This window comes from Panthera pardus, unplaced genomic scaffold (assembly GCF_024362965.1).
Source record: "Panthera pardus isolate Hobbes unplaced genomic scaffold, ASM2436296v1 HiC_scaffold_6, whole genome shotgun sequence".
Classification (NCBI taxonomy): Eukaryota; Metazoa; Chordata; class Mammalia; order Carnivora; family Felidae; genus Panthera; species Panthera pardus.
The window spans coordinates 55,565,134-55,709,312 of NW_026526991.1; the positions used below are offsets into that span (position 1 = coordinate 55,565,134).

The 144,179-nt window shown below is 36.6% G+C and overlaps 1 pseudogene; it reads left to right on the top strand.

Moving 5' to 3' along the window:
• The first annotated feature begins 8,051 nt into the window (after window positions 1-8,051).
• LOC109270252 (ethanolamine-phosphate phospho-lyase-like) lies at window positions 8,052-56,838 on the top strand (annotated as a pseudogene).
• The last annotated feature ends 87,341 nt before the right edge of the window (window positions 56,839-144,179 follow it).

Below are 144,179 nucleotides of genomic sequence, written 5' to 3' on the forward strand. Positions count from 1 at the left end.
AATGAGCTACATAAAAATTTTAAGATCAACGCATTCCAAAATCACAATATTTTAAACAACCTTCTTTTTCTTGGAATGATCAACATAAAAACTAACTGGAGCTATTTTATGTATTGCCAGAAATATTGTTCATCACTCAGCCAAAATATATTGGTCTCCGTTTCCTGGCATGAATGTGACAAAATGTGTGCTTTTCCAGAATGTCAAAGCAAGTTATCAGTCTTTCCATAATTTTTAATATTTAATGTCTAGTGACTCATGTTGACTGATTTTTGTCACGATATATTATACGTGTTAAAAATTAAGAGTGGTACTGTCGGGAAGCCATGAAGCATTGAACATATGAGCTAATGCTTTCCATAAATACATCCATGCATTCACATTCACATCTTTACTTATCTCAGATAAAAGCCTATGGAAAGAACTTCATTAAAGCATTATGAAAAAGATATTTACTGAGAGAAAGGCAAAATGATTAATGCATAGCAGTCATGAAACACATTGGAGCTGATGGCCTCGCCATTAAAAGGAGCTATAAACATCACTGCTTGAAATGGTGGTCTTCATCAATGTAACAGCGCCCTCTATGTTCGAGAGCATGCAATATGGAGAAGAGTCATACAGTCTGCATAGTTAATGAAGCCTGATTTTTCCGTATCTGGAAAATTTTACCTTTACACATAAAGGTAAAATTAACTTCTTAACTTGTTTATCAGCCAATTTTATGGTCCACCTCCATAAAGCCAAAAGGATAATATTAAGATTTTATAAGAAAAAAATGAAACAGAATTTTAAATCCATAGTTGTTAATTTCTTTGGAGAACAACCACTTACCTATCGTGCTTGAATATTAAAAGCAGAAATGATTTTGAATGGGAAAATAATACATTTTTTAATACTGAAAATGTTTAAGACTCTTAAAAGTAATAGAAAAGTATTTGACTTTGACATAAATCATAAGCATAAATTATAGGTTTCAGTTATAAGGCATCTTCTTACAAATTATAAGGAAAGCCTGGCTGAATTACATAAAAACTTTCTACAAGGAAAATTTTTTTTTAAATTTTTTTTTAACGTTTATTTATTTTTGAGACAGAGAGAGACAGAGCATGAACGGGGGAGGGTCAGAGAGAGAGGGAGACACAGAATCTGAAACAGGCTCCAGGCTCTGAGCAGTCAGCCCAGAGCCCGACGCGGGGCTCGAACTCACGGACCGTGAGATCGTGACCTGAGCCGAAGTCGGACGCTTAACCGACTGAGCCACCCAGGCGCCCCTCTACAAGGAAAATTTTATCATAGAACTAATACCAGAGGAATAGGTGAAATATACTCTTTTAGAAACTACTATCCAGAAAAGAAGACTTTTTCCTTGCTACTCTTTAGTATCCATAAATATCCATTAATTTCCCAATGTAAATCTTCAGATTATTTTATAAACTTTTCCCTCAAAGTGTTAAAGGCAAGATGAAAATTAAATTAGAATAGTCCAACTTTGTAAATAGGAATAGTTTTAAATGCTTGTTTTTATTAGTAATTTAAAATATTTGATCTTTTAAGGTACTTGTTAGCTTAAATTAATTACTATAGGCTATAAATACTTGTAAAAACTGAATTGTCTGACACAAAATGAAATGCGCAAAATGGAAGTTTTGGTTGAGGATTTTTATTCTAAATTTTCCATTTATGCAACTGTAGTGCTAAGTATATTGTTAAAAATAAGAAGAAAAGGAAGTTAGAAAAAATGGATAGGGCAAATAAGGTTGGAATTTTGTATAAAGAAGTTCATCAAATTAGAAATGGGAGTGACCTTAGGATGTCTAAGAAATATCAAATGTTTCTGTCATACACTTCAAATGTTACACAGTTTTTAAAGTACTATGACAATTTAAAGAAATAGTTCTCTTTTTTCCTCCAAAACTGTTCAACTTTTTCTACATGATCTATAGTATAATGGTACTGAAATTTGAATGTATAGCATTTAAGATAGAAGCCAGGTACACCTGGGTGGCTCAGTTGGTTAAGCGTCCGACTTCAGCTCCGGTCATGATTTCACAATTCGTGGGTTTGAATCCCACATTGGGCTCTGCGCTGACCAGGCTCAGAGCCTTGAGCCTGCTTCAGATTCTGTGTCTCCCTCTCTCTGCCCTTCTCCTGCTCATGCTCTCTCTCTCTCTCTCTCTCTCTCTCAAAAATAAACAAACATTAGAAGAATAAACAGCCAAATTAAAAAAAAAAAATTAAGCCGAACAAAAATTAAATACAAATATATCACAACAGAATCTTGTGATTTCCATCAGATGTATTAACAAGCTACACACAGTTAATAAAAAATTAAGTGTAGACATATTTAAAATTGTCAGGGGGGGGCGCCTGGGTGGCGCAGTCGGTTAAGCGTCCGACTTCAGCCAGGCCACGATCTCACGGTCCGTGAGTTCGAGCCCCGCGTCGGGCTCTGGGCTGATGGCTCGGAGCCTGGAGCCTGTTTCCGATTCTGTGTCTCCCTCTCTCTCTGCCCCTCCCCCGTTCATGCTCTGTCTCTCTCTGTCCCAAAAATAAATAAAAAATGTTGAAAAAATAAAAAAAATAAAAAAAATAAAATTGTCAGGGGGCTTAAGAATAGAATTTATTCTTAAATTTCTGTCAGATCTAAATATAAAGGTGGAACCTTTCAAATTCCCAAATATCATTTTTTCCCAAAAGAATGAGGACCTGGAAACAGGAGTATGAATATAGGGTCTATGTTTTTGTTTCAAGAATCTGGTGGAAGAATGAGTTATTTTACAAATTATAATTATATTCTAACTTTAATATTTTAAAAATTATTAGATTGTTGAATATATTTCCTTTTGCAAAGCCAAAAATGTAATTTTAAAAGCATGCCCTCTATAAACTTAATATAACTTTAAAAATTAAGAAAAACAGAAAAGAAGCAAATTTATTTACTTTCTCTTTCAAGGGTAGGGGTAAAACTCAAATATCTATTTGAATATTTTGTTTTAAATACTGTGAAGGAGTACCAGCATTCACAAATGAAGTATTACAGAACCTGCCGAGAGAAGAACAAATTGCACAGTTCAAAAAAAAAAAAAATGTACAAATGGTTACTAAAGTATGAAGGGGCAGACCTACGCTGGCCAACCATGCCTCCTCCCCTTGAGTAACAGGACTCCGACCCTTCCCCAGACAATCGGCCAAGGCCACAACCCTTCCCCAGCCAATCAGCTGAGGCCACAGCCATTACCTCACCAACTGCCCCTAGACCCCAATAAAACCTTTGTGCTTTTGAAACTTGCTCTCTCTCCCCTGTATCTCACCGCTGTGTCGGTGCAGGTAGGGGATTGAGCTCGAGCTAGCTCGAATAAAGGCTCTTTGCTTTTGCATCGGACTGGGCTCCCTGGTGGTCTTTGGGGATCACGAATTCTGGGCATAACATTTGGGGGCTTGGCCCGGGATCCCCAAGACCCCGGAGAGCCTGACTGGCCATGGTTAGTGTCTGTTCGTTCTGTCTTTTCTGTGTGAGCTCATTTCTGAAATTCTGGTAGTGCCCAACGTGGTCTAAGTGGACACACTGGAGGACCACGGGCTGGGAATTTCAGAAGATGTTCTGATCCTCCTTTTTGGAGGGATGTGGAATCCCCTCATCGGTTTTGGAGGGACGTGGAATCCCCTCAAAGGTCTGAGCTAGCTTTCAGTTTTGCTTCCACAGAGTTGGAAGACTGTTTCTAACGGCCCTCTGTTTGTCTGTTTCTGTGTTTCTCTGTTTTGTTCTGTGGACTTACTGGACAGACGTTATGGGACAGACTCAGACTACCCCTCTACCCACCCTCTTGGCTTAAGCCCTTCCTAGCCCCACTCCCTCCTGAGCCAAAACCTATTCTTGCTTTGCAGGGGACAAAGAAGAAGGAAAACAAGAAAAGTCTTACCCAGCCTTCAGCACCCCTCTACCCTGTCCTACAAGGGGGGACTAAAGAAGAATTAATTTTTCCTCCCCCGTATAACCCCCTAGAATGCTGGAAGAACACCATCCTCCCCCTCCAGGGGAGGCAGACACTGTTCCGAGAGCGGGAGGTGGAAACACTCCAGTGGGAAGCCCGCCCTTTACCAGACAAAGGGCTCAGAGGGAGCAATCCGCCTCCGCTGCTGACTCCACTATTCTGCCCCTGTGAGCCACCGGACCCCCAGACGTAGAGGGGAATCAGCCCCATCACTATTGGCCTTTCGCCACTAGTGACCTCTACAATTGGAAAGCTCAGAAGCCTAAGTTTTCTGGGAAACCAGCAGAGCTTATTGATTTATTAGACTCTGTTCTTTTTACCCATCAGCCCACGTGGGACTATTGCCAGCAGCTTTTGCAGGTCCTGTTCATGACTGAAGAAAGAGAAAGAATCCTCAATGGGGCCCAAAAACTAGTTCCGGGTACAGATGGGAATCCCACCACCAACCAGGCTCAGATAGATGCCTCCTTCTCCTTAAATCGGCCCCAGTGGGATTTCAACACGGCAGAAGGTAAGGAGAGGCTCCGGGTCTACTGCCAGACTCTAATGGGGGGGTCTCCGAATGGCTGCTAGAAAGCCAACCAATTTGGCCAAGGTAGGAAATGTACAACAGGGAAAAGATGAATCTCCAGCTGCCTTTTTAGAACGGAACATGGACCTATACCCCCATGGATCCAGAGGCTCCAGAAAGCAGGGCAGCTGTTATCATGGCCTTTGTAAACCAATCGGCCATAGACATTAGGAGAAAATTACAGAAAATAGACTAGGAGAAAAAAAGTCTGCAGGACTTACTGGTGGTAGTCGAAAAGGTATATAATAATGGGGAGCCTCCTGAGGACAAGCAGGCTCATGCCATGGCGGCTGCCAGCAGTAAGCAGACTCGAGACCTGGCCAGAATACTACTAGCTACCACTGCTGACTTCCCCCGAGGAACGAGACCGCCGTCTCTGGCAGCTGGCAGACGAAGCAAGAAAAGGTAAAGGAACCACCAAGTGGGGGGGAAGCAGAGGCTACAGAAAGATCAGTGCACATACTGCAAGGAGAGAGGGCACTGGGCCCGAGATTGTCCGAAAAGGGCCGGTGGGAAGGGAAGCAAGACTGATCGAGTAAAAGTCCTAGAGCTAGATGAACTGAGTGATTAGGGGAGTCGGGGTTCAGACCCTCTCCCCAAACCCAGGGTAACTCTTAAAGTGGAGGGGACCCCTGTTGACTTCCTCGTCGACACCGGAGCACAACATTCAGTCCTCCACACCCCACAAGGAAAACTAGCCAGCAAGAAGTCCTGGGTACAAGGAGCAACTGGTATGAGCCAGCATTCATGGACTACCCGAAGAACGGTAGATTTGGGGACCGGACGGGTATCCCACTCCTTTATGGTAATACCAGAATGCCCCTACCCACTGTTAGGACGGGACTTACTGACCAAGATTGGAACTCAGATAACTTCCAGACAAGGGGGGGCCTCAGTTCACCAATGGCAAGGGCCACCCCATCCAGGTCCTGACCATGAAACTGGAGGATGAATACCGCCTCCACCAGGAGGTGCTCCCGAGAGAGGATAATATGCCTCCCGAGAGAGGCAGATGGCTACAAGAATTCCCCTCGGTTTGGGCAGAGACAGGGGGGATAGGACTAGCTGCTCACAGGACCCCAGTCCTGGTAGAGCTCAAGCCAGGAGAAAGTCCAGTAAGGATCAAACAATACCCCATGTCTCAGGAGGCCCGGAAGGGGATCCAGCCACACATCCGGAGACTACAAAGCCTAGGGGTACTAGTTCCTTGCCAGTCTCCCTGGAACACCCCCCCTACTGCTGGTCAAAAAGCCTCACACAAATGACTATCAACCGGTACAAGACCTCCAGGAAGTAAATAAGAGGGTCACGGACATACACCCAACTGTTCCCAACCCATATACTCTCTTGAGCTCCTTGGTGCCCTCCAGGGTCTGGTATACTGTACTAGATTTAAAGGGCGCCTTCTTCAGTCTGCCGCTGGCACCCCAGAGCCAACCCTTGTTCGCCTTTGAGTGGCATGATCTGGAGGAGGGCTACAGTGGGCAACTCACCTGAACACGGCTGCCTCAGGGATTCAAAAATTCGCCCACCATCTTCAACGAGGCACTACACGAGGACCTGGGTGAGTACAGAAGGGAGCGCCCTGGCCTCACCCTTCTACAGTACTTAGATGACATCCTGATTGCTGCCGACATGGACAAAGACTGTGAGCGAGGGACCCAGGACCTGCTGGCTACCCTGGGGGCCTTAGGGTACCAGGCATCCGTGAAGAAGGCTCAGATATGCAGGGAGAGGGTAAGTTACCTGGGATATATCCTGGAGGGCGGACAGCGGCGGTTATCAGATGCCAGAAAAGAAACTGTCCTAAAGATCCCTATTCCCACCTCCCAAAGAGAAGTAAGGGAATTCTTAGGATCAGCTGGCTACTGCCGCCTCTGGGTTCCAGGTTTTGCTGAGATCGCCAGGCCCCTATATGAAGCTACCAAAGAGGGGAAAACATTTAAATGAGCTGAAAAAGAAGAAACTGCCTTTAATCAGTTAAAAAAGGCCCTCCTAAGTGCCCCAGCCCTGGGCCTACCAGACATTACGAAGCCCTTCCACCTCTTTGTAGACGAACATAAGGGAATAGCAAAAGGGGTTCCAACTCAAGCCTTACGCCCCTGGAACCACCCGGTGGCTTACCTGTCCAAGAAACTAGACCCAGTGGCTGCCGGCTGGCTGCCATGCCTAAGAATTATTGCGGCGACAGCACTCCTAGTCAAGGATGCAGACAAACTGACCCTAGGACAGGAGATCTGGATCACAACCCCACACGCCATTGAAGGGGTTCTGAAACAGCCTCCTGATAGATGGATGAGCAACACACGTACCAGAGCCTCCTACTCAACCCTCTACGAGTGCGGTTCCACCCCAGTGCAGCCCTCAATCCTGCAACCCTGCTTCCCGACCCTGACCTAGGTGCTCCACTACATGACTGTGCGGGAATCCTGGAACAAGTACATGGATTCCGGACGGACCTGACAGACCGACCCCTCCCCGATGCCAAGGCTACTTGGTTCACTGATGGCAGCAGCTATGTGCGAGACGAACACAGGTATGCGGGTGCAGCAGTGGTCACCGAAACAGACACCGTATGGGCGGAGGCTCTACCCTCCGGAATGTCAGCCCAGCGAACAGAGCTCATAGCCCTCACCAAGGCACTGATGCTGGGAGCTAGAAAACAGCTTAACAACTACTGGACTTGGGAGACCCAGTTTTACCAGACCAGCCCAAATACTCCCAGGAGGAGTTACAGCTGATCAAGAAACTCCCCATGGCCCAGGAGATAAAGGGATGGTGGTATACACCTAACAAGGAGCTCATGCTGCCAGACCTGCTCGGAGTCTCAATATTAGAGCAAGTTGTATCTGCCTGCAAGACCTGCCAACTCACCAACTCGAGAGCCACATCAAATATAAAAGGAACCAGGCTCAGAGGCACCAGACCGGGAGCCCAATGGGAGATCGACTTCACTGAAGTCAAACCAGGAAAGTATGGTTATAAATATCTTTTAGTATTTACAGACACCTTCTCTGGCTGGGTGGAGGCATACCCAACCAAGTATGAAACGGCTCAGATGGTGGCTAAGAAGGTACTAGAAGACATCTTACCCAGGTATGGTTTTCCTGCCATGGTAGGATCAGACAATGGACCAGCTTTTATCTCGCAGGTAACACAGGCAGTAGCCAAGGCGGTGGGGGCAAAGTGGAAATTACATTGTGCTTATAGGCCCCAGAGCTCAGGACAGGTAGAAAGAATGAACAGAACCCTAAAAGAGACCCTTACCAAATTAACCATGGGGACTGGTGGGGACTGGGTGACTCTCCTACTGTATGCCCTTTACCGGGTTAGGAACACTCTTTATACTAGTAGGGTTTTACTCCCTACGAGATCATGTTTGGCAGGCCACCCCCTATTATTCCCAACCTTCTTGCTAAGTTTAAAGATCAAGAACTTTTTCTTTCCTTGAGAGGGCTCCAGATGGTGCACAAGGACATTTGGCCATGCCTCCGTACCATCTACGAGGCTGGCCCGACCCTGACACCGTATCAGTACAGGCCAGGAGACTGGGTCTACGTCAAGAGGCACCACCGAGAGACCCTCGAGCCACGCTTGAAGGGACCCTACATCATGGTGCTGACAACCCCCACCGCTCTCAAAGTAGACGGCATCCCAACCTGGGTCCATCACACCCACGTTCGGCCAGCAGACCCCTCCTCGATCCGGAAGGACTTCGTCACGCCATGGGCCATCAATCGGGACCAACACAACCCTCTCAAGTTCAAGCTACAGTGCATTCGACCCACCTAATATTGGTAACTCTGTTAATTCTGCTTGTCATTGCTCATGCTGCCGGGAGTCCCCACGCCCCCCAAAACATCACCTGGCAGATCATAGACACCAGCTCGGGTACAATACTTAATCAGACCTCCCAGAGCCACCCCAGGGACACTCAGTTCCCAGAACTTTGTGTAAACCTCCAAACTCTGTTCTGCTTGTCACCATAAATGCAGCCGGTCCCATGATTGGGTCTGTAAGCTACATGACAAGGGGGGAATGAAGGGGCGGACCTACGCCGGCTGACCACGCCTCCTTCCCTTGAGTAACAGGACTCCGACCCTTCCCCAGACAATCAGCCAAGGCCACAACCCTTCCCCAGCCAATCGGCTGAGGCCACAGACATTACCTCACCAACTGCCCCTAGACCCCAATAAAACCTTTGTGCTTTTGAAACTTGCTCTCTCTCCCCGGTATCTCACCGCTGTGTCGGTGCAGGTAGGGGATTGAGCTCAAGCTAGCTCGAATAAAGGCTCTTTGCTTTTGCATCGGACTCGGCTCCCTGGTGGTCTTTGGGGATCACGAATTCTGGGCATAACAAGTATATTGTCAATTTGGGAAGTGATTACACTCTAATCTCTTTTTTTTTCTTTCCCCTCCCCCATGGGTTTCTGTTAAGTTTCTCAGGATCCACATAAGAGTGAAACCATATGGTATCTGTCTTTCTCTGTATGGCTTATTTCACTTAGCATAACACTCTCCAGTTCCATCCATATTGCTACAGGGCCATATTTCATTCTTTCTCATTGCCATGTAGTACTCCATTGTGTATATAAACCACAATTTTTTTATCCATTCATCAGTTGATTACAAATTTTTGAGTAGATTAGTAGATATTCCGGAGGAAAGAGAGATTCACTAACCACTCACTAACATGCTATGCAGTATTTAATTGAATGTGACTATGTCCCTATAATGCCCAAAAGAAAAAACGTCCAAAAAGTTAAGGTATTCATTATTCGGTAAATAGTACTTATTTGTGAATTGAAAATCAGGAAAAAATACCCCAAACCATCAAATTTAGTCCTAATGGTTAAGCAGATGCTGGGCACATTCTGAAATCAAGAATGTTTATAATCAATGATGTAGCAAAGATGATGATTGAGACTCAAGGTTAAGTTAGTAGACAAGGACTGGAAATACAATGACGAAGATATACACTACCTTCCCTCCATCATTCTAACTTTACAAAAAGGAGTTGGGGCCTAAATGCCTCCTCCATCCAATACAGCTCCATTTCTGCCCCAACTTCCTTGTTGCTAGGTCCTGAATCCTTAGCTCAGGCAACCATTCCCGTTTGCTTCCCACTGCAGCTCCTTCTATCAGGTCTTTTCTTGCTAGAGTTTATTATTTATGTTGCAACGGAATGACCTTTCAAAACCATCAATCCAGATAATAAGCTCCATGAGGGAAAGGGCCCTGACAATGACAAATTCACTACAGTCTAGCTCCTAACCCATGAGCCAGCACCTGGCACACAGCTCACAAAACAAGCCTTTAGTGAATATTGTTGAATGACTGAATGAACAAATAAAAAACCTACTTGTTGCATTCCCCTCAGTGGCACCACATAAATTTCAACTGTATTAACGTGACCAGGAAGGTACTGCATACACAAATCTCATCCTTTTTAAATCTCTGCCTCCATGTGCTCCCTTCCCACACAAAGGCCTCTAGTATCCAACAACAGTGCACTCCTTTCAGTTCCTTAAAAAAAACGAAAAAAAAAAAAAGCAAGATCTGCTTAATTTTCCATCCTTTTCATTTACTTTCTGTCATTTAGAATATTCCCACACTTTTGGTCTCTTTTTCCCTCTAAACTGCCCTTCTTAAGGCTAATACCTACTCAACTTTCAGCTTTAGCTCTCTGTCAATAGATCACTTCAAATCCCTGTCTCAAAGCTCCCCAAATCCCAAGGACAAATGTCATGCTGAATTTAGCATAGAATACAATGCCAGGCACATGAAGTACTCTCAATAAATGTGTTTTGAAAGAAACAAAGGAAAACAAATGTCAACTGATTGATAATTGATTGCTTTAAAATTGTTCAGTCCATTTGTTGATCAAAGTTAACTCCCTTTTGCACTTGTTTTACCAATTTGATTATTGCCCTCATGACAGAAGTTCACACAGTCCAGTCCTTCTTTTTTTTTTTTTTTTAATTTTTTTTAACGTTTATTTATTTTTGAGACAGAGAGAGACAGAGCATGAACGGGGGAGGGGCAGAGAGAGAGGGAGACACAGAATCGGAAGCAGGCTCCAGGCTCTGAGCCATCAGCCCAGAGCCCGACGCGGGGCTCGAACTCACGGACCGTGAGATCGTGACCTGAGCTGAAGTCGGACGCTTAACCGACTGAGCCACCCAGGCGCCCCACAATCCAGTCCTTCTAACAAAGTTTCCAAGGTAAAATTATTGTCTAGGAAAATGACGATGTATCTTGTTAATATTCAATAAATCTGTTACAAACACTGTGCAAATATTCAGACACATGTAAATTCATATATATTCATATATATATTCATAATAATTATGAATGAATTTAATAAACAAAACATCACTGATTGACAGTATGTCACAATAAGACAAACATGGATCTTCATGTTATGCATCTACCTGGGCTGAAATCTTAGGCTTACCAATTCAATTTTTCTGACCTTGAGCTAGTTACCTAATATTTCAGAGGCTCATTTTTCTCATGTATAGAAATAAAAGTACCTTGTGGTGTGACTGGAAGGAACACAGAGGTTAAGGTGTTCAAAATGGGTGTCATTATTCCAAACTCCATACATTAAAACATATACCATAGAATGTTTTATTTTAGTGAAAATGGTTATTAATAAATAAGAGAGTACCACTCAAGAATACCTTAGTAGATACCTTGATAAGTCTGTTTTCCTTTTTAAGGAGATAATTAAGATTTGACCATGACTAATTACCTTAGAGATAGGTTTTCTGCCTCTATTGCAAATTAATTTGTGTCACATAAAGTGCACTAAGACATGCATTAAATTAAGTATTCATTGTCTGGCAATCAATTCATCTTAAAAAAAAGCTTAGACACTTGTAAATGTATCATTGATGCCTTTACAATTTTTTTAAATGTTACCAGAGATTATATAAGATTTTTAGATGATCTCTTCAAACATTTAACCCTTAATCCTTTACTCAACTGGACTTACAGCTAAATATCTAGAGTGAGTCTACAGATTAAAACAGTCTCAAATCATTCAAAGTGTTTAGTTTAGCAGGCTAATTAGAATTATTTCTGATATGTTTCTTGTATGCCAGGCACAATCTGGGCACCAAGGAGATAACAATAAACAAAATGGGGAAAAATAGCTCTACTCTCATAACAGCTGAAAACATCACCCATTTATTATTTTGGTTCTTCAGGTCAGAAGTCTGACTGGTATTGGCTGGGACCTCTACTTAGGTTCTCACAAGGATGAAAAAAAATAAGATGTTGACAGAGGTGGGCTCTTATCTATAGTTTCTGGGAAGTAATCTGCTTCCAAGATCATTCACGCTGTTAGCAAAGTGAATCTTCTTACACTTGTAGGACTGATGTCTTCATTTCCTTATTGTCTGTCAGTCTAGGATCACGCTTAGCTCCTTGTGGCTGCTCCTTGCACATGACCCATTCCATCTCCAAAAGCAGCAACAGCACATCAGATTCTTCTCTCAATTTGAAAATCTGTCTTTCCTTTTTGCTACCAGCCAGAGAAAACTCCACCTTTTTTTTTTTTTAATGTTTATTTATTTTTGAGAGAGAGAGAGCATGAGAAGCGGAGGGGCAGAGAGAGGAGACACAGAATCTGAAGCAGGCTCCCGGCTCTGAGCTGTCAGCACAGACCCCAACGTGGGACTCAAACTCACGGAATGTGAGATCATGACCTGATCCAAAGTCAGATGCTTAACTGAGTGAGCCACCCAGGCGCCCCATGAGAAAACTCTGCTTTTAAAGGGCTTACCTGATTGAGTCAATTCCACCTGGATAGATGGATAATCTCCTTTATGTTAAGCTTAACTGAGTTGAGATTTTATTACATATGTAAAATCCTTTCACAGCAGTACCTACATTAGTGTTTGATTAAATAACCAACAGACAAATCTTAGGAAGAGGGTATCTGCCTTAGAATCTGCGTATCAGGGCACCTGGTTTGCTCAGTTGGTTAAGCTTTCTGACTCTTGATTTCAGCTCAGGTCACAATGTCTCATGTTCGTGAGATCAAGCCTCATGTCGGGCTCTGTGCTGACAGCATGGAGCCTGCTTGGGATTCTTTCTCTCCCTCTCTTTCTCTGCGCCTCACTGGCTCGTGTGTGTGCTCTCTCTCTCTCTCTCTCTCACTCACTCGAAATAAACATTAAAAAAAAAAAGAATCTGCCTACCAAAACAGGGGATACCAACTTTAAAAAGAAATCAGTGACATGCATATTGTGTCAGATGATGGTAAGAGCTATAGGAAAAAAAAAAGCATTTAAGGTATAAGAAATGATCATGTGGAAAAGTATTGTAAACTCACATTCTACAGTCTGAAACATAATACATACTTAGGAATATCTGGGCTTTTGGAGGTGTCAGGCTAAAAAGAACACTGAGAATCTCCCCGGAGTTTAAAGCAGAATGTAGTGGGATAATGCTGAGTATGTCAGAGGGGAAGATGGAGGGGGAGATCATAGCAGGAGCATTTCGTGTTTGGTAACTCCATTCAACTCCTATCAGTGTTTGTTCATAGATCAAGGGAGGAAGGGCACCTTATAAAAAATATAAACTGGGGCACCTGGGTGGCTCAGTTGGTTGAGCGTCAGAATCTTGATTTTGGTGCGGGTCATGATCTCACAGTTTGTGGGATCAAGCCTCACATCTGGCTTCATACTGACAGCATGGAGCCTGCTTGGAATTCTCTCTCTCCCTCTCTCTGTGCTGCTCCCCAGCTCAAGTGTGCTCTCTCTCTTAAAATAAATAAACTTAAAAAAATAAACTAAGCTGTATCATTTTAAGAGAAGTACAAATAAAAGCTGTACCTATTCTCAATTGCATGTACAAATCTGAATGTGGTGTTTATTACTCCAATGCATGTTCTTATCCTGGACCTTGAAACAGAAACCGTATTTCCAAAACTGTAAGAGGGCTCACGAAACAGATAAACTGTATACCAGCGTGACATGCTAGATAAATTATCTGAGCATAAACCTTTCAGCATCAGTTTATTTAGACACATACAGTCCATGCTAAAACAAAGACCATCTACCCTGATAATAACTCTACAGTGACATATACTTAAAAGGTACGACTACCCGTCTTCCAGTAGCTACGTATTTTACAAAATCCATTCAGTCCCTGTGAATATCACCCTGTGACTTATTTCGGCATTCAAAATGCTATCAACAACCTGCCCTGAATCCCCATTTTGAGAGTCCTCATGGTTCCTCCTAGTTTGCATTTTTCTTTGATGTAGCAAGCTAATTAACCTAACACTAGTGTATTCCTGATGGCCTTAGGCTGCTGAAGCTTGGCAAGTAGAATATCTGGCCAAGTCCCCCACTGATTCTGACAGGAAGCTCAACCTATAATGGTGTGCACATCTGAGATATTTGAGTCTCCCTCTACTGAGGGCCACCTTGTCCGTGAGTATGAAGTTTTATTTTTAATCTGAGCTCCAACAATTTCACAGAGTTCTCAGTATTAGGTTTTCTTCTCTGTCCTGAGAAAAGTCCCTACTTCCTGGTCATTGGACAAATTTGTATACATTTTCCCTTGCATGGACCTTCCACAACATTCATGTGCCACTAAACATCCTCTTTACTTATCTATTATCTCTAAGGCTTTATGTCTCCTAACAAGGTTCAACAAATGTCTTTCTGTAAAAGGACAGAAAGTGAATATTTTAGGCTCTGTGGACCAGACAGTCTTTGCTGCAACTACTCCAATCTGTGCTGCAGCATGAAAACAACCACAGATGACATGTAATAAATGCATAAGGTTGTGTTCCAATAAAACTTTATTTTATATACACAGATAACGGTCTGGATTTAGCCTGCTCACTGCAAGTTGCTGACCCCTACATTACAAGTTGAAGTTCAGGGGCACCTGGGTGGCTCAGTCAGTTAAGCATCAGACTCTTGGTGTCAGCTCAGGTCATGATCTCATGGTTCATGGATCCTGCTTGGGATTCTCTCTCTCTCCTTCTCTCAAAATAAATAAGTAAATAAAAAAAGTTCAAGTTCAAAGGGCAGGAGACTGAATTCAGAAAAACTGGCCTTTCAAGTGGATTAGAAGCTGACAGTTTCAAAATCTCATGTTACCCTAGTGCATCACACTAATGTCTTTTGGACAAATGTTACATCAATTTACCTTTCTGACACCTTATAAAGACATTCCTCAGTATTGTCCTTATGTTCTTGAAAATATTTTACTTAATTCCCTCTGCCAGGGCTAGAGGCTTCTTCAACCTATTAGTCTTTGGCCAGGTTCTGAAGTCATGTGGTTTCACAACTATATCCTTATTGACTATTACAGTTATCATGGAGTTTCTTAAATCTGTGTTCTTTCCAGACTAAAACCCTACTTTATCTATGTTTCATGTTACAATCCTAGCTAATATGCAAATCTCTCTAACTGGCAAAGTTTTACTGAGGGCAATTTAAAATTGCAGTGACAGAGGAACAAATTTTTTTCATTTGAGAGGCTCCATAAGACAAGCATTCAATGAATCAGATTTTAAGGTTTCTTACAACCTGTTGGAGCTCAAATTTGAACTGATACATTCTTTAGGTTTATATAAATGTAAAACAAAAAATAAAAAAATTTAAATGTTTAACTTTCTATGCTTTAAATATTTTCTCTCCAAATATAGCTTTTTTTTTCCTCTCCAAAACAGCTCCATGAAAAGCTAGATAGTAAATTTCTGTTCTGTAAAAAGCATTCTAAACGTCAGTGAGTTAAGCTAATAGCCTTAATCTTGGTTAGATGTAAGAAGAAAATTGTGACACTCAGAACTTACAAACATAATTTAAAGAGTCTTTTAAAATTATGATTTGTGAATACAGGGATTCATAATGTGTGCAAACAAAAGTTAATTTAATATTTCTGATAAGTAGAAGGCTCTTTTTTAAAAAATTAGCATTACTAATAGGAGTTTTAAAACAACTCTGTATATCTTCTTCATAATTGTAAATAATGTAAATGATATTCTGCTTTGTATAAGACTAATAATTTTGAGAGTTCTATGTATATTTTAGATACTAACCCCTTAGCAGATATATGATTCATAAATATTTTTTCCCATTCTGCAGGATGTCTTTTCATTTTGTTGGTCATTTCTTTTGTTATGCAGAAGCTTTTCAGTTTGATGCAGTCCTACTTGTTTAGTTTTGCTTTTGTTGTTTACGCTTTTGCTGTCATATCTGTGAAATCCTTGGCAAGACGAGTCAAGGACCTTTTTCCTTTTGTCTTCTTCTATGAGTTTTATGGTTTCAGGTCTTACCTGTAAGTCTTTAATCCATTTGGAGATAAATTTTGGGAGTGGTGTAAGATATGGCCCAGTCTCATTCTTTTGCATATCAATATCCACTTTTCCCAACACCACTTATCAACTAGACTCAATTTTTTTCCACTATTGTCAAATATTAGTCAAAGATCAGTTGACCATGTATGCACGGATTCTTTCTGGGTTCTTAATTCTACTCTGTTGGTCTATGTCTTTTTTATGTCAATACCATACTTTTTTTTGATTACTATAACTTTGTAACACAGTTTCAAATCAGGAAGTGTGATGCCTCCATCTTTGCTATTCTTTCTCGGGACTGCTTTCACTAGTAGGGATCTTTCTTGGGACTGCTTTCACTAGTAGGGATCTTTTGTGCTACCATACACATTTTAGAACTTTTTTCTACTTCTGTAAAAATATCATTACACTCAGTGGCAAAAAAACAAACAGATAACTTGATTTAAAAATAGGCAAAGGACTGGAAGAGACATATTTCCTAAGATAATCAAATGCCCAATAGATACGTGAAAAGGTGCTCAACATCATTAATCAAAAAACAAACAAACAAACAAACAAAACAAAACAAAAAACAAAAAAAAATGCAAATCAAAACCATAATATCACCTCACACCTATTAGAATAGCTATTATCAAAAAGACAAGAGATGGCAAGTGCTGGTAAGGATGTGGAGAACAGACAACACTTGTACGGAGTTGGTTGGAATGCAAACCGGTGCAGCTACTATGTAAAACAGTATACAGATTCCTCAAAAAGTGAAAAATAGAATTGCCATGCGGTCTAGCAACCCAACTTTTGGGTATGTACCTCAAAGACAATAAATCATTATTTTGAAGACATGTCTGCACTCCCATATTTACTGCAGCATTATTTACAATAGCCAAGACATGGAAACAACCTAAGTGTCATCAGTGCAAAATGGATAAGGAAAATGTGACACACTCACACACACACACACACACACACACACGTACGTATATAATGAAATACTATTCAGCCATAAAAAGAAGGATAATAGAAGGATGTCAGAAGGATTTCTGATAAAATAAGTCAGAAAGAGAAGATATATTTTTTCATTTATATGTGTAATCTAAATCAACAGATCTCCTAGAGAGAACAGATTGGTGGTTGTCAGAGGCAGGAGTGGCAGACAAAGTTTTCAAGGGTACAAATGTCCAGTTATAAGATGAATAAATTCTTGGGATTTAATGTACATGGTGACTACAGTTAACAACACTGTATTTTATTTTCAAAAGTTGCTAAGAAAGTATATATTAAAAACTAAAAACAGAATTAAAAAAAGACAATTATCTTATAATTTGAATTATAAATTTCAATATTTACTTTACATATGAATCAAAATATATTGTTTCTAAAATTTGGGTCATGTTACATACCTGTTCATTTTGAAGAAATGTAAAATAAGTGTATGTTAGGTATCAGGGTATATAGGCAGAGGAATGGATATTCAATGGTTTATCCAGGAAAAGAAGAGATTAAAAGAGAATATTTTCTTTTAAAGGGAGACAGTGTGGTTGTTTCAAAATATAATAGAAAATAGTGAAATATATTTGAAGACATACAAGAAGTGCAAAATGTACGAATGAAATGAACTTTCATGTGCCTGGGTTTATGGTAAGTGAAAATAATGAGACAGAAGCAATGAAATGTACTTAAAATTTAACAAAATTGGCTAGATATGATAGGTTTATTCACAAGGGACAAAAAAATGCTTGTGACTCCTTTACTATAAATTGTTCAATGTATGATTGCAAACAAAAAAAAAGAAGTATAATTCTAGTTTTTTCCTTGTTAAATATAATTTTTATGTGTCCAAAAAACAGTTTCTTTTATCACAAATGTATTTTTAATTCCCTGTACTTTTTGACACATTTGTAATTATCTTTTTTTTTTAATTTCAGGAGTAGAATTTAGTGATTCATCGCTTATATATAACACCCAGTGCTCATCCCAATAAGTGACCTTCTTAATGCCCATCACCCATTTAGCCCATTCCCCCAACCAACACACCTCCCGCAACCCTATTTTTTCTCTGTATTCAAGAGTATCTTATGGTTTGCCTCACTCTCTGTTTTTATCTTTTTTTTCCTTCCCTTCCCCTATGTTCATCTGTTTTGTTTCTTAAATTCCACATGAGTGAGTGAAGTCATATGATGTAAATTACCTTTGATAACTACTATTGAATGTTGTAAAAGTTAAAAGTTCCTAACATAGTCACTTACTGCAGAGTGTATACATACATGTGTGTGTTTGTGGAGTGTATATGTGCATGTGTGTGTTTGTGTGTATTTTAAAATATTATGTGTAACTATTTCTCACCTATTGAATATTGTACCTTATGTTTGGATACCTGTGGCTTATGTTATTTATTTTTCTTTTGACAATCTTTTGATTTTTACCTTTCTCAAATTTAGGTCCCAAATTCAAAATAATAAAACTTATCTTCTATACCTAAAATAGCTGTATTTCCTAAATGGCCCTTGTTTTTTTTAAATATAATTTATTGTCAAATTGGTTTCCATACAACACCCAGTGCTCATCCCAACAAGTGTAAATGGCCATTGTTAATGAAAAGCTATGCTACGTGTTTTATTAAAGGATGGGAAATTAGAATAATTAAGTTTATCTGGCATGCTCTAAATTTTAATTAAAAATTAAGCTGAGGCTTTCGACAAGCTGAGACACACTTCTGGAGCTTCCAAATACATGGCTAAGACTTTGTTCTGGACATCATCACAATGAGAAAACCAACAGGCAATGGCTACTCAATGGAATGAATGGTAGCAACCAAAGAAATTGCAGAAACCATCAGCAGCTCTGGACCACAGTATTTCAATACTGTATGGAAGAAATCCAATATCCTGTGCTGTTGATTTGGTCATCCTGGATGTAATTATAAGTGAAGACCTTCAAGGAAATGTCACAAGAGTAGGGAATTATCTTACTGAGTTACTGAAGGCTAAACACACTTTCATTGGCAATATCAGCGGTGTTACCCTTTTTATTAAAATTGACTTAGTTAAGGACCATAAGGAGTCCTGCCATAGCCAAAAGTCGATACACTGTCTACAAGATGAAAGAAAAACAAGTGGTTCCCACTGCTGATGGACCTCATAGATATGCTTGAAACCACCTACGTACTTGATTGAAGAAGATCCAAAGTTTATGGTGGATCAACCTGATGGAATTTTAACAGCTTTAGGATAAGCCATGGGAGCCAAAAATGAAAGTGTGATCTTTGAGAATACTCCATGCACGACAAAGATACCTAATGAAACACATTCAGAATTGTTCAGTGATGGCACCACTGACTCTATAGAAAATCCCAGAAGGAAGAGAAATGGATAGTGCACGTGGGGCCCCTGGGTGGCTCAGTTGGTTAAGTGTCCCACTCTTGGTTTCAGCTCAGAACACGATCTCACGGTTTTGTAAGTTTGAGGCCCACATCGGGCTCTGTGCTGGCAGCATGGAGCCTGCTTGGGATTCTCTCCCTCTCCATGTCTCTCTGCCCCTACCCCACTCATGCTGTCTGTGTCTCTCTCAAACATAAATAAACTTTAACAAAAAAGAAAGAAATGGATTGTGCACAGATAAATATTCACTACTTAGTAAGAAGGTTAAATCACAAAAGATTATCATTTTGAAGCAAGATAAATGTGCAGAGATACAGCAAATAAGCGGATCTGTCTCTTCCATCCATAGCTCTGTTGTAGCATTCAAAAGTAAATTTTGATTCTATTTTGATTTGTAAATAAAAAATTAAGTAACAAGAATAAATCAAGTGATGATCAAACCATGGTAAGAGTATTGGCACAACCTCTAGCCTGCTAATTTTTTGACTTGAGATTTCTGAAGTACTTAATTTATTCTACAAACGTAAGCCTCAAAGTTAATACTAAGTTGGCAGCCTGACTTCTCATGTTATAATGTTTGAAATTACAGAGCAAAGTACAATAGGTACCTTCATTTGGGAGACTTGGGCGTCTTACAATCTGAATTCTGTAATGGTTTAATGTACGTAAGTATAGTCATAGACCGTAATGAAAGATGATATAAACAAGAAAATAATATGAGTCTTTTTGGTTCCTTAATTTAGGACAAATAAACAAACAAAACAAAAAGCACCTCAGTCTCTTATTTTTTTAATCATCTACTACTTATCAGTAGTTGGCAAAACTAGACATAGTATCCATTAAGTCATATGCAGATAAGGCACACTATTCATATAATCATACAAGTATAAAACTGGTATTATGATAAATGCTTTAAAATATAAATAGCTATAGTATCAGAAGACTATGCAATTAGTGATACTTATTTGGGGGAAAAAAGACATTTGACTTATTTGGGGGAGGTGTGTTCGGGGAACTTTGAGGAAAAAGCATTTGAACTGGTATGTCCAGAGAGCAGAAAGTGTTCCAGGTAAGAGAACAGCACTTGTAGAGGCCATGTACTGGGAGGAAATCTGGACTGTTCAAATACTTAGAGCTTAGAAAACAAGCTTAGAAAGTAAGAGTGCTTGATCTAGAGATGTGGGTAAAGACAGACGTAGGGTTGAGATCATGTTACAAACTTTATTTCTTTTCACCAAAACAACAAAAGAACATTCAAGGATTTTAAGCAGGGGTGTTTGTAACAACAACAAAAAAAAAACAATAGCAAAATTGGATAATATATGCTGTGCTTTGCTGTATGCCAGGGATTGTCTCAAGGGTTTCCTATCTCATTGAGGAAGCACTGATAAACTCAGATTAGTTCATCAAAACTCTAAGAGACTAAGAAATTTTGTTTGAGTCAATATTTCCATGTGTAACTTACTTGTGATAACCACTTTTAAAAAAATAGCAGTGTGTTCCTAGTTCTTAGAGTTTCTCATTCAGTAAGAGACCCAGGAATTTGAATTTTAATAAGCATGGTCCATAATCCTGACAGACTGTCCATGGACCATGGTTGGATAAACACCTACTGTGTAACACTTCTTATTTCACACACATACCAATGATCTGATCCCCTGCGAAAGGTCACAGAGTATATAGAGTCTGATTTTTCACTACCAAATTCCTATATCCAGCCTTCAAGGATTGGCATATACAGAAGATAACAGTTTATAGATCTTCAAAAAAATCAAGCACATCAAACTGAAACAATGTAACTATAATCTTAGCAAATATTATGCAAGAAAATCAAGATGATAAACAAATTTCATTAACTGGTAACCTCACCAATTACAAGATATTTCTGTTAGAAGTGTTGAACTTACTTAACTTTTCCTAAGACAGAAAAATTCATCTAAGTGCTGAACAAAATTAGAAGAGTAGTTTCCTGACATGGGGTGGGGTGTGGGTTGGGAATGATAAAGACATGGTGTGAGCAAACTTTTACAGGCGATGAAATGTGAATCTTGAGAACTGTTTTAGTTATACCATTATACACATTTGAACTCATCGAACTTATACTCAGGATCTATATGCTTCACTATATCTAAGTTATACCTTAATGAAATAAATCAATCAATAGAAATATAAGTATCTGTGACATAATGCCCTATTTCATGCCCCATTCTTACAATACCTTTCAACTTCAGTCAGTTGTCCTGGCATTTTCTTTTCCTATGAGCTTCCTGTGAAGAGGTCCTTGGGTACATAGTAGTTCTAGAAACACTCTGCCTTTATCCACTCTACACAAACTTGTCCATGTTACAACAACACATCATTTCAACTTACATGTTTTGACTGAGAGCAACTAACAAAACAACATTAAAATGTTGAGAGGTTGAAACAAATTTTCATGCATTCTTTCACTGAGCTTATATTTAACAAGTCTGTGAGAAGTGGAAAAAGATACAATGACAGTTCAGCAGCAAAGGGGCTAGGCCAAGAATGAACAGTGCCACTGTGAGTGAATATAGTTCACAGTGACAAAAATGGAATTTTTGACCATTTCTGCTGTTTTTGAGGTAGAGAATAAATAATGTGCATATAAATTCACTTTCCCCCAGAAAAACTTCAAGTCACCTTTGTTATAGAATTCAGTCTGAGGACCAACAAGGCACTATAAAGCACAAACTGAGTCACTGATGGAACACATACTCAGTATAAAGAAAAACACAAATGATGATCAAACTATATCCAATTAACTATTGAGAGATCAACTTTTCATTCTAATCCTTGACTTTTAGAAATTTTCACTTTTCCATTTATTAAGTGTAAAATAGGAACAGAGTATGTATTATTTATTTAAAAGTCACATAAAGTGCAAGATAATGTAAAAAACCTAAAAACTATAAAGTTATAGAATTAATAAAAACTGTAAGAAACTCAAATAATTCAGTTTAAAATCCTTTTTTTTTAATTAGTATTGGAAGAAAAACAGTATGTTCATTTTTAAACGTCCCAACTAAACAAAATGGGGCAGGTAACAACACACACAAAAACATACTCAAGTCCATTAATTTTGTTCAGGTTTTACTTCCTCATAATCAGTAGTGACTACCTAAGTCCAGTGGCTCCAAATAATGGCAATCAATAGTTACGTCCTTTGAAATTAAAGCTACAATGATTTATTAATCTTTTATTTATTCTTGAAGAATAAAAATCCATTTTGATGAAAAATAACTTAAGTCTCTGAAGAAAGGAGTATGTCTGGCATCTGGATATATAAATGAATAAGCATACCATAACAGGATTTCTGAGGTTTGCTTATGGATGACATAACTTATATGTTGATTATCAGATGCCAAGACAAAGACTGAAAATATAAAAACAAAGTCTCAACATGCTTATATAAAGTTATATAAATAACTTCTATAAAGCTATTGTAATAACACGTTTTGAATGACAAGCAAATATGATACCTATTACAGAAGAGAAACACGTCAAAAGATGAATGAAAAGGGGCATTAATAAACCAAAATGTAACTCTATTTAAAACAAAACAAAACAAAACAAAATAGGGGCACCTCGGTGCTCAGTCAGTTAAGCAACTTATTCTTGATCTCAGCTCAGGTCTTGATCTCAGGGTTGTGAGTTCAAGCCCCATGTTTGGCTCCATGCTGAGCTTGAAGCCTACTTAAAAAACAAAAACAAACAAAAAACTAGGGGCAGTTGGGTGGCTCAGTAGTTTGAGCGACCAACCCTTGATTTCAGATCAGGTCATGATCTCACGGTCGTGGGATCGAGCCCCACGTCAGGCTCAGCACTGACAGTGCAGAGCCTGCTTGGGACTCTCCCTCCCCCTCTCTCTCTGCACTTCCCCATGCTTACTTTCTCTCAAAATACCTAAAATAAAACCATTAAAAAAACATTGGTACAGGGAAACTATAAAGATAAATTGGTGAGAACAACTTTACAAAAATTAAATTTGAAGTAACATAGTCCATATTAATGAACTATAATGGACATGAAGAGAATAAGGAGCACACATACATAATAATAAAAAGAAAAAAGAAAAATAACATATAAGAAGAAACCTTGAGTACGTGCATTATAATCACACACACAAAAATTTAAACCAGAAAGGGTAAATAAAGAAGAATCACTGAAATAGTTTCCTCCTTACAATTTACAAAGAACTTCTGATGATACTTTATCAAATTTCCTAACTAAAACAGCTAAAAAAGTAATCTGTGGTATTACACTTATTTTTCTCTCCTTCAATATGCCTTGGATATTTCAGATACAGTTTATCTTAATCCCATAGTTCACAAAAATATTCTTACTTCACAAAAATATTCTTACTTCACATGAGCTAAGTGGTCACGTGACTCATGAGGCTGCTTCTCTATAGAAGCAGGATGAACGTCCACCTAAAATGTGGTTAGGATGCCCAGACCATTGATGCCCCATTTGTACCAATAGACTATGAAAGTTTTTCGTTGTTGTTGTTGCTATTGTTGTTGTTTTTTCTCACATGAAAAATCTTTCTGGGAAGAGGAAGGCAGACTTAACAAGTTGTTCTTAAAATTATTTAAGAAAATAGAGGAAGAATATTGGTTTTCTGCTTTTACAGTGAGTAGGGAGCAGACCCAGGGTGAGCATTCCTGTACAGGTTTTGAACTTGGTATGCCCTGCTATCAATGAAGGGCAGCAAGGGGGCTTTCTTATCAGCTTGTTCAGATGTGGGGCAGAAAGGGAACAGGGAGGGGTAGGACTTAAAAGCTGCCAGTAGTCAAACATCAAAAATGGAATCATGGAATCGGACTATTACAGTAACAACAACAGTAAATTTTTATGCATAATTAACATTTCTCAGGTCCTATGATAAAATCTTCACCTCCACTTCCTCATCTGAATATACCTGGAGAACAAGGGGTGCTATTATTTTAAGTGTTAATTTCTTTGTATTAAGGCAGCCCATGATAATAATATCAACTAACATTTTCTGAGCATTTGGTATGTACTCAGGTATTATTTGAAGCTGCTTACAGGGATTTTCTCATTAAATCAACAACAAATCTATAAGGGAAATAGTTCATAATCCTCATTCTACAAATGGTGATGCTGAAGCACTGAGTGGTTAAGTAGTAGGATGCGGATTAGAATTAAAGAACACAGACAGTCCTGCTCCAGAAAACAAGCTCCTAACCACAATGTTATGTTGTTTCTTGGCAGGCTTTTCAAGTTCCAGATGTCTTTCTCTTTGGAGGTCATACAAACCAGGTTTGTTTCACTCATGGTTACCCTGTATCTGGTTAGCATTACAGTTCACGCCTCACCTTTATGTCAGCCTCCTAACTTCTAACCTCAAGGACAGGTTGAATGTGCCTGTTCTCTGACTATTCCCAGGAGAAATACAGTCCCACTAAAAATGATTAAAAAGTTAAACTCCTGTATAATAAACCTAAGGAATATAAAGCTATGATAAAGTAATGAAAGGAAATGTCTTGTCACTCAAAAATGAAAAACCATTCTAAAGGTCAGAGTATTTTATTTCTTTGCTCTAATTCAGGGAGTTGAATTTCTGGTACATCCTCAAAACATAGATTTTTAACAGGTAATAGAAAGGGAGTAGTACATATCCCTTTTTTTTCTGACAATGAATAAGCAGTCAGAAAAGGCAATTAGCACTCAGCTCCCACACTCCATCCCTGTCCTTAGCTCATTATGCTTAAAAATGATTGTCCAATAAAAGATATGTTCCCGGCAATCATTTCGTATACCAGCAAAAAGTTAAGTGTAAGTATATACATATCTCCTAGGTGAAACATTTATTTTTGTCTCCTTCTTTACATCTTTACCCCAACTATATGTATGAATAGTCTTAATTTTGCAGTCATCATTTTTCAGGAAAACTTAGGAGAGTTTTTCTTCTCCCTTATGCCTGTAAGTCCTTAGATCAATGCATATACCTCCCTACCTCCCCCTTCCCCCTTTTCTTCCTCCCTTCTCTGTTCTTTTCCTTCTCTTTCTCCTTCTCCTTTTTTCCCCTCTCCTTCCTCTTCTCTCCCTCTTCTTTCCTTCTTTTTTTTTTATTTCCCTTGAGGAAAAAAATTTTTTCAAGTAAAAAATTTTGCCGACAACTCCAATATATTTAATAAAGTTACATTTCTATTAATTAGTGGGGGTCCTGGAGCCTTCGGCATGTTCCCGTTCCTTGTGCATCACACCAGGTCCTTTGACTCCATAGTGATAATGTGAAAATCACTATTCTAGATGATTGGCAAAAGCAGTCACTAGACAATCTACATAAATATCCTGATCAGAGACTTAAGCATCTCTGAGGCCCTCATATTTTGGTGTCTAGGGTATTAATAATCCAGTAGAAAAATAAGTCATTTTTCTTAAATATGTCTTTTAAATGGCCTTTCTGCTTGCTTCACAAAGTTGTCATGAGGATCAACCTGTAGAATATTAGGGGAGATGCCTTAGAAGTTAATCAATTCAATTCTCCACCTGATGATTGGATTCTATATGCACACCATTTTAGATGCAGGTCGTATCAGTTTGAAAAGTTCTGTTTTTGATAAAATTATTCTTTACATTATCAAGACTTCTTTGAAAATATTTAATAAACTGCAAAGGACTCTACAAATACAAGATATTATTACTCTATTGTGCCAGGTAACACAGTAGCTACAAAGATTGACAAGAGATAATTCCTGGGTCTAGAAGCTTATGATCTGGGGAAAGGAAGAATACGAACATGCAAATAACTAAAGAGAAAACAGAATTTCATATGTGCCATAAAAGAATAAAATATTTAATTCTGAGTACTCAAAGAGATATTTCAAATCCAGTTGAGAAAATCAGGAATGACCTTTTATTTTTTTTTTTTTTAAATTTTTTTTTCAACGTTTTTTATTTATTTTTGGGACAGAGAGAGACAGAGCATGAACGGGGGAGGGGCAGAGAGAGAGGGAGACACAGAATCGGAAACAGGCTCCAGGCTCCGAGCCATCAGCCCAGAGCCCGACGCGGGGCTCGAACTCACGGACCGCGAGATCGTGACCTGGCTGAAGTCGGACGCTTAACCGACTGCGCCACCCAGGCGCCCCAGGAATGACCTTTTAAAAATAAGGTGGGCATTATTTGGTATGTAGGGTTCTTTTAGAAAATGAAATGCAAGGCATTATTTCAGTAAGGTTATGGAGATGAGGAATAGTAAGATCTTTGAATAATAATAGGTCCTATGTCCAAATTAAAGCATATTGAGAAATCAGATGTAAGGTAGTGAATGTAAGTCAGCATTAACAATGTTCAGTGCAGATCTAATACCACGGCATTATAGAAAAATAAAGATGGGTTCAAATCCCAGCTTAGCTAATTACTATGTAACATGGACAAAGAATCTACCACTACTTTTTTCTTCTAAAAACAGGGAATAGACTACAACTAACTCGCTGGGGAACTAAGGAATTAGCATGAGCAAACTGTTAGTTATTACTGTCAACTTTATGATTAACAATGGCATGAATTATTGTTAACAATATTCTGGTTTTGAGATGAAAGTTTAGTGAAATAACAGGTTTTATTTTTTTCTGTTCACTTTTGTCTATATAACTAATGTTAATTTTACTGTTCAAGGTTCAAAAAACAACAGCAGCTAATTCCTCTTTAAATTTGTATGAGAAGCATTTATTAGAATAAAGATGACAGTTTTAACTCAATATCTGTCAAACCAAATCATTACTGTAATAACCTTATAAATACTTATAACCTAACTTTCATGTATACTTTGAGTAATATCCTCAAGAGTGAAAATTAATTTATTGACAATATTGTTTTTCCATTTATAATAAATGTACAGCTTTTTAAAGCCACATGCAATGGCAACATTCATCAGGGAGTAGCATGAGGCCTACAATCGCAAGTGGCAGTCTTGCAATTCATATAAGACTATATATTTATTCTACAAAAATATACTGAGTATACCGAATGGACCACGTGTTATGTTAAGTCCTGGAAGCTGAGAGATAAAGGCACTCTTTATCCCTGAAGATCTCGGAAAAAATAAACTGGAAGTAATGATAAAGGCTTTAATAGTAATATTAATGTGAGATGTGGATAGACATAAACAGCTACAATTAACTTCCCTAGGTTAGATAACAACTCATGTTTATTTGCACTGTATAACAAGGATGTACTTTTCAGATGAGATGACAATTATATTGAGCCTTATAAAAACTTTACTTCGACTTATAATAAGGAGCTAAAATATATGCAGATTATATTAGTAACTGCTCTCACCTCCTACCCTCTACCATTTTTTCCTGACCCAATGAAGGTAAATCAATGAGGCAAAATATGCTCTTATGTTTATGAAAGTCCCTGTTTGAAACTGAAATGCAATTGCAATGACCCTTTCTACAGAAATGCTGGTTACCTTTATTCAAGTTTAAGACAATCTTAAAAACAGTTGTACCACTGGCTCTGATTTCAACTTAACTATTAGGAATTATTTACTATGGGCAGTACTGATTAATGTGAGGAATTCAAAGCTGAGTCAACCACAGTCCATGGTTCACAGTATGATTTATAGGCATGTCCACAACAAGATAACTAGAAAGAACACAACATTCTACAATAAAGATAAAGATGTCCTGTGGTATATTTAGAGATAGAGGATGGTTTATTCCAAATGAGGATCCTGGAGAAATTTTCACCGAAGAGTAGACATTGAAACCGAATGAGTGGAGATAGGCTATGCACATAGCAAGAACGAGGGCAGAAATACTAAAATCTTGGGGCACCTGGGTGGCTCAGTCATTAAGTGTCCTACTTCGGCTCAGGTCATGATCTCACAATTCATGGGTTCGAGCCCTGCATCGGGCTCTGTGCTGTCAGTGTGGACCTGGAGCCTGTTTCAGATTCTGTCTCCCTCTCTCTGTGCCCCTCCCCCCCCAAAATAAACATTAAAAAAATTTAAAAGAAACACTAAAATCTTACTAATAGAATTCTATCCAAAGAAAACTATAAATAGAAAGAATTTAGCAGTGCTATCTTATTTTACTCAGAATATACATTTTCACTAGATACAAATTTATAATTTTATAGGTAAAACAAAAGTATAAATACACAAAACACACAAGTGTGTGTGTGTGTATATATATATATATATATATATATATATATATATACAATAATGTTTACAATAATAAGAGTGTTACCAAACAGATATGCCAAATGTGTAGCACTTAATTACATACTATCATAATAGCAAAAAAAATTATCTTCTAAGAATGCAGAAATAAGTTAAATACAGAGTAGGTATTAGATTTGAGTAACTTAATAAAGAAACACAGGCCATATTTGAAAATATTGCAAGTATTTGTTTCTGATCAACTAATTCACCTTGTATGCAAGACTAATAACAATGTTTCTTGTGGGTGTGGTTTTAATTATAACCTTAAACTTCCAAGGTATTAAAAATATACTAGCTTCTAATATATCCATCATTATAGTTGGAGAACAATAGTGTTACAGACTACATGATACTCCTAATTCTAATTTACAGTACTATGTTTGACTAAAAGTTCAGATTTTTCTTTTCAGTCACCTCAAACAATGATGGGAAAATAAGATTACTAAAAGTATTTCACTCATAACATGTTATGAAGCAGTCTACTGCATAATATACATGTAAGTTAAACAGTTAAAGCCAGCTGATATCATGTAAACAGGAAAAAATAGTTTAACTGGATATTTTTCATTGAATTCAACTTTGTTGACTATCTCACATGTGTAGGTGATGTAGACTTTTAATATATTTTTTCCACAAAAAAAGGCAAATTATTTTTTCCTCAAGTGTTATACAGCCTATATTATTAGTTTTATTAAAATTAATGTTACCCCTTAGCCTGGAATCCACACAATTTGTAGTTAATTAAGAATGTCTAGAAATTTCGCATACAAATTGCCAAGTTTCCTAGAGAATATAGCCATAAAAAATAAGAAGAAAATTTGGTTTTTTCTATTTACTCAATAAATGATAAAGATTGAATAACAAAATATTTTCAGAACTCAAAAATCCATGTTAATAATTTCAATGTATAGACAATATCCTTGACTGCTTATTTTTGAGGCATTCTATAATATGGTTTAAAAGTGGAATCCAGTTGAATTCATGGTGTTTAAATGCCTAGTCACTGAAAGAACTACTGGTAATATTTTAAAATTTTTGGTTAAAGGAGATCAAAACGTCTTGGGTAAACATGGAGAATTTTAAAGAGACAAGAGGTCTCCTTGGAGTTGAAGACTACCTGTTCTCAACCATTTCTCCTTGAGATCCTAGGTATTTATAATCCCACTCTGGTGGGAGGATAATAGACCCACATAATTAAGAAAAAAAAATCCTCTGGGAGGAGAAAAAAGTGGAACAGGCAGGACTGCTACTGCATTGAGTAGAGAACAGGACGGTTATTTTGGGGTAGAGAGCTCACCTAATCCATTCAGTGGATAGACTTTACTCTGAAAATGTGACAGTGTGAGCAAAGCCAGGTCTTTTTGGTTTTGCTTTTTGTTTTTAATATTAGGATTTAAGTCAGTTGGGCACGGGGTGTCATTTGGCTCAACATCATCCCAAAGTGGGGGGGGGGGTCTATATTATTTCACATCTTGAAACACTCCTGTAGTATGAGCAACATTTCACACTAGGGGTGGAAGAAATGCTCTGAGTGGGAAGCCTGCCCCAGGACTTCATCTTGCATTTGTGGTTGTAAGTTCCAACTGCTGCAGCAGGTATAGGACCTGACCAACAGTGCAGCAGCAAACATTTTTCTTAAGTGCTAATGGAATTCAGCTCTAGAACTTTACTACAGTGTGAGAAGTTCAATGACTCTTTGACAAAGAGGCTCATTCTAGAATAAGCAGCTTCTAGAAAAAACTGAGGAATCCTGAGTCCCTTTCTCAAGGGACCCATACAATTAAGACTCACATAGTTAATTATGATGTTCCTTTCTCATCATGGTCAGATAAAAAACAGCAGGGATATCTTTTGGGACACAACGAAGCACCACACATTTCTGGACTTATTAGGAGAAGAGATAAAAACAGGAAAATTGCACTGATCACTGCATTTTGAGACTCCTTGGGTGGGGGTGGAGGCATTTTCCTTACCCCAATTTGTTAACCAAAACATTCTAAACTACTAAAATATGGTTTTAGAGTTAGAACTAGTCACAGATGAAACACAATAGTCAGTCAAGTTAATGGTAGAAAAGCCACTGTAATTATGTACAGGAGCCCCACAAAGATATGAGACTCCAAAAAGACAGCAAGCAATTGAGCCTTATATACTATACCATCCTGAGCTAAGGAAAGGGAGAGGGGGTCTGGGCACTACAAAAGCTAAGAAGGCAGATCACAGGAAGATGAGACAAAGAAATATTTGGTAAAGAAAATTTTTCCTGCCACACAAGAAATATCACTATGAGTAGGGTAATAAAATAACCAAAGTCACAACAACAGAGAGCAAGTAACAATCTCCAGAAAAACACCTCCTGAAGGGCCAGGCCCTGGACAGTGTATGATCCTCCTTTAATATAGCAGTGCTCACAGGTACAAGCACACAGCGAGCTTTTAAAATGCATAAGGGACATAAAACTAGACAAAATGAAGAAACGGAAGAATTCTCCTAAAAAGAAATTCCAAGAAGTAGCGACAGCTAACGAATTGATCAAAACCGATTTAAGCAATATAACTGAACAAAAAATTAGAATAATAGTCATAAAGTTAATTGCTGGGCTTGAAAAAAAGCATAGAGGACAGCAGAGAATCTATTGCTACAGAGAACAAGGGACTAAAAATTAGTCATGATGATTAAAAAATGCTATAAATGATGCAAAATAAAATGGAGGCGACCACAGCACAGATTGAGAGGCAGAGGGAAGAATAGGTGAATTAGAAGATAAAATTATAGAAAAAGAGGAAGCTGAGAAAAAGAGAGATAAAAAAATCCAGGAGTACGAGGGGAGAATTAGAGAACTAAGTGATGCAATCACACAGAACAATATCCATATTATAGGATTTTCAGAAGAAGAAGAAGAGAGAGAAAGGGGCTGAAGGTGTACTTGAACAAATCATAGCTGAGAACTTCCCTGATCTGGGGAAGGAAACAGGCATTGAAATCCAAGAGGCAAAGAGAACTCCCTACAGACGTAACCTGAATCAATCTTCTGCACGATATATCATAGTCAAACTGGCAAAATACAAGGATAAAGAGAGAATTCTGAAAGCAGCTAGGGATAAATGGGCCTTAACATACAAAGGGAGACACATAAGGGTAGTAGTACACCTATCTACTGAAACTTGACAGGCCAGAAAGGAATGGCAGGAAATCTTCAATATGATGAACAGGAAAAATATGCAGCCAAGAATCCTTTACACAGCAAGTCTATCATTCAGAACGGAAGGAAAAATAAAGGTTTTCCCAAACAAACAGAAACATAAGGAATTCATCACCACTAAACCAGCCCTACAAGAGATCCAAAGGGGGACTCTGTAAGTGAAATGTTGCAAGGACCACAAGTACCAGAGACATCACTACAGGCATGAAACCTACAGATAACATAATGACTCTGAACCCAGACCTTTCAATAATAACACTGAATGTAAATGAACTAAATGCTCCAATCAAAAGACATGGGGTATCAGAATGGATAAAAAAACAAGACCCTTCTATATGCTGTCTACAAGAGACTCATTTTAGACCTGAGGACACCTTCAGATTGAAAGTAAGGAGATGGAGAACTATCTATTATGCTACTGGAACTCAAAAGAAAGCTGGAGTAGCCATACTTATATCAGACAAACTAGACTTTAAATTAAAGGCTGTAACAAGAGATGAAGAAGGGTATTATATAGTAATTACAGGGTCTATCCATCAGGAAGAGCTAACAATTATAAATGTCTATGCACTGAATTTGGTAGCACCCAAATATATAAAACAATTAATCACAAACATAAGCAACCTTATTGATAAGAATGTGGTAACTGCAGGGGACTTTAATACTCCACTTACAACAATGGATAGATCATCTAGACACAGGATCAATAAAGAAACAAGGCACCTGAAAGATACATTGGATCAGATGGACTTGACAGATATATTTAGAACTCTGCATCCCAAAGCAACAGAATATACTTTCTTCTCGAGTGCACTGCAACATTCTCCAAGATAGATCACACACTGAGTCACAAAACAGCCCTTCATAAGTATACAAGAATGAGATCATACCATGCATACTTTCAGACCACAATGCTATGAAACTTGAAATCAACCACAGGAAAAAGTCTGGAAAACCTCCAAAAGCATGGAGGTTAAAGAACACCCTCCTAAAGAATGAATGGGTCAACCAGACAATTAGAGAAGAAATTAAGAAATACATGGAAACAAATGAAAATGAAAATACAACAATCCAAATGCTTTGGGATGCAGCAAAGGCAGTCCTGAGAGGAAAATACATTGCAATCCAGGCCTATCTCAAGAAACAAGAAAAATCCCAAATACAAAATATAACAGCACACTTAAAGGAAATAGAAGCAGAACAGCAAAGACACCCCAAACCCAGCAGAAGAAGAGAAATAATAAAGATCAGAGCAGAAATAAACAATATAGAATCTAAAACAAACTGTAGAGCAGATCAATGAAACCAAGAGTTGTTTTTTTGAAAAAATAAACAAAATTGACAAACCTCTAGCCAGGCTTCTCAAAAAGAAAAGGGAGATGACCCAAATAGATAAAATCATGAATGAAAATGGAATTATTACAACCAATCCCTCAGAAATACAAGCAATTATCAGGGAACACTACAAAAAATTATATGGCAACACACTGGACAACCTGGAAGAAATGGACAAATTCCTAAATACCCACACACTTCCAAAACTCAAATGGGAAAAAATAGAAAATTTGATCACACCCATAACTAGCGAAGAAATTGAATCAGTTACCAAAATCTTCCAACAAATAAGAGTCCAGGAGCAGACGGCTTCCCTGGGGAATTCTACCAGACATTTAAAGCAGAGATAATACCTATCCTTCTCAAGCTGTTACAAAAAATAGGGAAGGAAAACTTCAAGACTCATTCTATGAAGCCAGCATTACTTTGATTCCTAAATCAGACAGAGACCCAGCAAAAAAGAGAACTACAGGCCAATATCCCCGATGAATATGGATGCAAAAATTCAAATCAAATCAAACAACAACAAATCAAATTCAACAGCTTATAAAAAGAATTATTCACCATGATCAAGTGGGATTCATTCCTGGGATGCAGGGCTGGTTCAACATTCGCAAATCAATCAACGTGATACATCACATTAATAAAATAAAAGATAAGAACCATATGATCCTGTCAATCAATGCAGAAAATGCATTTGACAAAATACCGCATCCTTTCTTAATAAAATCCCTTGAGAAAGTTGGGATAGAAGGAACATATTTAAACACCATAAAAGTCATTTATGAAAAGCTCACAGCCAATATCATCCTCAATGGGGAAAAACTGAGAGCTTTCCCCCTGAGATCAGGAACACAACAGGGATGTCCACTCTCACCACTGTTGTTTAATATAGTGTTGGAAGTTCTGGTATTACCCATCAGACAACAAAGGGAAATCAAAGGCATCAAAATTGGCAGAGATGAAGTCAAGCTTTCACTTTTTGCAGATGACATGAAATTATACATGGAAAACCCAACAGACTCCACCAAAAGTCTGCTACAACTGAAACATGAATTCAGCAAAGTTGCAGGATACAAAATCAATGTACAGAAATCAGTTGCATTCTTATACACTAATAATGAAGCAACCCAAAGACAAATAAAGGACTTATACCATTCACAATTGCACCAAGAATCATAAAATACCTAGGAATCAACCTAACCAAAGATGTAAAAGATCTGTATGCTGAAAACTATAGAAAGCTTATGAAGGAAATAGAAGCAGATACAGAGAAATGGAAAAACATTCCATGCTCATGGACTGGAAGAATATTGTTAAAATGTCAATACTACCCAAAGCTATCTACACATTCAATGCAATCCAAATCAAAATTGCACCAGCATTCTTCTTGAAGCTAAAACAAGCAATCCTAAAATTTGAATGGAACCACAAAAGGCCCCGAATAGCCAAAGTAATATTGAAGAAGAAGACCAAAGCAGGAGGCATCACAATCCCAGACTTTAGCTTCTACTACAAAGCTGTAATCATCGAGACAGTACGGTATTGGCACATAAACAGACACATAGACCAATGGAATAGAATAGAGACTCCAGAATTGGACCCACAAAAGTATGGCCAACTAATCTTTGACAAAACAGGAAAGAATATCCAATGAAAAAAGTCTCTTAAACAAATGGTGCTGGGAGAACTGGACAGCAACATGCAAAAGAATGAATCTACAGCATTTTCTTACACCATTCACAAAAACAAACTCAAAATGGATGAAGGACCTGAATGTGAGACAGGAAACCATAAAAACCCTAGAGGAGAAAGCAGGAAAAACCTCTCTGACATCAGCCGCAGCAATTTCTTACTTGACACATCTCCAAAGGCAAAAGAATTAAAAGCAAAAATGAACCATTGGGACCTCAACAAGATAAAAGCTTCTGCACTGCAAAGGGAACAATCAACAAAACTAAAAGGCAACCAATGGATTGGGAAAAGATATTTGCAAATGACATATTTCACAAAGGGCTAGTATCCCAAATCTATAAAGAACTCATCAAACTCCATACCAAAAAAACAGAAATCCAGTGAAGAAATGGACAGAAGACATGAATAAACACTTCTCTAAAGAAGACATCCGGATGGCCAACAGGCACATGAAAAGATGCTCAACGTCGCTCCTCATCAGGGAAATACAAATCAAAACCACACTGAGATACTACCTCACGCCAGTCAGAGTGGCTAAAATGAACAAATCAGGGGCCTATAGATGCTGGAGAGAATTTGGAGAAAGGAGAACCTTCTTGCACTGTTGGTGGGAATGCAAACTGGTGCAGCTGCTCTGGAAGACAGTGTGGAGGCTCCTGAAAAAATTAAAAATAGATCTACCCTATGACCCAGCAATAGCACTGTTAGGAATTTACCCAAGGGATACAGGAGTGCTGATGCATAGGGGCACTTGTACCCCAATGTTTATAGCAGCACTTTCAACAATAGCCAAATATGGAAAGAGCCTAAATGTCCATCAACTGACAAACGGATAAAGAAGATATGGTTTATACATACAATGGAATACTACTTGGCAATGAGAAAGAATGAAATCTGGCGATTTGTAGCAATGTGGATGGAACCGGAGAGTATTATGCTAAGTGAAATAAATCAGGCAGAGAAAGACAGATATCACAGGTTTTCACTCATATGTGGATCCTGAGAAACTTAACAGAAGTACATGGCGGTGGGGGTGGGGGGGAAGTTACAGAGAGGGAAGGAGGCAAACCATAACAGACTTTTTAAATACTGAGAACAAACTGAGGGCTGATGGGAGGTGGGGGAGAGGGGAAAGTGGGTCATGGGCATTGAGGAGGGCACCTGTTGGCATGAGCACTGAGTGTTGTACGGAAACCAATTTGACAATAAATTATTTTTAATATAAAAAATAAAAGAAAAAATATGGTTTTAATCTTATAGGCTATATTGTGTTTCACTATTGTTAATAACAAAATCATCCCACTTTTTTCTTTTCTTTTTTGCTGTCATACTCTCATGGGTACCAGTTGATTAATGACTAACTGGGGAATGGAAATGTTTCTAAAGATAGACATGCAAACAATATGCTTACTTCTAAGGATCAGAAACACATTAACAGAAGCAACTGTTGTATAAATATCATTATTTGTACTCATTATAATTGGAGAGGAAAAAGTGAATGCTTCCAAAATTTTTTATAATGTACTTAAAACCAAAGTAAGCATTAAAATAAAAGTTAACAATTTTCATAATGTAGAACAAGATACCAACAAACCATTTCTTCTAAGTATATTTTTTGTGGTTCAGACAAAAACAATAACATTTTTGTTGTTGTAGTTATTGTTTTTGTTATTAACTTATTTTATCTCTTTGGGCAAAAATATTTATGCACAACAGCAATCAGTTTTTCAGTGATGTGGACTGTTAGGAGTCACTAGGATAATCAGATAACCATTGTGGTTGCTGCCTTAGATATTTTTAAGGAAAGCAAATTTGATTTTTTCTCTGCATAAAGAATGACATTTGATGCACAGTATTTCCATTGTAGCCACTCCATAAAAGCAGGATAGATCACCCTAATCAAACTTTAGTTCAATGTTAGCATGCCACCAGATGCCATGTATTCACACAAATAAGGTGAAATAGGGTAAAAATAGTATTCATGACATAAGTCTTTCTGGTAAAAGCAGTGTAGCATCCAAGGGTGGTCCCAAAATGACTTTGGAGAATGGGGAAAGGAAATGGGGTCCTCTTTTATGGTGGTTAGGGTGGGCTTGGCTCGATGTTTCTCACAAACCTTGCATGGCTTGCATGATTTCAATTCACCATTGGTGCCAAAGGAGAAATCATCCAGGCTACCTCATACAATTAACCAGATGTGGAGAAGGTGAACAGGAGTGGTAGGGCTTGAAAGCTGTCAGTCATAAAATATCACAAAAGGAGCTGGATTCTTTATTATAATTCACCTCAATGCTTGATGACTAACATGTGCTAAGTTTCATTTAATTGAATTTTAACCTGTTTAACACAGGTATTGTCCTATGAGATACGTATCCTAGTGCTGACAGGGAGGTAAAAGTTCCAATATACGTATTGTTTAAGAACTTAACAACACATATTTTAAGAAGTAAAAGGAGTGCCCTGTTCACCGTCAATAATGTCTAAACTCAGGTGTTGATGAGGCCTTGCATCGTGATTTCAGTATGGGTAAAGACACGTGTGACTTTGAATTTTATTGTGCATATCTGTGAGTACAGTGTTTCCAAGAATTATATTTCCTAAAGACAGCAACATTGGATAAAGAATTGTTATTGCTGCCACTGACTGGACCAGATGGCCAGACCATTGACAATGGCCAAAGAATCTATAAAAACATACAGATGGGGCCAATCTAGTGCTAAGATAACTGTCTGAAAATCAGTCAATGGTGCTAGCCTTTGGGTTCCATCACTGGTTAGAGATATTCTTATTAAGGGATGAAAATTAGCAGCTCCAGCAAGCTCGATCATGTATGAGAATGTTGCTGCCATACGTAAAGTATAAAATTGCCTTTGCTATACTCTTCATCCGTTTAATCTCAACAGGCTGCCCAGGTAGAGGGGTGGGAGAAAGACTGACTTCCCATGGCATCATGTATGTGACAATGGACTAGAGACAAGAAGGTCATTCCTCTGCATCCAGAATATGTCAGAAGACCTAGATTTAGTTCTTCCTTGTAGGTATATTTTTCATTTCATGAGGAAGACTTTGGTGGCTGAACCAAGCATACATGGTGCTGCTTTCATGACCTAAGGCCTAATGAGCAGCTAGCTATAAGCATAGAACCTAGGTAAGCTCAGTATGCAGCCAACAACAGATGCTCTAAAGGTATGTACTTCAGACATCCATGGGAACTTTATATTCCAGAAGTCCTAAGGACATTTGTTGCCATCAGGGTCAATCCAGAATAGGCATTAGAGGATATTGCTAAAGCTTCTACAGTGAAGGAGGGCCCGGCAGACATTATGGGGAATGCCTATTGTATGGCAATTTGGATGGATTCTAGAGCCTTTAATAGTAAGATACCTCATTCAAAATGGGCTATTTATAAGTAACAGCCTAAATGGATTTACGTAAAACTTATAAAATAAGAAGGCCTGAAAGATGTTTGGCTTGAGTTAACATTGCTATACTGAGTAGATAAATATTGTTTTGTTTCTTGACAGTGTCAGTGATGAAGCAACACTTGACTGATCAATAATTTTTAGGAATTTAAACAAGATGGTCGGGCTTTGTACTATGGGTGGGTCAACAGTATGTGTTTTGGTAAAACTCCTTTGTGATTTTTTGTATGCCCTGAATGAATTTGCCAAATGAATCCATGGAGAATGATGTCACTGATGTGATGTCATACCTGTGCTCCTGGAGAAATCTGAATAGCGTTCAGTTCTTCCCTATAAAGATTGTATGAGATGGCAGGGCATTGAGGTACTCCATGGGTAAGCAGGTAAGGGTGCGTTGTGTTTCTCTGAACTTAAAGGCAACCTGCAGCTAATAGACTATTGAAATAGGCAGGGAACAGAAAATATTAGCCAAATCCATAACTGCAAAGTGTTCACCAGTTTCGGATTGGATGGAGTCAGTATATTCAATAATATTGGACATGAGTATCTTAATGGGGGAAACCACATTATAAAAGTGGCTATAATCCATAATGAGTCTCCATTCATTCATTCCAAGTTTGAGATCAGGTAAAATGATGCTGTAAATTGAAGAAATGGTCGGGAAAACCATCCCTTGTCAAAATTTTGTATAATGGTTTTCAATCCTTAAAGGCCTGTTTTAATTTATATTGAACCATATTAACTATTTTAACTGGGTTGGGAGTGGCAAATGGAGGTCCATGGCAGATCTCATTTTGTCAAGCTCATTAATTAGTAACAGCTTAACTATTTAAATGTACCATTCTTTGGGTCAGAATGGTCATGCACTACCCCATGACGGGTCATTGTAGGGTAATAGGTGCTATGGCCATGGGGAATTTTAGGCAAAGCAATAGTGCCAACAGTTAAGGTGAGACTTAAATTTGGTAACACCTCCAATTTAAATTTAAATTTAGTGGAAGCCCAGGTATGAATGTAACTTGAGCCCCGGTATCAGTTAATACACTTAAGGTTTGCCAGTTGGTGCATTTCAGCCAATGTAAATTCCTAACCTACACTGTAGAGGCATAAAGGTCAATCAGTGCATTTTTATCTTTTTGTTGTTATAAATTACTTTAGTAAATTTTGGGTTTCCAAAAAGGTCAAATTTTGGACTTTTATTTTAGTTTTTTGTTGCCTTCCTCTATATACAGGCAATGATTATAGCTTCTTCTCCTCCTCCTTCTTCCTGTTGTTGTTATTGTTGTTGCTCTCTTTCTCCTCCTCATCCTCTTCCTTCTCCCTTATCATCATCATCACCATAGTTGAACGGACTGCCTTTGTAGTACTGGATTTATTACAGGGGACATTCTCCCTAACCTTCCAATATTTAGAAGTTTCTTCCTCCAGAGATTGTTAAATCAGTATCATCAGGGTTAGGGGTTTCCTTCATGGCAATAATAGCTTTATAGAGCTTAAGGATCCTGAATTCCAATCAAGTTTGAATGAACCCTGTGACTGTGTCACAGGGGTGCCTTGGGTATTTTCTCTAAAACCCAAAGGATCAGAATATCTCTTTTGGTCATAGAGGCATAGGCAGTAGTAACAGCAGAAGCATTTTGTAGGGTTCTATTAGGCCATTTGTTTTTAGAAATGTGATCTCAGCAAGCCACATGCTGACTATTCATCCATACAAGCAACCATCCAGTGTACCCATTTTTCCTCTGAGTAGTCTATCAAATGGGAGCCTATGTCTGGTTTAGACAAATAATCAGCAATCACAGGGTAAGAGTTGCTCTCATAACCCTAGCATCAATCATAACCTATACTGAATTGAGATACACAATTCAATCAAAGACACAAAGCCAGAACATTCAACTCAGGGTCACTTTAAGGAGGGCCAAGTCCCATACTCCTGTCCTTAAATGTCCTGGTCTGGGCCAGGACACTTAACTCAGGGACACTTGAAGGAAGGCCAAGTTCCATACTCCTGTCCTAAATGTCATAGTCTGGGCCAGGACACTCAACCTAGGGCCATTTGAAAGAGGGCCAATTCCCATACTCCTGTCCTTAAATGTCATAATTTGGGCCAAGACACTCAACTCAGGGCCATTTCAAAAAGAGCCAAGTAGCATATTCCTGTCATTAAATGTCATGGTCTGTGTCAGGACACTCACTCAGGGCCACTTTAAAGAGGGTCAAGTCCCATACTCCTGTCCTTAAATGTCATAGTCTGGGCCAGGACACTCAACTCAGGGCCACTTTAAAAAAGGCCAAGTCTCATATTCCTGTCATTAAATGTCATGGTCTGGGCCAGGACACTCAACTGAGGGCCACTTTAAGAAGGACCAAGTCCCATATTCCTGTCTTTAAGTGTCACAGTCTGGGCCATGATACTCAACTCAAGGCCACTTTAAAAAGGGTCAAGCCCCTTACTCCTATCCTAAATGTCTGGGCCAGGACACTCAACTCAGGACCATTTTAAGGAGGGCCAATTCCTAAACTCCTGTCCTTAAATGTCAATTATAAAAACTTCTAACATAAGTTTATTAAGTTACAAGAAGCTCAGTAGGACTCAACTACAGAGAAGCACAGCTAAAAGATCATGTTTGCCACTGGGCTTCAAATCAAACTGAAAGAATAATGATGACTAGTGGTGGTGATCATTGCGTAGACAAACTGCTTACAGTTTTAGCCATGGCAGCCAATTCACAAAGACGGGATGGACACCCCATTTAGCATTTGGTTCAGGTTGAGATTAATGATCACACACACACACACACACACACACACACACACACACACACACCAGGAAGGTATAAAAGAGGTTATCACTTAACATATTGAGGCTTTCTGGGGTATGAAAATTTTCCAAGATAGTCCAAAGGAGACTGGCTATACTTTCACAGGGAGCAGAGCTGGGGTGAGGATATGTATACGTAGGCCAGGGATTGCATGCTTTGAACTTCCCACCCACACTAAAAGAGAAAGTATCCACTATGAAGGGGATGCGGTAGGGCTTAAAAACTGTTCGGATTCAATCACCAAAAATGAAGTAAGCACATACCACATTCCAAATGATTCCTTTGGTCTCTGTTTATTATTCAGTTTTCTTGTGAAAGGACATTAGGGAAATATTAAATACCTTTGAGGAATAAGGAAGGTAAAAATAAGTATATGCTTATGTAACATTAATACTAATATAGGACAAAAATTTTAAATTGAGGAACACTAGAAAATGAATGTTGAAAACACTTAATGATACTGAAGCTAAATTAGAATTGTATGTGAAGGAGAGTATAACAATTTAGATAATACTATGAAATGATATACACATGTAATTAAAGTTTCAGTTCCTTTGTAAAGAATTATTTTATGGGTTGTACCAAGCTGCCTATGATATTACCTTTCAGTGATTGTGTAATCAGATTTAATTCTGAATAGCCTAATTTGCTTAAATTATCAAGCATTAAAATTGAATTTAAATAATTTAGTTCTGAATATGGATAAACATTGAGAGGAAAGAGTAGCTATTTATTTCACCAGTAAGAAACTAAAGCCAGCTGAAATTCTAAATATCCAACAAGTTCTCCATTGACCAAAATGACAGTATTCGAGATAGAAATAGAAACATACTTTTTATCTAAGATTTAGGTATCAATTTCATAAACAGCCTGCTAGTCTCCTCTAAGCATCTCAGATGTGCATGAGTCATGCTTCGCACTGAATAGCCTAAATAATGTGATCATTCCTAATTCTGTTACCAGCAACCTTATGTTCTAAATGCTATTTAGTGCAGACAATATTCTCTGACGTTATTTTCAGATATCCCTCTTTTTTAAGAGGAAAGTAAGTACCAAAGTTAATAAATATTTGTGTGTATAAGTGTTTTGGGGGGCTATACTGAGGACAGTAGAAGGAAAAACTCATTATTTGTATAAATTCTTTGATTTCTGCATACTGTCATTCACGTATAATTATAAATAAATTAATTTTGACAATATTCATTGCAATTTATTTTTTTCTCTTTAGTAGATACTCTTTTAAGTGTTTTTCTTCCTACAAAAGAGAAAATAATAGAGGCAAGAGTTTTAAAACCTATGAGAAACAAAATATTATAAACTATTTATTGAAATAAGATGCTTTTCTTTTGAGGGAAGCCTAGGATATTTTAATGCTAGAAAAGCTTCAGCATATACTTAGAAATTTAAATATCCAAGGTATAATTTAATCTATGGATTCATAAAGCTCTGGTCAAATAACTTAAGATCAACAGTTAATTAATTGCAAAATCAGACTTCAACCCTCAAAACAGTAACTCCAACATGCCATTATAATCAGAGGCTAATGAATATCAATCCTTGAAGATTAAAGACACAATGTCTATTAAAAAATTAACAATTTAATTAGAATTGTGAATTTTCACTCTTATGTGGATCCTGAGAAACTTAACAGAAGACTGTGGGAGAGGGGAAGGCAAAAAAAAAGTTAGAGAGGGAGACAGCCAAACCATAAGAGACACTTAAAACTGAGAATAAACTGAGGGTTGATGGGGGCTGGGGGAGAGGGGAAAGTGGGTGATGGGCATTGAGGAGGGCACCTGTTGGGATGAGCACTGGGTGTCGTATGGAAACCAATTTGACAATAAATTTCATATTAAAAAAAAAAAAAGAAATGTGAATTTTTCCATGCAACTGGTGATCAGCACAAAATTATGGAAAATAAGCTTATAGAGACAAAAGCCACAGTATGTTAAATACTGTATGCTCTAGAAATACATTGGTAATAAAGCTATAGGGGAAATTTCATCTCTAAATAAATATTCTTGATGTTGTGTGATAGGATTATTTCACTGAGCTTCCCAAAGTTTATGTCAAAAATCCCCTCTAATAAAGTAATAAATACATTTATTTTCTTTCACATGGTTTCATGCTTGCCATGTGTATTAGAAGGGAATACTTCTGGTTTCAATTAACAAAATATGTAACTAATAGTGGCTTGAAATATAAGGAAATTTATTGTTAAATTAAGGAGTATCATAGACTAGATGGTAGTTACCCAGCTGTTAAACAATATACTCAAGGAACTGAGATCTTTACATATTACTGCCCTACCATCCTTAACATATTGGCTTTATTTTTTTAAAAAATGTTTATTTATTTTGAAAAAGTGAGAGTACATGCATGTGCAAGTGGGGGAGGGGCAGAAAGAGAGAGGGAGACAGAGAATCCTAAGCAGGCTCTGCACTGACAGGGATCATAGATATCATGACCTAAGCAGAAATCAACAATGGATGCTTAACTCACCGAGCCAGTCAGGTACCTCTGGTTTTTCTTCCTTTTTTTTCTTATTTATTTTGGGGACTGTGCAAGCAGGGGAGGGGCAGACAGCAGGGGATGGAGGGTCCGAAGCAGGCTCTGCACTGACAGGCTGAGACCAGCAAGCCCGATATGAGACTCAAACTCACAAACCTGGAGATCATGACCCGAGCAGAAGTCAGATGCTCAACCAACTGAGCCACCCAGGTGCCCTGTTTTTACTTCTTTATGCTGTCCTTCAAGTTTACAAAATGGTGGCCACAACTCCATGCATGCATTAAAAGCAATAATACAGGGAAAGGAGTAGGGCACCGGGATGGCTCAGTCGATTGAGCGTCCAACTCTCGGTTTCAGTTGAAGTCACGATCTCATGGTTTGTAGCTTTGAACCCTGAATCGGGTTCTCATGCTGGCAGGGCAGAGCCTGCTTGGGATTGTCTCTCCCTCTCTCTCTGCCCGTCCCCTGCTCACTTACACACACACTCTCTCATAAATAAATAAATAAATAAATAAATAAATAAATAAATAAATAAATAAAAGGAGAAAAAGGGAGAAGGAAAAAGAGAGGGAGTGGGAGGGAGAGAAAGAAAGAGAATGAGAGAGAGGACCTCAATCTTCCTTAATTGGGGTAGTTGACGTCTGGGAGATTCTGATGCATGTCAAGATTCTCTGTTATGTGAGCAATTCCTCAGTATGCCGGTTGATGAGAAGAGCCTACCATAAAGCCTGAAAAACCTAGATATTTGCCTTCCTAGATAACCTCATGCCTGAGGCAAAAGTACTAGTCCTAGACTCCAGTAATGAGATGCCTCTCTCCCAGACACTGAATCAAGAACTGAAGAAACACGAACCGTGTACAATCCATGACTACAGTGGCTGTGGCAACAACAAATCCTGTTTCTGAGATGATGATGGCAAGGGTGCCAAGACTGGGATTCAGTATTGAATGGCAATGGTGGCAGTGGTACCAGCCTTTAAGTTCATTTTCCTTGTAGAAAAGAAACAATATTCTCACTGAACTGACACTGTCACGTCATTTTGGGCATGGTTCTGTTTGTTACTGAGCGGCCCTAGATGACTCAGTTTGAGCTAAATTATGTCACTTAAACAAACTCGAATCTCAGAAGTCAAACACAGTAAGCATTTATTTTGGGGCTTTGCACCTTAGGAATAGTCCCTATGTGGGACATGCTGAATTTACGAGAGAGAAAAGAGAGATGGTAGAATCAAGCAATGCTTTTTAAAGCTATTTCTCAGAAGTGGTGTAAAAATATTCCAATTACATTCCTGTGCCCAAAGAAAGTCACAGAACAAAGCATGATGTTAGTGGGATGGAGAACCATGTGCTCTTTTTCATCTTTTCGTATGTGTATATATATATTTTTTAAGAACTTGGCTCTTAAAGTATTTTTTGGCAATAGTGTGAACTCTGCAATATCAGAAAAGTGCTTTCCTGCAAGAGTTAATTTCTGTTGCCTGCAACTTGATTGATGACTACCCCTAGTAGACAAGGACTAAACCCTGACTTTGGTGCTCTGACTACACACACATGGGAGCAGACAAAGACCCTAGTGTGAGGAAGAGAGAACAAGTTGGTAGAATCACTGGCATAAAAATGTTTCCCCCTTCAGTATAGCATAGTGGTTAAGAACTTGCCTTTAGAGCCATAATGCTTTGCTTAGGATCTCAACTTCTGTGCATATTATTTCTAATGACCTTGAGCAAAATATTAAACTGTGTCCAAGTTTCACTGTCTGCAGAAAGAGAATAAGGTACCCACTTCCCAGGGCTGTTGTGGGGATTAAATGGATTAACATATGGACATAGAACAGTATGTGGACCACAATGAACATTTACTTTTAGATATTATTACAATTATTGTTACTCCTGGAACATAGCTGAAGATGTTTAGCCTTTATTTTATGATATGTGATGGTGATCCAGGAAAATGCAGAAAATAGCTCTCCTTGTCAGAGTGAAACAAGAAGTCAGAGCAGGATGAGGTCAGTGTGAGCCTGAGTAATTATTTTAAATCACATCTCATAGAAGGTAATCTTGAATTTATACTATGGCTAGCTATATTTGCTTATCAGCCTCTTCAGTGGCTTGGGGATCCAATGAACCAGAAACACCGCATGGTACTCATGATAAGTTTCCACATAAATGTTATGCTTTCAAATATCCTCTGGAGTAAATTTGTTGGAAAATTTACTTCACTGGACAGAACTTAGTGCAACTTCATTTTAAAGGAGTGGCTGATAAGATTGGAGGCACTCCTCCAATCTTGGCTGAAATATTGCCTTGCTACTGTATATATATGAGCTTGATGACAACAATACCAGTGAAGAAAATATTATATTCTGACCCTTTCCACAGTCCATTGTGTCAACTACACTATGCACCAAGTAATGACACTTGCATAGAGACTTAATGTTGTCAGTTGGGTCTAACATATTAAATTGCATTCAACACAAATCCGACAGTTACAGAGAGAAAATAAGAAGGAAGGAAACTTGCTGTCATTAGGAACCCATTTATTTTTGCAGTTTAACAATGGAATTTGGGATGGAGAGCTTCAGGAGGTAAAGGACAAAGGTGGATGGTGGTCAGCACCTAAAGTTCCTAAATAGAAAAACTTCTGCTGATTGCATCTTTTAAAAAATAAAATAAAATATGGACAGAAAGGGAGAAATAAGCATATTTGTTTTCATTTTTCTTCACTCTCACTGGGAATAAAAATAAATTTCATTAGTCAATAAAAGGGGAAAAGCTAATGATCAAATAAGTTAGATGGTTTGAAATTGGAAATTGCAGAAATACACGAAGTACAAATGTAATACATTTATTCAAACACAGCACATAGCTATTATTATAGACTGCTAAATGAACTGTTGATTATGCAGTATGTGTAATTTTAGAAAAGTAATATTATGAAAAATAACATTTGCATTTTTCTGACTTCTTATTTGGAAATTTCAGATATTCCTGTGAATTAGTTGTTTTTTTTTTTTTTTCAATCAGCTTCTTAGGTTTTAAGAAAAAGAAGACAAAAAATAACATTAAGCAGAGAAAATGTCTATTTCAGGGTATGTCTATTTGAGGATAGTTCACAAATCTGTAATTATATTGCATTAGTTTATTTTGTCATAAAAAACTCAAATGCTTAAAAAACAGTCTTTTAGAGCAAGCTAATTTCCAAGGGGCTACATTTTGGGAAACAGCCCAGCCCAAATGATCTTTGCTGGTAAACAGGCAGCCATGACAACATCTTTGAGAAGCCAAAGAATATATACTGTTAATCGGTAACATGGATGGAAAAGAGTTCTTTAATTAATTTGAAATATATGTAAAAATGAAGGTCCTTTTCAATTAAAAATTAATACATAAGGTGTTTGACAGAAAATATAATAAGAAAGAAGTGGGTTGCAAAAGTGAATTATCTAATGATTAATAAAAGCAATTAGGCACAATGCTAGATGCTTTAGATGGATTCTATGATCCACGAGATTCCTATTAGAGGAGTAAAGAACCCTATTTTTACATTTGGGAAAGCTCACGTTAAGAGAAAGAAAGTAATTCCTCAAGGTTATATGATTGGCAAAGCATACAGATAGACTAGAATGGATTCATCATCATACATGGCATTAGGACTACAAATCCAATGACAAAATGCACAGATACAAACTTTATGGAAGAAGGAAACTAACATCAAACAAACCAGATATTCCACAGATATGTGCTCCAAGTCAAGGTAGTGGAAAGGCAAATAGTCACTTGAATCGGAAGTTCCTTGCCTCCAAAAATGCATACCACATTAGATGCATGCAGTAATACAGTCCAGTTGTAAGGTAAAGGTCAGTCATCATAGTTCATTCATTGAGATGGACATACAGCATCTATATCTCTGCTATACTTACTTTTAAAAATTAGGAAAGGGGAAGAAGATTAATGAAAGCACATTTTATATTTTAAATGTATTTAAATTTATTTTAACAGCTTTTTTGAAAGGTAATTGATATAGAAAAACTACATATTTAATGTATACAATTTGGTGAGTCTGCTCATATGTCAACACCTATGATATCATCACCATAATCAGGGTAACAGATATGTTCAACACATCCCAGAGTTTCCTGGAGGGGAGAGTAAGGACACTTAACATGAGATCTATCCTCTTAGAAGATTTCAAAATGCACAATACCATACTGTGAACTATAGGCACCATGATGTACAGATCTCTAGAATGTATTCAACTAGCATAACTAAAACTTTATACTCTTTGAGTAACAACTATCCATTTTCCCCACTGCCCACCAGCCCCTGGCAACCATCAGTGTATTTTCTGCTTCTTTGAATTTGACTATTTTAGAGACCTCATCTAAGTGGAATTGTACAATATTTAAAATACAACACTTTAAGTATTAATTCATGGCTATGGAGAATACTGTTGTTCTTCAATGACTGCTGGTCTTACATTCAGCCTAATGTTTACAATTTTCAAAGCTTACACATGGTCAAAAATTACATTAAGATATACCTCAGTAAATGCAGTATTCAATCTGGACGATTCAGATACTTTCCAGATAATATTGTTCAACAAGCGCATTATTTTTTTTAACTTTACAAATGACACATGAACCACTCTTGTGAAAACTTCAAACATTACAGACCAAGCAAATTACCCCTTACTCTTCTCTCTGCACCACATTTCTCAATAGCAATGGCTTTTGGGGCACCTGGGTGACTCAGTGGGTTAAGCATCTGACTTTGGCTCAGGTCATGATCTCATGGCTTGTGAGTTCAAGCCCCGTGTTGGGCTTTGTGCTGATAGCTCAGAGCCTGGAGCTTACTTTGGATTCTGTGTCTCCCTCTCTCTCTGCCCCTCCTCTGCTTGTGCCCTGTCTCTCTCTCTCAAAAATAAAAAACATTAAAAATTTTTTTAAAATATAGTAATTACTGTTATTTATTATTATCATTTTAGTATATTTCTCCCAGAATCCTATGTTTATTATACTTGTAGATTCATGGGATATACATATGTGTATATATATACAAATAATAATAAATACACACATAGTTACATGTATATGTTATGTGCATACAGTTACCTATGTACAGGCACATACAATTTTTTCTTTGAGGTTTTGAGAGCTGAAATGAAATAACATTGTATGTATTTTACCATCAGCCTTTCACATTGTATGTACTTTACCATCAGCCTTCCACTCAGAGTAGAGATTTTCCATGCCAATTACACGGATCTATCTTATTCTTTTAAGCATCACATTTAAGTTATTAAAGGTTTTCACTATTACAAAACACTACAGGGAACATCTGTGTAATAATTCTATAGATTAGGATCCTGAAACTGAAATTATTTGCTATGCAACTAATGAGTATGATGCAAAATATAGTAGGTACACTGAAAACCAAAACTGAATATGAGTTCCCATTCACTAAAATTCATCAGTGTGTATATCATCATCTGTTTAAATGCTTTCATCTTGTTGAGGAAAAAAGTATCAGTGTATTAATTTGCAAAGCACTGTTTACTTGTGAGGTTGAATTTATTTTCATATTTTATTGGCTAACTAGGTGGTATTTTTTTCCTGTAAAATAGTTCTTAACATTATTAGGCCATTTAAAAATTGAAGTGTTTTTTTCTTTTTTTAAGATTTAATATTTATTAAGATTTAATAATTATTAAGTTAAAAAAAATTTTAATGTTTATTTTTTACAGAGACAGAGCATGAGCAGGGAAGGGGCACAGAGAGAGAGGGAGACACAGAATCTGAAGCAGCACAGAGCCCTGAGCTGTCAGCAACACAGAGCCCAATGCGGAGCTCGAACTCACAGACCACAACATCATGACCTGAGCCAAAGTCAGACACTCAACCAACTGAGCCACCCAGGTGCCCCAATTATTATTAAGTTTTAAAAATGTTAAAATATTCCTCTTAGAATTGAGAATATTTCTCACTCAAACTGTCACTTGTCTTTTAACTCTGGGTATGTTGTTTAAATGCCCTACTTTTTTGATAAAGTGGTATTGACTTGAGTGAACTTGGCTCACTATCTGCAGAGTTGATAGCAAATGTACTTTCCCCTAAGTCAATTTCAGCCATTCCTGGTTACTATGCATCCCTACATTCTATCTATATTAATAAGTGACTTATTTATTCTAGTTTGTCAAATAAGTCAATGGAAAATTCATAGTATAGCTCTACCTAAAAGATGATGTACGTGTAAGTATTTTAACATCCTCGTTAAATCATTTGGTCATCTTCATCCTTCTAAAGATTTCTTTCTGTGTGTGATCTCCAAGCTAATTGCTTAAGACCAGGTATACTGATAGAAGACTCTGAATCTCCAGCTACTAAGGATGACTCAGAATTACCTTCTTAATCTCAGCTTATCTATAATTTCCTTTACAGTAATAGGCTTTAAAGAGAATTTTTTTAAACTTGACCAACAGGTGGCAGGACAGGGAAATGCTGTCATGAAAGCACAGGCTTCACATAACCATACAAATGAAAAGGAGTTTATTCTGTAATCTCCTTGCATCGTTTCGGACACTGTTACCAGGTTAACCTTCATGAATCACTGTTTTTTTCATGCTACCCACTACTAACATTGTAATAGTTCTCTGTTGCCTATAGGTCATTGGAAGACATACTGAAATTCAAGGCTCTGAATATTCTGGTCTTACTCTACCTGTCTCTCCTCATTTCTCATTCTTCACTCCCTCTTGACTCAATAATGAATCTTTCATGCCATCTAAGCTTGCAGTTTGGCTCTACATGAACTGGTCATTTGCATTTTCAACTCTAAGGTCTTGAGGAAAGAGGTTGAAACAACATACTGCATTTGTTAAGACTCAGACTTTATATTAAAGGCAATAAAGGGTACTGAGAAGTTCATCTCTCATCAAGAGGAGGAAGATACATCTTAAAAAGATTTATATAACACCTTTTTCTCTTTTGACTTTCTTTTAGTAGTGAATAAAACATAGTGAATTTAAAAAGTTATGCTCAATAGTTAACAGTATCAAAAAAAAATGTGTTTTTTTAGATATCAGAATTCCAAACCAGAAAAGGCAAAATACAAGCAGGAACTTCTATATCTTTTTCTTAGCATGTTCTTCTTTCTAGGCATTTACATTTTAGTTATATACGATTTTCTAGCCTATAATTTATTGAATGGTAGAATAATATAGCAAAAAAAAATTTCATTGGCAGTAATGAGAACTAAAGTTTTAAAATTCCAATTTAATATATATGAACATATTCAATAATTTTATGAATTTTTATATTAAGCATTCTAATAATATAGATAAAAATAGGATACAATAGCTTATTTGGATTAATTAAATTTTAATGTGCCTTAATATTAATGTGTGTATAATGGATTTGGTTGATACTACTAGAATTCTGGTTTAGATGAATTACATTGAGTAATGCCTCTGTGTGAACATGAAAGGCTCTATAATTGGGGAAAACCTGTATTTATATTTTATTTTACTAAGAATTGAAATATACATTTTGAATGAATGGCGCACTATTCATTATTTTCTTCTTCTGCCTTTCTATTATGGCAATCACTTGGGGTTCTAAATTTGGTTTAATCTCCACGACATCTCCAAATGAAATTTCAGGTCGAAAAAATAGAAATAGAAGTCTGGACACATGTGAATGATTTTTGATAGAATCTTCCTAAGAGTTAAGTGCATTGAGAGGACTAGAAACAGGATTTAGAGAAAAGTAATATTTATAGCCAAGACTATGACAATAAGGTAAGTATATAAAACATACAGATGACCAAATCCACCGAATTTTCCCTTTGTTCAAGTACATGATCATGAGAAAATCAAAATTTTATGAACCTGTCATAAAAATAACATAAAAGATCTTAAATAAAATTTAAAAGTTACAAATGATTTATCTACCCATGTTTATATGTTCCCTTTCTTTGATAAGTGTGTAAGTGCTTCGTTTGAGGATTGAACTCCCTAAACACTGCCCTTGATTGCTCTCATAGCAGCTGGTTCTCTGTTGCCTAGGGGCACATACTCAACTTCTGACCATTCTGGCTTTGAACCCGAGTTTCTTTCTTGTTGCCTTTCCTGCTTGATTCATAGCAAGCATTAACAGATATTTAGATAAATAAAATAATGAGATAATTGTCTCTTCCACAATTCTGGATGTCATAAACCTACACGTTTTCCTAACTGAAAACTTGAAATTGCTAAATCTTGACACTGTGTCTTGTCTTTCTCCAACTGAACCTTGGTTCCTCAATAGGCCTATATCTCCCACTTTTGAAAAATTCTTACGTGTGGTCTGACAGGACACACTCCCTGTTATTATTTGCTCCTCATCAGGAATCTTGAGGTAAAAGTTTATATTTTCTTCTTGAAGGCTACGTATATTTTTAATCACTTTCTGTAAAACACCTATAAAGAGGCATATTTGTCTCAAGGTATCAGAAAATGAGCACATGGTAGATAGTAGATATGATATTGCTATAGTATCCAAAGAGTAGAAGATCACATTCAGAATCTGAGATGACACTACTACTGAATTTTCAGTTATGACTCATAACTTAGGAATTTATCTCTTAGGAGATGTTACTTTATTCTATTAAATTATCTATCTACACTAAGAAAATATGACCATGAGGAAATATGTCAATAATAATAATTATTATTACCCGTGGTTTAGTATTTGAATATTTACAGCAATGCTTTATGTTCAGAAAAAAACATAGGACACAATTTTTGTCAACAACTGTCTTCTATTCTAGAATGGAGAGGAAGACATAAAAGTCAAAACTTCAGGGGCGCCTGGGTGGTTCAGCAGGTTGAGCGTCCGACTTCGGCTCAGGTCATGATCTCGTGGTCTCTGAGTTTGAGCCCCGCGTCGGGCTCTGTGCTGACACCCCAGAGCCTGGAGTCTGCTTCCGATTCTGTGTCTCCCTCTCTCTCTGCCCCTCCCCGACACATGCTCTGTCTCTCTCTGCCTCTCAAAAATAAAGAAAACTATTAAAAAAATTTTTTTAAGTCAAAACTTTGTAAAAAAAATTGTTTATTTATAATAAATTATTTTATAAAGCATTACAATAAAAAATAAGAGAATCAACTTAGAGATATATATATTACAAAAGAATATATGTGTGTGTGTGTGTGTGTATACACACACACACATCATTCTTTATTCTTCTCTTTAAACTTTATAACTTAATTGGAGTTACACTACACCTATACGTAAATCTGAAAAAAAAAATTACCTCATCTGTAATAATGCCTCTTTACAATTATCTAAATCTACTTTTGATCTCAAATATGAACATAACACAGATATCTTCAATATGCATCGAGTCAAGAAATTTACTCTCCTTTGCTGAAGATATTACTTGAGGATAAGCTCTAACAAAATGAGAGCGCTGGATAAAATTACAGGAGGTCCCATAAGAGAGGCATGTAGGCTAAGCAGGGTTGGGTATTGAAGATTAGCCTTGGAAGAGTAGAGGGGTAAAATGTGTACATTCTGGATTAAGAAACTAGTATGTCAAGAACTATAAGGCAATAGCTTTGGCTGATACATGGGCTATGAGATGGAATCAAAGGAGATGAGGCTCTGGATACCAGCTTTGGTCAAATTGCAGAAGACCTTACATGCTTCACTAAGAAATGTCAGTTTTATCCTATGGATAATGAAATTGCCTATCAAATAAAAACACACATTTAATAAGAATTCATATGTATTAGAGATGAGACAAGGAAATCTAAGTAGGAAATTGGGTAGATATATAAGTTAAACAGTATGAACGATGTATCTAGTTCAACGTAAGATATAGGAATCACAGGGAAATACAGATTGGTCAAACACATGGCTTGACACTAAATTCTAGGCACTCAGAGAAATAAGAAACTACTATGACTGGTGATGTATATTTACACAGACCTTGGAGGATCTGAGTAGTATTAGTTTTCTTCCTTCAAGCAGGGTATGAAAGCAAGGAATGACTTCAAAGTTCTGAGAAAGTAAATCAAATAGTATAAACCTGAAATGCATATCATTGCAAAAGACAGTATTATTCTCAGAATTTTACTCAAACAAAAAAATCTGTATGACTTAACATTAACTTAATAAAAATTGCCCCCTTGGTTTTTTGTTCAATGACATAAAACTCAAAATTACTTCCTGTCTCCCTTATTGGTTATTAAAAATTACTTGGATATTAAAAATAAGAGCCATAGTTATACATTATGAATAAATAGCTCACTAACACCAAATGTGTAATTTTGGGGTGCCTGGGTGGCTCAGTCGGTAAGCAACTGACTTTTGATTTCACGGTCGTGAGATTGAACCCCAACCATGTCCCTCATCAGGCTCAGTGCAGAGCATGGAGCCTACTTGGGCTTTGTTCTCTCTCCTCTCTCTCTCTGCCCCTCCCCACCTTGTTCTATTTCTCTCTCTCTCTCTTTCTTTCTCTCTATCTCAAATAAACTTTTAAAAATGGAATTTTAATGCTTAAATTAGACTAGTTTCAAACTTAAATCAGAGTTGATGATTGTATTTTCTCACAAAACAGTTTCTCAGTCATAACGATAACTGTCTACAAAAATATGTATAATAAGCCTGACAAACAGAGGCAAGGTTACTCATCCTCAGTTTGATTTTCAGTAGTCTTGACGCAAATATTGCTTTGTGTTTATCCACCTATTCTCAGTATTTAGGTTATCTTTCCCACTCAGAGTAGAAGGTTAACAAGGATGACAGCACAGATGGTGACTTTTTCTTCTTCACAAGTCAAAGTGATGAGCCTTATAAAAGACTGTCACCTGCACCCTCTCACCTGTCTGGTCCCTTCTGTGCCCCCATCTGCACAGAGTTAATCGGATGACTTGTACTTCCTTGACCTCTTGAAAACTAGGCTTTCAGGATCAGCTCAGAAAATGCTCAAATTACTGGCTTAGGTTTTCTTTTTAATTGTGTATATATATATATATATATATATATATATATATATTAGCAAATCAGTTTGATGATGCAAGGTCAAAATGGGCTATATATTTTTTACACTTAAAATTCAAATACTTTTAACTTTCATGATCTGTAGCTACTTTAATGTAAAGTCTAATGCTCCTTTTGAGTCAATACTTATTATCTTTCTCCCCCAGTTTTATTGAGATGTAATTGACATATAATATTGTGTAAGTTTAAGGTGTACAGCCTGTTGAGTTGACACACTTTTCTATGGCAATATGATTACCATCATACCATTATCTAACCATCCATCGCATCACACAATTACCATTTCTTTTTTTGTAGTGAGAACAAGAAATAAGATTTACTCTCTTGGCAACTTTCAAATACAAGATACATAATTGTTAATGATGATCACCATGCTATGCATGAGGTCTCCAGAACTTACTCATCTTCTAACTGTAAGTCTGTCTGTACCATTTGACCAACATCTCCTCATTTCTCCCCATCTCCTGGACCTTGGTAAGCATTATTCTACTCTGTTTCTATGAGTTTGGCTTTTCTAGATTTCACATATAAGTGATATCACATAGTATTTGTCTCTCTCTGTCTGACGTTATTTCATTTAGCATAATGCCCTCAAGGTCTGTCCATGTCACAAGTGGCAGGATTTTCTTCTTTCTCATGGCTGAACATTCCAATGTGTGTGTGTGTGTGTTTGTGTGTGTGTGTACTACGTACATATATATACCTTTATGTATATACATATTATACACGTTGTATGTGTTATATGTATATTGTACACATATTACATACACTATATATGTGTATATACTTACACATACATTTTTATTATCAAGTTAAAATAAAAACCAAACCAGTAATGTACTATTTGAACTAAAAACAATCCTTTTCCCTATGCTGCTGAATAAATGCAGCCACTATTACATCAGTGTCAATTCTACTCCTCCAGGTGAGTACTGTTTGTCATACTTTTTCAAAAATTTGCTATAATGCGGTATTTCTGGTGAGATTCAAGAGTTGTGTATTTTTTCACAGCTTCAATAGTCTGTTCTCATTTAAACCTAAAGTAGGCAGACATTTTATTCCGTTCGTAATTCTGAACGGATCACATATTGCCTTCTTTTCCAAAACTGCCAATCTTTTTTTCCCTTTATCCTTCAAGTAAATGCCTTCAAATATATGCAGGTCTGCCTTGGTCCTGACTGTAAAAATGAACAAAAGTAAATGAATAAAAAACCTTCACTAGAAAACTAATAACTGTTTTGTTCTTTCCTCTGTTCTTTTTAAACAAAGATTTCAAAATGTTTGTCTGTTGATGGTAGCCTCTAAATATTTGTAATTAATTTTCTTTCTCTTGTCTTCCATTCTGACTACTAGATTTACTGTTTAGCTGAAATCATTTACTTCAGGGCATCTTCCGGGTCTAAATTTTGATAGATCTAACTATCCCCACACAGAGCCTCTGTTAAGCCAGAGTTCTAGAATGTGTTTTACCAAGTTTGACTGTTGATTGGAGGACTATAATCAGGAAACTAAGCCAACTGAAGATTATTTTTAGATTAGGTAGAAACCAATGAAGTTACTAGAAGCAAAAGACCAGCTAGCCCATGAATGTAACAACAGGGGCCAGGCCAATTTGTGAGGTCCTTATAACAGATTTTCTCCAGAACATACGGAAACAACGAACCCATTTTATGGTAAAAGAATGAAAAAGACACTCAGAAAGAAACAGAAATTCATATAGACCTTAAGATTCAAATTATTTTTGCTAGAGTTTCCTTATGTCTTACGGATCTTTGGGTCCCGTCAACGCATATCCCCAGGAAGGTGAACACAGACAATATTGAGTAATCCAGTCTTGGGAGTGGGGGTGGGGAAAGGAGCAAATATGCTATTTTTATAAATGTAAGTGAATGTGATTGTGACTATAGGAAAAAAAAAAACACAAAGTAACAAACACAGCGGAAATTGACTTTGTCCCTATTCATCACCTGAGAAGAGTTTTATCTTGCAGCAGCAACTCAGGCTCTAAATCCAGAGGATTTGGAGACTTAGGTAAATTTTAATAACATGACTAGGCTTTTATTTTGATAATTTTTATAGTTACCTTCTATTTATGGTAAGTTAAACTAGTGCCCTCTTTATGGTAGGATGATATTTAAGATGGATTTAAGGGCCAAATTTCGAGGTTTGGAGGGGTTAAAATCATTACAGAAATAGAAACAAGGTTCTCCTGTAAAATGGAAATAGGTCAGGATGTAGCAGGACTCAGTGCAAATGCTTCTTCCCAGCTGCAGCAAACTGAATCGCAGGGAGGTGGCAGGTTCTTCGGCAAGCTGTAACCAGAGTTCTGGAAATGGATGTCAAATGATACAACTGGCCATTTCCATTTACAGATTCACTTAGGAAGAGTGAATATAACCAGCCACCATTTAGATATTCGGAGACAGGTTCCCCTCCCCATACCAAGGTTGGATTGGCTTCACCAACTACCAAGTGGTAATGTCAGGAGTCTGAGAGGCAGTGAAGAAGCCAGAAGGCTGAGATACCCTCAGGCAGCAGATTTAAAGTATACAAATCCAGGGGTGCCTGGATTTGGTGCCATGACTTGGGCTCAGGTTATGATCTCAGGTCAGAGAGTTCAAGTCCCACATTGGGCTCTCTGTCACTGTAGAGCTGCTTGGGATCCTCTGTCACCCCCTTTCTCTCTGCCCCTACCTGGCTGGCACTGGATCTCTTTCAAAAATAAATATTTAAAAAAAAAAGTATGCAAAGACATAGTCTTCTGGGGGCCCTCAGAGTTAGTCCTGCATGTCCCTAGAGCCAGCCATCAAAGAGCAGGCCACACACCCAAAGTCCCAAAGACGGGTCACCAAGAGTAAAACTTCGGCCCAGACTCAATCCAGGGCTGGAAGTAAAACCGGGGTCCAGACGCAAACCGAGACGCCTAACGCAAACCCGGGCCTCAGGCGCAAAACAGGGGTCCAGACACACCCAGAAGGCCAAGCAGAGAGTCCTGAGTAAAAACCACCACGACGCAAACCAGGTGAGCAGCGCAAGGACCCTGCGGGGGACACAGCCCTGGAGCAGGGACAACAAGGACGACAACATGAACTGAGCCCAGGCCAGCGGAAGCCGCCCCATCTCAGCTGAGTCTGTCTAGGAGCCAAGTTCTCCCTCCGCATTGGGGTAGACGCGAGGGAGGGTTTGTAAGCTAGAGGTTTGCAAACCTCCCTCAGGAGCACATCTGAAAAGCTTGGGTGCCCGAAGGGTTTCAAAGCCTCCCCCGTCTTGGGGTCTCAGTTCCCTCCCCTCAAGCTCACAGCGACACCTGGCTGGCCCTCCTACCTGCTTCCAGGCGCCCTCAGCCAGGTGCAGGTGCTCCAGGCGACCTCGTTCCGCGTGGAGCAGTGGCCTCATGCGTCCCAGGGAGGTCCCCCTGCGTCTCCGTCTTGAGCTGCGCAGCTGCACCAAGTGGGTCAAGGCCCTGGCCAGCACGCGAGGCGGCCCGCAGGGAGGGCGGCAGGTGACCAGGACTCTGTTCCTCTCCAGCGACGGCCCCTGGGGAACGCTGGCCCGCTCCTACTCCGGGTGCTCAGACTGTCCTCTCTGGCTCCCCCTACGTAACGTAACTCTGGCTCCCCCTACGTAGGCTCCCCCTACGTAACTCGTCACGTAGACGAGTTAATAAACCTGGAACCAAACACATGCCTGAGCTTGAGCGCGAAGGCAGCTGCGGGCCTGGGCGGATCGTGTTTCCCCCCAGAAACCAAGGGCTTGCATCGCTGTGCACACTTCTAGGGCGAAATAATCCCGAGGGAGAGAAATGTCTCTCTGAAAAGTTGATTGATGATATGATCACAATATCATAGTTTCATCGAGTGAAAACTGTATCTTGCAATAGAAGATGAATCTTTTCCTGAAGGTTTTTAGATTATCCAAAGAATATTTTTAGTCTAGATTTCTTCGAACAGGGACCACTACTTCTGCTTACTGGTAAGAGAGCAGGACTCACGTAGTAAGGACCACCAATATGCTAGCTGGTGGAGAGCAGGAGTCTGGCTGCTTTTTCACAGCTGTATCTACAGCAGGAATACTACCAGTAAACAAATCAGTGACTGATTTGGGTATTTACTACGGGCCAGCATGCCGACTTAACAAACATCCCTACCCCTGTACATTCTCACAGCTGCCTAGGAAGTAGACATTGGCCTGCATTTAAAATCATGAGGGGGAAAAAGGCAGTTTTCATTTCTCTTACACCATTTTTCATCTCTAGAATTTTTTATTCTTTCTTAGGATTTCCACCTTTCTGCTTACATTCCCCATCTGTTCTTACATTGCCCTTGTTATCCATTAGAGACTTTAGCATATTTATCATAGGTGTTTTAAATTTTCACCTGGTAATTCCAACGTCCCTGCCGCGTCTGGTTCTGATCCCTTTTCTGTCTCTTCAAATTGTGTGTGTGTGTGTGTGTGTGTGTGTGTCTTTTAGAAAGTCTTGTAATTTTCTTCCTGAGAGCCAATATGATGCACTGAATAAAAGCAGTTGCTATAAATACATCTTGAAGGTGTAGGGGAAGAGGAAGCATACCATAGTCCTATGATTAGGTCCCCAGTCTTCTAATGAGCATATGCCTCTGGACTGTGAATTGTACAAGTGTTTCTCAGTTTTTTTCTCACCCCTTAGGTGGGAGAAGATTAGAGCCGTCTGGATTTGGGTATTTCCCTTCTCCTTTATGGTAGGCTGCAGCTGGCTGGAGTTGGTGTTTCCCCTCCCCAGGTCAGTTAGGCTCTGATAACACCTCTGCAGGTTAGCTCTGGCTAACTAGCTTCTGCTGAGGTCAGACTCTGTTTAGAGTGCTCTGGTGTATTTCAAAATGTTTTCCTTCTCCATCCCCCTGCTGAAAGCAGGAAGGGATTTTCTCTGATATTTACTGTGGGAACCTGGTTGAGCTCCTGAAGGTAAATCTCAGGGTTTTGTGGATGCCAACATCCCCCCCGACCCACACTGATAACTGGGTTCCCTGGAGTTCTTAGCCTTCAGACTTCTCCATGGTGAGCTTCCAGCAATTCATGGATTAGAGTTCAGGTTTTCCTACCCAGGCACTGATTCTTGAAGCAGTTTCTGCTTGTGAGTCTGCTTTTGTAAGCCCTTTACTCACCTGTCTCTTCAATCTAGTGATTTACATTATGACTTCTCCTCTCCTATGAAACCAGGAAGAGTTGTTGATTTTTCAGGCTGTTCAGCTTTTTTCTTGTTGTTAGATCGAAATTGTGACTTCCGAGATCCTTACCTGCAGCACTGAAAACCCAATTTCCATTTGTTTCTGATTGTTTTGTGTACAAAACCATAATCAGATTTGATTGGGATTGATTCATAGATTCAAATATTGTCAGCTGTGGTAGGCAGAATTCTAAAGATGTCACTCAAGTTCCCGGGCTTAGTTAATTCAATCAAACACTAACCTAGGTACTGCTGTAAAGGAACCTTGCCAATCTAATGATGATGAAGACGTTATCCTGGATTCCATGAAATTGGATCTTGGATCCAGTCTAATCACCTGAGTCCTTGAAAGCAGAGAATTTTCGCAGGCTGGGGTCAGAGAGAAGAGGTAGCAGGAGAGATGACAGAAGGGGAGTCAGAGATATCACAGTGTAAGACAGACTTGCTGTTGCTGACTGTGCAGATGGAGGAAGGAGACCAGGAGCTAAGGAATAGAAGGGGCCTCTAGAAACCGAGTATGACCTCTAGCCAAAAGCCAGCAAGTAAATGGGACCTCAGTCCTACAACCATATGGAATTGAGTTCTGCCAAGAATCTGAATGACCTTACAAGAAGGTTCAACCCCAGAACCTCCATAAAAATTAAAATAATAATAATAATAATAAAAAGGTAGTCCTTGCTGACAAACTGATTTCTGATGTGTGAAATTTAGGTAAGAGAACTGAGCTATGCTGGACTTAGCCTTCTGATCTACAGAACTGTGAGAAAATAAATTTCTGTTGTTTTAAGCCACTAAATTTGTGGTAATTTATTATGACAGCAATAGAAATCTAATACATCAGATTTATTTCTCTTTTATAAATTTCCCCATCAACCTTCCACCAAATGCTTTTAGCATTCACTATTGATCATTTCCCAGATCCATTATTTCATTAGAGACTGCAAAATAGTAATATAAAAATTCTATCATTCTTCCAGCATTTATTACCTGTGTATTTTCTTTTTATGAAGAAGATTTTGCCTTATTAACTATTGGTTATCCAACAGTATAAACAGAGCAAAACCAATGCCTCTCCTTTCACTTTACCACTTTTAAGATAGTGTTTTAGTTGGTGCCTCAATTTATTTGAATATTTGAAAGATTATGAATTCTGGATTTGTGCATATTTGATATGTTTGGATCACTGCATTAAAAATTCTCCAGTCTTTGTCAGCTTATAAACTATCTCTTGTTTCCTTGGACATGAGTCGGTTATTTTATACATCATCCTTTTTTTTTCTGGAACTGAAAGATAATTTTAAGTTACCTTTGCGTATTTTCTTCTCCAGGCCTGGAATTTCCCCCCATCATACCCCACCCCCCAGAACTCCCTTATTTATTTGTAGGAAATGATATTTAGAGATTATCATCTGGGTGATAGGTGAGTTAGTTACAACTGAGTTGTTATTGCTTCTTGGACTTTAAACTGCACAGAGCAGAGAAATGCTATTCTATTGAAAAAAAGTCATGAGTTCATACTGGTATTTCCATTTCAAATATAAGACTACAGATGCTTTATTTATTTTTTGAAACTTAGTTTGACTTAATTTAAAGACATCAACATAAATATTTTTTATTATTATTTTTAATTTTTTTAATGCTTATCTTAGAGAGAGAGAGAGAGAGCAAGTGGGGGAGGGACAGAAGGAGAGGGAGACACAGAATCCAAAGCAGGCACCAGGCTTTGAGCTGTCAGCATAGAGCCCGACGTGGGGCTCAAACCCACAAACCATGAGATCATGACCTGAGCCCAAGTTGGATGCTTAATTGAACCACCCAAACGCCTCTCAGCATAATTATTTAATATATCTTACAATATATACATTATAGTTCCAAATATATATGTATATACACATGTAACCAATAAAAATAAAAACACTCTGAATAGACTTTAGACTTCCTTTACATTCTTTTGGTTCTTAGAATACATTCCACTGGAAATATAAATACATACCGTGTTTTAAAATGTTTCAAGGGGCACCTGGGTGGCCCAGTCGGTTAAGCATCCAACTTCAGCTCAGGTCATGATGTCACGGTTTGTGAGTTCAAGCTCTGTGTTGGGCTCCGTGCTAACAGCTCAGATACTGGAGCCTGCTTCTGAGTCTGTGTCTCCCTCTCTCTCTCTGTCTCGGCCTCTCTCTCAAAAATAAATAAACACTAAAAAATAATAATAAAGTGTTTTGAAACATGTTTCATCTGTGCAGTTGTTATAGTATGTCATCCACATTGTCATCAAATTATAATGATTTTTTTTGTTTTTGTTTTTTGTTTTTTGTTGTTTTTTTTTTGTTGTTTTTTTTTTGTTTTTTTTGCTGATTTAACAGTTTTTGAGAAAAACCTAGACAACATTAAGTGGTTCTAATTTAAAAATTATGGACAAGTGACATTCAGAGAAGTTAAACTTTAATTGTAGCCCTGTTATTCTGTTGCCTGTTTTCTTACAGAAAACCATTTTTTTATGTTTTATTTATTTTTGAGAGAGAGAGAGAGAGAAAGCACGGGAGGGACAGAGAGAGGGAGACACAGAATCCAAAGCAGGCTCCAGGCTCTGAGCTGTCACCACAGGGCCTGACACGGAGCTTGAACCCACAAACCATAGATCATGACCTGAGCCGAAGTCGGATGCTTAACCGACTGAGCCACCCAGGCACCCCACAGAAAACCATTTTTTTAAATTTTTATTTATTTATTTTGAGAGAGAGAGAGAGAGAGAGAGAGAGAGAACGAGTGGGGGAGGGGCAGAAAGAGAATCCCAAGCAGACTCTACACTGTCAGCGTAGAGCCCGACAAGGGGCTCTAACCCATGAACTGTGAGATCATACCTGAGCCGAAATCAAGACTCAGATGCCTAACCAAATAAGCCACGCTGGCACCCCTAGAAAGCCATTTTTAATAACATTTTCTTTATCCTTGCAGTAGTTCTCTTTTATTTTTTTATTTATTTTTTATTTTTTTAACCTTTATTTATTTTTGAGACAGAGAGAGACAGAGCATGAACGGGGGAGGGGCAGAGAGAGAGGGAGACATAGAAATGGAAGCAGGCTCCAGGCTCTGAGCCATCAGCCCAGAGCCCGTCGGGCTCGAACTCACAGACCGCGAGATCGTGACCTGAGCCGAAGTCGGACGCTTAACCGACTGAGCCACCCAGGCGCCCCAGTAGTTCTCTTTGAATACAGGTACACAACGTGTTCTGTCAGATAACAAGGAGAGCCAGGGATCCTGAGTTCCACATATGCACATCTGTCCCCCCAGTTACCAGTCTTCCCTGGAGAACTGTGAATGAGGATCTTGAAAGAGACCAGTACTTTAGGCTAGCTCAAATCCTTCCAAAAAACAACCAGAAGTCTGTACATCCTTTGTAATATGTATTTTTCCTCTTGCCTAATTTAAAGTCAAGTTAGATAGACTGTCTCTGCCACAAAATTATTCTTAAACTTTCCAATCCACATTGTTTTTGCGAAAATCTTATTTAAACTCCTCTTGTAACCAGTATGTGAAAAAGACTCTTTTGAACGTTTGAGTAATAATTCATAATCTTATTTTTATAGGCAAATAATTGACTTAATAGGTTTATAAGTTTAAAAATTGAAAAGTGAAACTTCAAATTTGAAAGATTGAGATAAAGGAAAAATGGCTTCATGTAACTTTTTCCTTCACTTAATATCGTCTCCAGCTTCTGATCATTTAAATCTAATGGAGTCTAATCTAATGAATCGTATCACCTTTTGTGGCCAGAATGAATATCCTTAATAAGACTTCAAAAACTTATACAAACAGTAAGTGCCAAGCCTCATTTTACTTTAATAAAAGTCCATTCCTTTTTGAAAATATTTGTGATAGGATTCTCATGTGGAGAAACTATTATTTTTTCCCCTTATGTTTATTTACTAGAAAACAATTGACTGATCAAGGACATTGAGATTTTTTTAAATATAAAAATGTCTCTATATATATCCGAAATATCACCAAAACTACCTGAACAATTTTTATGGCTTTTACATATTTTCAAAATTGATACCAATATTGACCGTAGATTACTCCATATAGTCTGCTGCTGAAACACAAACTGCTATCCTGAATGAGCTGATGTGAAGTCTCCCAGATTTGTTTCAAAACATCTTTCAAGATGCATAACTCATGTGGTAGAGAATATCATCTATATTTATTTTTAATATTACCTTTTTCCTTCTTAAATCATCAGATATTTCTGACTCCTCAAATTCTGGAGGCATTCACATCTTGATTCTAAGCATCACTGTATTTTGGAAATCTATCAATAGATTTTAGTTGTTTGTGGAATATGCAAGCCCTATATGCTTATTATAAGATAGGCTGGTGTATACTGAAAATAATTTAGCATCACTAATAATCCAATTACCAATATAAAACCACTAAGAACATTTTGAGAGATTTCTTTCTATTGGTTCCTTTCTGTATGTAATAGATGAGTGTGCACACCAAGTGTTAAATATTTTTCACCTATTTTGAGCATTTCCCAATAAGTTCTTCAAAAATGTTTATCAATGATTGGTGAATCACTATATTGTACACCTGAAACTAATATAACACTGTACATCAATTATATTGGAATTAAAAGATAAAGAAAAAAAACCAAAAACCAAAAAACAAAACAAGCAAACAACAACAACAACCCCAAAACAAAACTGGAGCTCATAGGCGCAGAGGGAGAACTGATTGGTGGATTGGTGGTTGATAGAGACAGAGAGTAGGGGGCTGGGGGGGCACAAAATGCATGATGGGGGGTCAAAAGGTACAAATTTCCAGTTATAAAAACCATGGGATTGCAATGTACAGCATAATGACTATAATTAATAGTATAGTACTGCATGTTTGAAAGTTGCTAGGAGAGAAAATCTTGAAAGTCCTTATCATGAGAAAAAAAATTGTATCCATGTCTGGTAACAGATGTTAATTAGACTTGTTCTGGTGATCCTTTATGCAGTACATACAAATATTGAATCATTATGTTGTGCACCTAAAACTAATATAATGTCATATATCAATTATACCTCAATAAAAAAAAATGTTCAGGAAGAAAATTCACCAGAAGCTAGAAAAGAGTATAATACCCAGCAATCACCAGGTATTACCTGGACTTAAAAACCTTCTATACAATGGTCTTAAGGTACAGCACTTCCTTGTGCACACACACACACAAAATGTCATATACTATATAATCACATATGTATGTGTGTTCTTCTTACATTTACAAGAACTCAGAGCAACGTATTAAAAAAGAAAAAGAACATAAAGCCTGCTTGGAGAAGTGTATTAACCTCTCTAGGCTTCAGTTTATTATCTGGAAATGGGGATAATAATAGTAGATATCTCATAAGATTGTTGTGAATAATAAATAAATGAATGCATGAAAAGCACTTAGTGTTCAGTAAATGTCTACCACATAGTAAGTGTCCATTAAATATTAGACATAATTATTACCATCATGAAACACAAAACTTGGGTTAGTTATAACTATACTCAGTTTTTGATGAAGAATAGCTTAACTTTTGAGAGAAGTTAAGTTTATATAACCTTAGCGGTTAAGCTTGTTTTTAAACTCACATCTGTATTTCATAGGCTTTCTATTCACCATGTGAAATTGGAAAATTTTCTACTGCTTGTTGCATGATTACTTACAATTTTCTTGTCTGCCCATTTAGTATTTAAAGTCATTAACATTTTTTGGTTAATATAAGTAATGCTCTCTTTCTCATGTATTGAATAGTTGATATAAAATGAATGGGTCCTGGAAAATACCTCAGAATATCACCTTCCATTCACTTGGTCAGGGTGGAATGACTTTCATATGAATTGCAGTAGGGCGACCGACTGACACTAGAGTTTCCCAAAGAGTGGGATCCTCGCTTCTGGTAGAAAGAGGGACAAATTTAGATGTATGGAGGAATAACATTAAATCACACTGAGGTGCCATTGAGAAAGTTCCTCTTTTCAAGTCTGTCTGTCTCTCTCTGAGAAATTTTGTTGCTCACATTTCATTAATGTCTGTCTAGCATTACATAATTTTCAAAAAGAGAAAACAGACCTCAGTCTCAGATTTTGGCAGGCAATAGTATTCAAATGAATGCTAATATCACTATTTACTATTTGTTTTGCTTATATTTGTCACCTTCTCTTTAAGGTAAAGTAAGTTTTCTACGTATAGTAGCAATGTAATTTTTTCTACTATGACAACAGAGGTGTCAGATATACCAGGAAAGTTGGCCACATGGTGAGATTTTAATATATTAATTGCCTAACAAACTTAGTTCTCAATTCCTAAATTTACTCTCCACTAGGAAAATGTGAACGAGGAATTTCCCATCAGCCAATAATGAAATGTTGTCTCTTGTTTGTTAATAAGCATGAGTTTATTTGTAACATTCTCTTCATTTGAATTCCTAAATTAGGAGAAACCCAAATTAGAGATACTATCTATGTGTAAACTAGTCATTTGTTCTCACTCAGCAGTGACCAACAAACTTCTTAGTAGAATTTTGTGTAAATCAGTGTTTTTTTTAATGTTTTCATTTTTGAGAGACAGAGTGCAAGAGGGGGAGGGGCAGAGACAGGAGGAGACACAGAATCTGAAGCAGGCTCCAGGCTCCGAGCTGTCAACACAAAGCTGGAGGCGGGGCTCAAACCCAGGAACCATGAAATCATGACCTGAGCCAAAGTCAACGTTTTTTTTTTTTGTTTTGTTTTGTTTTTTTTTATTTTGGGACAGAGAGAGACAGAACATGAACGGGAGAGGGGCAGAGAGAGAGGGAGACACAGAATCGGAAACAGGCTCCAGGCTCCGAGCCATCAGCCCAGAGCCTGACGCGGGGCTCGAACTCACGGACCGCGAGATCGTGACCTGGCTGAAGTCGGACGCTTAACCGACTGCGCCACCCAGGCGCCCCTTGTGTAAATCAGTTCTGAAGCCAAACACCAAAATTTCTCTTCTGGTGATTGCTGTTCTCCCTTGTTCCAAATGAGAAACAAAAATTGGGATGAGATGTGGTAGGTGTAAGAGACCATTATCTCTTCTCTGTGGTCAGTAAGATACATTGTAGGTGGTCTTTCAAATCAAATAGGAAAAAATACAAGTAACAGAAGGTGGTTCCATTTGCCTAGGCCCTGAGTCCAAGTAGTACTAGGAAAAGAAGAATGAATAATGGATATTATACAAAGGTCACTGACAAGTACACATGTGTAAATTATAAAATGAGTAGATGGAATTATTTTGTGAAGTAATATATAATATTTTGCTTCAGTGAATAATGAAGCTTTCCAGGCTTTTCCATGGTACACACAAAAGAGGTAGAATTGGAAAGACATCTCAATGGCAAGGGGCTTTGTTATTTTGCTTTCCATGTTGATTAGGGAAGTCTTGATGTTCAACAGCATACTACATCATGCTACAGAACCTCATACAAAGTCAATTTGTAAGATATATATATAAAGCAGAAAAGTTGATTCATAAGAGTTGGGAGCGAGGAAGGTTTTCTTCAACTGAATGCTTATAAATGTCTTCAAGAACCGACTGTAAAAGGTAAAAGTTAAGTGCTATCTTATAAAAACATTTGTGTTGAGTAAAGTAACTTATTCTAAGCTTTTTTTTTTTTTGTCAGGGAGTTGTTTTCTATGCCTTTTTTACTATAAAATGAAACAAATCACCTAACGACATAAAAATAAAATCACATCTCAAGATGCCAATAGAAAGATTGGACAGTGGTAAGAGGGGACACTAATAAAGTCATCGTCTTCTTCCAGAGGAAGTTAAAGATATTTAATTATTTTTGTTAGAAAATGTTATAATTAAATATATAAATTAAAATGTAAATATTACAAAATACTAAAGATACAATCTATAGCTTTCAAACCAATAGAGAAACGTAAATGGTAATTGTTGACACATATATCAATTTTAACAGAAGACAAAGGGGATGAAAGGAAGAAGCAAAGAAGTTTCTCTGAACAGAAAACACAAAATAAGAGCATTTTAAACAAAATAAGATCATTTAAGCATATCAAAAACAAAATTAAAAAGAACACTTAATAATCAAGATATGGAAAATATATATCCCCAAAGACTTGATGAAAGAAAATTGTTGTTAGCAGTATTGCCAATAGATAAAGTAGGATTTCCATAGAAAGCGTTGGTAGAGAGGGATGTTAGCATTATATAATAAAATAAATAATTGGCTAATGATATATTAAAATAATTGGCATCTTCATAAATACACGAAGCAAACAACCCATTAATCATAGTGGTAACTCTTTATAATAGTCCATCAGAAAATTGTGATCAAGCAGATAAAAAATGTTAACAAGAATATAGAATTTTTCAAAAAAACTAATCTTTTTTTGCATTCTGTGTATACAATCTACAATTAAATATAGTACATTATTATCAAGTACACATTAAGCTATTATAAAAATTGATGGTATACTAGGTCACTCCTAAGCCTCAACACATTTCGAAGAATGGATGTCATACGGTCCATGTTGTCTGACCACAAAAAATTTAAAAACTAAATCGGCCACTATATTTTATGTTTGTTGTTGTTGTATAAGAGAGAATAGAGGTGGTATTAAGCCATCATTTCTGAAAGCTGAAAAAGTTAGTCTGACCTAATACTGTTGGAAAGTCAATCGAAACAATAAATTGTGCTGCCAAGGGAAAATCAAACATTTTCTAAAATAAACTAAGATTTAGGTTGCAAATGCCTCTGTGGTTTCCAGTATTAATGTTGGGTAATCACAGTGAAGAATTGTATGAAGTGTTTTATCCACGGGTTGAAACTATTGCTGAGTAGAGATATTTAAAGAGGGAGGGAATAAACAGTATTCGCTGTTGGTTGCATTAGTCTTTCTATACCATGATTAAGAAATTAGAACCTTGTTTGAACTGTGGATTAAAAATCCTAGGAGGATTCTTAGTCTCCCTGTAACTGATGCTGTCTTTTATCTTTTTCTCTCCCATTAAAAATGATTTTGTTTTGTAGCATCGGAGAGTATTTTTGCTTTGTAGCGTAGGAATAACCTTGAAATCCCATGGCATAAATGCTCTTTCTGTATTAGAAGAAAATATGAAATACCAGGAGGAATGCAATATCATGAAAAATTGAGAAGAGAAATAAGAAGGAAACAATAAGAGGGAATCTGATTCTTTCTTGGACAGGAAAAAGAAAAAGTTTGAGAGTGCACCCTCACGTTCTAACAGATAAATGGCAATCAGAGAATGCATGTTAGGAGGATTTTTATCCTTAGGGTAGAAAAAAAAATCCCTGCAGTTTTGAAAAGCAGAAGTCTCCCTGCTGCTAATTTGTCTGGTGGCACTTTCTTAGTTAGAAGTGACAACACACTTACACGCGGAGATGACTGGGAGCTGCTTTTCTGACTGTGAATAGAAGAGCTTATTTTCTGTTCCCTCCACTGAACCAATTATACTTTTAACATCAACTCCCCACAGAGACAGTTAATACATGACAACCTTTCTTGGTCAAGCATGCCTTATTTAAACAGAGGTTTCTCTGGAGAGATTAAATGGTTTGGCACGGAAATAAATTAGCTGGTGACAGGTCTGTTCCATTTTATAGAACAGCATTAAGAAATGAACGTGGCATGTACCCAGCTATGAAGGTAATGCTTGATTCCTCCAAAAAAAAAGTTATTTTAGGCTCCCATTGAAGATGTAATGAAGAGACATATTAATAAATATTATGGATAATTTAACAATAATAAAAAATTTTATGCACCTGTGGGGTAAATTAGATAACTGCTTGATCTTGACAAACATAATAACGGTTAGGCTCATGACCACAGCTTTAGTTCTTAGCAAAATAATATCATATGCTACATAATAGTCTAAGAAGAAAAGACATGTATTTTCTTTTCCTCATTGCTAGAAGCAACTTAAGTATAGGCTAGCTTGATATTTGAAAAGAAATATAATGGCATAGAATTGGAAAGATTACAAGAGGAATGTTCTCTTAACTGCTCTAAGAGGAGCCTCTAATCCTGCAGAGGAGTTTTTTCTAAGTAAACCCTATAGTACCTGAACAAGTATTTAGTAATAAAAAAGTTGTGGCCAAATCAGTTTGGAAAGTAGTACATGTTTTATTCTCCTGTTTATAGAGTCACAATGTTCAGAATCATATCCATGGCATTAGGAATCCTGTGAGGTAAAGAAACTTGGACAAAGAAGCCCAAGCTTGTTTGAAATGGGACAAGCAACTTTTCCTTTCTTCTCTCTCCCTTCTTTCTCTCTTTCCTTCCTTCCTTTTCATTTTCTTTCTTTCTTTCTTCCTCTTTCTTCTTCTTTCTTTTTTTCTTCTTTCTTTCTTTCTTTCTTTCTTTCTTTCTTAAGAAACAGATATTTTACAGATTTAATGTTTTTGGAATATAGTTTACAAAAGTTGATTTGAGGATATGAGATTCATATCCAGAAAGACATTAATTAGTTACTTGGATATATGCCACCCAGGAAACTTCCTTTCCTTTAGATCCCTATAAATATATCTTTAGAACTTGTATAAAAAATCTCTCTCCCCCATATTTCCCTTTCTTAATTAATTCTCAATACTTAAAAAAAAGTGATTCCTGTGACTTGGAATGAATAATAAAACTATTTTAGTAAGAATTTAAGTGGAACTTAAAAATTATCTGGTCCCAATTTTCATTCATAGATGGAAAATGGGTTCCCACTCTTCATGGCACCTAGTTATGAATATGTTTATGGTTCCACATAAGTTTTAGATATTGTAATGTTTTATTTTTTTAACTTTTTTTTAAAGTGTATTTATTTTGCGAGACAGAGAGAGCAGAGGAGGGGCAGAGACAAAGGGAGAGAGAGAATCCCAGGCAGGCTCTGTGTTGTCAGCACAGAGCCTGATGTGAGGCTCGAGCCCACAAACTGTGAGATAGTAACCTGAGCCGAAACCAAGCGTTGGATGCTCAACCAACTGAGCCACCCAGGCACCCCATATATTGCAATGTTTTCATCTTCAAGATCCTTGTGTTTTAAAGTTCTCTTCACATAATCCTATGAAAACATAACCCATAAATAGATGATAAACCTTTTGAGCATGTGTGATTGTTATGGAGAAGTCAATCTATCATTCTGTTGTAGGGGAATCTGTAAATTTTGATTATGAGAAGGTAGTATCTAATTTATCCCATGTAAATTTATGAAAAATATTCTTACTATCTCTATGTAGCCATATCACAAGTCAGTGAAAGATGGAATATAAAGATATAATGTCAAGAAGAAAAATAAAAATGGGAATCTAGAAGAAGTAAAGTGGGACAAAAAATGGGTGCTGTGTTTTGCTCATTTGACTTTCCAATAGTTTTTTACACCTGACTTCACTTACATAAGGTTTTTGACCCAGGGCTAGCATTGTTTAACAGGTTAGTCTTGCTCCACTGGGGACTGGGTTACAGTGGATCTAGATTGGAGCTGAGCTGTGTCCCCAAGAGAATAAGGGTGGTGTGTAATCCACATAGAACTCCTCAAAACTTAGTCTCCCATTCTTTTTTTTTTAAACTGAGTTGAATCCTCAGCAGCTTTTTTTTTTTTTTAAGTTTCTTATTTTTGAGACAGAGAGAGACAGAGCATGAACGGGGGAGGGGCAGAGAGAGAGGGAGACACAGAATCGGAAGCAGGCTCCAGGCTCTGAGCCATCAGCCCAGAGCCCGACGCGGGGCTCGAACTCACGGACCACGAGATCATGACCTGAGCTGAAGTCGGACGCTTAACCGACTGAGCCACCTAGGCGCCCCAGTCTCCCATTCTTGAGGTAAGAATCCTATGTCTGCCTTGAAACATTATTAAATATTATTAAGGTTAAATGTTAGATTGTTAAAGACCACAGGAAGGTTGAAGATCTGTTGAATTTTCTATTATTACTTTTTATATTATTTGATACTAAACCTAAGTGTTGAATATATATCCTGTTTAAAACTGAGTAAAAGGTCTTGACTACTTAACAAGGTACCAAGATATTAATTAGCAGGTATTAAGATTCTATTTTATGCTCTGCAAAATCTTAAACATGTTGAGTAAATAAAATACATACAAAATTTAGAATGATTTTGTGACATCCTTCTGATTCCTAAAAAGTGATAATGCTGACCCACTGGATGTCTTACGGGAATTATACTAAGCTTGTAAATTAGTTTGGGGGCAAACAGCATCTTTAAATTTTTGGAAATATTTTAACTTTCAGGATTATGGTATATTTCTTCATGTATTACCAAAGGTCCTTCATGAATTTCTTGCAGCTGTTTTTTGTTTTGTTTTGTTTTGTTTTGTTTTACATTTTTGTTCACTTTTCTTCTAGTACAGAGTTATTTCTATTGTGAATAAAATTTTTATTTTATGAATTTGGGGAATTCGATATTAAAGGACAGTGTCTCCAAACCTGACTGCATTTCTAAACCCAGCTGCACATTAAAAACTCTGAAATGGGGCCCATTTGAACCCCTGCCCTGCAAATTATTTCTTGCTCACAACTAAATTTGTAATTAGTTTTTCTCTGGTTTGGGCATGATATAAATTCTTCATTTATTTTCTTTCTATTTTTGTTTTCAGTAAACAAGCTTGCATCTGTAAATAAAAGCCAGTACCCAACACAAGTTTATTCTTTAATTTCTAAAGTGTAAAAATAAAAGACCTCCACAAAATTAGACAATGAAATTTATGTCAATAGCAGCAACATTGGTTATAAAAGCAAATATTTGCTCATAATTATGTAAATCCCATTCTCATGTTTCATTTGGAAATATGAACACATTTTTTAAAATTTTATTTCCCCTTCTGTTTTTGAAGAGCAGATTTTGTCTTGCTTCATGCAAGAATATCTGACTGTTTAGTAGAAAAAAAGAATTGTTGTCATCTCGGGATGTTTCTACTATTATGCCATACTCATCCTTCAGTCTCCCAGAATGAGGAAAACACCAGCCAGTCATTTTATGATTTCATAATTAGTGTGGGCTAAACACAGAACATTTAAATAAAAACTTTTGGAAGGGAACAACAGAGCCTGTAATATTTTCCCCAAGTTCCTTGGGTAATATTAATATGCAGTCAGAGCAACTGTTGTTGGGTTACTAACTAGTTCTTGGGTTTCAAAGGGATTGACTTAATCCTCAGGACCTCATCTTCTAACTCTTTCATGAGCCAATGAGACTGAACAGCCTCTGTGACCAAAATAAACATTCCTTCCTGTGAGGTAACACACTTTCAATCTCTCCTCTTTTGGCCTGGGACAGAGCCCAGTGTCCAGCTGCCTGGTACAGAAGAGGAAATCAATATAAATACATCTGTTGTATGATGTTGCTGCATGCTTTAATTTTTAAAATTCAGATATATAACTTTTTATTTAATTGCCCCTGCAACCAGACACACAGGCATATAAGATGATTTATTAGGGTAAAGAATATAATCAGTATTCATCAGGCAAAATGAAGTTAATTGGTCCCCAGAGAAGTTATTCCCCATAGCACTGTTCTCATAAGCACAAGATTTTAACCTACTGACTTACTAATGGAAGACTCATGATTCCATCTCACATGCATAACATCTTTGCACAAAATGTCTTATAGAAGGAGGTGGGGTTAGGTTATTGCTATGGGGATGGGATGCATTTGAGGAGGATATTGATACTGAACTTCTGACACAAGATTATCTACTTTCTCCAGCTCTTCTGGAGGAAATATTAGAACACATTAAGCATACACAGCAGAACACAACTTTGAGTAACTGCAGAGCTGGGCTTCTATAGATTATTGAAGCTGTATTATGGAAATGAGTAAATCAATAAGAGATGGCTTCCAATTCAAAACAACAGGGGGTTAATACCCTCTGAAATTCAAAAAGAGCACTGAAATGTTAACATTGGAGTAGAATAAACATTTCTTCCTTGGACCCTCAATGAGTAATAGGTCTATCTCAGTGACTGTATGTGATGTTAAAAAAAAAGATGAGTCCATGATTTATATTCTCAGAGTGCTTACATTTTAATATATGAAACAAATTAATATATGGCACGTAAGTACCATAATAAAGGAATATGCACTAAGGGCTATGGGAACACAGCAGAGGAAACCACTAACTACTTGAAGTTGCCATGGGGATTAATTTGTAAATTAAATAGCCATTAAGCTCTTTTAAGTCCCATTTATGTTTTTCCTTGCTATAGCATTCATCCCTGTTAATCGTTCATTTCTATTTCTTTTAACAAGTACAGTGGTTCTTAAAATCTGCGTGGATACAGACCTCATAATAAATCCTTGGCTTAGACCCTTTACTTTCCTGGATTTTCTGCCATCTTAGATCACTTACTCTGGCTTTGCATAGTTTCCTCCTCAGAACATTCCTTAAATTCCTTAAAATTAGTCACTTCTCAAACTTCTGCCCTTGGATTTCTTTGTACTCCATACTTGTCCTTGATAATCCCTTGAATATTTTTGTGCTCTACTCTACCAAAATATCTCACTCTACCCCTCTATTTGGTTATCAGATAATCTGAAACCTGTTCCAGGGTATGATTTTATAAGATTTAAAGATTCTCTGATAGCAGAACACATCACAATGACGCTCAGATGGATGAAAGCAGTTTTTGTTACTTCTAGCTCTAAACGAGAGAGGGACTCTAGTCAGGGCCACGTAGGGAGTTCTTCCGGAATGCAGAGTGGCAGCAAGCTGGAGCTGTAGGGGGCAGCTTATGAATGACAAGAAGGGTAGTAGGTTTGCTAGGTTTCACCGACTCCCTGTAGATTGGCTACTTAGAATAAATTGTTGGGCTCAGGGGCATAGTGGCTTCTCTAGTTGTCTAACCTGACTCCAGAGTGATTAGGGCAGGTGCATACTGGCAGAGAGTGTGAGATCATGATAAGGCAAGTGGTTGAGGTAGATTTAATCAGCAGCTCAAGAAGGGGAACTGATCAGTCTGTAGCTGGGGTCTCAAAGCTATGTCAAGAATTTAGGAAAGAGTGGTATCAGCAAGATGGTGGAACAGGAGTTCCCAGCCATTGTCTCTACGTGCCCCCCCCCCAAAAAAAACAAGGATTTAACAATTATCCACCAATGAAAGTAGCTCTGGGAGAGCTTAGGGTGCAGTTGACCAGCTGCACAAACCTGATAAACCCGGGGTACAGCATAGGAAAAGGTAAGAGGCATTTCATCTGTCCTCACCTCATTCCCCAAACTAACCCAGTGTAGCACTAAGAGGAATCCTCTCAGCTCTGAGTTCCTCCATGAGGGAAATGTTTAGAGCAGGAGGACCCCAACAGCTTTCACGTCAGATCCCCACAGCAGTTCCCACTGAGGACCCCTGCAGTCTTCACCAGTGCAGACCTGCAGACCTCCGATGCCAGAGCTTCCAAGAGCCAATACCTTTGTGCCCTCTCAGAACCCGTGCTGGCCCCCCACCCCACTGCTGGCCTTGACACCACCCCTCCCATCAGACCTAGTGCATTTCACTAAAAAGCTATTTCTCTGCTGAGCTATCATTTAATGTTATTCTAACAAACTTTAGATTCAGCCTGTTCTGAGAACACTGCCTCCCACGTAGGGTTATGTGAATCATCATCTTAAAGTACAGATCCTATCACATAAAACTTAATTTCAAACTCCAGAGCCTGGTGTTTTAAGATACCAGGGCATATTCCAGGTAAGTATATCCATTCTATGTCTTTCCCTTCTACCATCATCAGATCTCTAGTTCTTGAACATGCTTCCTTTCTTTACTTCAGCATCCATAATTGTACTCTGCCCTCTGCACATGCATAGAATACCTTTTCCCATCTCCTCATGTAACAATATTCCCACTCTTAATCTGAATACTGGCAGAACTCTTTATTTTCCAAAAACCCCCTCATATTCTCCCATCCAAAAGAAATATTTTAATTTTGGTTTTCCCTGGCAACTGATTTGAATTTCTAATATAGCATTCATTTACTTATTCACTTATTCAAAAAATACAAGTAATAAGGATATAGTGATGGAGAAAATAGATGAATTTTCTGGCTTTGTAAATACGCACAACAACCTTCAAACAAATAGTACTGATATTACTACAGTTGTGGCTTAACAATACCTAGAAATTAATGGCCTAAATTGCTGTCTTTGCAGTTTGGTTTCCTTTTAACTGTGTAATCTTACCCACTCTAAATCTTATTTATTATATTTGTAGAAGGGCTAAGAATACATTTGGTAAGTGGGGCTAACTCAATTTTCCTAAGAAAACAAATAGAATGTGAATGTTTTATTGCATCTTCGTTCACATAATGCGAATGTGGCACATTTATCAAATTGGAATGGTAGTAAATAATCTAGATCCTATCACAGGACAACGAGGTGTTAATTTTCCTTTCCTCTGAATATTTAAATATTTTAATATATCTCTTAAAAAACTACCTACTCACAGATGGCTTTACCCATCTGCATTGTACTTTAGTGGCGTCTGATTTTGATACCCAGATACAAATTAGTTTCCTAAACTATATCAATCATATCATACTTACATGGCAAGAAAAAACTATAGGCAAACAATGACATATAAGTACAATGGCAAGTACAAGTACAGGAATTCCTATTGTCAGCCTCTCTCTCCACCTTCAGGCAAGTTATGAGTCAATAATTCACCTTCCATGTGCCAGACACTAGGGATTAGTTGGTAAGTGAAACGCCCTCTTCTTAAGGAACTTACATAAAATTTTGCATAACTAAAGAACACTTCATCAGAACACATTCATAAGCATTAATATTTTTCATCCTGACAAATACTTTTCTTGGAGGTGGTGTTCATTCAACAAACATATTGAGTATTCTGAACCAGACACTGTTATGGATATTTGGGATACAATGGTGATCAAACAGATAAATATCTCACAGGGGGCTTACATTTCTTTGGAATTATCATCCATGTTCTATATGAGGGGAAAGAAGTTCAGGAAGATTAATTTCCTCATAGCCAAATATCCAGGAAATAGCAAAATTAAGACCCAGATTTGATTCAGAACTCTATAGGTTTTCTAATATTGTACAGTGTGTTTCTCAAACTACCTATCCTCAAAGCAAAACATAACAAAGTTCACTTAAGCCTCCGAAACTACTATGCACCCTAGAAATTATTCACACAATATAACCTTGAGCACTGTACTGTAAAATGTAACTTTCACTTACTTTGACAACTGTGGGCAACGTTAAGGATGAGAAAGCTTGAGATCAAACCTCACAAATTTAAGTATACTTAAATTAATATTGACTTGGGGCCAGCCCAACTGAACATATTTGAAAAGTTCATATGCACAAGGCAAAACTTTGAGCACTGTGGATCATAATTAATACTCTACTTATGAAGAAACTTCAAAAATATGAAAAAGAATCTGTCCACAATCATCACTTAGTACATTTACTTAGTGAAACTGGTGCTAAATATTGTGAAAAGTACAAAATACCTAAATAAAAGAAATTTCAAAGCATGAGATATATGTTATGAGGAGAATATGTAGGATAATTAGCAAAATAAAATTTCACGATAGGGAGAGAGCACCAAAGTCTCAGGAAAGCGTTAGGATGGAATAAGGTTCAGGCTGAAGCTCAAGGACTCTCAGAATGTAAGCAGGTGAAGTTCTTCTAGCCAAAGGGTTAGAACAAACAGAAACGCAAATTTAGAAAAGATACAAAACAAGACTGAGGCAAAAGATTTTGCAGAAGTAGCAGGAGAAAAGTCTAGAAGTTATAAGTTCAAGTCAGATTATGAAGGGGGTTTATTTCAGAATTTTCCAGAGTTTTACAGAAAGGTAAGACAATAATGAAGTATTTCTGAAAGACATTACAGGATATCTTTCCTAGTAGTCTGGTCTGGAAGAAATCCAGATGAAAATCAGAAGAAACTATGCCACTTAGAGATTAGTATAGTAGATCTCATGAAGGTTAATTATTGGAAATACAATTATAGTAGGAACATGGGGAGGGGGAAGAATACATTTAGGGAAATAGCAGCAGAATCTGGAGAACATGGGCTGCATGATGAGTGAGTTACAAAGGACAGACAGATAACAATAATAATAGTCAATATTTACATAAGTTTACTCCGTACCATTATTTTTTAAAAGCTTTATTCACGCTTCCTCATTTAATTCTCCAACAAACCTATGAAATGGGTGTTATTGTTTTCTCCAATTTACAGATGAGGAAATTAAGACTCATAGAAGCTAAGTAAGGTCCTACGGCTAAGTGGCAAAGCCAGACTTTGAACACAAGCAGTCGGCTTTCAGTCAATGATTGTTCGACTATTCTGCCCTTAAAATTTAAAGTTTGAGCGACCAGAAGACTAGAGTGTAATGTTCAAAAACAGAAAATTTGAGAAGGTATTATCAATCTTTTGAAAATAATCCTATGTGAAAATAACCGGCTGGTTAAGTTCTCAGAGTTCATAAGTGGCAAAACCCGAATTTCATCATTTCATGGTGCCTCAAGCTTCATCTCAAAGTTAGTTACTGAGTATAATATAGTAACAACAACTATCAGTAGATTTCACTGTAAATGAAGAAATCAATGTCAAATGAAATTTGAAGTAACTCAGGGAAACCCAAATAAAAGCACTTTTTCTTCTGCCAAATGCACCATTACAAAGAAGAGGTAATATCACCATGTGCTGAACTAAAATAGTTCTTCCCTGGAGCCACCACATTATTTTGAGTTCTACTACTGGGAGCCACAGAACATAATCTACTCTCTCTTCCGTATGATAGGCCCTCAAAGTCTGGAGATAAGTATCATATTGCTGGCAATCTTCTTGTCTTTATAGTAAATGTCCCCTGTTCCTTTAATTGCTTTTCATTTTTATCACCCTTTTTGTTCTTCTCTGAATGCATTTAGGTCGATCAATATCCTTCAAGGTGTGGAGCATAGAACTGAATGTAATATTACAGTTATGGTCAGACTTGACAAAAATTGAACAAATCTATGTGGGACTCATCCTAGATACCATATATACACCAGAAAAACTTAAATTTATATTTGCCATATAGCAGCCACATCACGTTATGGATTTATAAGGCATTTAATTTATCCAAAACTTCAAGCCTCTTTCACATTAATTCTATTCCACAGTTTTAAAAGGAAGAGATATAAGCCATCCAAAATAATCTATGAACTCTTAGAACGACTATGAAGGATGAAAGTGCTTTCCATATATTTTTAAAACAATGTATTTTTTAATAGTTGATATTATAGGTTTACTGTAGGGTTTAAATTATGATTTTCTTGAATTGCAAATTTTTAAAAATTTCATGTCAAAATGAGGGCATGCTTTCAGTTATTTAAAATAGTAGATAAATATTTGCTTACAGTACAAGTAGTTGAAATTACCTTGGAGTTTGTTAACTCAAACATTTCATATATATATATATATATATATATATATATATATATACTAAAAAATACTTCAATATATAGTTTGTATTTACAACATGAGATTATAATTTGCACACCTATAGTGAGTTTTTTTAATTTTTTATTGTTTATTATTTTTGAGAAAGACAGAGAGAGAGACAGAGAGCAAGCAGGGAAGGGGCAGAGAGAGAGGTAGACACAGAATCGGAAGCAGGCTCCAGGCTCCGAGCTCCCAGCTCTCAGCACAGAGCCAGACATGGGGCTCAAACTCACAGACTGTGAGATCATGACCTGAGCTGTAGTCGGCCCGCCCAACAGACTGAGCTACCCAGGCGCCCCATATAGTGAGTTTTAAATAGTAAAACTAGATTATTTATTCTTAAATACTCTATTATTAAGAGTTGAACTTTTAACAATTTCACATTTAAATTTTAGGAGAAATCAATAAATGTAAAAATACCACTTAAGAAATATCTTCACTGCTGGGGCACCTGGGTGGCTCAGTCGGTTAAGTGTCCGATTTCGGCTCAGGTCATGATCTCAATGCTGGTGAGTTTGAGCCCTGCGTCGGGCTCTGTGCTGACAGCTCAGAGCCTAGAGCCTGCTTCAGATTCTGTGTCTCCCTCTCTCTCTGGCCCTCCCCTGCTTGCTCTCTCTCTCTCTCTCAAAAATAAATAAACTTAAAAAAGATTTTTTTAATGAAATATTTTCACTGTAAATTTCTGCTCATGAATTTGTCACATGTAACTGTGCATTATCATTTATATGAATTCACAATTTATAGCCTATCTGCTTTAAGGAATCCATTAAAATTTATGACATGAATGAAAACCAAATATAGAAAAGGTGGCTAAATACTACACATTGATTCAATGGATAAATTTATGTTATAAAATAAATTATTCAGTTCATGCTTTCTGGCAAAATCAGATCCTCCTATCATATTATTTTACATGCACTATTAAAATCAAACATACACATAATATATTCATTCTGGCATACAGCATTGCTCAAATCTTTCCCAGTTTCACATACATTTCCCTGTCACATTGTTCTAACAATAGTATTCTAAAAATTTAAAAAAAAAATGGAAATGGAAAAGTGTTAAGTCAAATTTGGTTGGCATCAGAATTTCAGATCAAAAGACGTAAGTTTCATTTGTCCACTATCAATCACATTATTTGATATGACTTAATAGGGGGAAGGGGAGGGGCAGAGAGGGGAGAGGGAGAGGGGAAGGGGGAAGAGAGACAGAGGAACAGAACACAGTGTAACTGTTTCAAACACCAAAATTCAGTTAAACATTATCCTTGATATTCTTCCATTTGAACTCAACATTGCTGTCTATCATCTTGCCTCCTGATAGGTATTTTCCACAGAGCTATCCTCAGCTATGGTAAGTTTGTTTTCGTTTGTTTACAAATGCTGTATTATCAATATTAGGAGGATGTATTTGCTGTTAAATTTGTATTTATCATTACGCACCTTACCTTGAATTCTGGTCACCCATTTCCAACTATCTTACTGGCCATTCAATCCTTTAAAACATCCATTAAATTTTTTTTTTCAGTTTATTTCCTTTTCGTTTCTTTTTAATTTGTTTAACATTTTAAACTATGTTATTTTCTTTAAATGATGCTTATGTTATAAGCAATCTAAAGTCATTGCATTATTTCCAGTTTTAAGAAGATATTATTGCTATCTTTTTTTAACTGTTGAATATACATCGTAGTAATTCATAGCTTATAGTGCTTATATTTTATTATAATTATCTTTCATGACTACTATCACTGTTATTGGTGATATTATTGTTAATAGTGTTTTATTTGTAGAAGTCTAATATTTCCTGACTTGGCATGTTTTAATAAGGCAGCTGTGTCAGGGTTTTGGGATTTTATTGTCTCTGGACTGACCTTTCACTTAATTTTTCAGTCTGTTTTTTAAATGACACAAAAAGCATGTACTGAGATGCCTTTTCCATATATGATTCCAGGTTAAGTATTCAGTTTCTCACAAATGATTGTTTTTTTTTCCTTTCCATAGATGATGAAATACACAAGCTTTCTTTCAAAACTCTTGAGTTGGAAGATGATTTTTAGATTCCTTTGTAAGGATAGTGTAACTACTTGAAGCCCCTCACTTCATATGGGAAAGCTCTCTATGTGACCATTTTATACCTCTGATTTCCTTTCCTTCCTTTGAATTTTACTTATATCGACTTAATATTATATTTTATCAAGTGACTGTACATGTCACTAGAGTCAGACTGGTTCTTCTGTCCCATTATGAGCTAGAGTTTCTTAACAGATCTGCCGTCTTAAACTTCCTTCCTTGCCGTACAGCCTACTTCCCCATGTTAACTGCCTCTTCTTAATGCCACTTTCTGACCACTTCTTAAGTTCAGAAATCTTCAATTACTACCCATTGCCTCAGAATATAATTTCAACTCCTTGCCTTGGCAAGCAAATTCTTCTAATATCTGTACTAAATTTAACTTTCAAGTATTCTCTCAGATGATTCTACTTAGATCAAAGTATAGCAAACTGAACACGGGCAATCAGCATACGTGTTCCAAGACTTTCCTGCCTTTGTAAAACTAATAGTTTATGTGCTTTGAGCTAAACTTACCCTCAGTCAGGTTATGGGCTATGTATGATGTACAGCATATTTCATGTAATCTTCCTCATAAATGATTAAAATTTAGATAATTATATATGTAAGGAAATTTATGCTTGGGGAGATTAAATTTGACTATGATGACACAGATTCAGTAGAACCCAGCTATTTCTCAACCCAGATTTTTCTTAGTAAGCTAAACTGTCAATCTCTGCTCCCTCTTATCCCCAAGTAATCAATTGACCCATACTGGAGGCCTTAACGCCAAATATTTCAAATCTAGTATATATTTGTGTATATAAATAATGCACATATATTTAAATGCACAGCGGTTTTGTAAAAAGATAAGGTCAATAATAAGAACCTCAGGCTTCTAGTATGTCATTAAGTAGATATGCAGACTAATTCATGCTTTGTAGAAGATTTTCCAGTACACTAAATCACTGAGAATGATATATTTTGGGGGCCCAAAGCATGGGAGGTACCATTGGAAGTACATTAAATATCACTTTGATAAATTATTGTGTCTAACATTCAGATACCATGCTTGTTTCCACATTTGATGCAAACTCCTCGACTCCCTTATTTTTTCTCCACTCTGGTTACCTGAAAGAAAAAAAAACACCTTAGACTTCTTCATACCTCACATTAGCGTCCAAATACTGTTGAAAAAATCACATAAACATGGTTGGCGATAGTTTCCTTTTTTTTTTTTTTTTTTTTTTGAGAGGGATGGTGGGGCAGAGAGAGAGAGAGAGAGAGAGAGAGAGGGAGAGAATCCCAAGCAGGCTGCATACATCAGGGTCTGCACTCAGTCCCTGGGATCATGACCAGAGCTGAAATCAAGAGTTTACTGCTTAACCAGCTGAGCCACCCGGCACCCTGGCTAGTGATAATTTAAGTGTATGCTTACAAGCTTCAAATAGACACTCGATCATCCCTGTAAACCCTACTACGTTTGCTTCTCTATTCGTCACCATACAGATATGTTACTAAAAAATAAGAGTAAGCGGCAAGAAGCTATCTTAATTTGTCACCCTCAAAGAACAGATCTATCTCCATCTTAGACTTTAGTTTTTGCTTATTTCTATCAAAATCAGAGAAATATTCCTGCTCCTTTCAAAGGTCAACCCCTTTATTTTTTTCCCTAGTACCCTGTCCTCCTCACCTTCTCAAATATTTTGTTTCATCAGTTCTCTGCTCTCTTCTGCAGCCCCTGATTCTCTCCATCTACTTGTTAAATCCGTCAGAAGACTAATATAATTTAGTATCTCCATTATCTCCATTCTTCCAACTCCAATCCTATACTTCTCATCCATACAGCTCTATATTTACTGTCTTAACTTCCTCATCGCAACTTTTACTCCTTCACTCACTCCAGACCACCTTCAGCCACCTTCCATTCAATGAACTTTCTCTAAGTCACTGATACTATCCGTGAGGCTGAATCTGATCATTTTTGTGTCCCCATTTTATACAGCATCACAATAGCTAAAAGTGCTGATGAATCTAAAATAGACTATCTCCTATTGCTCAGAGATCTTGTCTGAGTCCCAGACACATGTTTCTAAAAGCCTACATTAGGTTTGAACTTCGATAGATATAAGCATCCCATACTTAAAATATTAAAAATAGAATTTTTACCTTCTACCTCACCTATGGTCTTCTCTAGCTTAGTAAATGGTACAATTACTCTACCCATTTTACAAACCCCAAATTCACTCATTACTTTTGATTTTATCTTTCCTCTCACATCTAACCCATCTCGCAGCTGTCCATGTCTCACTTTTCCATTGCTCCCTTCCTAGCACAAGTCACTACAACCTTAAACTTGAACTACTGAAATACATTTCCTTAGTCGATTCTTGCATCTTATTCAATTTCTACATGGCAGCTAGAGAGAGTTGTCTTTTAAGAGTTAACAAAATGTTTGAAAGTCTTCTCGTTACATTTATAACAAAACTTAAAACTTATCACCATGTCTGATGAAGCTTTCAGGATCAGGCATGTGACCACATTTCTTTTGTCTAATCTCTTGGTGGTCTTTCATTCAGCATTTATTAATTACCTTGTTTGCCTTCTGTTCCTTGAAAACATGAGGATGTTTACAACCTTAGGGCCTTCTCACAGTTGTCTCCACCTAGAATATATATTTCTTAGTCTTGTCTCTTCTCATTCAGATCTTATCATTCTGTGCCCTCTCAATGTAAAGTACTGTCTAAGCCTGACACACTATCAAATCAAATTATTTTATTTCCTTCTTAGAAATATTCACTATCAGACCACCTCATAGTTATTTTATTTATTTGCCTTTTTGAAATTTCTGAGACCACCTGTTCCCCTGTCCTACTCACACAAATATACATTAGAACATAAAATTCACATGAAGAGAGAGTTCTATATTTTTCACTAGTGTTGCCCCAATATACGAAAAAGGCAAATTACTGAGTAGTAGTGCATTATCAATAAATATTTGTTGAATTAATGAAAGTCTAAATGCATAAATGCTAAAGGCTTTTATTATATCCTGTTTATGGTGATTGGAGAGAAGTTTTTTGTTTGTTTGTTTGTTTGTTTGTTTTTTACTGAGAGAGAATGTCCTTACAAAAAAAAAGAATTTTTAAAATAATAAAAGATGAAAAGACCAATACTAAGAAATTTAGACGAAAATAAGAGTTAACAATTAAAAGTGATTCCATTAAAAATAATACAAATCAGGAATTCAAGCACAATTTAAAGATTTCTACAGCAATTTAAATATGGTAGAACAAATGTATGAAATCAATGACATTAAAAATCCTAAAATAAGAGTGAATAAAGATTATGATAAAAGGATACAATGTAAGAGGTGAAGATTATAAGCATTAACAGTAGGATTACATATTGAGGAAAATAAGCTCTAAGAGGTTAAGAGAATAACTATAAGAGGATTCAATCATCTGCATATTTAGAATACGAACAGGTAAACAAACTATAAGGCTAAAAAAAAAAGGAAACAAATAATGACTAGGTCAGTATAAATCAGGCAAATCAGATGTATCAAAACAGTATTATAGTGCTGAACTTCCTGGATCTGTGGTTTGGTGTATGAAATTAATTTTCAAAAATTCTTGGCCATTGTTCCTTAGGTATTTCTTATACTTTGTTCTATTTTCTCCTTTGAGTATTCCAGTTATATTTATATCTTTTGAAATGGCCCCATAATTACTTGAAGTTCACTTTATTTTATTGTGTTCATTCTTTTTTCTCTTTGCATTTTAGTTTGAGAAGTTTCTATTAATATTTCTTCAAGTTCAGAGATACTTTCCTCAGTCATGCCAGGTATACTGATGACCCCGAAGGAATCCTTTAATTTCTTTTCCAGTGTTTTTGACTTCTCGTATTTGCTTTTGATTCATTCTTAGAGTTTCCATATGTCTGCATACATCGCCCATTGTCTTGCACATTGTCTATTTTATCCGTTAGAACTCTTGCCGTAACCATTGTTATTTTTCTTGCCTTCTAGAATATCTTATAATTTTTTGTTCAAAACAAGATATATCAGGTAGTAGAAACTGAGCTATATAGGCCATTGGTGCAAGGTTTTATTTAGCTAGTAACTGGGCTGTATTTAATGTTTGCTGTAACTCTTAGTGTCAAAGTTTCATATTCTTCTAGTGTTCTTGCTATATTCTCTGCTGTCTTTGAACTTCCCTAAGAACTCTTTCTCAGTGTCTGTGCCTTGCTGCTCTTTGAGCTGCATATCAAGAGTTGTGCTGAGCTGGAGGGAGCTGAGCTGTTATACTAGATGTCACAGTAGACAATTAAGACAATAAGCCGAAACAAAGACAAGTTTTCAATCACTTATTGCTATAGCATAAAAACCAGGTTAAACAGGAGAAAATACCAGCTTCCTGAATGTTCCATTCTGCCCACCTCCCCCCACCCCCTCACCCCACCCTGCCCCTGTAGTGATGCTAGGTAAGGCTCAGCTGTATCAGTTGGGAAGGAAAAAATGTCCTAAACAAAAGTCTCCTGCTGTTTTATGGACCAAGGGTTGGGGGTTGGTATCAAAGGATGGGTTGGCTGAGGCAGGGGATGGAGGGAATGGCCAGTAGTGGGAAAGTTTCAAGTACTAAATCAGAGTAGAGAAAAAATGTCTTTGGGTTCTATCCTCCCATAAGGAGGTCTAGGCAGAGATGTCTAAGTAAGACGTTGGCCAAGGATCCCCAAGAAAGGGGCTCTGAATGGAGGGACCTATGCTGGGAATATAGATATGCATAATATCATAGTCATTGCTTTTTATAATTAAATATCAGTCTTTTAATGGACAGCCTTTGTGACCAATATCAAAAGATATGTGAAATTTCATTTGTTTATATTGTATATCTGCCAATAGTAAGAAACGTGAGCTATATGGATCCCTAGCATCTGGAAAAACCACTGAAATACAGCAATGTTTGTTAATTGAATAAATAAATTAGAATTTTAATAAATATTTGCTGAGGGTCACCTGGGTGGCTCAGTCCATTAAGCATCCAACTTTGGCTCAGGTCATGAACTCATTATTCGTGGGTTTGAGCCCTGCATCCAGCTCTGTGCTGAGAGCTCAGAGTCTGGAGCCTGCTTCAGATTCTGTGTTTCTGTCTCTCTCTTCCCCTCCCTGGCTTGTGCGCTCTCTCTCTCTCTCTCTCTCTCTCTCTCTCTCTCTCTCTCTGTCTCTCAAAAATAAATAAATGTTAAAATTTTTTCTAAAAAATATTTGGTGGCACAGAGCTCAAAATTACAAATTCTGAAGAGATCTCGGAGCGCAGATTTCCTCTCTAGATAATGAGGAACAATGTGATAGCCAACTTATCAGAGTAGATTATTAAGATAGAATTTAGAAACATTAACAATTACATGTAAACATAGACCTGAATTGAAGCTTACTTCTGTCATCGCTCTTATCACATTTTTTATTTCTCTGTGAATAAATTCATTCTCAGTGAAAATTTTATTGTGGATGCTGAGAGAGAAGAATAATAGAATATTTTATTGCAAATTAAATTAACTAAATAGAAATAGGAAAAACAGAAGAACACAGCAAGCACTGGCTGTTGAATCAAAAGACATAGTCAAACATTATTATTTTAATTACCATATAATGATTGTGACATCATCCAGTATCAATGCCTAACTAAGAAATTAAACCTATATTTGCAAAGAATTTTGTGTTAAAACATCTATAAAAAGGCAGCCACTGTATACTCATGCTCTGGGTTGCCTTTCTGCTTCATAACAATGATCAACAACTCATTGGGGAGACATTCTCATGAATTCTAACCTCCTTTTGAAGTATTTAAAGACGTGAAGTTCAATAGAAATATTGTTCCTCTTTGTCCCTTCTGAACGGAGCTAGTTTGTTTTTGGTTTTGTTTTGCCCATAGTTGGTGATCTTTACAACTGACTACAAGTGGAATTCTGTCAGTTTTAGGCGACAGTTTTAGGCGACCCAAATGCATGGGTACGATAATGGACATTTGACAATCATTTTATTTCTATGACAAACATGAAGAGTGACAGGTGAATGCCTTTATTCACACATATACATGTATGAATAAATACCTTCTGGTTTACCTCTGCTTATTCTGCAAATAATGAAGAAAATTATATTTTCCAGAATTACTTTTTAAAAGAATCATAAATTATTAACAAGAATTACTTTGAGAAGCTGCTTGAGATGAATGTTCTCGGATTATCAAAGGGCATCATTATGCCGCTAGGTACAGTGGAAGAAAAATGCCTTTTGTTCTTAAAAGAAGAGAAGAAAAGAGAAAGACAGGCCATCAAAAGTAGAGAGCAAAATAAATGTCATGGAGTGATAAGTTCAAAAATGTTAATTCATGACCCCAGAATTTCAAATCCTTGGTGTGAGTGGCTTTAGGGTATATAGAAATCTGTCAGCTTCTGATTTCACATCCATATCGACATCAAATAAGGAGAAACTGAATGTGTGAATGTAAAAACCGGAGGCAGGGAGGCTGATGAACAAATGAGCTTCTCAGATACCTGGAGGGAATTTACATTTTTAGATCATTGAATTAGAGTTTAGAGCTGAATGTACCTATACAACCAAAGAATGAAAGGGCACAGCTGACATTAAGTTTAATGACTAAGGAATCAAATAGTTAGATGTTATATGGAGTAGACAACAACCACTCATAACTAGCTCCCCAAATATAATTACCTCACAAGAATATTTTAATTAGAGAAAAAACAAATATGGCTTTTATCCATATGTTTATTTTTCCCAAATCCCTTAGAATTTAGGCAGGCTAATTGGAAAATGCAAAAATGAAATAATGGTTAATGCATTTGGTATATCTATTATATATTTTGCACACATTAAGAGGGCTTAAAGAACAATCAAATGAATATATCTGCTCAAAATTATACTTTGTGTATAATCCCAAGGTAATTGGGATTCAGGTGGTTGTCGCATAATTGAGCCAAAGAAGGTATCCGGGTGTTTATTTCTTCACTGCAGGCTAAGAAATGTTAGCTCTAAAGCCTACTAGCTAAGATCAAGCTTTTACACACCCAATTATTTTTTTAAATTGTCCAAATAAACAGGCTTTTGGCCATTTAGAGCTTCCTTGCTTTGCATATCCTAGAAACATCATTCCACATCTGCTTGCCTTTTAAAGACAGACTCTTGTTATAATACCCTGGGCTGCTATGGCCCTTCAGTTCCCTGACCCACAGCCTACCTACCGTGCTTCTGATTGCCCTCATTCCCTTCCCCTCTCCCCTTCTGGGTAGTGGCCTTCTCACTGAAAGCCTCTGTAAGTCTCAGTCTGTGTGAGACTTCTCACATACAACTCTGTTCAAGCATCACCCAATAAAGCTAAATGTGTGTTACTGCCTTTTGTGGCAATAACTTTTTCCTTGGGATCATCCCCAAATCTTTTGAATCCCCTATGTAGTTACAGAGAAAAACACAAAAATCATGTTGGCAATGTGACGGACTAGATATGCTGGGAAAAAAAGCAAAAACCTAAAACGCTAAAATACGTGAGAAAATGTAGCAAAATCCCCCAGAGCCAAAAACAAATAGGAAACTAGAAACACTGTTCCAGCATTCCAAACAAATATACATAGATTCTCTTTGACTAGACCAGTTTTGACGCCTATGCCCATTCTCTGAAACAACCAGTATGGCCAAGAGGATAGAAAGGAATGTTAGATTTATTAGACTCGGTTTCAGGTCCAACCCTGGAATTGTGGAGACAGGTTCCCAGAAACTATGGATTCTGAAATGGAAATTAGGGGATAGTAAGAACAATTGGTGGAAAAACGTATTCTGATTTGGCAAGCATCACAATGAAGAAAACTGTTCTGTTCTAACAAGAATTCAGGGTTAAAGACCTAACTGGGATGGGCTAAGCAGCTTTAGTAAAATGTTGGATGTCCACCTTCAAATTTCTTGACTAGTATCTCCCACGAGTTACTACTTAGCTCCAGTTCCTCCAGAGATATGTGGGGGAAAGGGAAAGAAAAGGAGTTTGATGTTCAAATAATATTAGACAACATTCACTTAATAAAGTTAAATGAGTTTCCTATAAGTCTCCCTAAAATCATTATCAAGTTAAAACGCATTTTAAGTATGTAGTGAAAGGATGTGTTATATATCATATCTCAAAAATGTTTAACCAACAGAGCCCTTTTTCTGGAATGGCATCACTGGATTAATTTCTGAGAGACTTACCTAGATAATTGCATTTCTAAACCCAGGTGCTGGCTTTGCTTGGTGGGCCAGCTGAGTACCTCTGTCTCCCATTTCTCACACCCAGGAGCTGTCCCAGTGCATACTTCCTTGATATCTCAGCAAACACAGTCTGAATAACATGAATTTGCCATCTTTCTGATACTGAATACACTTAATTTTCTAATTGTGATTATTAATCATGTCAGGGAATTCTTCATGTGCACAAATTTTAACATAACCTCCTGATTGAAATTACTGAATTTACATTATTTCCAATAATGATCCAAAAGTACTCTATGTGATAGTTATTGTTACTTTTGATTTCTAGAGTACTTTTTTTTCAAGTTTTTTATTTTAGTTCCAGTAAGTTTAAACTACAGTGTTATATTAGTTTCAGGTGTACAATGTTCTAAAGTATTTTCATAATCTAAGGTCTGTGCGGTACTTGGGAAGTTATCTGTTTCAAGAAAGAAAGAAGTTGTCCCCAATTTAAAACAAGACATATACATTTTTAGACTTGAAGTTACTTTATCTGAGCAAGTCCAGAAAACTCTATTTCATTCATTGTCTTAGTTATGTTTGATAGGAGTGACATTAGTTTTATATAATATAAACTCAAAAAGCCATATTTTAGACTGGATAGAAATTTATCTCTGTCATGTAAATCTCTGAGGTAGTGTGGCAGCTCAGTGCTAACATGTCGTGATGGATTCATGCTTCCTCTGGCTGGTTGATCTGACATCTCCAGAGTGTTAACCTTGCCATGTGATCCAAAATGGCCACTCCAAGTCCTCATTTCAACTACTGAGAAGGTAAAAAGAGGATAAGGAAGTCAGAATTAGGGCCTCCAAATGCAACATTCAATAGACATTATTCAAGTTACAGGCCAGTGATGCCCAGTAGATGTAGAATGCCAGTTACAAAATGCAATTTAAAATTTTCTAGTAGCCATATTAAAAAAGTACATAGAAACCGGAAAGGTTAATTGTTTTTAAAATGTTTATTTATTGCAGCACTTGGGTGGCTCAGTCAGTTGAGCATCCGACTTCAGCTCAGGTCATGATCTCATGGTTTCCTGGGTTCGAGCCCTGCGTCGGGCTCTGTGCTGTCGGCTCAGAGCCTGGAGCCTGCTTCAGATTCTGTGTCTCCCTCTCTCTGCCCCTCCCTCGCTCTCACTCGGTCTCTCTCTATCTCTCTCAAAAATAAATAAACATTAAAAAAATTTCTTTAATAAAATAAAATGTTTATTTATTTATTTTGAGAGAGTGAGAGAGAGCACAATTAAGGGAGGGGCAGAGGAAGAGGGAGAGAGAGAATTCCAAATGGGCCCAGTGCCATCAGTGTAGGCCTGTGTAGGCCTGGATCTCATGACTGAAATCATGACCTGAGTCAAGATCAAGAGTTGGATGCTTAACCAACTGAGCCACCCAGGTGCCCCAGGAAAAGTTATTTTGATAACTTTTTTTGTTATGCTTGACCTAATTTATCTACAATGTTATTATTTGACATTCAATGAATATAAAATTTTAATGAAATATTTTCATTTTTATATTGTCTTCAAAATCTGTTTTTTATTTACACTTACAGTATATCTTAAATTGTACCAAATTTTCATTGATAATATTTGTTTCATTTTCATAAAATTTATGGCTGAAAAAGTAAATGCAACATCTGTTTTTCCAAACATACCTAAATATTTTTCAATAACTGTATTAATATCAATTATTAAAATTAATTAAAATTCGATAAAGTTTAAAATTCAGTGCTTCTATCAAACCAGCCACAATTTTAAGTCTCAAACACATGTCTAGTGGCTCTTGTATTGGACTCTACGGTTATGAAACACTGACTGACAGTGGGGGCTCTGCTATGTGCACCTTATTTGTTTGTTTATTTTTATGAGAGAGAGAGGGTATGACTGGAGGAGGGGCAGAGAGGAAAAAAGGGAGACAGAGAATCTGAAGCAGGCTCCATGTTGTCAGTGCAGAGCCCAACAGAGGGCTTGAACTTCCAAACTGTGAGATCATGATCTGAACCAAGTCAGATGCTTAACTGACTGAGCCAACCAGGCACTCCTATGTGCACCATATTTGGATCAGCATATTGTCCCTAAACACAACTCCTGTTTGCTTTAAGTTAACAACCTAGAAGCTAGCCAGAAGTAAGGACTTGGTCAGAGATTCGAGGGTATTCTGGAAATTTAGCTTTGTTCTGGCCAGCCATTGAACTATGTGTCTAGCTAAAGAGGAATCTTTCTATTACAAATCAGAGAGTGGATATTAAAGGACAATTAGCAATTTCTGCCACAATGCACCCAAATGTCCATGTATACGATCTCCCACACAGAAAATTATGCCCTGTTATTGCATTTAGCTCAAAGCTAAGGGTCTCAGAGTAATGTGCAGTCCCATCAAAGTCCCATATGTGGCTTTTTATATTCCATCCACCTATAAATTAAAAGTATAAATTAAAAAGCAGTTTATTTTTCCCCTTCACAGCCAGTATAGAATTATGGTATAGGAACAGAAAAATTTCAAGAAACCACTATTGTTCTAAGGAGGTAAATGGGTTGCATGTAGCAGTCAATTGGGTTTTTTGCAATTATTGAATCCTGAAGACAGGATTTACATAGAATTCCTTGCCTATATAATAAATTCCTTGCTTAGTCCATCTGACAACACTTATTTCTAGTCTGTTGGAGGAATATCCTAACCCAATAGCCCCTGACCTGTCCTTCTATGTGGTTCTTCTTTTTCCTGTATTTCATGGGACTTCATCTGAAATCACCATTGGAAGGCACGCCCTGCTTTGGAGCTTAGAGGTCTTTCTACAGGTGCAGGTTTGGACTCCGTTGTTAGGACTTAAGAATTTGAACAACCATACATTTGGTAGAGCTGTCTTTTTTCTGATAATGCTATACCCTTAAATTTTATATTATTTTACTTCTGTTTGTTTTCAGTTTCATTTCGAAGTAACCACAGATAATGATCTCATAAACTTTATTTCTGAAAATTGCATTATTTTATTTTCTGGTCCCTCTGTTATGACTAATCCCCACTCCCATGCCCACAACTTAATGTATGCTCCCTTGAGACCATCTTCAAACAACAGGCTTGGATGGAAGGTATTAATTTCAACCACATCTTTAATTCTGGGTTACTTCATACTGGTTCCTAGAGATACTTCAAAAATGTTTGGAAGCATTGGCTTATTCTTTAAAGCTAGTATCTTCAAAGCTATCCCTTATATCTGCTTCCATTTTGGGAAACAGAAGTAGAGGCATCTTTTAATGCTGCAAGGTCATATATGACCTGAATCTTTTAAATTAAATTAAAATTAAAATTTGAAGTCAGAGGAAACTTTCCTTAAAGAACTTTATTCCCTTCTGTTTTCACCTGCTGAAGATGGCAAGAAACAGCAAACACATACTAACTTCTTGGGTTATGCCAACTATATCTTGGGAGCTACAGACATAATAAACACACTGTGTTCACAAAATGTTTTGCCATGCCATAGGCAAGAGCATCAGTTTTGTAAATATGCAATATCAGTGTCCTGTTGCTAGAATTTAATTCTTGAACAAATCCAGTATAGCTTAGGTTTTACTCTGTGCCACACCCCTTTTCAGAACCAAATTTCATATTACTTAATCTTTAGGTTTAGAGTATGTATTAGTCAGCTCATGTTGCTATAACAGAATACCACAGACTTGGTGGCTAAAACAATAGAAATTTATTTTCTCACAGTTCTGAAGGCTAGAAGTCCAAGATCAAGGTTGGTTTCCAGTGAGGTCTTTCTTTCTGGTTTGTAGATGGCTTCCTTCTCATTGTATCCTCCCATGGCCTTTCCTCTGAAAAGAGAAAGAGAGACAAAGAGATCTTGTGTCTCTCCCTCTTCTTATGAGGACACAAGTCTTATCAGGTTAAGACCCTGCCTTCATGACCTCACTCAACCTCCTTTAGGCCCTATCTCCAATACAGTCACATTTGGGATTAGAGCTTCAACACATGAATTTTGGGAACACACTATTCAGTTCATAACAGATTATAGCAGAGGACCAAAATAACATAGCTAAATTAAGTCATTTTATTTCCTGAGCATAATATGTGTCTACAAAATAATTATGGATTCAGGTTCCTTCCCCTTATTCTTCCATTTATAGATTGACTGGGTTTGAGATACTAAAAGGCCCTATGTGTATTTTACCCAGGGTGAAGAGAATAGGAAGGGACTAGAATGTTACTTCCCTTTAAGAGCTCTGCCTAGAATTCCATACATTAGTTTTGCTCATGTTCCATTGGCCAAGATTGTTTTATTTAAGAGTTGGAAGAAACATTTCCTACTAAACATAATCTGGTATAAAAGTTTAAAGCATAGAATCAAAAATGTATAAGAATAAAAAGCATTCCAGTCTTCCTAAATGGCAGTGAACTAAAAGAGTCTCCAAGTTTTCCATTATGAGTATCTGTGAAGACAGGGAATTATAGAAACACAATTACATATTTTATAGAGTATTTGGAAAACAATATCCTGAGCTAATACTCAAATTGAACTTCTCCCAACTGGATCATCATTGGGAAAGAGGAAGATTCAGATTCTAGGACATGGTAATTATTTCCTAACTTTCTACTGGGAAATTATTTCTTAACAGTTCATGTAGATCCTATTCTGATTGAGACTCCGGCACTAGGCAGGGCCAAGTAATAAGTGGTAAGGAGAAGAACTGAGCAAGAATGGAAGATTAAATTGTGTGTGTGTGTGTGTGTGTGTGTGTGTGTGTGTGTGTGCATGTTTGTGTATGATTTACTTTTTCTGTTTTCCAGTCTCAAAATGTCATGGCTTTCTTTATCACTTCTGTTCTATTTGTCCTTGACATTTTATGCCTTTCCAAAGTCTCTTTATTTACATTTTAGTAGACTTTCAGGAAAGAGTCGAAGTAAACACCTGTTCAATCCGACATGTTGAAACCAGTTTGTATTATATTCATAGAAATTATATATATAAAGAAAATAAGCATATCTTTCACTAGAAGCTGAATATTGACTAACTGTCAAATTTTGCATTGATCATCAGTTTCCAACTCCTTCTCTGTCAAATCAAAATGCAAAGTACGGGCATGCACAAGAACAAACCTCAATAGGGGATCTAGAACAATCATCATTTAAAAAATGGAGAATCCAATGTACATAAAAGAAGTTATGTAGCATCTGCTGTGCTTTCCTCTCTTTGGAAACATAGAACTTACAGCAGGGCTTAGGAATTTGCATATTGAATAAATAAAAATATTACTGATGAAAACAGTAGAATCATATTAAAAATCTATTTGCTTGGGCTAGCAATTACTATGTGAGAAAATAAATGACGAAGAATGGAAGTACATGAAAGTAAATGCGGATTAGTTGACTTTCACAAACTTTAGACAATCCACACATTAAAAAAAAAAACAGGAAATGTGTTTTTTAAGGGGAATGTAAGGAACATGTCAGTGATTTAAATTAGCTTTATTGGACAGATTGAAATAGGTGTATATTTTACCCTAAGTGAACATTTGTGAGTGAAAAGACTTTTGAACAACTTTCTGTAATTTTATTGTAATAAAATAATTTATTGTAATAAAAATCATGGTTAGACTTCTTTTAAACAGAGAAACAAAACTGTTGTTTTTAGGAAAAAGAATTGTGGTGAGCAGTTAGTTCTTCCAGATCAAAACTGGTGAGCTTAAAGGAATCACTGCTGTTTACAAATCAGAGAACAAGAAGGTATAACCTTGTAGATCCGTTGATTATCTATCAGATTATCCGCGTGACCTCAGCCAGATCCTCAACAGAATCAGCAGAAACTTTGTTCTGCAAGGGGAGCTGGAAGCCAAATAAAAGTCAGTTTCCAAATCCGTTTGCTCAGCACAGATACAATTTATGTTTCTCCTTTTGCTTAGCAAGCAGTTGTGCTACGAATTTTTATCTTGAGAATTTTGGTGGTAATGAAACATTGCTGTAATTTAGGATGAGCCAAGCATGTATAAAAATGCAAAAATCTGTCTTCCTTGGCCCACTGAGGCATCTTTTAAAAAAATCTAGTTGAAATATGTATGACTTCCCTGAGCTCTTTGGCATAATTCATCATTTAAAAAAATCAATAAAGAAGATTTTATTTTCAATTAGTAAACATTTGTCTGCCAAGGAACTAGACACTCTTGATTTCTCTATTACATTTGAGATTTTACAATACAAGAATATTCAACTGTCTGTATTTATATAACAATACATTGAGTAAATTGCCAGCTAATCCCTCTAAATGCATATGGGAAAAGATGGATTTTTCATCATCATATCAGACAAACAGTAGATGCTCAGTAAATGCTGTCTTACTTTTATTGCTCAAGTTTTTATCCAGTCCTACTTTATATGAAATATTTAATAAGGAAATATAACTGTTTCTTTTTTACCATCAATATTTCTATCTCCTAAAGAATATAGGGAAATATTGCCTGAAAGAAAATAACATCACAAAGAACAAATTGCTTTGTAACTATTTGTTTGAATTTATCCATCAATATGTTGATTTACAAAAAAAAAAAAAAAAAAAAGTGTGGGAGGGGCGCCTGTGTGGCTCAGTTGGTTAAGCATCCAACTTCAGCTCAGGTCATGATCTCGCTATTTGTGAGTTTGAGCCCTAAATCAGGCTCTCAGCTTGGAGCCTGCTTCAGATTCTGTGTCTCCCTCTCTCTCCTCCCCTCCCCTCCCCTGCTCACGGTCTGTCTCTCAAAAATAAACATTAAAAAAATTGTTTTTTTTAAAGTGTGGGAAAAATGGTCATCAGTAACATAAAACTATAAAGATTTTCTAGAAACTATATAAAAGGAAACCTAAGCTTTTAATATACTTGTCTTGATGAGCACTGACTAAGGTCTGGAAGTGTTGAATCACTGCATTATACATGTGAAACTGATATAACACCGTATGTTAACTGCACTGGAATTAAAAAAAAACCTAAGATTTAAATGTGTTTCATCTGATTATTTTATACAGATAACAGATCATTCTCATGACGTTAGTAACTTTAATCAAAACTTCACTTATTGCCTAGAAAATACAGGAAAGCAAGTATTAACATGGTCCATCAACATACTTCAAATACTTTGCAGTTTTAGCACAGACATAAAGCTCTTTATGTGAGAATAAAGACAAAAATAATAAAACAAATTGTAAGGGAAATGTATATAATAAATCTGAAAATGAACACTGGATGATAAACTTATAGGACTGACTCCTTTAAAACCAGCTTTCATGGAAAGATTTCAAAAGTTTATAAAACTCCATAAGCTTATTAAGCTCTAAGAGGTTGGTGAGGCAGTGTTTTCAGCAAAATGTTTAAGAGAATTAATGTGACTGGTCATTTTATAATGCCCTGACTTGTCCAGAAGACTGTGGAATAGCTCACTGTAGAAATACCTCAAATTTCACCACGTCAAGAATCATACTGTCCTTTATTATGAACATAGCATGATAAAAATATACAAAGGCTATACAAGGAGGACGGATGTGGGGGAGAGGGTAGTGAAAATACTCATATTGATGGTTAGAATATATATCCACAAAATTTCTGGAAAGATACCTTTGCAGGACCTACCAGACTTTACAACCTTGTACATTTGAGTGGGAAATCCTACATCTGGAAATATAAACCCCAGAAATACACGTTTGCAAAGGTTCTAAAAGAATCTTCCTTGCAGGTTTGTTTATAATTTCTAAATATTGCAAATGACCAAAGTGTTGATAAACAGATAGATGACTGTATAGTATATGGTGTGTCCACACTGTGGGAGGCTCTGGAGTGTCTAAGAATAATGCCTCTATCCCCAGTCATGAAAATATCGCCAAAAGTTAGTGATTGAGATACAAAGGTTGTCAAAAAAGGCATATCCCATGATCTCTCATAAATAAAAATGACAAAGGTATAGAAGTTCTTTATGAACATGTAAATGCATGTAAATACACAGCACAAAAACACACGCCAAGTTTTTAAGAGTGGTAATCACCAAGGATGAAAGCAGGACTGGGAAGAAGAAGAAAACGGAACTTGCACAATTTCATTCTTTATATTTGAATCTTTGAATTTTTTATAGTGAGAATATATTTGCTGTATAATAAGCAAGGATGATATATCAAAGCCAAATATGAATAATATTTGGATTTTTCATAGTTTTTATAGTATTGACATAAGTAATAATAAGAAACTACCATTTATTTAATGTCACAGATGTCCTAGGCAGTGAACAAGGTACTATATATACATAAATACATACTCATACACACACATAGACATATATATACATATATACATATATATTAAATCAACACAGTAGGCTGACTCTCCACTAGCTAAATCCCATTGGAAAATTGAAAAGAATTTGTTTTCTTCAGATATTCCTGCCTTTCTGCCTGCTACTTATCTATTGAATTCAAATTAAGAACAGCCAAAGCATACATGTGTGAGTGTATACGTGTGTGTGTGTGTGTGTGTATATATATATATATTATATTATATATATATATATATTATATATATACAATATATATATATTATGTGTATATATGTGTATATATGTGTATATAATATATGTGTATATTGTGTGTATATAATATATATATATATACACATACACAAACGCACCACATTTAGGATTTAAATCCTACACATATCCCTGAAGGCAGGTATTACAATCACCGTCACTATGCCTTTTTAACTACTAGATGCATCAGCAGTCACAGAATATGTTTAATTTACTTAATACAGATCATTTAGGAAAACATTCACACTAAAGGGATCATCTAAAACTAGTTATTTTTATTTTACCTACAAACCACCTCAAACAGGTACAGTGTGACAAAATGTAGTTGTTCCTTCCTGACACAGGCATTGCACTCCTGACCACCTTTCTCCCTATTATTTTATCTAATTATGCAACTAGAATCCTGTTATTTCATACATGGTAATGATGGGAGAAAATATTCCTGTCCTATGGACACTGATTTGCTTTAAAACCAAAATCAATGCCATTATGTAAGGCATCTTGGAATTAATTTCCCAGGTTGCATTTGAAGTTTACCTGAAGATGCACTTTGCCTTTGGCTCAGTTAAACAATTTTCTGTTCAGCTCCAGTTTTATTACTGACATCTATATATGATACTTAAAAAGAAATGGAAAGACAGTTACCAACAAGAAGCCACAAACACATGCTCATAACAAAAAGGTTGCTTAGGTTTACATCCATATCATGCCACTTTGTTCTTTTGTCTTATCATTAAATGCTCTATTTAATCCATACCCTCAGAAATGTCTTTAAACAGTACCATTTCATGGCCATACATAAGACATTTCTAAGTTGCAATAATTTGAACGAGACATTCTGCACACTAGGCTGAATCCCTACTAGCTAATTCCCACTGGAGAACTGAAAATAGCTTGTTTTCTCTAGGTAATTTTGCCTGCTAATTATCCATTCAATTCAAATTAAGAACAGTCAAGACCTATATAAAAAGGGGTCAGTCAAAGTGACTTGTTTCTCTAAAATGGTACTAAAAACTATTCTTCCTCAACATATAAGATTAGAGTTTTCTTCATACACACATTTGGTCACACTCAATAAATAATTATAGGACACATGGGCAAATCACATTTTAAAACATCTGATAAAATGTAATATTCATTACAATATGGTCAAAGTAAAATTTTAACAATTAAAAGGTGATCGTTACTGGCAACTGTCTCAACCATGTGTTGAATATTTATTTTATGGTATGTACCATTTTTCCATCTTTATTGTTCTTGGCCATAATTACTTAAGAAATGTGTTTTTTTTTAATTTTTCGTGAAGATTTTTTTTAATGTTTATTTATTTTTGAGAGAGAGAGAGACAAAGAGAGAGAGAGACTGTGAAAGTGGAGGAGAAACAGAGACACAGAATCTGAAGCACAGAATCTGTCAGCACAGGGCCTAACACAGGGCTTGAACCCACGAAGCATGGGATCATGACCTGGGCCAAAGTGAGCCGCCCAAATGACTCAGCTACCCACGAGCCCCATAAGAAATATTCTTAAATCAAGTACTTTGCAACTCTGTAGACAGACTTATACCATACGTACTTTCTGCTATTTGAAGTAATAGTGACAGAGCTCAGTGACAGAGGTCAATGACAGAGCTTTGTGACAGGATAAAATTCTACAGATAATCCTATGACTCTGGACCATCTCATTTTTCTTTGTGTTCTTTTCATCTGTAAAGTGATAGGATAATGCTTGACATTATCTAATATTGCATTTAACAATCTATGTTTCCAATTTTCATTCTTTTTTTCTTGTTGCTATCCTTCAAGACTACCACAGAGTAGATAATGTTGAAATGATTGAAGCCTGTGTCTATTTGAGAAATATTTATTAAAATCAAGTTATTGTGCATGTTGTATAAGTGATAACCCAGAACCTTTGGCAAGATTTTAGACAAAACCTATTATCATCTCCTATGTTGTAGATATTATAAAAATCACAATCACCAACTACTATAAAAAATATGTGATTATTGCTATTCAAGTTAAAGAATATCCTATACAGTCTGTTTCTTCATGTTACTTAATGGTAATTTACAAATTGTGGGCTCTCAATAACTAAACCAAGAAACATTTTTGTAGATATTTTTATAATAAAAGTCAATGAAACAATAACTGTCCCTTACAGATTTTATAATATAGGAGCTACTCTGTCTTCCCTGTCAGTAATTGGGATAAGCTAATACAATAAAAAAGAAACAGAAACTGATCTCAATAGAAAAAAATTGTATGTAGGATCAATATAGTCTTACCCTTTCTCACAGCTTGACCAATTTTTAGGCAGGTTTCTTCCTGTGTCTAGGCCCTTGATCCCCAACCCCACTTTCCTTAGACCATTTACTTTAGTACAATTGTCACTGTAAACTTTTTCTTTGTTCCTTTGAAATGTATGTAAATCTTCTCCTAGTTTCTTGTCAGTTTTACAACCTACGCATCTTTTTTTTTTCTTAAGGATCTGAGAGCCATCTATAAAATATAAACACAGAGGAAGATAGCAGCTCTATTTCCCAAGTTTCTACGAGAAGGCAGGAACCTAACTTCTGAGGGCATTGTTCCAACTTGTAAAACTACCTACTGTTATGAAGTTAATGAAAGTTTGCTTTTTCCATCAGCCACAACATTCTTCTAGATATGTCTCCTGAGGCAAGGGAAACAAAAGCAAAAATAAACAATTGGGACTACATCAAAGTAAAAGGCTGCTGCACAGGAAGGAAACTATCAACAAAACTAAAAGACAACCTACCGAATGGGAGAAGATATTTGCAAATGGTATATCTGATACAGAGTTCGTATCTAAAATAAATAAAGATGTTAATACAACTCAACACCAAAGAAACCCCCCACAAATAATCCAATTAAAAATGGGCAAAAGACATCAACAGATATTTCTCCAAAGAAGACATACAGATAGCCAATAGACACATGAGAAGATACTCAACATTGCCCATCATCAGAGAAATGAAAATCAAAACCACCATGAAATATCACCTCACACCTCTCAGAATGGCTAAAATCAACAACACAAGAAACAACAATTGTTGGCAAGGATGTGGAAAAAAAAGGAATCCTTATGCACTGTTGGTGGGAATGCACACTGCTATAGCCACTGTGGAAAACAGTAGAGAGGTTCCTCAAAAATTTTTAAATAGAACTATCTTACGATCCAGTAAGTGCACTACTGGGTATTTACCCAAAGAATATGAAAACACTAATTTAAAAAGATACATGGACCTCTATTTTTATTGCAGCCTTATTTAGAATAGCCAAATTATGAAAACAGCCAAAGTGTCCATTAACTGATGAATGGATAAATAAGATGTGGTATATATACACAATGGAATATTATTCAGCCATAAAAGACAAAATCTTACCATTTGCAACAACATAAGTGATTCTAGACAATGTAATCCTAAGCAAAATAAGTCAATCAGAGAAAGACAAACACTATATGAATCACTCATATGTGGAATTTGAGAAACAAAATGAACAAAGGGGGAAAAAGAGACAAAAAAAAAAAAAAAAGCAGACTTTTAACTATAGAGAACAAACTGATGGTCACCAGAGGGAAGGTGGGTGGGAGATGGGGGAAATTGATGAAGGGGATTAAGAGTACACTTATCATGATGAGCACTGAGTAATATACAAAATTGTTGAGTCACTATATTGAACACCTGAAACTAATTTCACATCACAGTTAACTACACTGGAATTACATTTATTTTATTTTATTTTATTTTTTTTGCTTTTCCTTTGAGTAAAGCCAATTAGAGAACAAGATGACCTAGGATCCCTGCACTCCTGCTCTTGAAAATTCTCCAGCCTTTTTTCAGCAGAATTAAGTTCAATCTCTTTTTCCTCTTGCAATCAATTGAATAAAGTCTTCCGTGCCTGTTTAACTTTAGAACGATTTTGCTTTGACACGTAAGAACTATGGTCAGAAAATAAAAGATGGCATAAAATACCTAGTAATAAATCTAACCAAAGATGTAAAAGATCTGTATGCTGAAAACTATAGAAAGCTTATGAAGGTAATTGAAGAAGATTTAAAGAAATGGAAAGACATTCCCTGCTCATGGATTGGAAGAATAAATATTGTCAAAATGTCAATACTACCCAAAGCTATCTACACATTCAATGCAATCCCTATCAAAATTGCACCAGCATTCTTCTCGAAACTAGAACAAGCAATCCTAAAACTCATATGGAACCACAAAAGGCCCTGAAGAGCCAAAGTAATTTTGAAGAAGAAGACCAAAGCAGGAGGCATCACAATCCCAGACTTTAGCCTCTACTACAAAGCTGTCATCATCAAGACAGCATGGTATTGGCACAAAAACAGACACATAGACCAATGGAATAGAATAGAAACCCCAGAACTAGACCGACAAACGTATGGCCAACTCATCTTTGACAAAGCAGGAAAGAACATCCAATGGAAAAAAGACAGTCTCTTTAACAAATGGTGCTGGGAGAACTGGACAGCAACATGCAGAAGGTTGAAACTAGACCACTTTCTCACACCATTCACAAAAATAAACTCAAAATGGATGAAGGACCTGAATGTGAGATAGGAAACCATCAAAACCTTAGAGGAGAAAGCAGGAAAAGACCTCTCTGACCTCAGCCATAGCAATCTCTTACTCAACACATCCCCAAAGGCAAGGGAATTAAAAGCAAAAGTGAATTACTGGGACCTTATGAAGATAAAAAGCTTCTGCACAGCAAAGGAAACAACCAACAAAACTAAAAGGCAACCAACAGAATGGGAAAAGATATTTGCAAATGACATATCAGACAAAGGGCTAGTATCCAAAATCTATAAAGAGCTCACCAAACTCCACACCCGAAAAACAAATAACCCAGTGAAGAAATGGGCAGAAAACATGAATAGACACTTCTCTAAAGAAGACATCCGGATGGCCAACAGGCACATGAAAAGATGCTCAACGTCGCTCCTCATCAGGGAAATACAAATCAAAACCACACTCAGATATCACCTCACGCCAGTCAGATGGCCAAAATGAACAAATCAGGAGACTATAGATGCTGGAGAGGATGTGGAGAAACAGGAACCCTCTTGCACTGTTGGTGGGAATGCAAATTGGTGCATCCGCTCTGGAAAGCAGTGTGGACGTTCCTCAGAAAATTAAAAATAGACCTACACTATGACCCAGCAATAGCACTGCTAGGAATTTATCCAAGGGATACAGGAGTACTGATGCATAGGGGCACTTGTACCCCAATGTTTATAGCGGCACTCTCAACAATAGCAAAATTATGGAAAGAGCCTAAATGTCCATCAACTGATGAATGGATAAAGAAATTGTGGTTTATATACACAATGGAATACTACGTGGCAATGAGAAAAAATGAAATATGGCCCTTTGTAGCAACGTGGATGGAACTGGAGAGTGTGATGCTGAGTGAAATAAGCCATACAGAGAAAGACAGATATCATATGGTTTCACTCTTATGTGGATCCTAAGAAACTTACCAGAAACCCATGGGGGAGGGGAAGGAAAAAAAAAAAAAAGGTTAGAGTGGGAGAGAGCCAAAGCATAAGAGACTGTTAAAAACTGAGAACAAACTGAGGGTTGATGGGGGGTGGGAGGGAGGGGAGGGTGGGTGATGGGTATTGAGGAGGGCACCTTTTGGGATGAGCACTGGGTGTTGTATGGAAACCAATTTGACAATAAATTTCATATATTGAAAAAAAAAGAAAATAAAAGATGTGTCAAATTTGTTCAATTAAGGGATTTATAAAAACAACTCCACAAAAATCATAATCATGATATTGAGAATGCATTGTAACCTATTCAAATCTCATTCTTATAAACTGTTCAGGTAGACTTAACTTATAACAAATATTTTAATTTTGAATTAACATCTGTTGAAGACAAATTTCACAGTGTAGCTGAATTATTTTCCTTTATATCAAAGTCTCCAGCTTTATGTAAAATTACCACAATTCTGAGCTTATATTCTGTTGACTTAGGATCCACGGTAAATGGTTTCTTGCTTGCAAGAGCTGGTATTTTAATAGAATGGACAAATATTGATTTAGAGGGAATTACTAAAAGCCTAGATGAGAAAACTAAAACAAGTCTAAAGATGAAGCTGAATGCTGCTTATATGCAGGCTTGGTGCATTATATATATAACAAAGAATAGGGGAATGCGTCCATAAAATAGTGAAAGGACACTAATAGAAGATTCATAATGCACTGATCTTAAGTACAATTCAATAAATGTAATGCTTTTTGGTGCTTTCAAGCTTCACCTCAGATTGCTTGTTCTTTAAACAATGGTTAGAGTTATCTTTTAACAGCTAAAGATGAAAGAAGCTACCATGCAAGAGAGAAAAGATTGAAAGAACAAGGAAACAGACAATAGCCACTTCAGATGGGGAATGATGTGATTGGAATGTTCTTAAATATTAGCGAGAAGACAAATGAGAAAGAAGAATAAAAGAAACTTCAAGGATTTCTTTTTACATTTGTTTTTAAAATCTCTCATGGGTTCACCTTCACGTATTTCATAGAACTGGAGGGCATCTTTTATCTTGTAGCTTCTTAGGTCTGTTTACAAATTTGCTTTAAAAGACTGAGAGAGTGAGGGACAGAGAGACAGAGAGGGGCAGAGATAGAGATTTTTGTTTCTTGTTTTTTTGCTTTTTGTTTTTTCTTTTTGCACATTATTAGTTAACAATGTATATTTTTTATTTTAAAGTACAGTTTGTTATGTCTACACATAAAAAAATTAGCAATGTAACCTACTGAGATATATGGGAAGTCAATAATCACCAATATCATCGCCTTTTTTTCTTTCTCTAAATAAACTGAATCAAATGTTTTTTGTAGGTATCATATAAATGTAACCTGAGATAAAGTTCCATTAAAATAATCAGGAAACTTACAGCCTATTCATTTTGTGTCACTCTTTATGTATAACTTTTTGAATTGATGTACAAATTCCATTGTCCACCTGAAAAATGAAAAAGATATCAACAAACTACGGAAGTGATCATGGCAATTAGGCAAATGAAACAGAATTCATAAAAATTAATTAGTTCTGGCATGAAGCAAAATTACAAATAACTTGTTTCTGTTTTCACACAATTCTATGTGCAGCTTTTATCATTATTTAGGATTGAGCAGATTGTGTTTGGATAAATGCTTTAGCCAAATGAGATACCAGTAGAATTTCCTTCCAAAAGCAATTGGTCTGTGGGAATCTGTGGAATTGAGATTTAAAACAACAACAAGAAAACAACTCTGAAGAATTAATTTGACAATGGCTTTTCCTAACATTTTCTGTGTGTGTCTCTTAGTGTTTTACATATGAGGCAATCTAATTAAATAAAAAATCATAGAATTTCAACACTTGAAGAGTGATTGTCCAAAAATTTCTCCAGCACTTAAACTACTCTGTGGCATTGAAGCTTTACCTGTCTTGGCTCAGTTCCTAGAAACTTATCAGTTCCCAAATAGTCTCACCATCTGAGAAAGCCAGTGATGCTTCAAGAAGTCATGTTTATGTTGCCCTTTATCTACTTTGTTGCCATTTATGTTTTTGGGCTCAAGTTCTACCCACAGAAACCTAACACGTCTAATTCCTACTCTGTGTAATGGCTCTTTCAACACTTAAGGAGATCTTTATGTGATGAACAAATACAATTAAAAGAGATAACTTATATACCATTAAAAAAATATATCAGTTTCCTTTCTTGAATATTTTTGTTTTTTAGTAACATAGTCATTCTTTTAATGTTTTTTGTTTATTTATTTAGAGAGAAAGAGAGAGAGCAGGGAAGGGTCAGAGAGAGAGGGACAGAGAAAGAATCCCAAGCAGGCTCCAGGTGTCAGCACAGAGCCCAATACAGGGCTCGAACCTACAAACCGTGGGATCATGACCTGAGCCAAAACCAAGAGTCCAACACTGAATAAACTGAGCCACTCAGGCACCCCAGAAACATAGCATTCTTAAACAAGTGTGGTCCAACACCTCTGGGTTACTGTCATATATTCTCTGGATTTTTATTTTTAAAACTACTTTTACCTAAATATAATCTTAATGAAGAAGACTCATTAATGTTGTCATAGTTCCACTCTGTGGACACGTCCTTTTAATATTCTATGTGATGAAAGGGGAAGTTTGCATTAAACAATTTTGAACTGCTGGACAATAGTTTGATTTGCAAGCTGAGCTAGCCACTTTCTTGACTCGACACCATTCTTACTTAAAAGAACAAGTGACAGACAAAAAGAGATTATGCAGAATTGACTATCAGACAGAAATTTACTCAAAAATGGATGAAGTGAGCTGTTCAAAAAACATGATAGTATTTATTCCCAATAATAAAATTTTAGCTTCCAAATGAAAATTTAAAACTTGAATTTGCTATCATAAATTTATCCTTCTAATAAAGATTTTTCTACTAAAGAGACCAGTATAGGATAGCAACAGTGAACTAATATTTTCCAAATGACCAATCACTTATAATACAAAATTATACATGAGAAAAAGATGCAAAGTATGAAATATACTATTGAATACTAATACACAATTTACTGTTATAGTATATGAACTTTTGATTGGTATGGGGTCAGACCTTACATTATGTCTAACTTTTAAGAAATTATTCCTTGCTGATTTTTGACATAGTATCAAAAGGAGACAGAGTTATCTGCAAAAGTTGTTGAAATACTCTTTCCATTTTCCTACTTCATATCTGAGACTGTATTTGCTTTATACGTGTCAACAAAAAAAATATATATCACAAAAGCTTGAACTCAGAGCAGGTATAAAAATCCAGCTATCTTCTATTTAGACAAACTTTAAAGAGATTTGTAAAATGTAAAAAACTGCCACCCTTTCACTATTTCTTTTGTTTTGGAAAATACATTTATCATAAAAATATGTTATTTGTGTTAACACACTATGTGCTTGTTGCTTTTTAAAATGAATTAATACATAAATGCTTTAAAATTTGCTTTAATTTCTAATGTGATTAATATTGATCAACATCACTTACATAAATGAAAGCTCTTTGAGGTCCCTGGTAATTTTTAAGAGTAAGTAGAAGTCCTGAGACCAAAGAGTTTGAGAGCCACTGATCTGAGCTTATTTATCTCTCTGTGTGTATCTCTTGTTTCAACTTCATACTACCTTATTCAACTTTACCTGAGTTAATTTAATCCTTGAAATCACCACGTTCTGTCTGGTCTTCTGGTCTTTTCTTTTGTTCTGTAATACTATCATTCTTCTGATTTTCCCCACCAACTTTCTCTTTTTCTTCAGATATCTTCTAATATCTTCTAAGATAAATATCACTTCCTTCCAGAAGCCTTATAAAAGCACCTAGTCTACTGTATTGTAATTACATGTTAAATTGTCTGTCTCCATGCTGGATGTCTCACTTGTTCATCCCTAATCCCCTACAATTTAAGAATAACTAACATTTGTTGAGCACTTTGCCCTAGGCACTGGTTGACATTTTGCATGTATTATTTCATCTAATCTTAACATCAAGCTTATTAGACAGGTTTCCATATTCTCCTTTTAATGATAAAGACATTAGCAGAGAAGTTAATAATAAGTAGCCTAGATTTCATTGTCAGCAAATATTGAAGCTGAGACTCAAACTGCATTTGTTGACTCATTACAATAAACTTCGCCTCAGTGTCTGTCACCTAGTGAGCATTCAACAAGTATTTGCTAAATAGAATTTTCTTTCAAAGATGTTTTCTGTCCTTTGGTTAATTTCCTGGATAACACAACATTATATATTTTCCTTCAATGTCATTATTTAATTTTTTTTACAATTAAGTAGGAAAAATAAAGCCTTTAGACTGACAAAATTTAAAATATGATATATATGTATATATATACATATATATATAATGTATATACATACTGTTTCTTAGAATTAGTAAAATATTACCTAGCCTCAAGACTGACAAGAAAAATCAAAATTATATTGTTGGAGAATTCCTCCTGAGGTAGTATTTAGAAAGAATATTCAAAAACATACTTAATTTTATTGTCTTTAGTCTCCTACGACTACAAGTGGAATTGTGAAACACCTCATAAATTTCTTATATTCTCATTCTAAAGGACAGTTCTCAAATAAATGAGTGCGAAATCCACTGGCCATGAACTATGCTACAGAATAGTGATATTGAAATTTTGATACTACCTACTCTAGAAGGAATAAAATTGCCAGCCCTAAACAGGACAATTACCCATTTCATATCCCTGGATTCAGTCTTCTTTGATGGTCCAAACATTACTCAACATTTCAAATTAAGATGGAAAGATACCTCTAGGCAGATGTACATTCTCTTCCACATTTCCTGCTGTCAGTTCATTTTGTTAGCCCTTCTATTACGTTTTCAGTGTCACTATGATCTGGAGATGAAAGGGGTGATATTTAAATTATATAAAAGTAACCAAACCTAAAGGTAAATTTATAGGACAAAAAAATTATGGTGGGTATATAGTGAATATACTGAAATGCGGACACGTCCTGGAGTGGGGAAAGTGAATTCTATATAGAGCTGAGTCAATGAACCACTTGGATCCAAATCAGATTGAATGAACTATGTTAAGTAAATAGTCTTATGAGACACCATTCAACTACACATTTGCACGTGAACACTTATAGTATAATGAAGCTATAAAAGTAACCTAGACAGACTCCTTGCATTTTTCTTATACTTTATATTATCACAACTCTCAAAATTTAAATAAAAGAAGGAATGTGAGACACAGACCAATAAATAATGTGTTAATTAATTGGTTACCTCTGTAGAAAACTACTGCTCAATCCCATGGGGGAACCTATGAGAAACTACATAGAATGTACCTCAGAATTGTCTCTTCTCTCCATAGAGTAAAGGGGCTGGTTGAACTATACACCAACTTCTGTTACTTATTTGTTCAGGAATGACCCAGGGGACTCTTAACTACCTTGAAATTTCACTGCTAAAACAGGCTTCTACAGCTAAGGAGAAAGCCATGAGTCAGCAAAGCAAAGAAACTGCTTTTTATATATCATAAATATATGACATGGCACACAGATATATGATATATAGGATATGACACAGATACATATACGTAAGATATAATAAGATATATAAGATACATATATGATATGGCACACAGACCAGGTGAGTGAACAGTGCACTATAGCTGTGGTGAATCCAGGTCAGTCAAGGAGATTTAGCATAATATATCCAAGCATGGATCATCAGCTGTATCACTTGATTCAGCATGTTTCCCATATGAAGTCCTCTCTGTTGCTGACTCTTCTAGGTGGTACTGTGTGCGACCTCTAAGATTTGTTTACAGGACTTAAGAAAACAAGTTATAGTTCCCATTTGCGGCTATCAGAGGTTATAATTTATATTTGTCATCCTTTTCATCCACTCACACTAGATTTCCTTCACTCTTGCCCAACATTTCAACTGATGTAAGTTGTTTGTCCGGTGGAGTCACCATTTATCTCTGGGGTATCTGAGTCCTTAGTGCCCTTCACCTTATCAGATTAGGTTTTAGCAATTGTCCATGCACAATTGTCACTAGTCATGAAAGTCCCAAGGGATGTCCAGAAAAACCTACAAGTTTCAAACATATTTATTTCTATCCCCATTATATAGGGAATATACAAACCAAAGCTTCTCATGAAAAGAAGAATTGATTATCTCCATTAGTATAGTAAATACTTTCTTTACCTACTCATTCACTCACATGAGGGCTCCAAAATGATCAGGCAACAGGAATATTTTTATGTTCAGTGGAATTCTTATAATGCACCCAGACGAAGGCATACTGCCTGATGACTAGGATCTCTAACCCAGGAGAGTCTAGAGTTGCACAGGCACAAAGCTCAAATTCTGCAAAGTCACTGAGAGTGAGAAGAACTAATCCTACTTCCACTCTTTGGTTTGGGAATCCAACTTTTCTAGCCTATTGGCAAGTGTGCCATAGATATGTTTTAGTCCAGCATATATACTGTTTCCTGGAAAACAGCAACCAAACCCTACAGGCTGTCATTGTCAGATTCGTTCCTTGTTCCAAAGTGGTTTTACTCAGGATCCTATGTCAATAAATCAGATTTTTTGTAATCACATAATCTTCTGGTCTAAGTAATCAATCACATAGTATTCTGGCCTAAGTAATATAGGCAGGAAGGCAAACCCATATCCAGAGTAGATGAGTATCTCAATAAGATAAAAACTTTGTCCCCTCCACAGTAAAATTATATCAGAAATTAATTCAGATATAATTAATAGGCTTTAGGGGCCTGTCTAGATTCTTGAGACATGTTACCATACCTGGGGCTAGGCATTTCTCTCTCTTCTTATGATTCAGGAATTCAGGAACAGCTAGATTAGCATCGGTGAGAGGGAGCTCATACTATAATTTGTGTATAAGTTCCATCCATGTTTCCACAGCTGCTTCATAAAATACAATGTTTGAACTTCCCTTATCACCTAAAAAAGTCACAGAAAGAATAAAACTGAAAGACATAATATTCTTTTGAAATGTCATCTTTTAGTTTCAGCAATTAAAAATTATATATGGATAAAATTATCTTTATAAATAAAATGCAATGAAATAGGATTTACTCAAGACTTATTTGACCTTTTAGTTGAAAAGATAATTTCTGAAAGCAAGTATATTTTCATCGTCTTTATAAATATTTTAAATTAAAATTACTCTTTATACTTTAGCTAGACTTTACAGGGAAAACCAAGATCTCCACTCAAGAAAAATTTAAAGTTCATGTGTATTTAAAAAAAATCAATTACAAACCGAAATCAGAATTATCCTCCATGACGTAATGAAAATTATGACTTTTTAGAATATCAAATCTGAATGTTCATCACACATCAAAGCTGAATTTAAATGTATCAGATACTCGAAAATATTTTAAACACGAGGTTTTAAAAATGCTCATTATCAACTAATATCATTTTCTGCAGGAGTGATTTATTATGTAGAAATTTTCAAAATATTTTTATCACAATACAGTGGAAACTTGTCAAAGATATTACCTATGTATTTTACACTCTTTTGAAAATGTGAAGTAAAATGATATTCTAGAAATGGAGAGTTATTATCATCAATAGACAGTGAAAATGCATATTGAAATTAAATGCATGGAAACCAGATGATGACATAGAGAAGTATTTCCTTTATTACACTCAGAACTCTACTTTTCTCCTATTTGATTTTTTAAGGTTTTATATATTTAAAGCAGTTTTAGGTCCACAATAAAACTGAGAAGGAAATACAGATTTCTCATATATCTTGTGCCTCCACTCATGCACAACCTCCCCCACTATCAACATTACTCTCCTGAATGGTACAGTTTTTAACCAAAGATGAACCTCCATTGACACATCACAATCACCCAAAGTCCAGAGTTTACCTTAGGATTCACTCTTAGTGTTATGCATTCTGAGTTTGGACAAAAGTATAATGACATATATCCGTCAGTGTAATATCATACAGAATATTTTCACTGCCCTAAAAATCCTCTGTACTCTGCCTGTTCATCTCTCCCCACCCACTATCCTTGGCAACCACTGATCCTTTTATTGTCTCCATATTTTGATCTTTCCCAGAACGTCATATAGTTGGAATCATACAGTATGCTGCCTTTTCAGATTGGCTTCTTCCACTTAGTACTATGCATTTACAATTCCTCATGCTTTTTCATAACTTGATAGCAAAAGCCTTGGATTTTAAAATCTGGATCACAAAACACCATGTAGCTTCACTCATTTACAAACTTTATAAAACAATGGAGAGGTAATGGTATCTAATTATAAGTTACTGAAGCCAGGACTATGTTGATCTGGTCTAACATTGTAGATGGAGGAATTAGCAATGTCTGACCCAGGAAGGTTATTTATATACATACATGTTAAAAGAATGTACCTAAAGTGAAGAAAGTGACTGCTTCAGTTACATAATTCAAAGCTGGTATGTTAACAAAGCAGAGGAAATCCATACCTTGAACACAGAAATCTTTGAGTCTATGGGAAGCTTCTGCATCCTATTTGCCCCCTCCCTGATAGTTCTTTCATCACCATGGGAGGACACTTCATCATGTGTCCTTCTTAGCATACCTTGCTGCAAAGAACTACACATATTTTGCTAAAACCATTGCAGTGGTCTTGATACAAGTAGATCTTGAATTTCTAAAATATATAGGTCTTTACTCCATACTTTTCCAGAGGTAGAAACCCAAGTAGGCTAGTCCTGGCATTTTGACAAGATTTTTATAATCCCCTTATCCAACTTCAGAGAATTGATAAAATTACAATTATATTTCTGTAGCATGTTTCAGTCTATAAAGTGCTTCCTATAAAGTACTTCATTTCCTTCTCATGATAATCTTTACAGTTGCTCACAGAAGATAATATTATGCATAATTTTGAGTGAAACTAAACTTTGGGAGCTTAATTCACATGCACAAGTCTGTACATTTATTAAGGGACATAGTATTATTACTTTAGGGAATATACTCCATTATATTCCAAATTAAATAACTTGTCTATTTCTCTTTTATAAAAATGTAGACAAAGTTTTATATGGAGAAAAGTTCCTTGGATGGAAATGGGGTGTGGGGTAGGAGGAAAAAGAGCCATGACATTTTAAAAGAACATTTAATCTAAAGCAAACTGTTGTTATTTCTACCAGCAAGAGCATCTCAAAGTTAAAGTAAATAAAGACAACATTTTACTTAGAGGAAGAACAAAAAGTATAGATTTTGGATTTCTCCATGGATAGAAGTTTGTAGCTTTCACAGTGATGACAGCTTGTCTTGGTAAAATGACACCTTTTGGCTAAGAAAATGCACATCTATTTTCATGAAAAATTTAGCATAAAAATGTTGTATGTCTCCCCAAATTTGAAAGCTGTTTTAAAAATTGAGAAGGCAGCAGGAATAGTAAGGGATAATGGAAATAAAACCACATCAGAAGTGTGATGGTAACTGGCTTGAATTGCTACACAGTCATTAACAACTGTTCTTATGTGGCTTTAAGCAAATTGTTTCACCTCCAGGAGTATAAAATAAGTAACCTTGATGAGATGACACACCTCACTTTCAACCAAGTCTTACATTCTGTGATTTTAACTGGTGTAAAATATTTCTTAGATCGCTGAGAATATGTGGTTTTAATGTTATTCATTTGTTTTCCAGTATCGTTTTGAAGAAAACTGTAATGACTCTTAAATGCTTTCAAACGTAATGAACGTCAAGCCTGTTCTTCCTAAAATGTTAGAAATCAAAACATATGGGTGTGAATTCCTCTCATATGAGAAATTTAAAATTTAATTAGAAATAAAGGAGATGATTATGTTTCAAAATTCACAGTGATGAAGTTCGGGTGTCTTCACTACAATTCCTTAGAAGGATAAAGAAACTAATGATGATATTAGAAGTTTAAACTAGTGGAAATTAGCTTCAATATCCTGTAATATACGATAGAATCTTACTTAGGTACATATTCATCCTGAGTCAATAAAAAACTGGGGACTTGCCTTGATGGAACACAAGCTGTCACGGAGGAAAAGAGGTATCAGCATAATGCCCACAGAGGCCACACATACTCTACGGCTCCTCTCGAAAAGCTTTCTACATTATTTTGCTCTGACTTCCTCAGATGGATAACTATACTTTAAAAACATAACCATTCTAGAGGTGCTAAAATTGTATCTGAATCTTTTTAGCAGCTTTATGTCATTAAAACTGGAAACAGCACAAATGTCCATCAACAGATGAATAAATTGTGGTATATTCCCACAGTGGCATACTACTGAGGAAAGGAAAAGAAATGAACTATTGATACACACAACCCCAAATAACTATGCTGAATGAAATTAAAACAGGCCTATAGATATATACATATATATATATATATATATATATATATATATATATATATATTTCAAAATATCAAATGTAAACTAGTCTATAATTACAGAAGCCAGAGCAGTGATTGCTTGGGTGTGGGGGCTAGAAACAGAGGGGTGAATTACAAAGGCACAGGAGAAAACTTTTGGGAGTGATGAACATGTTTATTAGCTTAATCTTGGTGATGATTTCATGGGTATATATAAATGTCAAAACTTATAAAAGCTTATATTGTAAATACATGCAGTTTACTGTATGCCAATTATGCCTCAAAAGAGCTGCTTAAAAAAAAAACTGTAGTAGAGTACAGTACAATGATACCAATTAAGTTCCAGATATGTTTACGTCATCAATAGTTAAGATTACACATAGGGTCACCTCTTTGGGGAAAAAATTTTGGAAGAATTCTAATTTTTGCTTTCACTTTTAGCATATACTTTGCATGATAAGTTCAAGGTTTTAAATATACTGCTGAATTTATCTCCTAACTACAAACCAAAGAGTTATGTGGATTTCATTTTAGGATTTTATTTTGGATTTAGGACTTTAATTGTTTGAAGTACATTATTGAAATTTTTTTAATTGGTGCTACTGCATATGGGTTTCAATACTACCACGTCCCATCTGGGAGGATTTTAGAGGCCTCAGGGAACCACTTGCCTTCCCCACGGGCTTATACCTCAAGCTTTGCTCTTGCTATTACTCAGTGAAGAAACTTGCACTTTTATCTCAGTCCTAGTAACTGGTGTCCTATTTTTGTGTTCCACGATAAAAGTACCGCCTTCTTGGGGCGCCTGGGCGGCTCAGTCGGTTGAGCGTCCGACTTCGGCTCAGGTCGTGATCTCACAGTCTGTGGGTTCGAGCCCCGCATCGGGCTCTGTGCTGATGGCTCAGAGCCTGGAGCCTGCTTCGGATTCTGCGTCTCCCTCTCTCTGGGCCCCTCCCCTTCTCATGCTCTGTCTCTCTCTGTCTCAAAAATAAATAAAAACATTAAAAAAAAAATTTTAAAGTACAGCCTTCTTTTCCTACAAAGCCTCCTGCTGTAGATCAGACCATTTGACACTCTTATAAGAGGTAGCTTCCTTTCTGTAAACCACCTTGCACTAACTGACTACCTTTTGCCCTCAAACTTTATTAAAGTATAATTGACAAATAAGATTATATAAATCGGGGCACCTGGGTGGCTCAGTCTGTTGAGCTTCCAACTTCCGTCATGGTCAGGTCATGGCTCAGGTCATGATCTCACGGTCTGCGAGTTTGAGCCCCTCGTTGGGCTCTGTGCTGACAGCTCAGAGCCTGGAGCCTGTTTCAGATTCTGTGTCTCCCTCTCTCTCTGGCCCTCCCCCCATTCATGTTCTGTCTCTCTCTGTCTCAAAAATAAATATTTTAAAAAGATTATATGAATCTAAGGTTATAACATGATATATGATACAGTGAAATGATTATCACAATAGAGTTAGTTGACACGTCCATCACCTCACATAGTTAACTGTGTGTATGTGTGTGTGTGGGGGGGTGAAAACAGTTAATATTTATTCTCTGAGCAAATTTCAAATATACGATATTGTTAACTATAGTCACCATGTAGTACAGTGGATCCTCAGCGCTTATTCATCTTTACTTTTTTATGTTCATTTTGAGAGAGAGCAAGCGAACATGAGGCGGGGAGGGGCAGAGTGAGGGTGGGAGAGGGGGACAGAGGAACCGAAGCAGGATCTGTGCTGACAGCAGAGAGCTGGATGTGGGGCTCACACTCACGAGCCATGAGATCATGACCTGAGCCAAAATCAGGCGCTGAATGCACTGAGTGCCCCAGTTACCCCAGAACTTACTCATCTTTAACTGAAAGTTTGTATCTTTTGGCCAACATCTTCCCATTGCCCCCACTCCATAGCCCTGGCAACCACCATTCTACCCTCTGTTTCTATGAGTTTAACTTGTTTATTAGATTTCACATAGAAGTGAGAATATACAGTATTTGTCTTTCTTTGATTTATTTCACTTAGTACAATGCCCTCCAAGTCTAACCATGTTGCACAAGACAAGATTTCCTACTTTTCTGTGACTAATATCCATGTATATGAATATATATTCATATTTATATATATATGTATACATACATATTTGTATATTTGTACAAATATATACATATTTGTATATATATACGTATATATATGTATATATATACACAACATACTTGTGTATATACATATATACACAAACATACTTATATAGTCCCCACATTTTCTTTATCCTTTTATCCACTGATGGATACTTAGGTTGTTTCCATGCGTTGGCTATTGTAAATAATGCTGCAGCAAACTTGAGATTGCAGCTATCTCTTTGATATAGCGATCTCATTTCCTTTTGGTATATACCCAGAAGTGGGAGTCCTGGATCATATACTAACCAACCACTTAATTTTGCTGTCTCCTGGTTGCTTTAAAATCCCATATGTGCTTTTACCCTCTGTAGGTCATTGCCTAGTTTTGTCATTATTTTCCTTCTGTAGAGCTTTCTGGTCTCAGGATCTGTTCTGCCACAGTGATGACTGAGTCCTATTTTTGAAAATATAAGTAATATAAACAATAATGTAATATATTTTCTTATTTATGAAACAAATTTCTTTTTTAATTTTTTTAATATTTATTTATTTTTGAGAGAGAGAGAGAGAGAGAGAGAGAGAGAGAGAGAATGTGAACAGGTGAGGGGCAGAGAGAGAAGAAGATACAGAATCCAAAGCAGGCTCCAGGCTCTGAGCTGTCAGCACAGAGCTCGACATGGCACTTGAACCCACAAGCCATAAGATCATGACCTGAGCCAAAGTTGGATGTGCAACTGACTGAGCCACCCAGATGCTCCTTGAAGCAGAAATTTCTAATGAGATTCTAAAGCATTGTGTGAAAAGGACAACATATCACTTGTCAGGCATTGCCTTAATCCCCGAATAAATAACTTAAAAGTTGCCCTATTTCTAATATTGATTCATTACCACGCTCCCAGAATATCGTAGGGATTTCCAGTGTGGATTAAATGGAACAAAGTTAAAACCAGTGATGTTCTTTTTCTGATTTATTGTTACTGATATCATATATTCTACTTAGCTTCTACTTCTTCAGAATATTCTAATCAGATGTAATTATTTGCCTATAACTCACCTGAAGGATATGGACTGCCTACCTCTGAGCATAACTCAGCTAGGAAAATTATAGAGAATTACAGGAAAATCTTACTGAACTATATGGTGACAAACATACCTACCTGCAAGTTCCAAAACTCCTTTGTTCTCTCACTTGTCCTATATGACTTTGTGTTATTCTTTCCAGGGAAGCCTAAAGCCATTCAGTTTGTTTCTTTGACTTCCCACTTCTCCCCCTCAAGGTGTGTTTAATTGCTTTTTTTATATTTTCATTCTTTTTTGCAGGGTTCATATGTGTTCCAGTCCTTCCCTCATTGGCCACAATTCTGCTAATCTCTTCTTTTTAATTTCCACTTTCCACTCAATTTCTTTCTTAAGTTTTCTCTATGAGGGGATTGAAGTCCCATCTGACCTAATTTGAGTTTATTAGAGCAAGATGAGTGAGGGTATTATAAACATTCAACTTGTAATTATTAAGACGTTGGGACAAGCCACCAAAAGGCCTATGGGTCTACGATTTAGTGAACTGACTTCTCAACGTGGGACCTGAAACTGAAAATCATGTAACGTGGAGCTCTGAAAATTCATATGATTCCCTGACAGGACAGATAATATAAGGTAGATTGAAAGAGCTTTCATCCCCCTAATCCCCCTACAGCTTAATCATTTGCATAGTGGGTACAAGAGTACATTAGTGTGTTGAACAGAACACAAACCTGCCCACTGTCCTGTCCCTAAGGAGTATCACTGGAAGTATCTGACAAAAAAATATGGAAAAAATGTTAGAGGGAAGGAATTAACATCAAGCACTCATGCAGAAGGGAGGAGAATCACCACATGGAGTTAACTACCAGAAAACTCTAACTCTAAGATGTATGCTCAATAAAATAATCTATGAAATGCAGATTTCCTTTGTAATAGGCTGTTAAAGCCTATGTGTCACAAAATAGCTTCTAGGTCAGCTAAAGGAATAAGAAACAATCTGGTAATCTTCTCCCCACCAAAAGTGGGGAATTTAGCACTCGATACCAGGCATTAAAAATGGAAAAGAGGGTCATGTATTAGGTGTAGTGGTCATGATGCTAGCAGTAATTACTAAAATCCATTGAGTGCTGACTATATGCTTGGCACTGCTTCACAAGTTTTCAACAAATTAACTCATTGAACTCGAGCTACCTTGTGAGTAGGTACCACTAACTCCATGTCAAGATAAAGAAACTGAGGGACAGAGACGGTAAGTAGATTGCGCCTATTTCCACAGCTAGCAAGCAGAAGATTTTGCATTTGGTCATAGATCATATATACAAAATGCGAGCACATCACCCTTGCCAATGCCTCTGTCGTTCCCCAGCCTCGCTTCTGGGCAGAAGCCTCTGCAGACGCACTCCCTGTGTTAAGATTACCATAGCTGATGGTAGGTAGATTGTTAAGGGCCCTTCTTGTTCCCTTATCTGACTGTTGTGGGTCAGATGACCCACACACATGACCAGGGAGAATTAAATGAGGACTGGATCTCAGTGAACACTTACTTAAACAGGGAGGATGTTGCAATAGCGGCATCCTCACTCAGAGAGGAATTTGGGTCTCTTCAGTGTCCCACTTGTTTGCATCAGAACAGGGCAAACTTCTTGCTTCACTGTCTTTCCTAAAGATATTATATCAGAAATGGGAAACATTTCTCATTAGTTATTTTTCTCTAAAGATGCAGAAAGCTAGTTATTTATTTAACTGCTGTACCTTGCTTAGAGTGAAAATGATTAATAAACATTCAGGATCCTAACAAAATTTGTGTTTAGTCCACTGAGGAGAAGATTTTCTCTGAATGACATTTTCAGAATTTTAAGTTCTTAACCAAATTATGCAGTAAAATAGGTATTGTTAATTCCTTGAAAATATGCATTCCCACAAATATTATTCGGGATGAAATACCAAGTATATTAACATGCCTAGGTGGCTTATCATCGTTTAGAAATTATTAAGAAAGTCATTAGTTTTATTTTTAAAATGTATCTTCCATATTAAAATATGAACATATCTTAATGTATCTTCTATTCCAAGTGAATGCCAACTATCAAAATCATCATCCATTAAAAGTAGCAGGTATGATAATTGGGGAAGATGGCGGCGTAGAAGGACACGGAGCTCACCGCGTCCTGTGGATCACTTAGATTCCACGCACACCTGACTAAATAACCCAGAAAATCGCCAGAAGACTAGCAGAACGGATTCTCTGGAACTAAGTGTAGACGAGAGGCCCACGGAAGAAGGTAGGAAGGGTGGAGGTGGTGCGCGCTACAGGGATGGGCGGCAGGGAGCCAGGGCAGAGGGACAGCCTGCCGGCAAAGCAGAGGCCCCGAGTCTGGCTTGCAAAAGCGGAGTGGCTGGAGGGAGTGTGTTCTGACAGCAAGCGGGACTTAACATCTCAGAGGTTATAAGCTAACAGCTCTGCTCAGAGAGCGGGAGGGCTGGAGGACAACGGGAAGGAGAGTTGTTGAGCCCCAGAAGACAGAGCACAGCTTGGTAGGGAACAAAGGCGCTCACCAGCGCCATCTCCCTCACCCATCCCCCAGCCAAAATCCCAAAGGGAAACAGTTCCTGCCAGGGAACTTGCTTGCACCCCAACCCAAACACCCAACGATGAGCTTCTGCGGATCCATCCCTCCGGCAGGTCTGACTCCCTCCTGGTGCCGCAGTGCCCCTCCCGAAGTGGATTTCTGAAGGAAAAGCAAGCTGAGCCTGTCCCTCCCACCCATGTGCACCTTGCTGATCCACCCCAGCTAATACACCGGATCCCCAGCACCACAAGCCTGGCAGTGTGCAAGCAGCCCAGATGGGCCACGCCACCCCACAGGGAATCCCGCCACTAGGAGAGGGAAAGAGAAGGCACACACCAGTCTGACTGTGGCCCCAGCAGTGGGCTGGGGGCAGACATCAGGGCTGACTGAGGCCCCGCCCACCAACGCAAGTTATTGAAGACAGCACAGGGGAAGTGCCCCCCAGTTCCGTACCACTCCAGGGACTATCCAAAATGATGAAACAGAAGAATTCCCCTCAAAAAAACGTCCAGGAAATAACGACAGCTAACGAACTGATCAAAAACGATTTAAACAATATAACAGAAAGTGAATTTAGAATAATAGTCATAAAATTAATCGCTGGGCTTGAAAACAGTATAAAGGACAGCAGAGAATCTCTTGCTACAGAGATCAAGGGACTAAGGAACAGCCAGGAGGAGCTAAAAAATGCTATCAATGAGTTTCAAAATAAAATGGAGACAACTATGGCTCGGATTGAAGAGGCAGAGGAGAGAATAGCTGAACTAGAAGATCAAATTATGGAAAAAGAAGAAGCTGAGAAAAAGAGAGATAAAAAAATCCAGGAGGATGAGGGGAAAATTAGAGAACTAAGTGATGCACTAAAGAGAAATAATCTACACATAATTGGTATTCCAGAGGAGGAAGAGAGAGGGAAAGGTGATGAAGGGGTACTTGAAGAAATAATAGCTGAGAACTTCCCTGATCTGGGGAAGGAAAAAGGCATTGAAATCCAAAAGGCACAGAGAACTCCCTTCAGACGTAACTTGAATTGATCTTGTGCACGACATGTCATAGTGAAACTGGCAAAATACAAGGATAAAGAGAAAATTCTGAAAGCAGCTAGAGATAAACGTGCTCTAACATATAAAGGGAGACCTTTAAGACTCGTGACCGATCTCTCTACTGAAACTTGGAAGGCCAGAAAGGAATGGCAGGAGATCTTCAATGTGATGAACAGAAAAAATTTGCAGCCAAGGATCCTTTATCCAGCAAGTCTGTCATTTAGAATAGGAGAGATAAAGGTCTTCCCAAACAAACAAAACCTGAAGGAATTCCTCACCACTAAACCAGCCCTACAAGAGATCCTAAGGGAGATCCTGTGAGACAAAGTACCAGAGACATCACTACATGCATGAAACCTATGGACATCACAATGACTCTAAACCCATATCTTTCTATAATAACACTGAATGTAAATGGACTAAATGCTCCAACCAAAAGACATAGGGTATCAGAATGGATAAATAAAAAAAAACAAGACCCATCTATTTGCTGTCTACAAGAGACTCATTTTAGACCTGAGGACACATTCAGATTGAAAGTGAGGGGATGGAGAACTATCTATCATGCTACTGGAACTCAAAAGAAATCTAGAGTAGCCATACTTATATCAGACAAACTAGACTTTAAATTAAAGGATGTAACAAGAGATGAAGAAGGGCATTATATAATAATCACAGGGTCTATCCACCAGGAAGAGCTAACAATTATAAATGTCTATGCGCCAAATACAGGCGCCCCCAAATATATAAAACAATTACAAACATAAGCAACCTTATTGATAAGAATGTGGTAATTGCAGGGGACTTTAATACTCCACTTACAGAAATGGATAGATCATCTAGACACACGGTCATAAAGAAACAAGGGCCCTGAATGATACATTGGATCAGATGGACTTGACAGATATATTTAGAACTCTGCATCCCAAAGCAACAGAATATACTTTCTTCTCGAGTGCACATGGAATATTCTCCAAGATAGATCACATACTGGATCACAAAACAGCCCTTCATAAGTATACAAGAATTGAAATCATACCATGCATACTTTCAGACCACAATGCTATGCTATGAAGCTTGAAATCAAACACAGGAAAAAGTCTGGAAAACCTCCAAAAGCATGCAGGTTAAAGAACACCCTACTAAACAATGAATGGGTCAACCAGGCAATTAGAGAAGAAATTAAAAAATATATGGAAAAAAATGAAAATGAAAATACAACAATCCAAACACTTTGGGATGCAGCGAAGGCAGTCCTGAGAGGAAAATACATTGTAATCCAGGCCTATCTCAAGAAACAAGAAAAATCCCGAATACAAAATCTAACAGCACACCTAAAGGAAATAGAGGCAGAACAGCAAAGAAACCCCAAACCCAGCAGAAGAAGAGAAAGAATAAAGATCACAGCAGAAATAAACAATATAGAATCTAAAACAAACTGTAGAGCAGATCAACGAAACCAAGAGTTGGTTTTTTGAAAAAATAAACAAAATTGATAAACCTCTAGCCAGGCTTCTCAAAAAGAAAAGGGAGATGACCCAAATAGATAAAATCATGAATGAAAATGGAATGATTACAACCAATCCCTCAGAGATACAAACAACTATCAGGGAATACTATGAAAAATTATATGCCAAAAAATTGGACAACCTGGAAGAAATGGACAAATTCCTAAACACCCACACTCTTCCAAAACTCAATCAGGAGGAAATAGAAAGCTTGAACAGACCCATAACCAGCGAAGAAATTGAATCGGCTATCAAAAATCTCCCAACAAATAAGAGTCCAGGACCAGATGGCTTCCCAGGGGAGTTCTACCAGACGTTTAAAGCAGAGATAATACCTATCCTTCTCAAGCTATTCCAAGAAATAGAAAGGGAAGGAAAACTTCCAGACTCATTCTATGAAGCCAGTAATACTTTGATTCCTAAACCAGACAGAGACCCAGTAAAAAAAGGGAACTACAGGCCAATATCCTTGATGAATATGGATGCAAAAATTCTCAATAAGATACTAGCAAATCGAATTCAACAGCATATAAAAAGAATTATTCACCATGATCAAGTGGGATTCATTCCTGGGATGCAGGGCTGGTTCAACATTTGCAAATCAATCAACATGATACATCACATTTTAAAAGAAAAGATAAGAACCATATGATACTGTCAATCGATGCAGAAAAGGCAATTGACAAAATTCAGCATTCTTTCTTAATAAAAACCCTCGAGAAAGTTGGGATAGAAGGAACATACTTACACATCATCAGAGCCATTTATGAAAAGCCCACAGCTAACATCATCCTCAATGGGGAAAAACTGAGAGCTTTTTCCCTGAGATCAGGAACATGACAAGGATGTCCACTCTCACCGCTGTTGTTTAACATAGTGTTGGAAGTTCTAGCTTCAGCAATCAGACAACACAAGGAAATCAAAAGCATCAAAATTGGCAAAGATGAAGTTAAGCTTTCACTTTTTGCAGATGACATGATATTATACATGGAAAACCCGATAGACTCCACAAAAAGACTGCTAGAACTGATACATGAATTTAGCAAAGTTGCAGGATACAAAATCAATGTACAGAAATCAGTTGCATTCTTATACACTAATAATGAGGCAACAGAAAAAGAAAGAAACTGATCCCATTCACAATTGCACCAAGAAGCATAAAATACTTAGGGATAAATCTAACCAAAGATGTACAAGATCTGTATGCTGAAAACTATAGAAAGCTTATGAGGGTAATTGAAGAAGATATAAAGAAATGGAAAAACATTCCGTGCTCATGGGTTGGAAGAATAAATATTGTCAAAATGTCAATACTACCCAAAGCTATCTACGCATTCAATGCAATCCCAATCAATATTGCACCAGCATTCTTCTCGAAACTAGAACAAGCAATCCTAAAATTCATATGGAACCACAAAAGGCCCCGAATAGCCAAAGTAATTTTGAAGAAGAAGACCAAAGCAGGAGGCATCACAATCCCAGACTTTAGCCTCTACTACAAAGCTATAATCATCAAGACAGCATGGTATTGGCACAAAAACAGACACATAGACCAATGGAATAGAATAGAACTAGACCCAGAACTAGACCCACAAACGTATGGCCAACTCATCTTTGACAAAGCAGGAAAGAACATCCAATGGAAAAAAGACAGTCTCTTTAACAAATGGTGCTGGGAGAACTGGAGAGCAACATGCAGAAGATTGAAACTAGACCACTTTCTCATGCCATTCACAAAAATAAACTCAAAACGGATAAAGGACCTGAATGTGAGACAGGAAACCATCAAAACCCTAGAGGAGAAAGCAGGAAAAGAACTCTCTGACCTCAGCCATAGCAATTTCTTACTTGACACATCTCCAAAGGCAAGGGAATTAAAAGCAAAAATGAACTACTGGGACCTTATGAAGATAAAAAGCTTCTGCACAGCAAAGGAAACAACCAACAAAACTAAAAGGCAACCAACAAAATGGGAAAAGATATTTGCAAATGACATATCGGACAAGGGGCTAGTATCCAAAATCTATAAAGAGCTCACCAAACTCCACACCTGAAAAACAAATAACCCAGTGAAGAAATGGGCAGAAAACATGAATAGACAATTCCCTAAAGAAGACATCTGGATGACCAACAGGTACATGAAAAGATGCTCAACGTCGTTCCTGATCAGGGAAATACAAATCAAAACCACACTCAGATATCACCTCACGCCAGTCAGAGTGGCCAAAATGAACAAATCAGGAGACTATAGATGCTGGAGGGGATGTGGAGAAACGGAAGCCCTCTTGCACTGTTGGTGGGAATGCAAATTGGTGCAGCCACTCTGGAAAACAGTGTGGAGGTTCCTCAGAAAATTAAAAATAGACCTACCCTATGACCCAGCAATAGCACTGCTAGGAATTTACCCAAGAGATACAGGAGTGCTGACGCATAGGGGCACTTGCACCCCAATGTTTATAGCAGCACTCTCAACAATAGCCAAATTATGGATAAAGCCTAAATGTCCATCAACTGATGAATGGATAAATAAATTGTGTAGGGGCACCTGGGTGGCTCCATTGGTTAAGCGTCCTTCTTCAGCTCAGATCATGATCTTGTGGTTCATGAGTTCAAGCCCCGCGTCAGGCTCTGTGCTGATGGCTCAGAGCCTGGAGCCTGTTTCAGATTCTGTGTCTCCCTCTCTCTCTGACCCTCCCCCGTTCATGCTCTTTCTCTCTCTGTCTCAAAAATAAATAAACGTTAAAAAAAATTAAAAAAAAAGAAATTGTGGTTTATATACACAATGGAGTACTATGTGGCAATGAGAAAGAATGAAATATGGCCCTTTGTAACAACGTGGATGGAACTGGAGAGTGTGATGCTAAGTGAAATAAGCCATACAGAGAAAGACAGATACCATATGTTTTCACTCTTATGTGGATCCTGAGAACCTTAACAGAAACCCATGGGGGAGGGGAAGAAAAAAAAAGAGGTTAGAGTGGGAGAGAGCCAAAGCATAAGAGACTGTTAAAAACTGAGAACAAACTGAGGGTTGATGGGGGGTGGGAGGGAGGGGAGGGTGGGTGATGGGTATTGAGGAGGGCACCGTTTGGAATGATCACTGGGTGTTGTATGGAAACCAATTTGACAATAAATTTCATATATTAAAAAAAGTACTTTATAATTTAAAGTAATTAATTAATCAATTAAAAAAAATAGCAGGTATATGATTAAACATATCTCAGAGTAATTTCACAAGTATCCACAATTACATACAATAAAATAAGAAAGGAAACCTTGAACCTTTGGGTCATTCTAATATTTTCTAATCTCGCATAATCAAATCACAAATTATATACCTTTAGTGAAATCTCATTAAAAAAATTGCTCTTCTGTATAATTGTACATGTTTAATTGCTGCTGCCTCTAGAAAATATTTTCTGTGTTCTAAGTAGATCAAATAAATATCAAGCACTTCCATCTTAGCTTCAAATTAGTTTTAAAAGGGGGAAATTAAAAATAAGTTTGTCTTATTGAAATTAAAATGAAACAGCAATTACAAGTTTATTTCTAATTCTTAATAAAATTATTTGAATTATTTCACTAAAAAGAAGTTGGAGGAATAGTAACTATAATTACTCCATTTTCCCAATTTAGAACATGAAATATTTTCAAGGTTTATGGAAGACTACAATATCAACATGTGAGGAGTATACTTAGTTATATTTTAGATGAATTTATAAACATTAATTTCTCTCACTATAACAAATTTTTAAAGCCCATGTATATCTTTAGGTTAACTCACGAAATTGTTAATATTTGACATTCTATGACCCATAAAATATCATTTTCATATCATTCAACCAAACATGTTTATAACTGAAATAATATTTATGCCATTATTTTAAAACTATCTAATTTCATGATTCTCTCCTCTCTCCTTATTTTCTCTCCTTTTACATTATCTACTTTTCCTTTGATATTTGTACTCCTCTCATTGTTAATTATCCTAATAGCTACATAAGACAGTTTTTAATATAATAGCACTTAATAGTATTAATTTATTTAAGACTCTATATATTACTCTGATTAGGAATTATTAACTTCATTTAACACATAATATTTCAGACACATAATAATTAAAATGGCAAAAAGTAAGGATAATGAGAGAATTTTAAAAGCAGCAGGAGAAAAGAAAACAGTCATATAAGGAAAACCCAGTAGGCTATGAACTGATTTTTCAGCAGAAACCTGGCATGCCAGAAGGAGTGGCATGATATATTTAAACTGCTGAAAGGAAAAAGCCTACAACCAAGAATACTGTAAAAGGAGAAATAAAGAGTTCCCCAGACAAACAAAAGTTAAAAAAAAAAGATCACTACTAAACCAGGCCTACAAGAAAGGAAAGAGTGGAAAGGAAAGACCAGAAGCAGGGTTAAGGAATGTAGGAAAAGAAAAAATTTCATAGGTACATAATAAAAGTAGTAAATTAATCACTTATAAAGCCAGTACAGAGGTTAAAGCATGAAAGCAGTAAAAGTTAAGTAAATCTATAAAAACAACCCAGGGAGGCATAAAATAAAAGGACGAAAAGTATGAAATTATATATCTAAAACATGGGGTGGGGGAGGTAGTAAAAATTTAGTGCATTTATAATGAGTTCAAACTTAAATGACCATCGACTGCTATATACATATATAAGATGTTATATATAAACCTAATGATAACCACAAATCAAAAATGGCAACAGATATGCAAATAATAAAGAGAACAGAATCCAAGGATATCACTGAAGAAAGCCATCAAGTCACAAGAGAAGAGTATAGGAGAAGAAAGGAACAGAGAACTACAAAAACAAGTAAACAAAATGACAATAAGGACATACCTATCAATAAGTACTTTGAAGGCAAATGTACTAAATACTACAATCAAAAGACATAGGATGACTGAATAGATTAAAAAAACAAGACCCAACTATATACAGCCTATAAGAGACTCATTTCAGACCTAAGGACACATGCAGATTGAAGCAAAGGGATGGAAAAAACATCTACCCCGTAAAAAAAAAAAAAAAAATCTGGGGCAGCAAATTGTAAATATTTATGCACCCAACATGAAAACACCCAAATACATAAAGCAGCTAAAAACAAACATAAAGGAAGAAATCATTATACAATAATAATAGGGGACTTTAATGCCTCACTTACATCAATGGGAAGATCATCCAAATAGAAAATCAGCAAGGAAACTGTCTTTGACTGACACATTGAACCAGATGGATCAAACAGATATATTCAAAACATTCCATCCGAAACAAAAGAAGATATATTCTTTTCAAAACACATGGAACACTCACCAGACTAGATATGTTTGGCCACAAAACAAGTCTCAACAAATCAAAAAGATTAAAGTCATAACATGTACCTTTTCCAACCACAATGCTATAAAACTAGAAATCAACCACAAGAAAAATTCTGGAAAGAATACAAATATATGGAGGTTAAATAACATGCTACTAAACAATGAATGGATTGACCAAGAAATCAGAGAGGAAATCAAAAAGTACATGGATACAAGTGAAAATGAAAACACAGTGGCCCAAAATCTTTGGGATGCAGCAAAAGCTGTTCTTAGAAGGAATATTATAGCACTACAGGCGTACCTCAAGTAGCAAGAAAAATCTCAAGTAAACAACCTAACTTACCTAAAAGGTGGGTAAAAGAAGAAAAACAAAACCCAAACCATTAGAAAGAAGGAAATAATAAATATTAGAGCAGAAATAAATGAAATAGAAACTAAAACAAATAAACAAACAAACAAACAAGAACAATAGAACTGATCAATGAAACCAGGAGCTGGTTCCTTGAAAAAAAATCAATAAAATTGGTAAAACTTTAGCCATATTCACTGACAGAGGGACAGAGAGAGAGAGAGAGAGAGCTCCAATAAATTCAAAAATGAAAGAAATAAACACCATAGAAATACAAAAGATTATAAGAATATTATGAAAAATTTCATGCAACAAATTAGACAACCTAGAAAAAACAGATATATTCCTAAAAGTGGATAGCCTCTCAAAATTGAATCAGAACAAAAAACAGAAAACTGAACAGACCAATTACTAGCAATGAAATTGAATCAGTAAAAAAAAAAAAAAAATCCAACAAACAAAAGTCCAGGACCAGATGGCTTCACAGGTGTATTCTACCAAATGTTTAAAGAAGAGTAAATACCTGTTCTTCTCAAACTATTTTAAAAAATAGAAGAGGGAAGAAAGCTTTCAAATTCATTGTGTGAGGACAGCATTACACTCACACCAAAACCAGACAAAGACACTACAAAATAAGAAAACTATAGTCCAATATCTCTGATGAACATGATGAATGCAAAAATACTCAAAAAAAAATATTAGCAAATGAAATTCAGCAATATATTTAAAAAATCAGGGGCACCTGGGTGGCTTAGTCCATTAAGCATCCAACTTCACCTCAGGTCATGATCTCAAGGTTCATGGGTTTGAGACCCATGTCGAACTCTGTGCTGATAGCTCAGAACCTGGAACCTGCTTCGGATTCTCTCTCTCTCTCTCTCTCTCTCTCTCTCTCTCTCTGCTCCTCCCCTGCTTGCTCTCTGTCTCTCTCTCTCAAAAATAAATAAACATTAAAAAAATTTGTTTAATCATTCACAACAGTTAAGTGGGATTTCTTCCTGGGCTGCAAGGGTAGTTCAATATTCATAAATCAATTGATGCAATACATCACATCAACAAGAGAAAGGATAAAAAATATGAGACAAACCATAAGAGACTCTCAAAAACTGAGAATAAACTGAGGGTTGATGGGGGGGTGGGAGGGAGGGGGGGCGGGTATGGGTATTGAGGAGGGCACCTGTCGGGATGAGCACTGGGTGTTATATTGAAACCAATTTGACAATAAATTTCATATTAAAACAAATGGTCATATCAGTAGATTTAGAAAAAAAAACATTTGACAAAGTACAACATCCTTTCATGATAAAAACTCTCAATGAAGTAGGTTTACAGACAAAATAGGTTAGAACGTACCTCAATATGATAAAGATGATATATGAAAAACCACACTAACATGATACTCAGTGGTGAGAAACTGAGAGCTTTCCTTCCAAGATCAGGAACAAGACAAGGAGGTCCTCTCTCACCACTTTTATTCAAAATATTACTGAAAGTCCTAGCCACAGCAATCAGACAAGAAAATGAAATAAAATGCATCCATATTGGTAAGGAAGAAATAAAACTTTCACTATTTACCCATGATATGATACTCTATATTGAAAATCCTAAAGACTCCCCCCAAATATTACTAGAACTAATAAATGAATTCAGTAACATTGCAGGATACAAAATCAATATGGAGAAATCCATTGTATTTCTATATACTAATAATAAGGTAGCAGAAAGAGAACTTAAGAAAAAATCCCATTTACAATGGACCAAAGAACAAAATAACCTAGGAATAAACTTAATCAAGGAGGTTAGAGACCTGTACTCCAAAAAATAGAAAACACTGATGAAAGAAATTGAAGGTGACACAAACAAATGGAAAGATATCCATGCTCATGGATTGGAAGAACAAATATTGTCAAAATATCCATTGTACCCAAAGCAATCTACAAATTTAAAGCAATCTTTATCAAAATACCAACAGCATTTTTCACAGAACTACATCAAATAATCAAAAATTTGTGTGGAACCACAAAAAACCCAGAATAGACAAAGCAATCTTGAAAAGGAAGAACAAAACCAGAGGTATCACAATCCCAGAGTTTAAGATATACTGCAAAGCTATAGTAATCAAAACAGTATGGTACTGATACAAAAATAAACACATAGATCAATAGAACAGAATACAAAACCCAGAAATAAAACCACAACTATATGATCAATTAATCTATGACAAAGGAGGCAAGAATATGCAATGGGTAGAAGACAGTCTCTTCAACAAATGGTGTTGGGAGACCTGTACAGTTACATGGAACAGAATGAAACTGGACCACTTTCTTACATCATACAAAAAATAAACTCAAAATGGATTAAAGACCAAAACGTGAGACCTGAAACCATAGATATCCTAGAAGAGAGCATAGGCAGTAATCTGACAACTGCTTTGGCAACATTTTTCTAGATATATCTCCTTAGGCAAGGGAACTAAAAGTGAAAATAAACTGTTAGGACTATAGCAAATTAAAAGAGTTTTCCACAGCAAAGGAAACAATCAACAAAATTAAAAGACAACCTACTGTCACTCATATGAGGACATTAAGATACAAAACAGATAAACATAAGGAAAGGGAAGCAAAAATAATATAAAAACAGTGAGGGGGACAAAACATAAGACATGTTTGTCTTAAATATGGAGAACAAGCAGAGGGTTCCTGGAGGGGTTGTGGGAAGGGGGATGGGCTAAATGGGTAAGGGGTATTAAGAAATCTACTCCTGAAATCTTGTTGCACTAGATGCTAACTAACTTGGATGTAAAGTTAAAAAATAAATTAAATTTAAAAAAGACAACCTACTAAATGGGAGAAGATATTTTCAAATGATATATCTGATAAGGGGATAATATCTAAAATATATAAAGAGCTTACATTGGGGCACCCGGGTGGCTCAGTCAGTTAAGCATCTGACTTTGGCTCAGGTCATGATCTCACAGCTCATGAGTTTGAGCCCCGTGTTGGGCTGTGTGTTGACAGCTCAGACCCTGGAGCCTGCTTTGGATTCTGTGTCTTTCTCTTTCTGCCCCTCCCCCACTCGCACTCTGTATCTATCTCTCTCTCAAAAGTAAATAAACATTAAAAAAAGTTGTAATAAAATAAAATAAAACATATAAAGAACTTATAAAACTCAACACCCATAAAACAAATAATCCAATTAAAAATGGGCAGAAGACATGAACAGACATTTTGGATGGCCAAAGACATCCAGATGGCCAACAGACACTTGAAAATATGCTCACCATCACTAAGCATCAGGGAAATTCAAGTCAAAAATATACAATGAGATATCATTTCATACCTGTCAGGATGGTTTATATCACCAACAAATGTTGGTGAGGATGTGGAAAAAAAGGAACCCTCATGCACTGTTGTTGGCAATGCACATTGGTGCAGCCACTGTTGAAAACAGTATTGATTTTCCTCAACAGTATTGAGTTTCCTCAAAAAGTTAAAAATAGAATTACCATAATACCGTAATTCTTCTATGAGGTATTTATCCAAAGAAAATGAAAATACTAATCTGAAAAGATATATGTACCCCTACCTTTATTACAACATTACTTGCAATAGCCAAGATACAGAAGTAACCCAAGTGTCCATTGATAGGTGAATGGATAAAGAAGAAATAAAGAAGTGATATATATATTATATATTATGGATATATATCCAATATATATATATATATATATATAGGATATATAGGATATATAGGATATATATACATATATAGGATATATAGGATATATATACATATATATACATATATATACATATATACATATACATATATGTATACATATATACATACATATATATACATATATACATATATATATATATCCAATATATATATATATATATATATAGGATATATAGGATATATAGGATATATATATAGGATATAGATATATATATATATATATAGGATATATAGGATATATATATATATAGGATATATATAGGATATATATATATAGGATATATATATATATAGGATATATAGGCTATATATATATAGGATATATAGGATATATATAGGATATATATATATAGGATATATATATATAGGATATATAGGATATATATATATAGGATATATAGGATATATATAGGATATATATATATATAGGATATATAGGATATATATAGGATATATATATATAGGATATATATATATAGGATATATAGGATATATATAGGATATATATACATAGGATATATATATTATGGATATATTTTATGGAGATATATATATACATATATATATGTATATATATATATATATGTATATATATATATATATATATATATAATATGGAATATTACTCAGCCATAAAACAGAGTGAGATCTTGCCATTTGTGACAACATGGATAGATATAAAGAGTGTAATGCTAAGTGAAATAAGGCAGTCAAAGAAAGACAGATACCATATGATTTCACCCACATGTGGAATTGCAGAAACAAAACAAAGAAAAAAAAGAGACAAACAAAAAACCAGACTCTTAAAGATAGAGAACAAACTGATGTTTGCCAGACTAACAAACATCTGGGGATGGGTGAAACAGGTAAAGAGGATTAAGAGTACACTTATGATGGGCACTAAGTAGTGTATAGAACTGTTGAATTACTATATTGTACAACTGAAACTAATGTAACTCTTTATGTTAACTATACTGGAATTAAAAAATAAATAAATAAATTGTAGAATCATGATATAAACCCATAGTCTAGCTCCACAGCCTGTGCTCTCAATCATTCCACTCTAATTCCTCTTTTTTAAGAGACATCTCTGAATTATGGTGGTTTCTCAATTTGTCATTGATGTCAGGATATCTACTATTATTTTATTGCCTTGAGCAATATTTTAATTTCTGCTGTGACATTTATCCATTTATCCATTTGCTTTTTCTTGGAGTCAGATTTTCATATGCTGTTTTCTATCCCACCTTGCCTTGACTTTAGATATATGATGTATAATTCGTCTATCTGAGCCTCCTTCACTTGCACTGTTTATTGCAGTAGGGAAGAAATCTGCCATATTAGGGAAAATAGAAATCCATGAATGCCATCCAAGTTTTCTTTTTTAAAATTGACAATGTTTTCCTTGGATGGCCCACCTCAGCTTATTTCTAAATGTTTAAAGCATCTCTCCTGCAACTCTTCTTTATTTCTAAAACTAGCTTTTCCAACAGCCAGTATATGCATGAGATTATGCAAAGATTTCTTCTGACTTTTCACAGTCTACATCATTTTTTCAGGAATAGCTGTTGACATTGAACCTTGCTAATTGGTTCAATTCACTGGATATCACTATATTTCCAACAGTAATATAAATACGTTTTGTCATCTTTTAAATGTCCTGTGATTACTTTTTAAATATTTTTAATGCTTATTTATTTTTAAGAGAGAGACAGAGACAGAGTGCGAGCAGGGGAGGGGCAGAGAGGAAGACACAGAATCCGAAGCAAGCTCCAGGCTCTGAACTGTCAGCACAGAGCCCAGTGTGGAGCTTGAACTATGATATCATTACCTGAACCAAAGTTGGACACTTAACCAACTGAGCCATCCAGGCACCCACCCCTTCCTGTAACTACTTTAATTGGCTTCTAGAAGGAGCTGTTACACTAGTTGTCATCTTTTCAAAAAATGTGGAAAGAATGGCCTAAACGTGTGGTTTTCCCAGAACATCTTCTCTTATTTCCCTACATTTCATAAAAGGCATTTGGATGCACCTGCTTCTCTGTTTGATTTAGCCTGATATAAACTATTAAGTTCAAGGTCAGCAGTATTCTCTTCATGCAAATTTACCCAGACCATTTATCCCTCATGCCCTCAGTAATCCTTTAAACATAGTTCTTCTTCTCCATGTTATATCATATTATTCAGAACGCACAATTAAATTCCCTAGATTAGGGGTTGTGACATTAAAAAAAAAAACCTCAAAGACCTTTATATTACCATATTAAGGCTTATAGTTGTGATAATATCAGTAACATCAGATGTAAGCCTTCAGTTCTTAAAATATGATATATTTAACCCATTTTCCTGAAACTAAGATAAAGAGGTAAATAGGAATAATGTGGCTGATTACCAATGAAAATTTTTATTAATACAATAACTGAATGTGTAAAGTACCTTAATAGGTAGTTTTGTATGAAGTTTTCTGAACAACACTAAGATGCATTTCATACGTTTTTTTTCCATTTTTCAGGTGAAGAAACCAAAAGAAGCCGACAGAATATAGCTTGTAGGAGAAGCACTTTGACCACAGATTCTTATGTTCTCACCATATGAATCTACTAGGTTAAGAAATAGCATATGTCAAGGCTTCCTGTTTCATAATATACTGCTTTTTCTACCCTGTCATCTGCTAAATAAATATTATTATTGAAGTAAGAAAGTGATTTTTCCTAGGACACGAAGCACAAGAATTGTAGTCATTAGTTATGGGGCAAAAGCAAGTGCTTTGGGGTGGTACTAATCTACATTCAACTTGGCTCCAGTTATACGCTATGTTGTCCTGGGCATCTGGCCTAACTTCTCTGAGCCTCCACTACATCATCTGTACAGTGGCACACAAGTCTGATTCTCTGGCCTCTAAGATGTTTTGAAAATTAAGTGAACATAGATTTTTTAGAAAAATGCCAAGTACCTAGTGCTCATTTTAAGGCAATTCAATGCACCTAGTTCAATACCAATTACTTAGTAGGTATGACAGTGTTAGTTATTTTAATATGGACCCAGATGAAAATCTCTATTCACAGTAGCACTCAGCACTCTAAATCTATTTTCATACCATAAAAAAATTATAATTTAAGAGGTCATTAGTACAAAAGCAAGTAAAATTTTATTAATGGAAATAAGTCAAGAGTGGCACAAGTATTTACAACAGGAAAAAACCTTGTAGGGAAAATAAAGAAGATTTCTACCTAAGTATTTCTCTTCTTTTCATTATTGATGCAACAATTTTATTATGTTACCAATATGTCCTATTTGTAATATTAGTGTATACATATATAATAACTTATAAAACATTTCTATAAGTTTAAGGACATAGCAGATGGTTGAAATATTAAGCAAGAACAGGCACATTTTTGACCAGGTTTCCTCAAAACATAACTTTCACCTGACAGGATTCTCAATAGTAAGCAATCTGGAAAACGTTTCTCCCTTCTCTTTTTGACATGAAAATGCAGAGAGGTAGAGTGGAATGAGCATAGGCAATTGTTCTCAATCTTAGCTTTATGTCAAAACCACCTGGGCAACTTTTAAAGCACACATTTGGAGCTCCTACCCCAGACATATTGAATCAGAATTCTCAGAAATGCGGTACAGCATCTTAATTTCTTTTAAACTCCAAATGTGTTTCTTATATGTAGCTAGGAATGGGAACCTCTGAATGATGGCTTTGAAATAGCTTATTCTGTGATTCAATCCTAGGTCTATTATTTCTATGTACCACAGTATATTTGAAAATTGATAGCATTAACTCCTGCTTCAAAGAATTGCTCTAAGAATTAACAAAAGTATCTAGAATTGCTCTAAGAATTAATAAAAGTATCTAGATTGGGATGCCTGGGTGGCTCAGTTGGTTAAAAGTCTGACTCTTGGTTTCAGCTCAGGCCATGATATCAATGTTTGTGTGTTCAAGTTTTGCTTGGGAGTCTCTCTCTCTCCCTCTCTCTCTGCCCCTCCCCCACTCATTCTTTTTCTGTCTCTCTCACTCTCTTTCTCCATATCAAAAAGAGATAAATATTAAAAAAAATTTTAAGTACCTAGATCATAATGGATACCCAATAATAATATCTATCATATAAATATAAAGATACAAGTATTGACAAAGACATAGATATGGTTATAGATGCAGATATAGTTATCATTCTCCCTTGATTACCAAGGGAATCCACCTCTTTGTTCTGGGCCCTTAGGAAATAAGTGGGCATTCTGATAAGATAGCTCCTTTGCTCTCTTTAGTCTACCTGAAGCCACACATATCTCTGCCATATTATTATGTGCATATGCTCTCAGTAAAGAGTAGGCAATGGTCTGATAGGGATAGAAGGTCAAACATAATCACAGGCACTGGGTACAGTTCCAATAATTATTTCCTACCATAAGTTGTGCAATAATCCTGTAGTACTAATAATATGATTCCTACCTGGCTTCCTTCCTGGCTCATTCAGCCACCATGATGGAAGCAGACAATGAAAAGTATAATGAACCAGGTTATATCAGTGCCTTGTATGTTCAAAGAAAGAGTATATATTGTAGAACTGTGTCATTCACTGGGTAACATTATTTGAAAAGGATGTTAGGATATGGGCAGAGTTAACACAAATCTTCAGATCCATGAGTAACCTTTGATAGCTTAGTTTCAGGCTTCTGGATAGCAAATGAGTTCTTCTTAAATTAAGGACTTGAAAGAATGGAGCCATGTACTTATCTGGCTGAAGATTTTGAGAAATGGAAAGATTCTATTCTTTACCTAATCAGCATTTATATTTCTCTGTAAAGTATAGAGATTGAAATATATCAAAAGCAAATATTGTAAAGGAATGGTCCAATAGCAAACTATGGCCAATTAAATGTTTATTATATTATTATGGGAAAATATCAGAAAAAATTCAACAATAGGGAAATGATTAATTAAATCCTGGTGTGACTCAATGACAATATAACTCATTGAATGGAAATTGCTTCTTACCTATTCCACAATGCTGGCACTATCTGCGAGATGAATGTGACCCCTCACCTCTACTCTTTGCCATACTTTACTGTAGAATGTTGCCTAGACTGCCAAACTACTCCTTTCAGTACTGAGAACTGAGACACTCATTCCATAAGCTGAATGCTTTCTGACAAGTCCTACATTGGTGATTATTAACTAATGTTAGATATGGTGGTACAAAGGCTGCCTTTCTTGCCTAATCCAGGACGACTCTCAAGAGCTATCTTAGCTCCAGAGTTCTCCATAGGGTTGGTTAATGCCTTCATGTGACAATTGCTTTGTAGTTCAAATTCTCTCTTTGCTCTATGGACCCCAGAGCACTCCCCAGTTAATTTCTTGAATGCAAATCTCTCTCTCAGACCTCTGCTACCCTGGGAAAGATCACCTAACTGCCTGGAATTGGATACCTCAAAGCAGCTGGAGTGATGGAACTCTCTGTCCTCCAATTTTGGGATTAGGTCATGGGAACTTAGAGATAATGGCCATAATGTTTGTTTCATATATATATAATGTATATAAATATGTATTATATAAAATATAAATATATTATGTTTATATATTATATTATATTATATTATATATTATATATTATGTTTATATATATTTATATTTTATATATTTATATATATTTAATATATACTTAATAGATATTAAAATATTTTATATATTTATATTGTATTAAATATTTATATATTTATTTATTAAAATATATTTATATAAAATATAAATATATATAACATATAAATATATATATAATACATTTTTTGTTAAATATATATATAGCCATACTTATAGATTTACTTGTACTTTTACCTTTTAATTAACTAAATTTGAATTTAAACTATATGGAACCAATATTTAGGAGGATCATTAAGTAGAAATAAAACTGGTTTATAGGAAGAGGAGCCAACATGACAGAACAGCATGGAAGTTTTTTGTGTCTCGAATCCATGAAATACAGCCAGACCAAGACTAAACCATCCTGAACACATAGAAAACTGATCTGAGGATTAACACAACAATCTGCACAATCTGAACCACAGAATTCAGCAGGTACACAGCATGGAGAGGTAAACTGGGGGACAGAGAAGCCATGGATGGCAAGAAGCTATTTTTGCATGAGGAGAGTGGAAACAGCCACAGGGACTGAACTAAAAAGGGAGAAAGGAGAAAGGAGAGGGTTTAAATTCATTAAGACTCTATAAACAGGGGGACTGCAGAGTCTGAAACTCCACAGCTCAATACCTGGTGGTGCTCTGATGAGAAGGAGGAATCCCCAGTAGCAGAGTGAAGCCTGCAGGTCTTTGGGCCACATGGGGAGAGCCAGTTCCCCTGCTGGGAGGACACCTGGTAGAGGCTGTGTGACTCCCCCAAAGGCAAAGATCCCAGTGTACCTGAGAGAACAGCCACATTCACTGGTGCTGGAACAAGGTCGCTGGGGGTGAAGCCTGGTGCTAGATGCGTGTTGTGACTGGCCATAATCCCTGAAATGCTGCTGCTACACAATCACAGGAACTTTTTCTGGGGTGGGTTGGACCTAGCTGCAGTCTCTGGGCATCGGCAGCAGCAGGGTCCCACAAACAATCCTGTGTGTGGCCGGCGCCCAGCCATTGCTCAGTGAGACCCTCCGCAGACAGGCAGAACGGATCAAAGCGGCAGTCCCTCAGAAATAAAGGGTCAGGAAAAACAGCCACATCTGAGATAAAACACAGGAGAGAGGTGCTACCTGGGGTTGGTCACGGTTAGTGTAAAAACGGGGAGTGGATGGAAGCCGAAGACAAAGGATAAGTGCGCGATTGAACACAAGTCTCTCTGTCTGCTTAGTTTATGGACTATAAAGTGCCTCATAGTTTGTCTTCTAGGGGAAAACAAAATAATTTCAGTTGTATTTCAGTCTGTTCGCTGGTCCATCTATTCAATTATCTTCCTTTTTTTTTGTCCTTTTTTCTTTTTTCTCTTTTTCATTTCTTTTCTTTCTCTTGAATACAGAAAGAAAAAAAATTCATTTTTATTTTCATTTTTATAAAAAATATTTTTCTTTAATTTTTTTACTATATTTTTTACTTTCGTGTAAATTTTTTCAAATTCTATTTTACTTCTATCATTTCATTTTATTCTACTTCAGTGTATTCATTTTTTCAAATTTTCAAATGATTTCCTTTTTTTCCTTTCCCCTTTTTTTTCTCTATCAAGTCCCTTTCAACACCCAGACTAATTTTTTAATTTTAATATTTTTTAATTTTAATTTTTTTAATTTAATTTTTTTAACCTCATTAATTCCTTTTCTCCTTTCAAAATGACAAAACAAAGGAATTCACCCCAAAAGAAAGAGCAGGAAGAAACATCAGCCAGGGACTTAACCAACACAGATACAAGTAAGATGTCTGAACCAGAATTTAGAATCACGATAGTAAGAATACTAGATAGAGGTGAAAATAAATTAGAATCCCTTTCTGCAGAGAAAAAAGAAGTAAAAGCTAGTCGGGATGAAATAAAAAAATGCTATAACTGAGCTGCAATCTTGAATGGATGCCACAGTGGCAAGGATGGATGAGGCAGAACAGAGAATCAGCAAGATAGAGGACAAATTTATGGAGAATAATGAAGCAGAAAAAAAGAGGGAGATTAAGGCAAAAGTGCACAATTTAATAATTAGAGAAATCAGTGACTCATTAAAAAGGAACAACATCAGAATCATAGGGGTCCCAGAAGAGGAAGAGAGAGAAATAGGGGTAGAAGGGTTATGTGAGAAAATCATAGCAGAAAGTTTTCCTAACCTGGGGAAAGACACAGACATCAAAATCCAAGAAGCACAGAGGACCCTAATTAGATTCAACAAAAACCGACCATCAACAAGGCATATCATACTCAAATTCACAAAATACTCAGGCAGCATCATGAAAGATGCAAGGGAAAAAAAGTCCTTAACCTACAAGGAAAGACAGATCAGGTTCGCAGCAGTCCTATCCACAGAAACTTAGCAGGCCAGAAAGGAGTGGCAGGATATATTCAATGTGCTGAATCAGAAAAATATGCAGCCAAGAAATCTTTATCCAGCAAGGCTGTCATTCAAAATAGGAGAGATAAAAAGTTTCCCAGACAAAAAAAAAAAAAAAAAAAAAAAATTAAAGGAGTTTGTGACCACTAAACCAGCCCTGCAAGAAATTTTAAGGGGGACTCTCTGAAGGTAGAAAAGATGAAAAAAAAATTAAATAAAGGCCAAAAGCAACAAAAACTAGAAAGGACTAGAGCACACCACAAGAAACTCCAACTCTACAAGCAACATGATTGCAATAAATTCATATCTTTCAGGACTCACTCTAAACGTCAATGGACTAAATGCTCCAGTCAAAAGCATCTTATAGATGATAAGACAAGGTCCATCTATATGCTGTTTACAGGAGACCCACTTTAGACCTAATGACACCTTCAGATTGAAAGAAAGGGGATGGAGAACGATCTATCATGCTAATGGTCAACAAAAGAAAGATGGAGTAGCCATACTTATATCAGACAATATAGACTTTAAAATAAAGTCTGAATCAAGAGATGAAGAAGGGAATTATACCATAATTAAGGGGTCTATCCACCAAGAAGTGCTAATAATTGTAAACATTTATGCATCAAATGTGGAGCACCCAAATATATAAATTAATTAATCAAAACATAAAGAAACTCATTGATAATAATACCATAATAGTAGGGGACTTCAACACCTCACTTATAGCATGGACACATAATCTAATCAAAAATCACAACAAGGAAACAATGGCTTTGAATGACACACTGGACCAGATGGACTTCACAGATATATTCAGACCATTACATCCTAAAACAGAGGAATATACATTCTTCTCCAGTGCGCATGGAACATTCTCCAGAACAGACCACATACTGGGACACAAATCAACCCTCAACAAGTACAAAAAGATTGAGATCATACTGTGCATATTTTCAGACCACAATGCTATGAAACTCGAAATCATCCCCCCCAAAAAATGTGGAAAGGTAACAAACACTTGGAGACTAAAGAACATCCTACTAAAAAATGAATGGGTTAACCAAGAAGTTAAAGAGGAAATTTAAAACTTCATGGAAGCCAATGAAAATGATAACACCACAACCCAAAACATCTGGGACACAGGAAAGGTGGTCATAAGAGGAAAGCATATAGCAATCCAGGCGTCCTAAAGAAGGAAGAAATATCTCAGATACACAACTTAAACTTACACCTTAAAAAGCTGGAAAAAGAGCAGCAAATAAAACCCCAAACCAGCAGAAGACAGAAAATAATAAAGATTAGAGCATAAATTAATGTTATCAAACCCAAAAAAAAACCCAGTAGAACAGATCAAGGAAACCAGAAGCTGGTTCTTTGAAAGAATTAACAAAATTGATAAACCACTAGCCAGTTTGATCAAAAAGAAAAAGGAAAAAACCCAAATAAATAAAATCAAGAATGAAAGAGGAGAGATCACAACCAACACAGCAGAAATAAAAACAATAAGATAATATTATGAGCAATTATATGCCAATAAAATGGGCAATCTGGAAGAAATGTACAAATTCCTAGAAACATATACACTACCAAAACTGAAACAGAAAGAAATAGGAAACTTGAACAGACCCATAACCAGTAAAAAAAATCGAATTAGTAATCAAAAATCTCCCAAAAAACAAGAGTCCAGGGCAAATGGCTTTCCAGAGGAATTCTACCAAACATTTAACAAAGAGTTAACACCTATTCTCCTGAAGCTGTTCCAAAAAATAGAAATGGAAGGAAAACTTCCAAACTCATTCTATGAAGCCAGCATTATCTTGATTCCAAAACCAGACAGAGACTCCACTAAAAAGGAGAACTATAGACCAATTTCCCTGATGAAGACAGATGCAAAAATCCTCAACAAGATATTAGCCAACTGGAACCAACAATACATTAAAAAAAAAATTATTCACCACAACCAAGTGGGATTTATAACTGCGATGCAGGACTGGCTCAATATCCACAAAACAATCATAGTGATTCATCACAACAATTAAAGAAAGGACAAGAACCATATGATCCTCTCAATAGACGCAGAGAAAGCATTTGAAAAAATACAGCATAATTTTTTGATAAAAAACCTCAAGAAAGTAGGGATAGAAGGAGCGTACCTCAAGTTCATAAAACCATATATGAAAGACCCAACACTAATATCATCTTCAATGGAGAAAAATGAGCGCTTTCCCACTAAGTTCAAGAACACAACAGGGATGTCCACTCTCACCACTGTTATTCAACATAGCATTGTAAGTCTTAGCCTCTGCAATCAGACAACACAAAGAAATAAAAGGCATCCAAATCAGCCATGAGGAGGTCCAACTTTCACTCTTCACAGATGACATGATACTCTACATGGAAAACCCAAAATATTCCACCAAAAAACTGCTGGAACTGATTCATGAATTCAGCAAAGTTGCAGGATAAAAAATCAATGCACAGAAATCAGTTGCATTCCTACACCCCAACAATGAAGCAACAGCAAGAGAAATCTGGAATCGATCCCATTTACAATTGCACCAAAAACCATAAAATACCTAGGAATAAATCTAAACAAAGAGGTGAAAAATCTATATGCTGAGAACTATTGAAAGCTTATGAAAGAAATTGAAGAAGGCACAAAAAAAATGGAAAAAGATTCCATGCTCCTGGATAGGAAGAACAAATATTGTTAAAATTTCAATAGTGTCCAAAGCAATCTACATATTAAATGCAATCCCTATAAAAATTATACCAGCATTCTTCACAGAGCTAGAACAAATAATCCTAAAATTTGTATGGAACTAGAAAAGACCCCAAATAGCCAAAGCAATCTTGAAAAAGAATGCCAAAGCAGAAGGCATCACAATCCCAGACTTCAAGCTGTATTACAAAGCTATAATCATCAAGACAGTACAGTATTGGCACAAAAACAGACACTCAGATCAATGGAACAGAATGGAGAGCCCAGAAATGGACCCATAAATGTATGGCCAACTAATCTTTGACAAAGCAGTAAAGAATATCCAACGGAATAAAGACAGTCCCTTCAGCAACATGGTGCTGGGAAAACTGGGCAGCAACATGCACAAAAATGAACCTGAACCACTTTCTTACACCATACACAAAAATAAACTCAAAATGGATGAAAGACCTAAATGTAAGACGGGAAGCCATCAAAATCCTCCGGGAGAAAGCAGGCAAAAACCTCTTTGATTTTGGCCGCAGCAACTTCTTATTCAACAGGTCTCTGGAGGCAAGGGAAACAAAAGCAAAAATGAACTACTGGGACCTCCTCAAAATAAAAAGCTTCTGCACAATGAAGGAAACAATCAGCAAAACTAAAAGGCAGCCAACAGAATGGGAGTAAATATTTGCAAACGACATGTCAGATAAAGGGTTAGTATCCAAAATCTATAAAGAACTTATCAAACTCAACACCCAAAAAACAAATAATCCAGTGAAGAAATGGGCAAAAGACATGAATAGACACTTCTCCAAAGAAGACATCCAGATGGCCACCCAACTCATGAAAAAATGCTCAACATCACTCATCATCAGGGAAATACAAATCAAAACCACAATGAGATATCACCTCACACCTGTCAGAATGGCTACCATTAACAACTCAGGCAACAACAGATGTTGGTGAGGATGTGGAGAAAGAGGATCTCTTTTGCATTGATGGTGGGAATGCAAACTGGTGCAGCCACTCTGGAAAACATTATGGATGTTCCTCAAAACATTAAAAATAGAACTACTCAACAACCCAGCAATTCCACTACTAGGTATTTATCCAAGGGATACAGATGTGCTGTTTTGAAGGGGCACATACACCCCAATGTTTATAGCACCACTATCAACAATAGCCAAAGTATGGAAAGAGCCGAAATGTCCATCGATGGATGAATGGATAAAGAAGATGTGGTATACACACACACACACACACACACACACACACACACACACACACAATGGAATATTACTCGGCAATTAAAAAGAATGAAATCTTGCCATTTGCAACTACGTGGATGGAACTAGAAGGTATTATGTTAAGTGAAATTATTCCATCAGAGGAAGACAAATATCTTATGACTTCACCCATATGAGGACTTTAAGACACAGAACAGATGAACATAAGGGAAGGGAAGCAAAAATAATATAAAAACAGGGAAGAGGACAAAACATAAGAGATTCTTAAATATAGAGAACAAACTGAGGGTTACTGGAGGGGTTGTGGGAGGGGGGATGGGCTAAATGGGTAAGGGCATTAAGGAATCTACTCCTGAAATCATTTGTGCACTATATGCTAACTAATTTGGATATAAATTAAAAAAATATATAAATAAATAAATAAAACTGGTTTATATCAGTTCTACCCCTATTCAAGTTGAAG